Source organism: Castanea sativa, chromosome 5, assembly GCF_040712315.1.
Source record: "Castanea sativa cultivar Marrone di Chiusa Pesio chromosome 5, ASM4071231v1".
Classification (NCBI taxonomy): Eukaryota; Viridiplantae; Streptophyta; class Magnoliopsida; order Fagales; family Fagaceae; genus Castanea; species Castanea sativa.
The window spans coordinates 20,863,910-20,981,546 of record NC_134017.1 but is presented as its reverse complement, the minus strand read 5'-3'; the positions used below and the strand labels follow the sequence as shown (position 1 = coordinate 20,981,546).

Here is a 117,637-nt window from a genome sequence, read left to right as displayed (position 1 = left end):
GTTCATTTGTCTTAATGCACTGTTCATGTCCCATGAACAGTGCAAGAGGTGCTGGTAAAATAAAAAATAAAAATAAAAAGACAAAACGCTAAACGCCAACCGCAATCCAAACATTACCTTAAAATGTAATATACCTTTTTTCTTTTTTTATACCAAGCTTTTCACATGCCAAAGGTGTCTTATGTAACTAGCATTTGAGATATTCCTTGGGTGTTTTGCCTTCCAGAGAAGATTTTTAGGTCCCCTCTCCACATGTAATCTCTCATTTTTTATTGGATATACTTACTCAATTAGCATTTAGCCATATACATGTGTGAGAGAGTCAGAGACAGACCCACATTAGGGCAGAGGGGGCCCCCCCCCCCCCCCCCCCCCCCCGGCAAAATTTGGGAAAAAAATAGCACTGTATACATTTTTATCTGGAAAATTAAAAATTTCCTCCAAAAACGTGTGCAGTACTGCAATGAATAGTAACAAATGTTATTAATTGATAACATTTTTTTGTTGATTTATTTTATGAATTATTAACTATTTTTAGAAAATAATTTATTAACATTAATGTTGTTGTAGCTTGTGGGGTATGTTTGTTTTGTTTATTTTTTGGACTAAATTTTGAAACAATAGAGCTAATATAATATGGAAATAATGAAACTTTTATTTGAGTGGTTGATGATGGGAAAATTGTCTATAATATTTGATTTTTTTAAAAAGAAAAAATTACAAATAATTTGAAGCTAAAAATACAGCATTGTCTCTAGTGTTAATGTCTCAATTTATGAAAATTTTCAAAGAAAATTCCAAAAAATTACCACCGATTAAATCAGTATCAATCCAAATTGTGACAATATGAATTATATTGTTAATGAATGGGATGAAATTTGGTAAAGTTTGAGTAGATGTTAGTTTTGATTTTCATAAACTTCTTTGTATTTATACTTTGGCCCCCCAACTTCAAATCCTAGTTCTGTCCCTGGTGAGAGAGAGAGAGGTCCATTTTTGTTCAAATATTGAGAGAAATATTATTGAGCAAAAAATATTGAGAGAAATATTACATGCACCTACATATAGGACAACACCTTTTTTTTTGTTTATAAGCACATCTTTTTGAGGGAAAAAAAAATCATGTTTTAAAGTTTCAATATAGATCATAGTATGCGAATATGTTCAGAAGATACAAAAAGAAATTATATAAAAAAAAATAATGAAAAAAAAATAGAACATGTCACTAACCATTTCGTGCACCCAAAAAGGGAAAAATAAAAAATTTAAAAGCAATTTCCTATTTTGGTACTAGTAGCTAGAATTTTTTTTGAAGATCTTTAAAAGAAGAGAAATCTTATGTCTCTACTATTTTTATTACACTTTCATAACAAATTTTAAATGGCATGTTGTCACTGGCTGTTATTGGACGCAACACTTCTCTTTTAAAAAAAAATAGCATAATTTTGATTTGTAAAGATTTTTATAGGAAATCTTTAAAAAAATTTGCTTGCTATTCAAAAGGTTTTAATTCTCCTACATGTATAGTTACAACTTACAAATGGAAAAAATGTATTTTTAAAGTTAAAAACTAAAGACAAAGTGAATCCTATGAGTGATTTGGTGCATCTATCCTAATCAATGTTGTTAGGACTAAAGTCTAACACAATAAACCTGCCACATGATTGAAAATCTATACTTATGTTTGTTATACTAGATTAATCAGTCAATTTTTTTTTATAATTTCTGAAAGCAGCATGCCAACATCAAAGAATACATTCTAGTAATCTTCAAATTCAACCAAGTCTCTGTCCTTAACAGTTAGTTAAAGTATCACTTATTTCCCCCATTAAATTTGGTGCACAACCCAGATTATTTATTTCTAGATTGAGAACTTGTAAATTGCAATGATTTCCTAGTGTGTGTGTGTGTGTGTGTGTGTCTATATATATATATATATATATAGAGAGAGAGAGAGAGAGAGAGAGGTTCATTTGATTTTTCTTTTCTTTTTTTCCTTTTTCTTCTTGTTTTTTTTACTTTTATCCTTTTATAATAAACCGAAAGTGAGAAAAGGGAATGGTTTATGCGTTTTGTGTCTTTGGGTCGTGTAGCCAATGACATTGTGTATGTATATAATTTTATAGAATAACCAATCAAAGGGACCGCATAGCGCAGTGGATTAGCGCGTTTGACTTCGGATCAAAAGGTCGTGGGTTCGACTCCCACTGTGGTCGAGTTTCATGGTTACTTTTTTCTTTCTGTTTTTGGTCTATGTAATTCTTTTCCTGTTTTTTCGTCTACTAAAATATAGTAGTAATTTTGAATTTCAAATAGCACTATAGCAGTAGAAATTATTTTTCTCTCAAGGAAACCCTGTTCTTCTCTTCAAATTAGATTCTTGAACTATGAAACTTAGTCTGGAGACAACTTTGAGAGCCAACTGCAGTTCAAAGTTCGTGCCCCTAACAAATACTTATGCTATGTTTAATTTGCTAGTTTCCATAACACAATACTCAGTTTTATTATAACTCATTTTTCAAATTTTGTGTACTCCACCCAAAATTGCTTTATTTAGGTTAGTTTTCATAACTCAATACCCAGAAAAATGAATTTGAATTGTGAAGACTGAGAATAAGTTTTTCTTGTTTTTGGGTGATGAGTTATGAATTATCATGGCATTTTTTGTAAAGTTTTACACATGCAAGAGACCCAGCTCAGTGTCATGTCTTATCAAAATCAAACTACACTTTCTCACTAGCGACTCTTTGAATTGGATTTAACTCACAAAACCCATTATCATTTATACAATTTTAACCCCCAAAAACATAATAATCCAACTCAAGAATTCAATTTACCTATTGCTAATCACATTATTTTGACATGACTTGAGTGAAGGACTGATTCGGTACAAAACAATTTCAAATGGGAGATGAGTGTTGAACGAATAAAAATAATTAAAAATAAAAAATTATAAGGAATATGACAATTACACCAAGCAATGTAAGGATAAAAGCCTAAGAATTAGCATAGCATCAAGTCATTAGAAAGTTGTTTGAAGTCAGAAGCAAGAACTGGAATGAGATTCCCAACCACATTTTATTAATCAATGATCAATCTATTTACAATAGTTAATTTTGGGCCTTTAAAAAAAAAAAAAACTCAAACTCGTAACCAATTACATTAAATAAATAAATCCTAAAAAAGTCTTAGGATCAACCACTATTAGTTACAATCGATTAGGTCCAATGGAATCGATTAGATCAAAAAATATATGGTGTAGGCACCAAGGATCCATTCCCTTTGATTGAACTAAAATCATTATATTGACACAATGTGACAATTGTAATCTAATGTTTGATTAAGTTGTCCTTATAGACTTTCTAAAAAGACACAGGTATGACAACAGAAAATATTTCTAAAAAATTATAACATGAAACAGCCAGTACGACACGGATACGATAACTTAAATGAAGTGTTTGTACTTCCTAGCAGGTAGCCATAAAATTTTAACATTACTAGACATTCCCTCATATTTCTTTTTTACTTTTGATTAGTTGGAGGATGTGAACTTAATGATATGGTTCTATGAATTGACTAGGAGTTTCATTTTTAAAGGGTGCATAGCAGTTTTTGGAAACTTTGGTTGGAATGAAGATTTTATGAGTCAGTCATATGGCCATTTTTATTATCTTTGGAGTTAAAAGTTTCATTATAAACAATGCTCACAAAACTTTGGGATCAAAAAAATAACTATGTTATCTGAGAGTCATGCATGTGACAAAGTACTTTAGGAACTAGTAAAATAGCTCAGTCAATTAGTTAAGGAGAGAGCATTATTAAATGTTAAAGTAACCCAGGTACTACAGAACAAGGAAGTCATTTTTGTTATAAAAAAAAAGGAAGTCATTTTGTTTCGTACTTTAGTGACAGTTTAGTTAGTTCTTTAAACATTTTAACATCATGATGATGTTAAAATGTTTAAAGAACTAACAGTTATTGCAGATTATTCAAAACGTTTGCACCTGGGGTTTCTCAAACCAATTGCAGATTATTCTGTACACTTGTGCACAGTGCAAATTTTTTAAACAACCATATAACAAGTATATATGTTATGTTATATAGATTAATAAATAATAAATAAATAAAATAAAATAAACCAAGCAGACAAACAAAAGCTAGACTCGATTAGAAGACTAACAAATTGTCAGGAAATGCAATTTTATGAAAGTTGAGCTGTCAAAATGCAATTTGGAAAGATTTTGGGTAAAAATAAAGTAATTTGGAAAAGTCTTAGGGTTGAAATTGTATTTTAGAAAATGTTTGGGTCAAAATGTAATTTTACAAAAGTATAAGGGTAAAAATGTGATTTAAAAAGTGAAAAGGGTCAAAGTTTAATTTTTGTGAATCAGAGGGCATCTTCGTAATTTTATAAAATTGTTGCGGGTAAAAATGTAATTTTTGAATTGGAGGGTTAGAATTTTCAAATTTTCTATACAATTTATTAATTATATAGTAAATTTGAAAACAATTATTGGTGAACAATATGATAATAATCTAGTCTTAAAAAATTCAAACATATCATTTTATAGGATCCTCGTGTTCTTTATAACCATGATAGCTAAACCTAAATTCAACAAATGGTTCAATCAAAATATATCCAAAAAGATAGAGAACAAAAGGCACATGAATAGCAAATTATATTTGTTCATATCTTTTTTATATGTAAACAAAATACAGTATAATTTATGTAATGTACAACACCTTAAGAAAGTGTTTGTATAATAATAAATCAATGTACATATCATTTCCTTCAAGATCAAGCTCTTAATTTTAATGATTCATATTCTTTTTCGCAAAAAGAGTTGAAGAAAAAATAGCTATTAGGCATGCTCTTTGCTTCTTGAAAAAGCAACAAGAAAGCTAATTTTAATAAGTTTGAAACAATGATTCAAGAAGTTTGCAATGCACAACCTCACCCTTCGTATCATTCTTAATAATCTAATTTTTTTTTTAGGAGTAGAGTATCCATTGAGATTGTTAATATATATTGGGTTGTGGGCTCTGGGCCCACCTTATTTACTTGTATAGCACTCTTGTACTACACACATCTGCCTCCCATATAAAGGCACTCATGTATGTTTTATTATTTTGAAAAACACAATACACATATTCAGTATTTCTAACATTATATCAGAGTCATTGCTTTGATTTCTTGTGTCTTGCAATCTTGTCTCTGTTGGTATTTTTCGCTGCCTCGACTTCTTCGGTTAGTAAACCTTTTTTGTGCTCTCTCCTAATTGCTCCACCGCCATCAAAGGTGCCCAAGGTTGAATCTTCACTGCCGGAAGCTCGATCACCGCCACCAAGACCACTGCCTCCGTTGGATCTTCCACATCGGACCTCCGGTTAGGACATAAGACATATCACCGTGTAGATTTTCAACCACTCTACACAACGCCACCAGAATCATCATCATTTGACCATCCACGCGCCGGTCAAAGTTTCAGCAGTTTCTTCCACGCGCCTTAGGTATTGCTCCAATCATATCACTATTGTCGCTAACAGAATCGTCTTTCTCCGATCTACATTGTTGAAAAAGAATCGGCCTTATCGGACTGCCCATGTGCTCTCACTTAACGCTTAAGGATTCTACAACGTCGTCTACGTGCCTCACGCGCTACATGCACCGCCCCTACTATTGTTGACATCATCTATGACGTCACCCTGCCATGTTAGCCCTAGTTGACGTCATCTTCCAAGTTACTGCTGACGTCATCTGCTTACGTCATCACCCTTCTTCGCTGACGTCATTTGCTTACGTCATCATGGACAGCAGCTGTTAACTTGTCCTTGGGTTAACTTTTCTAGCATTGACCGTTGACTTTTCAGAGGGTTGACTGTTGACTTTTTTGTCAGATTTAACTTTTTGTAGTCCAGGTACTCCTTACCCAGTTTTTCGTAGATTTCATTTTTGCAGTCCATTTTTGCATTTTTAATAAAGACAGATCTTCTTCTTATTGCAACAATCATTGCTGACAATCTAACAAACGTTTTTGCAATTTTTGCAAACGTCTTGGCCATAATATTGAGACTTACTATCAAGGCAACAAATCAGCTGTTTCCATTTTTGCTGCTACTGTAGCTAACACTTATAGTATCCAACTAATGGATCCCGTCTCCGCACAGTCTAAGTCTTCTGGATCTACTTTCACCAATTCCACAAATGACCTTAAAAACATCATCACTAATACCATTCATATGGTTGGTAATGCATTTTAATCCTCTTCTCTCTCAACTTTATTTGGAATGTCTCATTTCTCTTGGCTTATGGATTCTACTTGTTGCAACCACATGAAACCTCATTCATCTTTATTTTCTCAACTTAATCCTGCACCACACTCTCTTAATATTCGCACAGCTAATGGTTCCACAATGTTCGGTCATAATATAGGTTGTATTTCGACCTCCAACCTCTCAATTCCTAGGGTATTTAATATTCCTAACCTTTCTTACAATTTATTTTCGGTGGGCCAATTAGCTAAGTTGGGTTATTGCATTACTTTTGATTATTCTGGGTGTATTGTGAAAGATTCGAGGACGGGACAAGAGCTTGGGACCAGTCCCAGAGTTAGGCGTATGTTTTCCATGGACAACCTTCGTCTCTCACCTGTTGCTCTTGTTTCTGTTGCTGCTGCAGTTTCTTCTATTCCTTCCCTTGCACTTTGGCATGCTTGACTTGGTCACTCATCTTCCTCTCGGGTACAACACTTGGCTTCTAGAGGTTTGTTAGGTTCAGTGTCCACATAAAATTTTTATTGTGTTTCATGCCAGTTAGGAAAACAACCAGCTTTGCCTTTCAATACTAGTGAATCAATGTCCGTTAATATCTTTTACCTAATTCATTCTAATGTCTAGGGGCCTTCCTCTGTCTTTAGTATTGGTGGATCTCGATATTTTGTTGTCTTTGTTAATGATTATTCCCGCTATAGCTGGATTTTTCATATGAAATATCATTCTGAATTATTGCAAGTATATTCTAATTTTGCAAAAATGGTTCAAACTCAATTTTCCAAACGTATCAAAATTTTTCAATCCGATAATGCTCTTGAGTACACTCAATATGCTTTTCAAGCTATTTCGCATTCTTTTGGCACTGTTCATCAACTAACTTGTCCAGGTACCTCTCAGCAAAATAGTAAAGTCAAACAAAACTTCGTCATATTTTTAACACTATTCGTGCTCTCCTTTTCTTTGCTAAAGTTCCTGCTCCTTTTTAAGGCGAAGCTGTTCTTCATGCTATTAATCGCATTCTAAGTCTTGTTATCCAACAATAAACTCCATATGAGTACCTTTTTGGGTCACCTCTAGATTATCACCACCTTCGCTCTTTCAGTTCTACTTGTTTTGTTCTTCTTCAGTCACATGAGCATAACAAACTTGAGTCTCGGTGTAGACTTTGTTGTTTTCTTGCCTATGGTGAAACTCAAAAGGGGTATCGGTGTTATGATCCTGTCTCTCATCGTCTTCGCATCTCCCGCAATGTTGTCTTTTTGGAACATCGCTCCTTTGTCGAGCTCTTTCACTTTTGTGCCTCCCTATCTACCTCCTCTGTCTTGAAACTTTTTTCAGATGAGCCACATATTCCTTCTATAGTTACTCCTGATCCTCCTATAGACTTCTCTATTCAACCACCAGATATTTCTGATGCCTCTCCTAGATCAACCTCTAATGAATAGGTGGAAGATGAACAGGTTGAAAATGAGCCACCCAACCTTGAGCTTGAGTCCCCTACTCTTGCTTTGCCTAAAGATCTTGCACAAGACATTCCACATCATCACTCAACTTGAGTAAGATCCATTCTTGCACATTTACTTGACTATTATTGTTATACTACCCTTGCTACACTGCACGAGCCTCACACCTATTGTGAGGCCTCCATTGACTCTTTTATGGCAGATTGAAATGAAAGACGAACTTGATGCATTATCTAAAAATCATACTTAGGATTTGGTGACTCTCCCCCTTAGGAAATTTGTGGTTGGTTGTAAGTGGATCTACAAGATCAAAACTTGCTCTGATGGGTCCATTGAGCGCTACAAGACTCGTCCTGTTGAAAAAGGTTTTACACAGGAGTATGGGATTGATTATGAAGAGACCTTTACTCCGGTTGCACGTATTTCATCTGTTCGTGCCCTCTTAGCTGTTGCCACTACTAGTAAATGAGACATTTTTCAGATAGATGTCAAAAATGTCTTCCTTAATGGGGATTTAAGTGAAGAGGTTTATATGCAACCTCTTTTAGTCTCTCTATTGAATCAAATAAGATTTGTCGCCTTTGATGTGCTATTTATGGCCTTAAACAAGCTCTAAGAGCTTGGTTTGCCAAGTTCAGCTCCACCATCTTTTGCTTAGGTTACACTATTAGTCCTCATGATTCTGTCTTATTTCTGTTGGAAAAACTAGTTTCGTATCTCATACAAAACACAAAGCGGAAGCAACAAAAAATGATTTATTTCATTTATGATTGATAACATGCACTATGTAAATTTCAAAATTTAAGAACAAGATAGCGTACTTTGGTGTGATGAAATTCAAAACAAAAGATTAGAAATACTTAGGACATTTTTAATCTTCACTCAATTCCACTTTACGCCCAAGAAGTGTGGTCTCTCAATAAATTTCTAAGGGAGAATAATCGAGTGGCTTCACTCACACATACACACCATTTTACAATGATATCTCTCTTATAAAAAATTATGTATGTTTATCCCTTTATATCTAACTGATTATCTAATTGGGCTTTAGTGTGTAACTTGAAGTGGAACAAAAAAAGACTACTAAGACACTAGCTCCAATGGGCCTTAGGTTTTCTATCAACTCTTGACAAGTCTAAAATTACCATTAATTATATTTAATACCATTATATAAATATCATTGCATTCTAGGCCTTATTAATAAATTATATCCCAAGACTTTATTATACATGCAACCCCTTCATAAAAATATTCGTAATAATACAAAATTATTAATGTAGACTGCCACTTTGAAAATTACTATATTTTAATCTTTGAGTACCCGATTTAATCCTTTAAGTTATTTATCATATATTTATGAAATCCAATTTCATAAATATATACTTTAGTATCTCCTTACTAAAGTAGTTAGGCCTAACACTCGGAATAACCAAATCCATTTAATTTATCTCAAGGGAATATTTTATATCTCAGTTAAGATATTATGAATTCCATCTTGAGAATATATGTGGCTGCCCAACATACTGAGGTTTTGATCGTGACTTTAGATCTCACTCCTGATATATCAAAGTAACCTACACCTCATGATTAGGTCCATTATTCTCTCAGGATTAAGAATTCATGCAAATAGAATTTGTAAGATTTATTATTTATTTAATAGGTGTTAGAAGAATATTAAATCTCATAGCGGTCCAGTTTAATATGTCTTAACTCTTAAAACATATCAACATACCAACTAGAAGTCTCCATTTCCATGATCAAGACAAATCATCTTAGTTGATATGTTATAGTCTTCGCAAATGAAATGCCCAATTTCATCACCGACTACGAACTATAATTTTGAGTTTACAAAGAACTTGTGATTTATATCTTCTGTGACTTTTCACATAAACGACATACTATGCATCTCATGGACTATATGATAATGTCCAAATATTCATTTACCACTATTTTAGATAATAATAAAACAACTTTATTAATTATAACATTAAGTCGTACATAATGTCGTACATAATGTCGTACATAACATCATACAATAGGATTTAAGAGCACACATCCTAACAATTTCTTCGTCGCACAAACAAATGCCCCATTTTGCTTCTCTTATATGTGGATGATATGATTATAACTAGTGATAATCTCAGTGGCATTCAAGACCTCAAGGATTTTCTCAGTCAGCAATTTGAGATGAAAGATTTTGGACATCTCAGTTATTTCTTTGGTCTTGAAATCACTCGTTCCATAGATGATCTGTATATTACTCAAGTCAAGTATGCTTTTGAACTTTTGTCTCGAGCTGGACTCACTGATGGCAAGACTGTTGACACTCCGGTTGAACTTAATGCTCATTAGACTCCCTCGGGGGGAAAACCATTATCTAATCCCTCTCTTTATAGACGATTGGTTGGCAGCCTAAATTATCTCACTATCACTCGTCCAGACATTTTCTATGTTGTTCACAAGGTAGCCAGTATCTGTCTGCTCTACAATCGACTCACTATGCTACTATTATGCGCATTCTTCGATACCTGAAGAGCACTTTCTTCCTTGGCCTTTTTTACTCAGCTCAGTCTCCTCTTGTTCTCCGTGCATTCTCTGATGCTGATTGGGCAAGAGATCCCACTGATCGTAGGCCCACCACTGGTTATTGTTTTCTTCTTGGTTTTCTCTGATTTCTTGGCAAAGCAAGAAACAAACCCATGTAGCCCGCTCTAGTACTGAAGCAGAATATCGTGCCCTTGCTGATACCACATCTAAGCTCTTTTGGCTACGATGGCTTCTTAAGGACTTAGGTGTGTCCACATCCTCTGTAACTCCTCTTTATTGTGACAACTAGAGTGCCATTCATATTGCTTACAATGATGTCTTCCATGAACAGACTAAATACATCGAGATCGATTGTCATTTTATCTGTTATCATCTTGTCCATGGTGCTCTCAAGCTATTCTCAGTCTTCTTTAAAGATCAACTTGCAGATATCTTCACCAAGTCACATCCTAAGGGACGTCATTGTGCTTTAGTTGACAACCTCAAGTTGGTCTCACATCCACCTTGAGTTTGAAGGGGGCTGTTAACGTATATTGAGTTGTGGGCTTTATACCCACCTTGTTTACTTGTATAGTACTCTTACTTGTACTACACACATCTGCCTACTATATAAAAACACTCATGTATATTCTATTATTTCGAGAAATACAATACACATATTCAATATATTTCTAACAGAGATAAAACCAATAGATATTAATTTGACTACTTCCAACCTTAAAATATGACCCTGAACTGACAATATCCACTGCTATGCATTACAATGAAGAAATCATATAATACTTAGACATATCATAATACCTGTCAAGTAGAATAAGATCCACACATGGGGTAACAAGATCAATAACGATGCATTAATAAGCCTGAAACTTGGTCAATTTTTCCTTGTTTTTATTTTTTCTCTCTATTTTCTTCTTTACCTGGGTCATCTTAAACATCTTATCCACACACTTCTGTTTCTTAGCTTGACAGTAGATTAAAAGGAGACAAGATGGATCCAAGCTGATAGGATAAGATACAAAAGCATGGATGACAAACATGGCCACAACTATTAACACGATTAGGTGAAACCTTCTAATCTGGTTTGCTCATGAGCAACAAATATCAATGTATGCACCATTGAAAAGTTTTTTAGTTTGGGTTAAAAACATCATGAAAACAAGAGGGGAGCCATGTTGAAAATGCATCAAGATAGCAAGGAAGACGCAAGTTCAAGTAGATGATCCATTAGACAACTGAACAAAAGGAAAGAAATTATATATGTGACCAAAAAAAATCAAAATAAGGACTTAATTGAGTTCACTTAGGAAAGTAAAGTGGATTTCCAAGACGAAGTGAGAGCAATATGGTGTTTACTTTTGCATGCATTCAAATCTTGAGTTTGCAAGTATGTCGCATGTGGTGGGTGTCACGACCCAAATCCATAAAACATGAATTTAGATGCATGAGTAACTTGTTGTTCTTACATTACTCAATAAACATAATTAATTTCCAAAGCTCAATAAACTCCAAATAAACAATGCACTTAATAAACCTCTTACAATACTAAAATCCACAATTTAGAATTAATCTCCGAATACTGTAAAATCTTAAGTGAAATAAAAATAACTAAAAATCTTTTAGGGCTTCAAGCATTATTGACGTTGCCTAAAAAACTCTCACGCTCTACCTTGCACCTTACAAAGAGATCCAAAGTTTCTGTCTCCCAATTAAACTTTAATCTGAAAATTGTAATTGATAGGGGTGAGCCACACATCTAATAAGTAATTATACACAATACACAACAGAATAAAGTCAGGCAAATCAAGAGTATTTTGATTTCACAGATTCACTCAATGGTATCAAATATAGTTTTCCAAAACATATAATGAGTCATGTAATACACATGTAATCAAATCTTAAAATCATTCGAAAACACATGCAAATAATTTATTAGAGCACAATGTCACATATCACATATTCTCACATACAATCCTATGAGCGGATACCAACATCTAACCCCTGCTGGTGATAAATCAACACTTATTCTCACATACAACCCTATGAGTGGGCTTACACATATATCTGATCAATTCTAAAAGCACTTATTTTGAGTCACATGTCACAAGAGCAAATTTATACAAAATAAAATAATTTACTTAATATGAACAATTATTCCAAATATAGAGACATATTGAATATCACAATATTGAATTGAAACATAAATCAAAAGATGCTTGACTCTCTTAAGGAATAAATAGGAACTGAAGAGTTTATGTAAGTATTTTAAAATTCTTGAATAAGTCTGAAAACTCAATTTGCTAAAAGAAGCGTTTTAAATACCATTTGGAAAATAGAAATATGAATTTGAAATCACTTGGTTTTTAACAAATTTAATGATCAAGAACCTTTTAAGAAAACTTACTTTGAAACTCAAATATTTTCTGAAAGTAGTTTAGTTTAGAAATCATCTTTTAAATGAAATTCGGACGTTCAAAACATTATTTACAATTTGAGGTTTCTCTTTAAAAAATTATTTAAAAGTCAAAGTTTCTCTTTCAATGATGTAAAAATGCTTTTGATAAACTTTAGAAAATGTGTGCTTAAAAACATAACTTTTGAAAACCTTTGACTTCTAGGAACCTAATAAACAAAATTGTGCATATTATGCATAATCACTTACAACACTTGAATCACTCTGAAAGTCCAGTCAAAATACCTTCTAAAAAGTCTCAAAACACTCTTATAGGACCTATAATTAACCACATAAATTATTTAATATCCTCCACAAAATATAAAGCTTATCGAATTATACAAACTAACTCACTAGGAAAATACTTTGTTGAACTGATTGATAACACTGATGCAAAGCATCTCTACCCAAAAATATGTTTCCTTGAATTTATCAAAACTCAGAGGCAGCTAATCCTTTAGGATTTAATATATGTCCTAAACAAAAAGTAAAACCTTAAACATGAATTAGGCTCTAAAACATGACTTTGTTCTAAAATACACATGGTACCCGAACCTATGAGTGTGGCTTTCTTGGACAAGCAACTTGGGTTCCCAATTCATTTGTCAGTGGGTTTCCTAACAATCCTATGAATAATGGCATCAAACACGACTTGGACAGTCCAATATCTGTTATCTTTATGAGTTTTGAACCAACACCCTCTTCCCCTCTAATTGTTCTTCCCCCTTTCTCACTCTCACTCTCTATTTTTTCTTTCTCGCCATCTTTCCCCAATTTTTCCAACCAACCCAATTGTCTGCCCTCACTCTCCTTATATAGTCTCTCCATAGTGGGGTTCAAATCATTACTTTTTCACCAATTTCGATACAATTCCACTTCTACCCAAAATCCCAAAAAACAATCATGTCTTCTAAAGATCTCTTGAAACTTGTTCCAAACGCCAAATGGTGTTCAACAGGGAACTCCCCAAAGGCACTAACAATACTCGGGAGCCAACCTGAATTTAATCATTTCATCATCGGTTTCCCACTGTCTCATCAGTTGGTAGTGGGCCAAACACTGTTGGATTCCCCCAAACGGTAATTTCTAAGCCCTAACATTCATATAGTTGGGCCTGGCTCATTCCAACAGGGTTTGGGCCCACTTCCATCTTTTGGGCTGGCCTTGACTACTTAGGCTGATCTTGGGCCTAAGTTAAGTGGGCTGGTACTGACTATCCAAGCTCGAGCCCCTTACAACATACTATGGGCAAACCTAGGATTTAAGTTAATATATATATAACCCCAAAGAAAAGCTTAAAGCTACCTAATATATATAACCACAATTGAAAACTTTACAGCCATCCTAATATATATATATATATAGTTACAATTGAAAGACGTTAAAAGCCATGTTCTTGAATTAGGAATTGCAATTCCAAGACTCCGTTCAAGAAAACACACCGTGGGTAGTGGGTGAATTTTAATATTGATGATTTTAATGCAGTGAGTAAAAATCATCAACACACACCGTGATCGCCCGGGCGCTAAATTGAGGTAACTTCTAATTACAGCTAAAGTAAATATCTTTGATATTGCTTTTATTTATTTATTTATTATTTGAATAAAACTATAAGCTTGATTACCTTGCTTTCCAAGTTAGGCTTATAATAAATTTCTTTCATCAACTTGAAACTGACATTTTTTCCAACTTTCAAACTCTATATTTCTAGCAGATACATCTTTCATTGGCACCAATTGTCTCCTATAATTTTGTAGAATTACAATTTCTTAATAGAGCTTCATTCGTAAATCTTTTCCTATTTATTTACAAGCACTAGTATGAGAATAACATTCTCCACTTGTCATTGTCCCATTAATTTCTGAACTCCGCATCATCCCTTACATAGCAGCATTCTGCATCTTGCAAGCAGCCTTTACCTATTTTCTGAATTCTCAATTAGTTACAACTATACATTTTGTAGTTGTCTATAGCATATATACTTGGAGCTATTCAATTCTGGTTTTAATTAACATCTGAGAGCAAATTCTCCTAAATGGCCAACCAATACACAAGAGTAATTGGTATAGCTTTTGAGCAAAACATCATACAGCTCCTATTGAATTGTGTTCGGTTAAGCTATCCCTACAATAGCAAAAGTGGACACCTTTACTTTAATTAACCTTTTAGTCTTTCTACAATTCCCATGAGAAAGTGGCAGGGTACTATACTTGGTGAGGTTTTATAACACAGTCCTGCCCTATGAAGCACAGGTGCATTTCAGGACTTGGGTGCGGGTGCGGGTGCGGGACTTAGAAATTTTTGAAAAAGGTGGGTGCGGGTGCGACGGGACTCGGCAATTAAAAAATTATTAAAAATATTTTTATTTATATTTTTAATATACTGCTTTTTTTTTTTTTGAGAAGCATATTTTTAATATATTGGTAAGCATACTTTTTCACATTATATAAACATATACCAAATTTAAGAGCAATAGTAGATAATAACTAAAACATGATGTTCATAAATTAAATACAACCCACAAGATTGAAACTAAAACATTCCATGATGTTTGGAGATAGAATACAACTCATAAGTTTGAAATAAGATTGAAAAGAAACTAAGATTCACAAATCACATTCGTAGATTCACAAATCACAAATCAAACTAAGATTGAAAGCTCTATATCAATACCTGAGTTGAGAATGCATGAGAGAGAGCTAAAGTTTGAATGAAGTGAGAAACTGAGAATGCGTGAGAAAGAGCTGAGTTGAGAATGCCGAGTGGCTGTGTCTCACAAGGGAGACGGAGAGCAGAGACAGAGAGGTAGAGAGTGAAGGCAAAGAAAACTAAAGTGTGATGACTGATGAAGTGAGAATGCGGCGTGAGAGAGACAGCAGCGAGCACAGAGTGACGAGTGACGCGGCGTGAGAGAGAGCTAAAGTTTGGTGTTTGATGAAGTGAGAATGCATGAGAGAGTTCCAACCCTTTAGGGTTTGTTATTAAGTTCAAACGGTGCGTTTTGCACCTTTTTTTAAAAAAAAAATTTCAGCCTGAATCGGCCATTTCGGCGGTTTTGCCGGTATCGCTCGATACGGCCTGGGTCGGCGCGAATCAGCCCGATTTAGCGCGAGTCGGGCTAAGTCTGAGCTGCGTCGGCGTGAGTCGTGGAAAAAAAAAAAAAGAACACGTGGCAAGACGCGGCACTGACGCACGTGCAGCGGCGTCCCTAGCGCATCGTCGCGTCGAACGCAGGTGCGGCTCCTCTGGCGACGCGTCCGTGCATCCTAGGTCCTGCCTTCTTTTAGGAACTTCTTACAAACAGTTCACTAATCTTGTCCTAACTGTTTATCTTGAATTCAAGTATAAATCTGTCAATTATAATATACTAAGAAGTAAGAACTGTAGAACTATACCCACAAAACTAAATTGCATTGCTGCAAAGCTGACATGATATTGAGCGAGCTAAAAAGAGCTAATGAGGTCCATTATGTTGTGGCATGCCTGGTCCCAGGGAATGTGTTAGCTTTGCTTATGTTGTTCATTAATTGTTATGCAAAATATTACTTTTCCAAATAATAGGAGAATTTCAATCATATGGAATGGAATTCTGGTGACAGCGTAAATATATGGGGAGAGTTTGTTCAAAAATGAAAAAGGCTTGAAGACTTGGGCTCTATTTATAGACACCCTCTTACCCTTTTATGAAAAGCTATAGAATCAAAGTTATTTGATTTAATTCTCATCAAGGCAAGCACGATTTGATCTATGGAAAATTAAAAGAAGAGAAAAGAAAATACAAAATTCCAACATTGTATTTTATTTTTTATAATTTTTTTTCTCCAATTTATAACAATAACTCAGCTCAATTAAGCCAACATATGTACTAGCGTCGACAAAGAAGGAGTTTTGTTTTGTTTTTCATTAACATTAACATACAAAATTCAGATGAAAGTATCATTGTACTTGTTTTTCACCAACCACAAATTCAGTTTTTATACAAACCCAAATTAAAACAAAACCCAAAGTTTCAAACTTTTAAAAAAATAATAATAATAAAAGACAATACTCTCCCATTGAAAATACAGTAATAGTGAAAAAAAAAAGTTACGTGCTGACAGTGAGGAGCACCGAGCAATCGCCAGAGACCAGCAGCAAGATTTCTGGCAGAGGCTTGGACTCTGCCTCGTTGAAATGGCTCGGAGACGAGCTTCGTGTGGTGGTGGTGGTGTTGGTAGTTAAAGACAAGGTCGTTTTTGTTGTCTTCGAACTTCCACTTGAAGGATTGCTACTTTAGGAACAAACATAACCCTTTGTTATCCATTCACTAAAGAAACTTACTATGATACCAATGCAAAACTACACTTGATCCTTTTTCTTTTTCTTTTTAAAGTTGTTTCAGCTTAATGGAGATCAACTGTTGCAATGTAAGGCATGTGCAAGAAATATGTGACCACTTGGCAAAGATAGTGAAGAACATGCATGGTTTGGATGTCAACCCACTTACTGATATAGCTATCTGCTGTGGCCAAACTGAGGCATTTGCAGCAGCAGTGTTTGCAAGTAAGCTCTTTGCTTTTCTTGTTAGTTGATGTTATTATTTGAGTCGGCTTTTTCAGTTTTCGAATACATATGTGATTCTCTTTACTGCCATGCTATGTAAGGACGGTCATAGACCGAGGTGATGAAGTTGTACTTTTAGACCCTTCATATGAAACATACGAAGGATGTATTGCCATGGCAAGGGGAGTCCCAGTAAGCTTCTTATTATTACTTAGGGCTTAAAGTCTTTATCATAGATTATAAGTTAGTCCTGCTGCCTGTTAATACCAAGGGTACTTGATACTTTTAAATTCATAATTACTTACTACCATTAAAAAAAGGAAATGACAGGTATTTGAGGCACTTGATGCTCCTCATTGGAACTTAGATCCAAACAAACTCATGAAGTCTATTACTGGGAGAACAAAAGCTATTGTATTGAACAGGTGAGTAAACTCTATGAAGGGGACACAACAAAGTAGTTTTTCAGAAATTGTATTCACTCTAAAAGCATTCTTCCAAAACTCACAGTACATTTATAATCAATGGAATAAAGATTCTGGTAGAAATCTGGAATGCTTCTTTTTTTCTTTTTCTTTTTTCATAAACTGAGTGAAAAAAAGCTATGACAATTGGATTGGTGTGATATGATTGTGGCTGAAACAATAATGAGAACTTCTTCTGCATATGGTTTCGCAGAAAGTGAGATGGTATTACTATCCTAAGCAAGATGGTAAAAGAGGAAGCAGAAAGTGACTTGCTAACAAATGAAAATGTAAAAAGGATTTTTTTTTTTAAATACAGTGGAACTCGAGTATTATATACTGGAAGTTCCATTATTAAAAAAAAAAAAAGTATAAATCGAGTATATAATGCTTGAGTTCTATTTAGTACTTGAGTTCACTAGTAGCGAGTACGTCAAGCCGAGAGTTCAAAATTATTTACGCTGAAAAAATTCCCAGTGGAAATCGAGTTTTTGAAACTCAATTTACATTGCAGTGGCTTTTTGTTAAATAAATCTAGTATAAATTGAGCCTTTGAAACTCGATTTCCATTGTCAGTTATTTATGAACATGCCATTCAAATGGAAATCGAGTTTAAAAGACTCGATTTCCACTGAGAATTTTTTTTCCTTCCCTCACCTATAGCAGTAAACTAGATTCAAAACACATCACATGGACAGTAGTAAACAACTAGATATGAGGTTAATATATATAAAAGATGAGGGAACCAACCCAAGAAGATGTAGATGAAATCAGCACATATTTTGTAGTCAGTTGCAATAAAAAGATGCACAATGCAACTAATGTAACGAGTACAATGGATAGAAAATTGTTCAATTAAAACAATATTCAGCAATAAACAAAATAACAACTGAGTCGATACAACATATTCTACATAGTCGCCTAGCACTTGTCCATACTAAAGATAACCACAACTTCCACGTACAATGCCATTCCAAAATCGAGTCTTCGCTCGCCTAACAAACAATTAAATACGGTCGTTAGTTCCCAAATGCGAAAAACAAAAAACAAATGAAATTCTGAGCATATTATATAAAAATAGCACTTGCCTAGTTTGTAACACTACCACTTGTTGAAGCCCCATAGGAATTGAGACATCTTCTATGGTTATGCCCCTCTTCATGACATACTCCGCATTGCTGCCTCAATTGAATCTCCCTCAAGTCCAAATCTTGCCTCCGCTTCCTCGTTCTCATTGTACCCCATCCATTTCATACCTTATTCTTGACTTCACAGGACGACCTTTGGCCCGCAACAGATTTGGGTCAGGCACCCATCGTGGCCTGCTAACATCCCTCCATAATGACTCTGATTTTGGCACCACAAATTGATGTGAATATGTGTGAATGGCGTTGTCCAAACTGTAACATGGGTTAATATAGCTGGTCGCATCAAGTCGCAAACTCTGAAAAACTTTTATTGCATGTGAACAAGGGATCTTAATGTTTTGCCACTTTCCACAACTATATGTTCTAGCTAATATGTTTATTTCATGATTGTGGTTTCCCCCTCCACCTCTATAGTCGTTGTACGGGGTAAGCACCTGATATATACCAGCTTCATGATTAAATGCCCTTATAGTTTGTCCTGAAGCTTTGTGCACATTTTTGGTATAAATCCCCATGGCATAATCACTCCACACCTTACCTTTAGAGAGATCATAAGTAATTTCTTTATGTCGATCATGAAAATATGTAGCAATTTTGCACCAAGTGAACTTAACCATTGCAGCAATGAGCAAACCGCGAGCACCTTTAAGTACCCCATTAAAGCACTCAGAGATATTGGTTGTCATTGCCCCGTAACGTCTTCCACCATCATATGACTAGGTCCATTTGTCCAGATCCTCACTCATTAGATATGTGTATGACATATAGCATTTAGGTTCGTCATCATTTAGGTCTATCCTCCTAAGTGCATTAATCTTGACATCCTTAATGGTTTGCATTATGGACTCATATTTAGCTTCCTAAGTTGCATATCCAGCTTTCAAGGCCAATGCCTTTAGAGTCGGGTCATTAAGATGTGTGTTTAAGTTGCTAGCAACATGTCGAAGCCAGTATCGGTGAAATACCCGTAGGCTTCCGTCATCATCTCTAGGCCACTCTGCAATGGCGCATTTGATGCCTTTATGTCGGTTAGAAATAATGCAAATGCCCTCGTCAAGTATCACATGCCCTATCGAAATCTTGAGAGACTTTAAAAACCACCCCCAACTAGACCCTAACTCCTTGTCCACAACAACAAAGGCGAGAGGCAAAACCTTATTGTTAGCATCAGTTGCCATTGCAATCATCAAAACCCCTTGATATTTACCACACAAATGAGTCCCATCAATACTGATCACTGGCTTACAATATCTGAATGCAGCAATGCATAGAGCAAATGCCCAAATTACATAGCACAGTAACGTAGTACCAAGTACATCCCTAGGTATGGTGTGATAGTTGTACTGAGTACTCGGATCTTGATCCAAGTATGCCAACAACAACTTTCGCAACCTTTGGTAAGATTAATCACAATCCTCGAATATCTTAGCAATTGCCTTTTGTTTTGCATCCCATACCTTATAGTAAGAAAGCTTATGATCATACTTAGTATGTATGATGTCCCAGAGCTGATCAATATGAGAACTGTAATCCTGTCGCAATTTTCCCATAATTTTTTATGCAAGAAAATTAGAATCCATCATTTTACCGTCTCTTTGCAGGCCAAAGGGTATACAACTATGTGGACTCACATAAGACGCTACCATCCATAGACCATTAAGTTTAGCCTTCATGAATGCCCAACGCACCACTTATAGTTGGTGACAATGCATGTGGTGCACAATGTAGTTTTGGTCGACCTCCGAATTGTAAAATTCCTATTATCCTTTGCTGCATATATTATTAATGCACGCTTCACCGCCTCTTTATTTGCAAAAGTCAACCCTTTACTAAAATGCATCCCATCTTCCCAAGTAAAAACAAATGGTATCTAAAGACGTGAAGGATCAACCATATTTTCCCAAGTATTTGCATAGAATGACTTAGCAGGAGATGTGTAGGCAGTGATCGTATTTGTAACATGCTAGATGCCAATATCATCGTCCGCATCACCTTCATCATGGTACTCCATATTTTCCTCTTCAAAATTGGGAGCAAGTTTATGATCATCCACATCCCTGTCAAAGTCGCCTCGCTTAATTCTCTCTTCGTACTCATCCATATCATCAAGATTTTCACCATTATTCGCAACATGATCTTCATCTTCGTCTTCCTCCCCTAAATGTGTCTCTTGAAGTTGGAGTGTTTCACCAGTATTGGTAGCATGATCTTGAGATGGGAGTGTATAACCTCCCATTGTATAGCCTCCCATTGTAGTGCGTCCATCATCTAGGGTTGTAAATTGTAAAGATGTAGTTATTTGTTGCATCTTCTCGGCATTAACTTCTGCAAGAAGCTCCGAACTTACGTACAACTTAGCAGCATTTACTTGGGTCATTTTATGGATCCTATTAAACATGATTTTTAATTGTTTGTCTTCTTTGATCGCCAGATACCCGTAATTTATCTATTCATGAAGGACTTCTTATGGGTAACGGTAAATAATTTTTATGTCATAACAAGTAGGGTTCAAATTCAATTCTTCCATTATTTTCATCTTCAAATCATTCAACGTCATCAACTTACAACGTATCATGATATAATAACACTGGATACCCGACCCTTTAAATGAGAATCCGTCAATCTCTTCAGGATTAACAAGGGGTCCATTGTAATATATATTTATATCAATATTATTCAAAGATTGTGAACCTATTAGAGTTGAGTGTAATATGCTAGTGACATACTTTATCTCTTTCATTTAACATCAATTACAAAACTTTTTTATCTGCTCGAAGTACAAAAATTACAACTTGTTACATCATATGCATACACAAACACACCTCATATTTGCATATACTCACCCCACATCACATACAAACACACTCAATCATTATCATTTCATGCTCAAACAAAAACAAAAAAACTAAAGACAATACTTGTCATGGCCCAAATCCCAAAGGGTCCAAAGCATGAGAAAGATGGCTCAAGTACCTGTAAATTTTTCATTTTTGACAATTCAATCCACATAAATCTTATCAAGTACTAACATCAAGAATTATCATAATAATTCCATTGAATATACTCTTAAAGTAAGTCAGAGCTCTAAGCAATAATTACAAGGACCATTGGCCACAAAAGAATAGAGGTCTGAATAAATAATTAGGTATCATTAGCTTGTCCCATTAGTGGGAATAACGTCACAACCACTATAATATACAAAAGAATAAGTCAAGCCTATTCTAAGATGTACATCATCTAATATCTCTATTACAAAAGTTCAGCCTCCATTAGTAGTTAGTTTGACTACTGTTAGCCACCAAAAAAACTGTCTCAAGAGATTGTTGCCTACTCTGAAAAGTTTATAAAATAATGGAATGAGACAAAACCCAGTAAGTAGCATAATTAATGAGGATGGGGGAAATGCAAGTTTCATCTTCAATAATAATAATATGACAATAATGATTAAATAATAAAATACAAAGTTTCTCAAAATAAATACCTTGAAACTATATACTATAATCTGTGAGCACCAACTATATAATTTCTAAAACCATAATATCTAACATACGGTAATTTATCACAAATATACCACACTACCACATAGACCAGTCAGGGGATCCACTCATTCACAACTGGCATGATATTGTCCTCTTTGGTATGCAAACTCTTGGCCCCATGGACAACAGCCTCACCCGTACCCTCAAGGTTTTTCTCTCTCCTCATGGGCATGGACAGCAGAGAGAGCGCGTCAAATTGGACCTCTTTTACATGTGGTCTTTTGGTCCCATGAACAGCAGCCTCACCCACACACAATCAAGGAACCTCTTCCCCCCATGGGCAGCAGGGAAAAACGCGTCATCCAAAGTGAAGGGTACTGACTTGGATCTGATTTCGTTGTTACAAAGACTACGAAAACCAAATCGGGTAATCATCGAGAAATTACACATGGCATAGGGTTAAAACCACATAAAACTCACAGTTATACATTTCCATTCAAATACATAGTTTACAACCAGGTAGTTTCAGAAAGAAAAAAAAAATCCTTACATAATCTAACTTCCACAAAGTTTATAAGGTTTTCAACTTCATTCTTGTCAAAAATATTTTCTATCAATTTCCCAAATAACAGGACAAGATAAGCATCTTTAGATTTCTAATAAACCATAAAATCCATAATTTCCTTATCAAAGATTGAATAAAAGATGCTCATATTTTCCATGTTAACAATTCATGCATTTCCCCAAATGCAATACCAAATATGATACATTTTCATATATAATAATATATAATAGGGTCACAACACAACACTTTTAAGAAAACATATATCCATATATAATTTTTCAAAATATGTTTGACCCAAAAACAACATTTATGAAACATGGTTATTTTCCAAAAAACCCATTAAAAAGCTACTTACCTCACAACCGCAAAATCCTAATTCTCCAAGCTCCAAGGAGATTAGCTAGAACCGAAAAAATATCAAGTAAACCTATCACAATAAGCATAGAGCTTGAAATTATATCTAGCTACAATTTAGGAATTGCCAAATAAACACTTAATTAGGTAAGCCTAGTATTTAACCTCATCAATAATAATATATTCCACTTCCAAAGTTTCTCAACAAATTGATTCACAAGGCATAAACTCCAATTTATAATGTTAACCCATTTAATACCATCTCCAACATTATGACTAGCTTCCATAAAATTTACACTACATCATTAAGAGACCCATGAAAGCAAAATCAAAATATCCTCCAAGACAAGAAATTTAGAACTTCAACTAACTCCAAATAAACCCAATGGCAATGGAAAAATTAGATTTAACAATCATCACATGTTATAATTTAAAACCCCTAAATTTCCCACCATACATAAACCTTAATTAGTCATCATTAGTACAAATTATATATCCACTTATCAAATAATTCCACAAATACAAAACTCATACATAAAAACACATAAATATCACTTCCAATACTCATAAATCACGTGGGTATCATCATTAAAACTTATATAAAAATAACCTCAAGCAAAAGTGTTAAACCCACCAAAAAGATTAGAAATTTTTACCTCAAAAAAAGGATGTGAAGGTGCTTATGGGTTCTTAAGGATTTTTTGGTGACATTGATGAAAAAATGATGGTGGTATGGAGGTACCAGCGGGAGAGTTTGAGGGAGTGAAGAGAAGTGTGTTAGGAAATTTAGACCTCGGTTGATAGAATTAACAAGTTTTAAACTCAAGTTGTTAATTAGATTTATCATGTATAATACTTGTTAAAACAAACAAACATCAATATTATGTCAAAATCATATGCAGCGGAAAAGTAAATAAGACAAGATATGATGACCTAGGAAAACTAATGAAACAAACTAGTTTCACAGTAAAAAACCTAGGGGGAAACCTTCCCAAAAAGCAATCCACTATAGTAAAGAAAAGTTTTAAATCTAGTACAAAACTTTTGTCCCTAGACTCTACAGTCTTTGTAGATGAACTTACATCAGAAACCTTCTACCACTTCAGAACCTCTGAACTCTTCAATATATGAACGCCACCCTTTTGATGCATGAATCCCAGTATGCAACTAACTCCTTTACACAAATCTCAATACGTGACTCACTCATCAACTTGAGGAAGAAGAATGTTGGCTGCAAAGTTATTCACTTCATTAATAATGAAGATCAAGAAGCACTTGGTTACAAAACCCTAAGGCGCAAAGACGCAGTAGCTTCTTTAAGAGAGAATAAGGTTTCGGTCACCTTTTGCATGTCTTCTCCTTGTATTCTCTTATGTGACGGCCTTTAAAATAAGTCTTATATATGTCTAGAGTTGTGAGAAAAGAAACTTTACACAAATACACAAGCATGGCCGAAAATCAAATCTAGAAATCTGAATTTCGCAAAGCTCGATAGATACAGTTGTCGAGCTAGCTATCGAGACCTCGATAGATAGCTATATATCGAGCAGCTGTCGAGCTTTAATGAATCAGCACTTCTTCACTTGATTTTTAGACAGATTTGCATGGTTTCAATACTAGACTTGAACTCTTGTTCTTTGAAGCATTAAATACATCCTAGATCTACCCAAATACAAGTAAAGTGCGTTTTGTCAAAGGATTAGTCAATTACATAAAATAGTGACATATGTTCTTAACATTGAATCACATATGTCCTAACAATCTTCCCCCTTGGCAATCCGTGACAAAACCACAACAAATAAATGAACATATGAGAGAAGTCATATATCACTCAACTTATACTCACTTGTTAAATACAATAATTTCTATCCTAACACAAATTCTTGAAAAATTTTGCAAGAAGAGAGTTCATAGCAAGAAAGACTTTGACAACTTGTATTTCTGAAATACTTTAAACAAAACTCATCAAGGCATCTTAGTGTGAGACAGAAATAAAAGATTACATACAAATAAGAAACATGTGTATAAAGAGAGAAAAGAAACAACACATATAGAGGTAGGTGAAGAAATCATACATCATCACATATATATATATATATCAAAGATAAGCACAATGTATGTAAACATGGTCACAAGACCAATGTACAAGAAGAAGAAGCTAAAAGAAGCTCCTACCATAACAAGGAGGTAAACACTCCCCTTCACAAGATGAAACACAACTCCCCCTTACAAGGGCTTATATTCTTCTCCTAACATGTAGAATCTTAAAAAGAAACCACATATTCTCCACAATTTCTCCCCCATTTTGTCATGATTGACAAAGGATATAAGAAGCTAGAAAGCTTCACTTGAGAAACATAAAGATGATCAAGGATGATCAAAGGGGCACAAGGAATCCATAAAAATGCATGAATGTAATGAAATAAAATGCTATGGATGACAAGATCAAAGAAATATGCAAAACATGTGAAAAACAATGCATGCAAGAGAATTTTGATCGATCGAGAGGTGTGAGCAGCTATCGAGCCAATCTCGATGGATCGAGAATGTGTCAAGGATCTATCGAGCAGACAGAAATTTTCTCGATGGATTGAGAAGCTATCGAGGAGCTATAGAGATTGCGATAGTAAAAAAATAAAATAAAATAAAAAAATTGAAGAGCTCGATAGATAGCCTAGCTGTCAAGAGGTGTCGAGGAGCTGTCGAGATTGCTTAAAAACAGTTTTTCAAAGAAGAGAAAAACACAAATATAAATGCAATCAAACATGCAACTCAACCAAGGATCCAAACAACATTTTAACCTCTCAAAAAGATCTCTCAACAAAAATTGTTAAGCACATAGATCCCAAAACACACACACACACACTAAACAAGTCTAACCAATTTTATATTTCAAAAACAAGTTAAGACAGTTTAGTGAGCATACATTAGCGCATGTAAACCTTGTGATGGCCAAATCACATTGTACTTGCACATGTATCAAAAGTAGCAAAGAATATTGCGTGTTGTGTGTGAAAACATCACAAGATTGCATAAGTGTTTTTATGTTATGAAGATTTGTTAAAGGGTTTGCCAATTACATAAAATAATGACATATATGTTTCACTTGTTAGGAACATATGTCATTATTTTATGTAATTGGAAAACCCTTTGACAAAATGCACTTTACTTGTATTTGGGTAGATCTAGGATGTTTTTAATACTTCAAGAAACCTTGTTTCAAGATCAAATGTTAAAGTCATACAAGTCTGTCCAAGAAACAAATTGAAGAAGTGTCTGTCATTAAAGCTCAACAGCCGACTCGACAACCGGCTCGACAGCTTCATCTATCAAGCTTTAATAAGCTGTTCCAGCCCGAGGCTCGACAGTTGCTCGACAGCATCTCGACACCTCTAGCTGTCGAGGTTTAAGAAAAACAGTTTTTCAGATCTGTTTTGATTCCAATCTATGGATATGTCTTTGGGCCTTCTTTTCTCATAATCCTAGACATATAAAAAGATTATTTTTAGGACCATCAAAGTAGATACAAGTTGCACAAGCATTGAGCAAAGTTTGTTTAAGTAATTTGTAACCGGCGATAAAGTTTGCTCTAGTTCATCTCTTTGTAAAGAAGTTGCTGTGTCTTTTCACCATAGGGTTTTATAACTAAGCATCTTCTTGTTCTTCATTATGAGGATGAACTAAAGAACTTTGTAGCCAACATCTTTCTCAACTTGATGATTGAAGTCGCGTACTAGGATCTGCACAATTGGTTAGTCAAGTACTAGGAGCCGTGCATCGAAAAGGAGAGATTGTTACTACAGAACAAGTCCAATTGGGTATTGGGTTAAGGGTTTAACTGTAGGTTGGTAAAAAGTACTGAGATTCCTTTACTTGTAACCGCTTGTTATGATAATAATGGATTCTAGACAGCTTCATCTATCAAGCTTTAATAAGTTGTTCCAGCCCGAGGCTCGACAGTTGCTCGACAGCATCTCGACACCTCTAGCTGTCGAGGTTTAAGAAAAACAGTTTTTCAAATCTGTTTTGATTCCAATCCGTGAATATGTATTTGGGCCTTCTTTTCTCATAACTCTGAACATATAAAAGGATTATTTTTAGGGCCATCAAAGTATATACAAGTTGCACAAGCATTGAGCAAAGATAAAGTTTGTCCTAGTTCATCTCTTTGTGAAGAAGCTGCTGTGTCTTTTCACCATAGGGTTTTGTAACCAAGCATCTTCTTGTTCTTCATTGTGAGGATGAACTGAAGAACTTTGCAGCCAACATCTTTCTCAAGTTGATGATTGAAATCGCGTACTGGGATCCGTGCAATTGGTTAGTCACGTACTGGGAGCCGTGCATCAAAAAGGAGAGATTGTCACTACAGAACAAGTCCAATTGGGTATTGGGTTAAGGGTTTAACTGTAGGTTGGTAAAAAGTATTGAGATTCCTTTACTTGTAACCGCTTGTTATGATAATAGTGGATTCTTGGGAGTGGTGGCCTTAAAATCACCCGGTGGGGTTTTTGCCTTGGAGGTTTTTCCCATTCGTAAATAAATCACCGTGTCAATTTATTTTCCACTACACGTTAATTTAATTGGTGATTTATTAATGCTACCATGCGTTTGCATGTTAAATTGGTTAATTAATTAAACTTGGCTAATTAATCAATTAATCCATCACAATGAGTCAATACATTTTTGACCTATCATATTTTTCTTTTATTAAGCATATCATGCATGGGTATATAAGAGAGAGAAAAGAAATACTCAATTATGTTAAGTTTTTTGACATTGCACTTTTGCTATGCTGAAGCATACAGATGTTATTTCATGATTGGTGGGCAACAGTGATGAAATGGTTATTTATACCTTTTTCTTAGAATTTTTTAGTCCTTCTTGTCAAAAAAAAGTGATACGAGTGTTAATTACAAGAGATTACTTAACCTTACTCATCACAAATAAAGAGTCACAAACCTCACTTGCTTAGTTGTGCATAAATATGTTCATCCAAGTTACAAGAGATACAAAGTTTAGAAAACTTTGGTTCAATGGCCATTCAAGGTACATAAGTACCAATGTACACATACACACACTGATTTTGTATTTTTCTGATTTTTCATTTTTTTTTTGAAAACAAGACAAAATAAAAAGTAAACAACCAAACAAAAATAGACAAACAAAATGAAAGCAGAAAAGAAAAATGCATGTGCATGAAGACATGATCAAAAGGTGCAGATGCATGAAAGCATGATTTCAAAAGAAAATAAGAAAACAAGCAAAGAGAGTCCTACTTTAGATAGAAAGAATTAAAGTTGAGGACAAATAAAAAAGAAAATTAAGTCTTAGACTCCTTTCTCACCCACACAACACGAGTCTTTGGCCATGAAGATGAAAAGACACGCATCCTAGTATGTCTACTAAAGGACAAGGAATAATTAAAATTCTCTTGAAATTGAGTTAAAAAGATCAAAATTTTTAATAACTCTCCAAAAAAAAGGTATAGGTCCTTGAGAGGAAACCTGTGACCATTTGGACACTTGCTTTTGAGGATACAACTTAAAGCAATTAAGACGAATGTGTCTAAAAACACCATAATGGTGACAAACATGAGGTCTAACAAAGGATTTAGAATTAGCCAAATCAGTTTTGGATTTCATACATTTATTACCTTTCTCGGATTGAGGCATAATGATAGTCCTTGATCCAGAAGCCGTGGAAGAGGAGGGGCTGGAGGAAATGGCATATCCTAAGCCAGTCTTATCAGAATTAGGTTTTTGTGCACTCAATACCTCATCAAACTTTACACTAGATATCCTCTCTATTTAAGTTCTAGCTTGACTAAGCTCAACCGTGAGATTCTTGACCTTCCCTTTTAATGAGGTGTTTTCCACAACAAGAGTCTCAACTAACCTTGTAGTCTCATCTAGTTTGACTAACTTTTTTAGTTTTTACCTCATTAAGCTCTTTTGTACAAAGATAAGAAGTCTTTTAAGATTTTATGAATTTAGTGCATAGCTTATCATATGCTTCCTAAATGGTCAACTTCTTGGGTACTTCCTCATTAGAAGAATCCTCACTGTCACTAACACTCTCCACAATCACCTTATCAATTGAGGCAACAAAAGCCATAACATGACTACATTCATCCACATACTCATTAGAAAAGTCATTCTCAGTGTCACTCCAAGTAGCAATCAACCCTTTATCTTCTGACTTTTTGGCATTTTCCCTTATAAGATAGTTTGGACACTCTATCCTTATATGACCAAAACCCTTGCACTCATGGCATTGGATGAGCGGTTTCTCATTCTTACCCTTCCTAGAGGATTTAGATTTCCTAGAAGGTTTGCCCTTATCTTTTTTCCTAAATTGAAGAAGCTTAATAATCTCATCAGTGATGAAGGTTAGATCCTCATCCTCATCCTCATCATCATCTTCATCTTCATCTTCATCTTCAGAGTCCTTAATCTCTTCCTCTATACCCTTAAGAGCCAAGTTTTTACTCTTTCCACCTGTTCCCATTGAGCCTAATCCCATCTCATAGGTTTGAAGGTTCCCTACAAGCTCAATTAAAGGAATTTGATCAATGTCCTTGACTTCTTCAATTGTAGTAATCTTGGCATGGAATCTTTCAAGTAAGGACCTAATGATTTTTCTAACAATTTATGATTCTACTATAGATTCTCTAAGATTGAAGGCAGAATTCACAATATCCTTGAGTTTAGCATAGAACTCATCAAATGTCTCATCCTCCTTCATCCTTATTTCTTCAAAATTACTAGTGAGTCTTTGAAGTTTCACAGTCTTTGAAGTTTCACAGTCTTTATTACCTTGGTACCTTTATAGGTGGTCTTAAGAATGGTCCATGCTTCCTTAACAACTTTCATGGATGATATTTTCTTAAATTTCTCATTGGTCACCCCACAAAACAAAGCATTCAAGGCCCTACTGTTGAAATTTTCCGCTATGATTGTTGCATCATCCCAATCCACTAGTGCTTCCTTTGGCTTAATCTAGCCAACTTCAACAACTTGCCATACCTGTTCACCTAGAGCCTGCAAAAAAACTTTCATACGAACTTTCCAGTATGCATAGTTAGTACCATCAAATAAAAGAGAAATCAAAAGAGATTGTCCATGATCCATAACAATGAGAATCAAGGATCACACTCAGGAAATTAATCCAATTAGAGTGTAACCACTATGATACCACTTATTGGGAAATTTAGACCCCGGTTGATAAAATTAACAAGTTTTGAACTCAAGTTGTTAATTATATTTATTATGTATAAAACTTGTTAAAACAAACAAACATTAATATCATGTCAAAATTATATGCAGCGAAAAAGTAAATAAGACAAGATATGATGACCCAGGAAAACTAATGAAACAAACTAGTTTCACAGTAAAAAAACCCAGAAAGAAACCTTCCCGAAAAGCAATCCACTATAGTAAAGAGAAGTTTCAAATCTAATACAAAACCTTTGTCCCTAGACTTTACAATCTCCGTAGATGAACTTACAGCAGAAACCTTCTACCGCTTTAGAACCTCTGAACTCTTCAATATATGAACGCCACCCTTTTGATACACAGATTCCAATACGTGACTAACTCCTTTGCACGAATCCCAGTACATGACTAACTCCTTTGCATGATTCCCAATACATGACTCACTCACCAACTTGAAGAAGAAGAATGTTGGCTGCAAAGTTCTTCACTTCATCAACAATGAAGGTCAAGAAGCACATGGTTACAAAACCCTAAGACGCAAAGACGCAGTAGCTTCTTTCAGAGAGAATAAGGCTTCAATCACCTTTTGCATGTCTTCTCCTTGTATTTTCTTATGTGACAACCTTTAAAATAAGCCTTATATATGTCTAGGATTGTAAGAAAAGAAACCCTACACAAATATACAAGCATGGGCTGAAAATCAGATCTAAAAATCTAAATTTTGTAAAGCTCGATAGATACAACTATTGAACTAGCTGTCGAGACCTCGATAGATAGCTATCTGTCGAGTTTTAATGAATCAACACTTCTTCACTTGATTCTTGGACAGATTTGCATAGTTTCAATACTAGACTTGAACTCTTATTCTTTGAAGTATTAAACGCATCCTGGATCTACCCAAATATAAGTAAAGTGCATTTTGTCAAAAGATTAGTCAATTACATAAAATAGTGACATATGTTCCTAACATTGAATCACATATGTCCTAACAAAGTGTTAGACAAAAAATGAAAAAGAAGAAAAAGAAAGAAAAGGGAAGTGAGGAGCCGATCAAAGAGATAAGGAGATGAGTGAAAATGAGTGGTGGAGAAGGGTGTTAGGTGGGGGGCACGTGGGAACTTAAAAAATCTTATCTTCTTTTTCTTTTTTCTTTTTTTGTCTGACTAATTAGGTCGTTACAAAACTCACCCCCATTACAAAATTTCAAATCATTCTAACAAAAAAATAAAGAAAAATATTAAACCAAACTACAACAAAAATAGTCATGATAAAAGCCTAACAATACAAATATATCTTAAATATTTTTTACTTTTTATAAAAGCCTAGCAAATATATACACTAACTTGTTATATCGTATGCATATACAAACCCCACATTTGCATATACTCACCCTATCACATACAAACACACTCTATCATTATTATTTCATACTTAAACAAAAAAAAAACTAAACACACAACTCACCCCATTACAAACCTTCAAATCATTCTAACAAAAATATAAAGAAAAATATCAAACCAAAAAAAAAATAGTCATGATACATACCCATAAAAAAAAACCAATACATATATATACACTAACAACTAGAGAGAGTGAGTGTCAAAAAAACCTTACCTGACATGAGGATGTGTAAATGGGGGGTGAGTTTGATTTGAAGTTTTGTAATAGGGTGAGATTTGTATGAGAGTGAGAGAGGAAGAGAGAGTGCTGCTGGGTTTTTGGAGGAGGAAACGAAGAGACACACACTTATGAGGACTAAGGACAAGCAGCTGCCCTAACCATGTGGATGCTTGTGCACCACAGCTTACAATCGAGTCTCTAAGACTCGATTTCCCTTTTAAAAACCCGAGTCTCTAAGGCTCAATATTTAGGTGGAATCCATGTGGATAGCCATGTGAATTCAGAACACATAAATTGAGGCTCTAAGTGTTGAGATATAATTTGAGTCTTAGAGACTCGATTTCCAAATGGACGCCACGTGAAAAAACGCCACATGAAAAAATGCCAAATCAGAGCATGATCAGAACATGAAAACTGAGTCTTTCAGACTCGATTTATAAGCCCTAAATCGAGTTTTAGAAACTCGAGATGTTAGTTTTGTACATACTTTCAAAATGTTGCCAACTAACTATATAGTTTGGAAATTGGGGTTAATTGCCAATTTTGGCCCCTCCTAGACCAAGCCCAATGTTTTCTAAGATGTGTTCAAAATCAATACTTGGTCCAGCTTTAGATGTAATTTGTGAAGTAGGTGAGAAACAATAACGAAACATGCATCTTATAAGAAATAAAGATTCAACGGTCATTTGACAAAAATAAATAAAGACCCAGCAATCTAGTGAACTAAAAGCATCTCCAGCAAATTCTCCAAATTTTTGTATTGTTTGAAGAATGAACAGTGACTTTTATCTTTTAGCTACCCACTTTTTCAAATACACTTTCCAATGGATTCTCTATCCCATTCTCTATCTAATTTAAATATTATTTCTTCATTCATTCTTTATTCTTTTTTTATCGTCATTTATTCTTCCTATATTCATTCTCAACAATTATATTTTTCAATGAAAAGTGTTATATTCACAATATTTTTCGTAATACTTTCACAAGAATCACATCAAAATCTTATGTGGAAAGTTGTTACTAGTTCTAATTTGAACTCACCGCTGAAATTATTTTTTTACTCACCAATATTAGCTAATAACAATCTATTACTTAAGATTTATTGTAAAAATATTGTGGTAGCATTTCTTAATTACCATTTCTTATTTTTTATATTATTTTTCCCTTCACACCATCTATCATCCATGCATTTCTTCTTCTTCTTTTTTCTTTTTTCTTTTTTTCACTTGGTTTTTTCTCCACCATACACGTATCCCACTCCTTTCCTCTATCTATCTTCTTTGTCTTTTTCTAGTTCATTCCAGATCATTTCTTTAGCTAACTCTCTCTCTCTTTCTCTCTAGCTCTCTCTTTTTTCACTTTTTCTATTTCTACTTGATTCTAGAACACTCTCTCCCTCTATCTCACACAAAAAAAATTCTCTCTCATACACACATAGATCGCCGGCAGAGAAGTGGAGATCGGCGTTCTACTTTTTTTTTTTTTGTTCTGGTTTGATTAGTTTTATTTTATTGTTCAGATTTCATTAAGCTTATGAGAAATATTGTTTTTGTGTTTCAAATCTTTTGATTGGGTTTTGTGTTTTTTTTTTATTGTGGTATATTACCATTGAGATAGAGAGTGAAGAACGAAAGAGAAAAGGAATGAGAGAGAAAGAATTTTTTTTTCAGCCGGTATTTTTTTAAGATAAAATAATGATTTGAAGTTGCTACAATGTTTTCTAGATTAAGAGAACTACTGTAGCAACTTCAAAAAATATTTAGAAAAGTTTTGTGTTTAGACATGCTGTTGGAGCGTGAACAATGAGTTTTTTTCTCCAAAAAGTAGAGATAGAGCATCTATTGGAGATGCTCTAAGAGCATCCACATTGGCAAATGTCATCCTATCCCATTTTACCATCTTAAAAACCTACTTTATCAATTATACCATATCATTTTACAATACACCCAACATCCCAAAACTCTATTCTTTTCTCATTTTATTTAAATATTCTTTTTTATTCCTTTTTTTCTATTTCTTTTTTTTTTCTCTTCCTTTTCTTCTCTTTCTCCCTCAACCTCTAGCACCGGCCACAATTAAACAAACAATCACTACCACGCCACCACCATGCCCACCACACCACCACTACCCTCTGCCCAACAAAATCCCACTGGAACCAAAAACCCAAAATAAAATAAAAACCACCAAGTACCCATTAAAAACCCAGCAAACCCATAGCAACCCAACCAACCAAACACTGGCCACCAAACCCAGAAACCGGCCACCATGTCAACACCACCAAACCCACCAAACGCCGGTCTCTATGCCGATCTCCACACCGGTCTCCACCCTGATCTCTGCCGTGTTGACCTCCAGCCACCACGCCCATCTCAGCTGCGCCACCAACCTCGCCACCATGCCGATTCAAAGAAATTGATTGGAACGTGACTATTAGAACAGAGATTGGGGCCAGAAAAACCAAAAGGAGCCAAACGCTAGTCTCTAATGCCAATCTCCACATTGATCTCCACCATGGCGATCTAGAAATCCATTACCCATGACAGCCAACCCCTACGCCAACAAATAGAGAAGAGGGAGACGAAGAGAAAAAATAAAGAAGAGAGAGGATGAGGAAAGAGAGAGGGAGACAAGTGAGTCAAAAACAGAATAAAAAATAATATTTTATTTTTACCATTGAGCTACAGTGTGATTCTATGTTTAGAATCGCACTGTAGCACAATCGTTTTTTTCTTTCAATAGTTACAAAACCCAACATCTAATGGAGTGACATTTTGGGCTTGAATTGTAAATTAGGCCTACATTTGAGATTTGCAATATCCATTGCTGATGCTCTAACCCTATAAAAACAGTTAGGCGCAACTACCAAAAACTTAACCAAATTCATAGCTGTAATCTGGAAAATCATCCAACTGATCATCTTAAAGAGTAAGAATGAAATAAACTAAGCATATTACTTTAAACCAGGAATGATATCAGACGCACAATAATCATCACATTTTCCAAAACTACCTAAAAATTATACATTAAACATTTCGTGATGCTATGCATATCTAGTCTCAAATTTCTCATTCTTCCCATCATTTCAACGGCATCTCTAATTTCTTTGGTCATCTTCTGTCTTAGCCATCAGCAAAGGAAAGAATCCAAAGGTAAAGGTTTTTTTTTCTCAGCACATATCAAATTTGGTACTTCATGAGCTTCATCCAGGAGATCCTCCAAAGTACTGAAGAAACAACCATTACTGAAAATTTGTGCTTGCCTGTCCAATTTCTTTATCAGTCAAACATTTGCATGGAAATAGTCTCAAATCAATTCTACTGATCCTACAGCAAGGGGAAAAAAGGACACTCATCCAACTCTTGTAGAAAACTGAAACTTAATCCAGTGAAGAATTCTATTTCAAGCCATGAGTTTTGCAACCCCAAGAAAAATTATTGGATAAAATCTAAACCAACCAAACTGATAATGCAGTCAAAATAGAGCTTATATTGCAGTTTGCAAAAACATGATAATGAAAAATAATGATGCCTCAACAGCCTATCCAACAATCATGCATTCAGAGGAAAAACAAAAACCAAAAAAAAAAAAGGTTTCATGATTTGACACTAAGGACTACAGAGCAACAGAAAACAAAGAATCAGTGTTAAAAAAAACAAAAAAACACGCGCGCGCACACACACACACACACACACACCCACATTACAAGACCCAAATATGTCAATCCAAATCAAGCTTATCTAAGGTATTAAGTTTTTCAAATAGAATCGACTTCCTAAGGAGTTTAAGTTTTTCAAAATAAAAAGGGAAAAATACTCATACACCCCCTAAACCTTGAACTACTGGCCAAAAGACCCCCTCAACTTTTTTATTAGCCAATTTACTCCTTAAACTATTCACAACTGTCAAATCAATACTTCAGTTAATCACAATTTAAAACACTAACAAAATAAGCACATGTGACTCACGTGGCTTTTAAATACAAACTTAAAATAACCTAAACGTCCAAAACCCAGCAGAAAGAAGAGAAGAGAATTAGGTTCGGTGGAGAGAGAGAATCTACACCGTTCAAAGCCACTGTAGAGCTTCTCCCCGCTGTCTCACTAACCCTGTCGCGGCAGCCCCTTGGTGGTTCCACCACACTGTTGAATCTGGGTATGTCTTCTTCTTTTTTCTTTTTTTCCCTTCTTACATATTGCTATTTAAATCTTCTAAGAACTTTTTTTTTAATCTCCATGTGCAAATTTTTATAGTACAAATTCTTATTTTAGTTTAATTTTTGGGTTAGGTCTCTGTGAAATTCTTGGTTTTTTATTATCTTCATCTGCCTTTTGCTAGTTGTTGCATTTGAGTATGCCATAGAGCTGTTTGATTAAATGCCTAAGAGAGATATGGCTACTGCTAATGGGGTTTGGTTGCTTGGTTTAATCTTTGGGATTGGTGTTTCTACAAGGTTGTTTGCAAAGGCCTCATCAACAACAATTTCATGTTTGAAGTTGGTGAAAGAAAACAACAAATACACAAAATTCCATAAGAAAAAATAATTCGTTGTTTTACTATTAAACTAATTTTTTTTTTATGTATAGGATTATATATTATAAATTAATTTCCAATAGATGGGCCTTAATATTTGATATTTTTTCATAGGTCTAACTCCTTCTATGGCACAAAAAGCTTTGTCTAGTTTAATTGCATTTTGTGTTTTTGACTCTGTTTGAATCAGAATTGTGTTGGTTTGGTTAAATTCTCATGATACAAACCTACAGGGAAAGTGGCCAGTGACACACCTCTTATCTATAACCTTTTAATCAATTATGTTCAGTATATTGCCAATATAATAGTGCATTAGTGCTAGACATTTGTCCCATGTTTGATAAACTGATAATAGCTTATCAATTTGTGGATTCTACTAACTTAATTGGAATCAAGCACCTCGTTACTAACATAATTGTAATGAAGACTACTAAAAGCTTGTCTGTTTATATAGCACTTCAATTATTATTTCTTAATTTTCTTCTTCTTCATGTAGAAATCAACCCTGAATATTTTCCTTTTTTTTTTTTCAGCAAATTAGAGAATGTAATTTACAAGCTTAAAGAGATGGGAAAGATTGGGGAGAAAGACATTGCTAATCTGCGATCACTTCAGTAAGCTTGATCACAACAACTTTGGGAAGATAACATTGCTAGATCTTTAGGAACCTTGTGACTACGAGAAATATGAAGTCTGTTTCTATTATTTAGATGAAAGAAAAGTATAGTTAGATTTTTTTTTCTTCTTCCATTGATACTTGTAAAGGCTTCAAGTCATATAGGAACAATGAAAAATATAAGCCAATGGGATATGTCCCCCTTCTGTTATAGGTTCTCTTACAGCCATTAAATTGAGAGGCTGCTATGTTGGGTTTGAGTTGTATGATGTGGATTTGACACTATCATAATTCAAGTAGTCAATGAGGAAAGTAAATAATCTTGGGATAATCTTATTTCTTCTCTTTATTTTGATTCAAGTTGTATGAGTGATTTGGTTGATGCGTACTTCTTCTCTTTATTTGATTCTTCCTTTAACTTATGATAATTGATATGGTTTGGCTACACATTTAGTTAGAAAATATTAACTTACTTGGACATAATCCACACATATAAATTCTTTTATTTTTTAGGGATTTGGATGCTAATTTGAATTATATTTGATTTTGCCTTTTTTTTATCTATTTTCTTTTGATTCAATATTTCATTATTCCAATTAAAACTTGAGATATCAAGTTATCCCCTTTGAGCTGCATGTTAAGTATTAGCCATTAGCATCATATCTAGTTTGGCTTAAGTGAACTAAGGGTTAATGTGGAAATTTGGGGTGTCGTAGAATTTTGATATGAAATATCAGCATTTATTTTCTGCTGCCATATGGGGAATTCATTTGATTTATTTCTATCTGGTTGTCTCTTGATCCGATTAAGAAGTTGTTAGATTTTAGTTTCTGCAAAAGTGATGGTAAAATAAGGGAGCTCCTAGCTATCATGTTATGGATGTCACCAGTTGTGCGCTAGTTAGATGGTCTAGATACATGATAACTTTGATATTTATATGCATGAATTCATATTATTCCTTGTAGAACAAGGCCTAGATCATGTTTGTGATGCCTGAAGGAGTGGGGGAAAAAGCAAAAATCATGGTAATTGGTTTTGATTTTTAGCCTAAACAACAAGAGTGGTACTTAATGTTTAGGCTAAATCAAGTAGCCTAAACAACACAAAAATCATGCCTGAGAGAGTGGGGGAACCAGCAACAACAACAAGAGTGGCTAAAGAATAACGGAACCCTATCAAATTCACCTGAACCCAACAATGGCACTCAACCCCTACACAATCTTCTCCAATGACATAGTTCCATACATGATAATTGGTTTTGACAGCATGTGTTGGGAGCTTGAGCCATCATGCTAGAAGGTTCAAAGACATTGCTAGGTTGGATTGCTAGGTAGCTAGGAGCAAGAGCACTGTGCTGCTTTCCTTAGCAATCTTGCTAAATGCATCAATATACTACTTAGCAATTCTCAAATTCACAGCCTTTACACCACCACCAAAAAATGAATGTGTCCCAATCTGCCATGAATTGAACTTTATGCAATAACTCTAAGAAAATAAATCAATAATTACACTTTTCCAGCAATATTGAAAAACAAAAGTATACCGACTCCATTAGTATTCTTAAAAGGATCTCAATATGCCATGAATTGAAATATCAAATGAGTGTTCACAAATAGTATATTGTTTGCCAAAAAAATAACACTCAATGAATCAATAATTACACTTTTCCAGCAATATTGAAAAACAAAAGTATACTGACTCCATCAATATGCCATGAATTTTTTATCCTTCACTAGCTGTACATTCTCCATGCCAATGCACTAGTTAAACTTAGGGAACCTAGGCCTTGAATTCCCTTTATCATCAGATGACCCTTCTGCACTCCTTAACTCATCACTATCCCTATGATCTGAGTCTCCTTCACCATTCCAAACTCCCTCAAGCCGCTTGCCTCCAATTGCTCTATTGATTCCACATTCCTCCATTCCCAAATTCTTCATTTATATTATCATCAAATTTAGAAAAATCATTCAAATTGTAATCTTCGACATCCACCACATCAATTGGAACATTAACAATTTCGGATTGGCCATTAGCCTCAATAGAATCATATTGGGATTGAGGGGCTTGTACATTTGGCATAGAAGGTGAATTTCCAGGGAGTGACTGTGGACATTCATCCATGGCTACAATACAAAATTGACAAGAACATCAATAGAAGAGTTGGAGAAAACAAAAATAATATATATATATATATATGGTAGGGGAAAAAAAAGTAACAATTTGCACATGCACATATGCATGATTGCTGCTAATCAATATCATTGTTTACCATTTATAAATGGATTATGCACATGATCAATGATACTAGTTTCCACGGTGGTGGCTTAGCATGACCCACAAAATGCTGAATTGATACTCAAATTCTATCATATGTTTTAGTTTTTACAGTACTAATCAAACAAACAAACTTTGGAAAAATTAAATGGAGCGGGGAATTGTTCAAAGATGGGGTAATAATTTGCAATAAATACCAACTCAATTTGCTTTATCTTCTTTACTTGCTTTGTTGTGCTCCTTTTTCTTTCTTTCTTTTGTATGGTGGCTTAGTCGGTAGACCATATGGCTGGAATCATTACACCAAGACCCTTAAGGTAGGGAAGCTAAACCTTATGGAGTCCTAAGATTTATATAAAATAAAAATTAAAAAAAAAACCTAACTAAAAGCCATAACTTTAAAACTAAACTAGAGAATCCAGAAAGCCTTGCTCTGTTTTAAGTTAGTAATGAGGCGCTTGATTCCAGTTAGGTTAGCAGAATCATCAAATTGATAAGCTATAATCACACATGGGACATATGTCCAGCACCAATATATTGGCAATATACTAAACACAATTGATTAAAAGGTTATAAATAAGAGGTGTGTCACTGGCCACTTTCCCTATAGGTTTGTATCATGAGAATTTAACCAAACCAACACAAATCTGATGCAAAGAACTCTGATTCAAACAGAGTCAAAAACACAAAATGCAATTAAGCTAGACAAAGCTTTTTCTGTCATAGAAGGAGTTAGACTTGTGAAAAAATATCAAATACTAAGGTCCATCTATTGGAAATTAATTTATAATATATAATCCTATATATAAACGAAAAAAAAATCAGTTTAATACTAAACCAACATATCATATTTTTCTTATGAAATTTTGTGTATTTGTTGTTTTCTTTCACCAACGTCAAACATGAAATTATTGTTGATGATGCCTTTGCAAACAACCTTGTAGAAACACCAATCCCAAAGATTAAACCAAGCAACCAAACCCCCTTCGCAGTAGCCATATCTCTCTCAGACATTTAATCAAATAGCTCTATGGCATACTCAAGGTGAAAGGCACATGGAGATAATAAAAAACCAAGAATTTTGCAGAGACCCAACCAAAAAATTAAACCAAAACAAGAATTTCTACTATAAAAATTCGCACATGGAGATTAAAAAAAATAAAAGTTCTTAGGAGATTTAAATAGCAATACTTAAGAAGGGAAAGAAAAAAAAAAGACATACCCAGATTGAACAGTGTGGCGGAACCACCAAGGCGCTGCCGGGACAAGGGTGTTGAGACAGCAGGGAGAAGCTCTGCAGTGGCTCTAAACGGTGTGGATTCTCTCACTCTCCGCCGGATCTGGTTCTCTTCTCTTCTTTCCGCTGTGTTTTGGATGTTAGGGTTATTTTAAGTTTGTATTTAAAAGTCATATGAGTCACATGTGCTTATTTTGTTAGTGTTTTAACATGTGACTAACTAAAGTATTGATTTGACAGTTGTGAATAGTTTAAGGAGTAAAGTGGTCAATAAAAAAGTTGAGATGGTCTTTTAGCCGGTAGTTGAAAGTTTAGGGGGTATATGGGCATTTTTCCCAAATAAAAATGAAATCCATTATAAAGCAATAAACCTGTTTTAATTCAAAGAAAGTGGATTTGAAATAACGAACCTGTTTATTTAAGTGTGTAAGGGACCATCTAGAATCATTAGGTACATAAACCACATGAGTGAATCAATTTTTTCCCCTTTCAAAAGTGAACCATCAGCATCCCCATTAAAAACCATAAAACAACTTAATTTTCCAGGAATCTTATTCATTCATGAGAACTAATTGAAAACTGCTACTTACAACTAATTTGGTTAAATAAAAGTCTGTCTTAAGTTAATTACAGGGGCTTACTCCCAAAATGGTTGATTAACCTGTTTAAGTAACATATATGAGTTTCCAGTAAATAAAAAAGAGTGTATTTGAGAATAACAAACTGTACATTTTTAGAGGCTTGCAAGGTACAATGGATTGATAGAAGTCGTACGCATAACACGGGGATGGACTAACATCTAATGGGAGGTAAATAACCAAAGATTAACTTGCACACAACTCACTCACGGATTCAATCAGATAGAAAAGGCCAAAACTTCACAGTTCATATCATTAAGTGTTTGTTTGGAACAACTTATTTAGCTGAAACTGAAAAAAAAATTCTAAAAATGTAGAAAAAATGTTAAAAAATAAGCTGAATAGTACAATGAAACCTATGAATAGTATTAAAAAGTGCAATGGGATCCATGAATAATAGCAAAAATAAGTTGAAAATTGAGATAAACTGAAAAATTCAGCTCATCCCAAACGCACACTAAGTGTGAGTTTAGGAAGCGTGTTTTGCGTGTTTCCCAACTCACTTGTTTTTTTAGTGGGTTCTAAGCACTGTTCACAGGACTCACAAGTATTTTTTCAGCAAAAATAACTTTAAAACGGAAAAAGTTTCTCTCCAAACTAGTTTGGTGAGAAACCCTTCAAACTTATCAAATATTTTTATATTGAGTGTGAAATTTGAAAATCTAACTGTTGGATTGCATGTTCTTATTATATTATTCATGCTTGCAAAATTTCAAGAAAATCAAAAATTAATTGCTATGTCATCAAACAAATGTTAAAATTTCAAGTTTTTATAATCTAAAATTGTGTATAAAAAATAAGTGTATTGATCAAATAGTAAATAAAATCCGATTTGAATGAAATTTGATATGCATGTTAAGAATATAAAGAACATGAAATTCAACGGTTAGATTATCAAAATTCACACTTAAAAAAAAAAGATATATGATAAGTTTGAAAGGTTTCTCTCCAAACTAGTTTGGAGAGAAATTTTGTTGCTTTAAAACTGGGTCTCACGGCACTATTCACACATTTAAAAATTATTTTGCTATAGTATTTTCAATTTTCAATTTTCAACAATAAACGGTATCCAAACAGACCCTAAGTAGATAAACAAACAAATATCAACCAGCAACTTCTTCAGTGCACATGAAGGGATTTAAAAGGATATCACACTATCAAACCATCTTATACCATATCAAAATCAATAATGAAAATATAAAGCAAGTGAACCATTACACATTCAACAAGTGCCGGAAAGAAATATAACAATGCACCTCAACAATAAAAAATAAAAATAAAATAAAATAAAATTGATGGCTGCTTGAGATCATAAGTACAAGCTATGATCGACCCACAGGGGGTCAACAATTGAAAATCTCCATAAAAGAGAAGGTTGACCAAAGGGATAGAGCATCAAGAGAACAGGGGGAGATGTGGAAGTTTAATGTTTCATTCCGTCTAACAAGCATTAGTGCCAGTGCTCCTGGATTATGGATTTTTTTTCCATTTGATTGGTAATTACACACACACACCTAGTGGGTCTTGAAAAAAAGACCTTAACCGTCACCTTGCTCATATAAGGACACTGAATGTCTTGGATTATGGCATGATAAATAAAATCAATATAAAGCATTGCTTTCATCACTTTCCAACCAAAAAAAAAACCATTCAAGTGCAAATGCAAACATTTAAGCATAAATGCTATTATAATCCACACTGTAATGTGCAATCCCCAACAGAGTTGATAAACAGCATGACGCATAACATTGCAACATGTGAAGTTGAATATCAGACCAGAGATTCATCCTCACTAAAAATCAGACAGGCGGCACTGTTTGAAAGGGAACTTTTTCTTTTGGGGGAATAACTACTGTTTGATAGTGAACTATGAAACAGGTACAGATTTAACATAAAACTCTTACAGCAATATAAGTATATAACATATAGGGGTGAAGAAAATTTATCTTGAAAAGAACATGCGGAAGAAAATTTCTTACTTGAACGGAATTGTGTAATGGGAATCTCTAGCAGTTCACGTCTAATGCACAGATATTCACCTAGCAAAGCCATCACTGCAACTCCAGTGCCATTCAGAACCCACCATGTTATTGAAGAAGGCCAACCTCCATATATGATGCATATAAAGAGATGGATGATGTACACTATGGCTGAAAAGTCTAAGCACTTTTTGGCCCTCTTAATTAAATGAAGCATAATGCGAGCTCTGCATAAACAAGAAACATTTGCTCATTAACAAGAGAAGCCACTTCGTTTGAACCCCACCCCCTCCCCCCCCCCCCAAAAAAAAAAGGTTATACATATCTAGAAACCATTATTAGGAATAGCCTCTAGACTTACCATTCATATGAAAGGTTACATTTCAATATGGTTCCGTTATCTAATTCAAGTTAAAATGATCTCTAAATGATAAACTGCATAAAAGACATGTTGGAAACACCAGCATAAATAGAGTTTAAAGGTATGGGGCATCTTTACAAAGCAGAAAAACAAGTCTAACGATCACATGAATACCACCTGTAAAAGCATGCAACAACAGTCAATAGATAGAGTGACCTAGACGGCTAGACCATAAATTCTCTATGTTGGCAATATAAGTATAGAGGGCGTTTGGATACGAATTATTCACGTTGCGTTTCCTTGCTGCGTTTTCCTTCTTCTTTTTTTTTTTTTTTTTTTTTTTTTTTGGGCACGCGTCTCAGGATGCAGAGGCTACTGTTCATGCACTGTGCATGAATAGTAACCGCAATAGTGGACCAATTCAACCATGAACAGTGCACTTTATACTGTTCATGGACCCACCAATTCACTTTTCAGCCACTTTTTTATTAAAATTGGGTCCCACGGCACCATTCACATATTTAAAAATTATTATGCTACAGTGTTTTCAGTTTTCAGTTTTCAGTTTCAGCAAAATAAGTTATATCCAAACGGACCCATATAGGGTCCGTTTGGATAGAACTTATTGCTGAAAACTGAAAACTGAAAACACTGTAGCAAAATAATTTTAAAATGTGTGAATAGTACCGCGGGACCCATTTTTAATGAAAAAGTTGCTGAAAAGTGAAAATTGTGGGTCCAAACGCCCTCATAGTCTTCATTTATCCTCATGAATTACCCATTTTTATTAACAAAAACATGCAACTAGAAACCAGCAATAATAGTGTATGCCCACCAAATTTTGGAGACATTATGAGATCAAAGTGAAATCCAGTACAGCTTCTAGCACTGATAAGGAAGAAAGAGGGAAAAAAGGACTCTTTGTTCAAATAGACTTAGGGTCCGTTTGGATAGAGCTTATTGCTGAAAACTGAAAACTGAAAACTGAAAACACTGTACCAAAATAATTTTTAAATGTGTGAATAGTACCGTGGGACCCATTTTTAATAAAAAAAATTCTGTAAAGTGAAAGTGCTTGTGGGTCCCATGAACAGTGAAAGTGGTCTCCCGCCCAGTAAAATACCGTGCGTGAACGATGCGGTTCTTGTTCGACCCGTGCACGCGAAAAAAAAAAAAAAAAAAAAAAAAAAAAACGCAGAATCGTGGACGCTGGACGCTGGCCACTGTATCCAAATTCAGCCTTAGGGTCCGTTTAGATAGAGCTTATTGCTGAAAACTGAAAACTGAAAACACTGTACTAAAATAATTTTTAAATGTGTGAATAGTACCGTGGGACCCATTTTTAATAAAAAAAATTCTGTAAAGTGAAGTTTGTGGGTCCCGTGAACAGTATACGGGACCCACAGAGGTGCTGAAAAGAAATGCGGCTACCTGTTCATGCACAGTAGCATGAACAGTAACCGCTGTCCCCCCTGAATCGTGCATCAGCAAAAGAAAAAAAAAAAAAAAAACGCAGAAATTTTTCATCAAAACGCAAACGCCAAGTTATCCAAACACACGCTTAATGACCAACATCTTTTGGCCAAGAACAGAAGTAGCCACCATCTTTTCTGATAAGGGTAGCACAAGTCACATCAACCAAAATGGAAAATCATTAGGATGTCTTGAACTACACATATATAGAGGAAGAAAAATTACCCATGCTCAAATCTTAGAGTGACTACATTAAGGAGATCCCTCAATTAGCTAAAAGTTTGAGGATGTCCAATGTTAAACAAGACAAGCCCAAATTGGCAATAAGATTACAATTGATCACATTGCCATCTTGCGTTAATAATACACAAAAGGAACGTTAATGGACCAATTTAAAAAGTATGTAATCAATAGTTAAACAGTTGAACTCAAAAGAATGAAGCTCAAACGTTAAAGGCCAAAATCAAATGTTTGAGGGCAAGAAAAATTAATTGTAAAAATGAGAAATGAAAAGGAGGGATGGTAAAAACAGTTGACCATGAAAACCCATAGTCACCATACTTGGCATATCATATGTATAATCATCTAAAAGGAGGGGGGGAAATTAAGAGGATATTGCCAAAAGACTCCAAAAGTGCAATGTATAAAATTATATATTTGTCATTGGTTTACATGCAATAGATGAATGCTTAACAATATACTTTAAATGACAACAAGAAACAACCCTATAACCAACCTTTTGCACACTAAAGTAATTGAAAGACAACAACAGCAAGCTTTCATCCCAAATTTTTGGGGTCGGCAATATATCCTCAATAGATTAATTAGGATTGGCCACATATATTCTCTATTCCATTTTATTCTATCAGAAGTCATATTCTTTGTTAAAGTAATTGAAAGACATGTTTCTAAAATAATTTCACCTACTTGTGGATGTTTAACTGGGAGGTTACAAGACAAATCAAAAACAATAAAAAATACTTAAGGAAAATACGAGAAGGACAACTTGGTGATAGGTTGAGAGGAATAATCATAGCGAAATCATATACTTCATCACAAAACTCACAAAAACTTGAGTTGGACAGTAAAAGGCAGGAGATAGATCATAGAACTCTACAAATATTTATAATTTCTCATAATTCAGAAATGTAGTGTTAAATACAAAGGATGCAACACACCACTATTTGCAAAATCAGTAGGGAAATACCACTATTTTGAAACTCGAGTTCATGAAACTCAAGTTTGCTGTGTAAATCGAGTTTTAAACACTCGAGTTTCATAAAAAAAAACTTGTGCTGATGTGGATTTTTTTATTGAAAAAATGTCACATGGAACTTGAGTTTGGTAAACTTGAGTTCCATGCAACACAATACTCGAGTCTACCAAGCTCGAGTTCTTTGTAAATACAAAACCCAAGCTTAAATGCTCTTCTTTTTTTTTTCTTCTATGGCACTCGAGCTTACCAAGCTCGAATTCCTTGTAATATGGAACTCGAGTTCCTTATGCTTTTTTTTTTTTTTTTGATAATCAACAAATAAACATAAACATAAAACTAAGTAGTTTTTTAAATTGAACGCACAAACATATGTTTTTATTTATTTAAATAGAAGCATTGTAAAATATAGAGATTTTAATTTCAAAATATGAATTTTTAGGCCACTCATACCCCTTGTTCATTCATTTTTAACACACTCATCAATTTCTAACTTCTCGGAAGCATTATGGTCAAATTGGTTAAAATATTAGGGGCTACAATGAGAAATTAGAACAACATGTAAAAAAAATTAAAAAAATCTCACTCCATTTTTAGCCATGGGCACAACGAAAGAAGTTTGAGCTACATATTGTTACTTTATCAATCTTATTCCGAATTACCATATGGTCAAACGATTGATAAGTATTGTGAAAACAGTGAACCACTCGGATATAATGAAGAACCTATGTTTTACCACATCTGGATATGTAAGTTCTTGACTTGCAATGTTTCTAAGAGGAATGTGAAACATTTTTTTATGTATATCTAAATGTTTGGTTGATGATGTGAAAGTTGTTTTGGCAATTTTTTTTTCTTGGCGAGTTGTAGCACACCATATTTAGATATTGTTCATTGTTTTCTCATTAAACACCTCCCGAAATTGTGTTTTCTAAATTTAAAAGCCAAATTTGAATGTTTTTTCATGTTTAAATATCACAATAATTGAATCTGTTTTTCTGCATTGATAAAATATGTTTCTACATTTATGAGAAAACAGTGAACAATTTATGCAATGAACAGCAAATAAACTACTTATTCTACATATGTTTGTGCGTTCAAATGAAAAAAACTACTTATTTTTACGTTTATGTTTATTTGTTGATTATCAAAAAAAAAAGCATAAGGAACTCGAGCTTGTTGTAAGCTCGAGTACCATAGAAGAAAAAAAAAAGAGCATTTAAGCTCAAGTTTTGTATTTACAAAGAACTCGAGCTTCGTAGATTCGAGTATTGTGTTCCATGGAACTCGAGTTTACCAAGCTCGAGCCATGTGGCATTTTTTCAATAAAAAAATCCACGTCAACACAAGTTTTTTTATGAAACTCGAGTGTTTAAAACTCGATTTACACAGCAAACTCCAATTTCATGAACTCAGGTTTCAAAAAAGCGGTATTTTCCTAATTATTTTGCAAACTGTGGTATGTTACTAATAATTTCCGTAAAAAGTGGTAAATGGCTGATTTAGCCTAATTTAAGGGATAAAAGAATTTGGACAAATATGTGGGGTTCACTGTTTTCAATTTATTTACAACTATGTCATTAAAAAAATTTATGTATCTTGAAAACACCCATTTAGCCGTTTTCAAAATCATGTTCTAAATTAGGAAAATAGGATACATGTTTTTGAAAACTGTATTTAAAAAATATTAGTCAAACAATAAATTTAAGTATAGAACCCATCATTTTATGGATTGCAAAACAAAAAATTATATTTAAAAACTCTTACCCGCCCTTGGGCTCCCAAAACGCCGAACCAGACAGACCCAGTAAGAACTTAGATTCACATTTAGGCAACATACATTAAAACCAAACAATCTAAGAAATTAAATTAAAAATATAAAAAGTGGAATGGAATTCTCACCCTGCAAGAGAGCTCAGCAAAAACGAAGCAATGACACACCAACCGGTCACGGTAGAGGTAGTGACAGCAGCATAATCAAAGAAATACACAAGGCTCATCCGAGACACTCGAGTCCCGACTAGAAATGTCAAGAATACTCCTAGAGAGAGATAGTATAAGCATTAAAGGCAAAGAATTTGGGCAACAATAAGCCAAGGGTCACATGCCACTGTACCATAGAACATGACTACAATAACCTCTTCTCAGACACCCAAAACCACCCTCCAAATCTCCAAAGTCACAAAATTTTTCTTCTTTTAACCCAATTCCTTGAAACCCAATTCTCAAAAACTCAAAATAATCAAAGCCATACACTTGAAACCCAATTCTCAAAAACTCAAAATAATCAAAGCCATACACTTGAAACCCACAATTCTGAACTCCAAACTACTTTCCCAAGAAAACCCAGTTCTTTAATAACAAAATTCAACACCCAAATCAATCTAATTCCAATAAGGTTCTCAATCTTCCTCCAATACTCAAACCCATGTGTCTTATGGATTCGGATCTGAAACTAGCCAACATAAATCTGAAAACTTTTTCCCAGAAAAAGTATAAAATATCAGTTGCTGAAGCAAATCCTAGTTTTTGTTGTAGATTGTAATGAAGATCAGATTTGAATTACAATCCATGCAATTCCTTAAGACTAAACAAGAAGAAGTAGAAGTAAAAAGCTGATCGTTTAAGATGCATTGAGAGAGTGAGAGAGAACAGAGAATAGAGCTTTTTGGAGTAAGAGAGAGAGAGAGTTGTTTCCTTTTCCTTTTTTTCGCTTACTAATATAAAGTAGTATTTTTAATATAAAGTAGCACTATAGCAGTAGTCTGTAGATATTATTTCTCCCAAGGAAACCCTGCTCTCTTCTCTTCAAATTAGCTTCTCGAACGATGAAGCCTGGTCTGAAGACAACTTTGAGAGTAAATTGCACTTCAAACTTCATGCCTCTTAACATACACTTGGCATATGTTTGATTTTGCTAGTTTCCATCATACACTTAGCCTGAAAGAAGGGGGGGGGGGGGGGGTACTTTTTCAATTATGTATATTTTCACAAATGTTTTCAAACAATAATTTTTAGTTTTTAAATACATATACCAAATGGACCCTAAGTTTTTTTTTAACTCATTTCCCAAATTTTGCGGACTCCACTCGAAGTTGCTTTGTTTGAGTTAGTTTTCATAGCTCACAATACTCAAAAAACTGAGTTTGAGTTGTGGAAACTGAGAATATTGGTCTGTTTGTCACACAATTTCAAACTCACATTTTTTACATTTTAAACAATTTTACACACATTTCCACACACTTTTTTCACCCACACAAATTTCAAAAAACTACAAAAATCTCATCTCAAACTACTTTACCAAACACCCTCTAAATTGTTTTTGATTCAAGTGATGAGTTCCAGAGATATCATGGCATTTTTGTAAATTTTTACTCATGCAATTGACTTTAGTGTCATGTCTCATCAAAGTTTTTTTTTTTTTGTTGAATAAGGCAATTCATTAACACCAAAAAAAAAGGGAATACAGACAAACAACAGCAAGGGAAGGGGAGAGACTTAGCCTACACCTCCTTCCAAAAACCTAGAAACTACAGAAAAAGGGGGGACAGGTACACAAGTATGCCCATTGGGCTAAGGAGTGAGCTACAACATTAGAGTTTCTAAAAACAAAAGAGGCATTCCAACAAACAAAAGATTTTAAAACCACGCGGATATCTTCTAAATAGCATTGATGGACTAGTGAGGAGTTGTAGATGGGTTTTTGATAGCTTTAATCAACGATTAGGCATCTCCTTCAAGCACTACTCTAGTGAAACCTTCTTTACGAGCCAAACTAACTACTAAGACAGCTGCTTTAGATTCCGCCCATAAGGGCTCACCTGGGCATTCTTCCTGAGACTGTGCTGCTACTATGGATTTGTTGCTATCTCTACAGACCACTGCCAGCACCACCTTATTAGGCTTCACTGCTGCATCAAAGTTACATTTGATCCATCCAAGAGGAGGAGGCTTCCATGAGGGGGAGTACTCTTTTTCTTCAAGTATTGATTGCCAAGCTTGTTTGTGTTGTGAAAAAACCTTATTTATTTGACCGGAGAGCTTGATTGATTCTGCAGGTTGGTTTCCCCACACTGTTTGGTTTCTGTTCTTCCAAATTTGGTCACAGAGAACTGCAGCAAAAAGAGTAAACTCCTTTGCTTCCTTGCCTTGAATCTTTAGCAATTCACTTGGATTTATTATAATCTTTATCCACTGATCGATACTCATGTCTTTGAAAACAACCATGTTTAAGGGCCAAATAGAATTGGCCCAGGCCTGAACTGTGATGGGGCAGCGTATAAAGACGTGTTCGACAGTTTCAACCTCTTCCCCACAAACTAGACAACTCATGTCAGGGATTGGAAATCTTTTACTAAGAGTCTCCCGGACCAGAAGGGATTTGCAAACTATTCTCCAGAGAAGAAGCTTAAGTCTCTCATGTATTTTACTCTTCCACAACAACTTCCAATCCGCTTCATGCATTGGCCCGAGAGAGGTGCTGCTTTGTTGCATTTTTAACATGTATGCTGATTTTACCGTAAACTCACCTGATGGACTTTGTCCCCAGCATAAGGTGTCACATTTTGAGGAGGCAAGAATATGGATATTGAGGATCCTCATAGCTGATTGATTCTCAAATAAATAAATAAAAATTTCCCTATCCCATTGTCTTGAGTCATGATTGATTAGCTCAGCTACTAGCAAATTTCTTGGATCCACCCCAGCCTTGAGTTTTGGTCTAAAATTTGGTTCTTTAGGAACCCAAGGGTCATCCCATATGTTAATACTTCTTCCATCTCCCACTTTATAGCACATGCCTTTCTTAATGAGCTTGTTACACCTAAATAAGCTCTTGCAAACCCAAGAAGCTTGTTTAGGAGGCCTTGTATTGGTAAAACTTCCACCTCTTAGATATTTTCTTCTAAATATTTTTACCCAGGGCTTATCCTCATTTTTTTGGACCTCCCAAGCTAGTTTGGCTAGAAGAGCCTGGTTGAAATCCTCACTTTTTCTGAAGCCTAGACCTCCCATGAACTTGGGTTTGCAAATAGAATCCCAATTCTTCAAGATGCAGCAGCTGGAACCATTTTCCTTTGAACCCCACCAAAAATTCCTATTTAAAGCATCAAGCTTCTTTGTTGTTTCTTTTGGGAGACAGAGAGAGGACATAACATATGATGGCATGGCTGAGGTAACTGTGTGGATTAGGGAGGTTCTAACAGCCTGCGAGAGTATCTTAACTTTCCAACCTTGGTACTTCTTCTCAACTCTTTCAACTACCTCTTGAAATGTACCTTTCTTTGACTTTCCTATCAACATTGGTAGCCCCAAATATTTTCCTTTTGACCCTTCAATTTTCAGACCCATACTCCCAGCAAGCGAATGTTTAGAATGCCAACTAGTTAGGTTTTTGCTAAAAATCATGGTAGACTTGTGGGTATTTATCTTTTGCCCTGACCAGGAAGAATAAGTGGATAGACATTCTTTAATAGACCTTATATTCTCTTCATCTGCCATCCCAAAAATGAACAAATCGTTTGCAAATTGGAGATGAGAAATTGGTTGACAGCCCTTTGCAAGCTTGATACCTTTTAGCTTATTAGCCTCTTTAGCTTTTTGTAGGAGTTTGGATAGCACTTCTGCTACTATAATAAAAAGGAATGGGGAGAGAGGGTCCCTTTGTCTTAGACCTCTTTGTGGTTGGAAGAAACCAAATGGAGAGCCATTTATTAGTATAGAAAAAGAGTTAGTTGAAATGCATTCTGAAATCCAATTTATCCATCTCTCATCGAAACCAAAATTTCTTAAGACGCTAAGAATAAAAGGTCATTCCAGTCTATCATAAGCCTTTTCCATATCAAGTTTAATTGCCATCCACTTTTCCTTACCTTTTTTCTTTCTCAAAGCATGAATGATTTCATGGGCTATTATGCTACTATCTTGTATTTTTCTACCTTGAATGAAGGCAGCTTGCCAGGGAGATATCATCTTGTGGAGGAGCGGTCTCAATTTGTTTGCTAGTAATTTTGAAATTATCTTATATAACACATTACAGAGCGAAATCGGCCTGAATTGGTTAACCATGGCAGCCCTCTCATGCTTGGGAATTAGGGTGATAAAAGTATGATTTATTTCTCTCAACATACGATCACCTCGGAAGAAACTTAAAACTGCATCCACAACATCGCCACCAATCAAGTGCCAGTAATGTTTGAAGAAAAGGGGGGACATTCCATCAGGCCCTGGTGCTTTGTGAGAATCCACTGAAAATACTGTCGTTTTGATCTCTCCCATGGAAGGCATGGCTAGCAACATTTCATTATCTTCTGGAGTGATGCACCTTGGAATTTAGTTATTTAGATCATAGGGAATATGTGGGGTTGAAGAAGAGAACAGGTTATTAAAGAAGGTTTGAAAGCATTGACCAATCTCCTCCCAACCTGAAATCCACTCTCCATTTTCTTTCTTCATAAAATCAATGGACTTTCTTCTTCGTCTTATAACTGTACTAAGATAGAAGAATCTTGTACTGAGGTCAGAACTTGTAAGTGATTTGATTCTGGATTTTTGACGCCATAATATTTCCTCCCTTTTCAACAGTTCTTGGATTTCCATACACAAATTTGCTTCCTTTTCCAAGTTTTGTGGATTTGGGTCTGAGCTTTGAATTTGGTCTAACTTCTTCCATGCCTCCTTGATTTTAGATTGTACATTGCCAAAGCAGGATCTATTCCATTGTTTTAGCTCTAGTTTAGCTTGTTTGATCTTCTTGCATAATCTAAACATTGGGGAACCGGGGTAGTTAATCCTCCAAGCATTCTCCACCACAAGTTTACTAGCCTCCTCCCTTGTCCATATTTCTTCAAATTTGAATGGTTTTGGTCTACTACCCTCTTCTCCTTCAGTGAAAAGAACAATTGGGATGTGGTCAGAGGAATCTGAAGGAAAGTGCTTTAGCCTTGGGAAAATTTCAGTCCACCTAGTATTAACTAGAGCTCTGTCAAGTCTTTCTTTAATGTTGGCAAGGCCTGAGCGTTTGTTGGACTAGGTGTAAGGTGCCCCTACAAATTTTACATCAATTAATCCCGCAGAATCTACCAATCCTTTTAATCCTCCCGTAGAAGATGAAGATATTGGTTTCCCACCTTTCTTATCACTTGGCCCCAACAAGTTGTTAAAATCTCCCATACACATCCATGCCCCAGCAAAAGACTCACCAACCTTTTGGAGATCTTCCAAAAAGGCTTGTTTCCCCAACCTTTCACTTGGCCCATAGATCATTGACAATAACCATGGTTCATTTATTGGATCCGAGAAAACAAGCCCATTTATCATATTATCATTTGACAACACGATTTCCACATCTACACCACTTTTCCATCCCAAAATGATGGGAGGATATTTATAGAAAAACATTGGCGAGGGAAAGAAAATAATAAGTTGACATGCGGGAGGGAGAATATTAGAAACTAACATCTCGAGCTTTAAAGGGTCGATTTCAATCTAAATATCGAGTTTCAAACACTCGAATTCCGCTGGCTGAGTTGGAATGTATTTGCCAGATAGATCTCGAGTCTCTAAGACTTGATTTTGGTACCTGAAGACGCAGACGAACGACGAAGAACAAAGAACAGAGGAAACAGAGAAGAGAGGAAGAACCGAAGAGGAGAACAGAGGAAGAACGCAGACATTGGAGCCCTGATCTGGTCGATTGAACGAAGAACGCCGGTCGATTGAACGCTGGAGCTCCGATCTGAAGAGGAACAATGTGCAGCGTCGACGATTTGATGAAGAACAGAGAACAGAGGAAGAACGAAGAACGTCGGAGCTTCGATCTGGTCGATTGAACGAAGAAAGCTTGTTGATTGAACGCTGGAGCTCCGATCTAAAGAGGAACGATTTGCAGTGTCGAAGAACGAAGAAGAACAACACTAGGTCGCTTGAGGAAGAAGAAGGAAAATCGAAAGGTGAAACTCGAGTCTTCAAAAATCGAGTTCCACGTGGTTCCACATGGATTTTTCTTCCACATCAGCTACCATCACCTACAAATCGAAACTTAAAAACTCAAGTTTTATCTTAGAACTCAAGTTTTAGACACTCGAGATGCTAGTTTTCAACATTATTTTGAAACGTGATAACTAACTAAATTTTTTAATATTTAATGTTATTTAAAAAAAAATTCCAAAATGATGCCTCCTTTCACACCTCTTGGTTCAACACATTCTAACTTATAGAAACCCAATGAATAAAGGAGAGATTTGACTCTATTTGAACTAATTTTAACTTCAGACAAAAATAGCAAGTCAGGACATATCTTACTTACAATGGCTTTGAGAGATCTTTTCGACTCAGCTCGAGCTAGGCCACGACAATTCCATGCAAGGAGAATCATAGCTTGCCGGAGTTGATACACGGACGAAGAAGATGGCAGAGAAACGATAAGATTTTGAAATGGGTTATGATTATATTGATACCCACAAGGGGCAGGGACAACCCACTAACAGGGCAGATGATAGCTCACTAAGGAGCAAAGAAGACCCATGAAGGGAAGGGAATGGCTGACGGCGGAGCCAGAGCTCACAAAGCAGCCCAGGAAGACTCACGCGCACGATAGCAGACAAAGCTAATCGTGCGCCAAGCAGGAAGAGGCTTTTGTAAAGACTTGTCCCATCAAAGTTAAGACTTAGAGTCAGTTTGGATAGAACTTATTGCTGAAAATTGAAAACTGAAAACACTGTAGCAAAATAATTTTTTAATGTGTAAAAAAACACTGTTCACTCTTTTTTTTACTGTTTATATGCCTTGGTGCACTGTTAATTTACCAAGAAAAGTGCACCAAGCGCTGGTCTTTAAAAAAAAAAAAAAAAAAAAAAAAAAAAAACGCAAATGCAAGGCAAAACGGGGATCCAAACGGGCAATTAAGAGTACACTTTTTCACCAACGAATCTTTCAATTACTTTAACTCACAAAATCCATTATCTTTTCTACAATTTTAAACCCAAAAAAAAAAAAATTAATAATCCAACTCAAGAATCCAGTTTACCTATTGCTTATCACATTATTTTGATATGACTTGAGTGAAGGACTGATTCAGTACAAAACAATTTCAAATAGAGGATGTGTGTGGAACGATAAAAAAACAAATAAATTATAAATTATAAAGAATAAGACAATTACACCAAGCAATGTAAGGATAATAGCCTAGGAATTAGCATAGCATCAAGCCATTAGAAAGTTGTTTGGAGTTGGAAGCAAGTATTGCAATGAGATTCCCAACCTTTTTTTTTTTTTTTTGATAAAACACAAACTTTATTAGGAAATATTAGTAACAGATACATTACAAAGAAGAACTTGTTCTAGAAAATAAGGACTCTCTTCAATCTAAAACCGAAAAATCATCAATGCTTATAGCATGTTTAGCTAAAAGATGAGCAAGGACATTGCCCTTCCCACAAACATGAGAAAATCTAACTCTTGAAGGAAAAATTCTGGTTTTACATCTCATGCAAAACCCACAGCGGAAGCGACGAACAAGGGTCTATTTCATTCATGATTGATAACGTGCACTTTGTAAATTTCAGAATTTAAAAACAAGATGGCGTACCTTGGTGTGGGAAAATTCAAAACAAAGATTAGAAGCACTTGGGAACACTTTTAATCTTCACTCCAATTCCACTTTACGCCCAAGATGTGTGGTCTCTCAATCAGTTTTTCAAAGGGAGAATGAAAGTGTGTCTCACACTCTCACACACACCGTTTCTTTTTCTTTTCTAATCTCATCTTATTAAAAATTCTGTATGTTTTTCCCTTTATAACTAACTGATTATCTAATTGGGCTGGCCTATTGGGCCTTTCCAATTGGGCTTTAGTGTGTGGCTTGGAGTGGGACAAAAAGGGACCAATAAGACACTAGCTCCAATGGACCTTGGGCTTTTCCGTCAACTCTTGACAAGTCCAAAGTTACCATTAATTATATTTAATATCACTATATAAATATAATTGCACTCTAGGCCTTATTAATAAATTATATCCCAAGACTTTATTATACACGTAACCCCTTCATAAAATATTCGTAGTAACACAAAGTTATAAATGTAGACTGCCACTTTGTAAATTACTATATCTTATCCTTGAGTACCCGGTTTAATTCTTTAAAGTTATTCATTATATATTTATGAAATCCAATTTCATGAATATATACTTTAGTAATTTCTTACTAAAGTGGTTAGGCCTAACTCTCTGAATAACTGAACCATTAAACTTATCTCAAGGGAATATTTTATATCTCCATCAAGAGACTATGAATTCCATCTTGAGAATATATGTTCCATCAACACTAAATGTGGCTGCCCAACATACTGAGGTTTTGACCGTCACTTCAGATCTCACTCCTGATATATCAAAGCAACCTACACTTCATGATCAGGTTCATTATTCTCTCAGGATTAAGAGTTCATGCAAATAGAAGTCGTGAGATTTATTATTCATTTGACAGTCGTTAGGAAAATAATAAATCTCACAGCGGTCCTGTTCAATATATTTTAACTCTTAAAACATATCAACATATCAATTAGAAGTTTCCACTTCCATGATCAAGACAAATCATCTTAGTTGACACGTTATAGTCTTCGCAAATGAAATGCCCAATTTCATCACCGACTATAAACTATAAATTCTGAGTTTACAAAGAACTTGTGATTTACATCTTCTGTGACTTTTCACATAAATCACATACAATGCATCTCATGGACTATATGATAGTGTCTCATATTCATGTTACCATTATTTTAGATAATTATAAAATAACTTTATCAATCACAATATTAAGTCATACATCATGTCATACATAATGTCATACATAATATCATACATAGCATCATACAATAGGATTTAAGGGCACTAATCCTAACAATCTCCCACTTGCCCTAAAGACTATTTTGCACTAATCTAACTCCCATTGCTTCCAGATGTGACTCGAAAGTCCTTTGAGGCAAGGTTTTGGTAAAAGGATCTGCTAGATTATTTGCACTTTCAATCTTTGCTACCACAACATCTACACGAGCAACAATGTCTCGAATGATATGGTAGTTCCTCTCAATGTGCTTTCCTTTCTTGTGATTCCTTAGATCTTTGGATTGTTCAACCGCTCCACTATTGTCGCAAAACAATGTGATAGGACGTTGCTCCATTCTCACAACACCAAGATCAGAAAGGAATTTCTTGAGCCAAACAGCCTCCTTTGCTGCTTCACAAGCAGCAACGTACTCGGCTTCCATGGTGGAGTCCGCAATACAAGATTGCTTAACACTCCTCCAACTTATGGCTCCACCTCCCAAGGTGAAAACACATCCTGAAGTGGATTTTCTGAAATCTAGATCTGACTGAAAGTCTGAATCTGTATAGCCAATGGGAATCAAATCCTCACTATGGTAAACAAGCATATAATCTCTCGTTCTCCTAAGATACTTGAGAATATGCTTTACAGCTTGCCAATGTTTTGGTCTGGATTTGATTGATATCGAGCGACCATGCCAAGCTTGAATAACAAATATCCGGTCTAGTACAAAGCATGGCATACATGAGACTTCCCACTTTGCGAAGCATAAGGAACTTGTCTCATCGTATTTTCTTTCTCTTGAGTCTTAGGCCTTTGGTCATCAGACAGAGGAACTCCATGTCTAAAAGGAAGCAATCCTTTCTTGCAATTTTGCATGCTAAACCGTTCTAGAACCTTATCTATATATCCAACTTGTGATAAGCCTAACATCTTATTCCTGCGATCTCGCCAAAGCTTGATCCCTAGAATAAAGTTAGCCTCACCCAAGTCCTTCATATCAAATTGGCTTGACAACCAAACTTTAACCGATGACATTACCCCTACATCATTTCCAATGAGTAGAATATCATCAACATAAAGCACTAGGAACATTACTACTTTGTCTCGATGCCTTTTGTACACACATGGTTCATCAAGATTTTGTTCAAAACCAAATGACTTGATTGCTTGATCAAATCTGATGTTCCATGACCTAGATGCTTGTTTAAGTCCATAAATGGACCTATTCAACTTGCATACCATATGCTCTTGGTTCTTTGCTATGAAACCTTCTGGTTGCAACATGTATATTTCTTCTTCAAGATTGCCATTAAGAAATGCAGTCTTGACATCCATTTGCCAAATCTCATAATCATAATGAGCAACAATGGATAAGAGAATTCTGATAGATTTAAGCATGGCTACTGGCGAAAAAGTTTCATCATAATCAATACCTTCTTTTTGTGTATACCATTTTGCCACTAGTCTTGCTTTAAAGGTTTCAACCTTTCCATCTATCCCTCTCTTTCTCTTGTAAACCCATTTGCAACCAACAGGTTTAATGCCGTTAGGCGCCTTTACAAGATCCCATACATGATTTGAATTCATAGAATCCAATTCAGATTTCATAGCTTGGACCCAATGATGTGCATCTATATCATTCATTGCTTCATCATAAGTGTAAGGATCCGATTCAGCCTCTTCTGAGATAGCCTCATAAGTTTCTCCCAAACCTATGAATCTTATAGGAGGCCGAATAATTCTCCCACTACGACGAGGCATCTGTGTACTAGACATCTCATGAGTAGTATTTTGTGGTGTATCTAATACAGTCACATCATCCCTAGTTTCATCCATTGGTTGTTCAACTACAGGTTCATTCATTTCAGCCAAAACAACTCTACTTCTAGGAGTAAAATTATTCATATAGTCATTTTCCAAGAATTTGGCATTTGTGCTAACAAACACTTTATTATCCTTATGACTATAGAATAAACCTCCAATCGTTCCTTTTGGATACTCTACAAAGAAAACCACTTCGTTTTAGACCGTAACTTGTCGACTTTCCTTTCAACACATGTGCTGGACAACCCCAAATGTGGAGATGTCTCATACTAGGCTTACGCCCATTCCACAACTCTACAGGTGTTTTAGGAATAGACTTCGAAGGTACTAAATTCAGAAGATACATTGCAGTATTTAAGGCATATCCCCAAAAAGAAATTGGTAGAGTCGAATAACTCAACATGGACCTAACCATATCTAAAAGAGTCTTATTCCTTCTTTCTGCTACACCATTTTGTTGTGGAGTTCCAGGTGCAGTCAACTGGGATATAATCCCATTTTCAGTCAAGTAATCCTTGAAACCACCAAGAAGGTATTCGCCACCTCGATCAGATCGAATGGCCTTTATGTATTTACCTAATTAATTTTCAACTTCAGCCCTAAACTCTTTAAACTTTTCAAAGGCTTCGGACTTCCGTTTCATTAGGTACACATAACCAAATCTAGAGTAATCATCAGTGAAAGTAATGAAATACTCATAGCCACCTCTTGCTTGGATTGACATAGGACCACATACATCTGAATGTACTAGTTCTAGCAAATCTTGTGCTCTTCTACCCTTTGCATTAAAAGGTCGTTTGGTCATTTTACCTTTCAAACAAGATTCGCAAACTGGAAAACCATCAAAGTCCATGGGCTGTAAAAGTCCATCTTTGATTAGTCTTTGAATCCTACTTGAATTAATATGACCTAAATGCAAGTGCCATAGATATGCATCACTAGTAGAAGGAAACTTTCTCTTTAATGATTTCACATGAGAGTTACTATCTAATTCAGAATTGTATAATTCATGCTTATCAGGAGTTAAAATATAAAGACCATCCACAATATTGCCAGAACAGATAAACACTTTATCCTTCTTTATTACAACATTGTCTTTCAGGATAATACAATATCCATGTTTACCTAAGTAAGTTGCAGAAATTAAATTCCTACGAACATTAGGTACATACAAACAGTCTTCTAATATTAAAACTCTAGACTTAAAACACAAATTAAACACTCCAACAGTTTCAACCGGAATCTTGCTCCCATCAGCCAAAGTAAGAAATAGTTCTCCCTCATTCAACTTTCTGGTCTCCTGGAACCCCTGCAAAGAATTGCAGATATGATTAGTACAACCTGAATCCACACACTAGGAATCTGTTGGATTCTGTACCAAACATATTTCAAGAAGAAATGAACTTTTCATACCTTTATTCTTGGCAGCCTTGAATGTTGGACAATTCCTCTTCCAATGTCCTTTCTCACCACAATGGAAACATTTTCCTTTGGTTTTCTTTCCTTTGTTGGCAACCCCTAAGGCAATTTGTTTACCATCTTTCTTAGTGAAGTCCTTCTTCTTCTTCTTCTTCTTCTTACCCTTGCCTTTCGACTTAGGTTGAGAAGTAGAAGCTTCACCCACATTGGCTTCAACACTAGAAGTACCAAGGATGCCTTCCGCCGCCACTAACTCATTCATTAATTCAGACAAAGAATAAATCTTTTTGTTCATATTATAATTGAGTCTGAATTCCTTGAATGATTCTCAGTAATCCGACTGAGTATCATATCCACTTGGGATTCTCCATCAATGTCGGCACCTAAAACTTCTAATGTGTTCAGATTAGCAATCATCCTAAGACAATGCTCCCTCACTGAACTCCCTGCAGCCATTTTGGTATTATAAATTTGCCTCATGGTTTCTTGCCTTGCAGAACGGCTTTGCTCACCAAACATCTCCTTCAGACTATGCATTATGTCCGAAGCAAGTTCTACATCCTGCATTTGATGCTGTAGAACATTTGAGATAGATGCTAGGATGTAGCACTTGGCCATCTCATTAGATTTCTGCCAACGATCATATCGTTGTTTTTCCTCAAGAGGAGCATCTAATGAAGGAAAGTTAGGACATGGTTGAGTAAGCACATATTTGTGCTCTTCAAAGATAAGAACAATGTCCAAATTTCTTTTCCAATCAACATAGTTGGATCCAGTCAGTTTGTTTTGGTTAAGAATAGAAACAAGTGGACTAAATGATGCCATGACAAAATCTGAAAATAATAAACATGAATATAATAAGTAAATTGGACATTATCAATTTAGCATAAAAGCATATAATATGGAACCTTAATAAAACCATAAAATAATATATGCAACGACAACCCAATCTCATATTCAATATCCCTCAGCATAGAGTGAACATAAAATACTATGATTGATTGAGAACAATTCTCATTACTAGTGCTATCATGATAACTCTTATCAAACACTAATAATATGTCGTTTTACATTTAGCCTCTAAGTAATAATAGTAAGAACTCAGCATAGAGGATACTAAAATACTTAGTCTAGTGTATACCATTGTCTAGAATCATGTGTAACCACATCTCATCCCTTTAACAGGCTTATTTTGTAGTACCATGACAAAACACCCTCCGCATGGAATGCAAAGCTCGAAGCTAAGACAAGGTGTTTATCAAACCACTATAAACCAAAAAATTCAATCTTGTAGGACCATGAAATAAATACTCTCCGCATGGAATGCTAAGCTCGAGGCAAAGACAAAGTATATATTTCACACTACTTGAACCAACAATGGAGGCCGTGAGATCCAACCCTTGAATCTCTCTCCCACTAGATATTTTAAAATAAAAGTTTTTAAAATCAAGAATAATAATAATGCTAGACACGTGAAAAAATATAATCCTAATCTCATTAGAAATAAATTTCATTAAACTAGCATTAATATATATAAATATATATAACGTAATAAAAACCTTTATTATATATAAAAATTTATATTATATTATATATAATATAATATACAAATTAATATATATAATATATAATTATTACTTTATATATATATATATTATAATATATATATATATATATATATATATATATATAATTGTCAGAGAAGAATTGAATCCTCACGGATTCACTTTTTCTATAACACATTAAAGCCAATCCGTGATATAAATTCAAAGCAAGCAATTGAATTCATAGTCAACGGTGCAATGAGAATAACTACCATGTACGGATTCACCCTCTTATGTGTCCAATCCGTGACATAACTGTAACTTTCGAAGAAAGTTTCCAGCGGTTTTGGAAAAATATAATGAATGAATCCGTGTGAATCCGTGCGATTTTGAAGAAAGTCTCAAGTGGTTTTCATGAGATGACAGTTACATGATTTCATATTAGCAACTAACTCAAGACATGGCACTGTTCAATCCCCACTTGCAAAATATATATATACACGGATTCAATGAAAATTAAAACCGATGACACAACACTATAACTTGATGCAGAAAATTGTAACATAAAGACAACGATTTTTCTTAAATTCCAAAATTTAATCACACCCTATACAATCATGATATGAAAACCTGGCTCTGATACCAACTGAAGGAAAAATTCTGGTTTTGCATCTCATGCAAAACCCACAGCGGAAGCGACGAATAAGGGTCTATTTCATTCATGATTGATAACGTGCACTTTGTAAATTTCAGAATTTAAAAACAAGATGGCGTACCTTGGTGTGGGAAAATTCAAAACAAAGATTAGAAGCACTTGGGAACACTTTTAATCTTCACTCCAATTCCACTTTACGCCCAAGATGTGTGGTCTCTCAATCAGTTTTTCAAAGGGAGAATGAAAGCGTGTCTCACACTCTCACACACTACGTTTCTTTTTCTTTTCTTATCTCATCTTATTATAAATTCTGTATGTTTTTCCCTTTATAACTAACTGATTATCTAATTGGGCTGCCTACTTATCCTGCCTTTCCAATTGGGCTTTAGTGTGTGGTGGCTTGGAGTGGGACAAAAAGGGACCAATAAAGACACTGTAGCTCCAATGGACCTTGGGCTTTTCCGTCAACTCTCGACAGTTCAAAAGTTACCATTAATTATATTTAATATCACTATATAAATATAATTGCACTCTAGGCCTTATTAATAAATTATATCCCAAGACTTTATTATACACGTAACCCCTTCATAAAATATTCGTAGTAACAAAAGTTATAAATGTGATCGCCACTTTGTAAATTACTATATCTTATCCTTGAGTACCGGTTTAATTCTTTAAAGTTATTCATTATATATTTATGAAATCCAATTTCATAAATATATACTTTAGTAATTTCTTACTAAAGTGGTTAGGCCTAATCTCTGAATAACTGAACCATTAAACTTATCTCAAGGGAATATTTTATATCTCCATCAAGAGACTATGAATTCCATCTTGAGAATATATGTTCCATCAACACTAAATGTGGCTGCCCAACATGCGAGGTTTTGACTCGTCACTTCGGATCTCACTCGATATATCAAAGCAACCTACACTTCATGATCGTGTTCATTATTCTCTCAAGGATTAAGAGTTCATGCAAATAGAAGTCGTGAGATTTATTATTCATTTGACGATCCGTTAGGAAAATAATAAATCTCACAATGGCCGGTTCAATATAATTTAACACTTAAAACAAATCAAAATATCAATTAGAAGTTTCCACTTCCATGATCAACACAAATCAACTTAGTTGACACGTTATAATGATGCTTCGCAAATGAAATGCTTGAATTTCATCACCGACTATAAACTATAAATTCTGAGTTTACAAAGACTTGTGATTTACATCTTGTGACTTTTCACATAAATCACATACAATGCATCTCATGGACTATATGATAATGTCCCATATTCATGTTACCATTATTTTAGATAATAATAAAATAACTTTATCAATCACAATATTAAGTCATACATCATGTCATACATAATGTCATACATAATATCATACATAGCATCATACAATAGGATTTAAGGGCACTAATCCTAACAACTCTTTGGAACTCGCAGGACATAGCTTGAACTTCATAAATTAGATTAGTAACAGAAGCAGGAGCAGGAGAGTTATCATGCAGGGCCCGAACCAAATTAAGAGAGTCTCCTTCCAAGATGAAGTCCTGAATACCCATATCAACTGCAAAAAACATTCCAACTTCAAGAGCCTTTGCTTCAATCTCAACAGCCCCCAACGAAACTTGAAACTTTTTGCAAATCCGAGCAATAAAATTACCCACATGATCTCTTATTACCACTCCCACACCAACTTATTTTTTACTAGCAAAAACAGCTCCATCCACATTAATCTTATAAGAAGGCTCATCCGGAGGTATCCATTTCGACTCCAACTGCTGCTGCATCTTTACCGGAGCTTCCAGCACAGCCCAGTAGTCATCTAAGTATTGTTTACACCGGAATAACAACTGATCTCCACTTTTCCTTAATCCCCCATGTCGCACCTCATTTCTGTTAGTCCACATAGCCCAAACAATAGCAATAGCCAATGCCAAATCCTCTTCAGACCAATTAGCTTCCATTAATAAATACCAAAGAAAATCCATGAAGTTTCAAAAGTGCAAAGGGCCAGAAGTTTGAAACAGCTTTGATAACATCCAAGTGTGATGAGACTTAGGACATTCCCAGAAAAAATGAACCATAGATTCAGACATTAAACCACATTCTTCACAGGTATCATCTAGAAGAACATGTCGGTGAACTAAGTTTGCTTTTGTTGGGAGAATATCATTTGCAACTCTCCAAGCAAAGTAGCTTATCTGATGAGGGACATTGATCTTCCACAATTTCCTCCAAAATAATCGCATACCACTATCATTAGAGGTGGAACTAGCAAGTTCTTTTCTATTAAGATCCATAGCAATCTGATATGCACTTCTTACTGTGAACAATCCATTAGATGTTGCACCCCAAATTTGTTTATCTTCAAGAAACCAGTTACTCAATGGAATTCCCCCAATAATCTCAGCTTCAAGAGGAAGGAAAGAACTGTTAATCAAATTCAAATTCCAACTCTTATTTTCCAGATCATTAAGGTCATCAACCATAGAAATGTGAGGATTTAGACTCCTAAAAGAAATCACCCTATATGAGAAAGAGTTTGGGAGCCACTAATCCTCCCATATCCTAAAACGCCTTCCATTCCCCACACGCCATCTTACCCCTTTCCTAACAATCCCTTGAGCTAATAAAATGCTTCTCCAAATATATGATGGATTATTCTCCAAAGAAGCATGAATGAAATCACAGTCTTTAAAATATCTCGCCTGAAACACTCTGTACACCAAAGCATTTTGAGCCAACTGCAACCTCCAACCTTGTTTAGCTAATAAAGCCAAATCAAAAGGTTTCAGCGATTTAAACCACATCCCTCCACAAGATTTAGGCACACACAATTTCTCCCAACTCATCCACATTTTATTAATCAATGATCAATCTATTTACAATAGTTAATTTTGGGCCTTTAAAATAGTGCTCCTAAATTATATTATCGAACAAGTAAAGAATATAAATAACTCGTAACCAATTACATTAAATAAATAAATCCTAAAAAAGTCTCAGATCAATCACTATTAATTACAATTAATTAGGTCCAATGAAATCGATCAGGTCAAAAAATTTCTGGTGTAGACACCAAGAATCCATTCCCTTTTCTTTCTTTCTTCTTTTCTTTTTTTTTCTTTTTTTTTTTTGTGTGGTTGATGTGAAGGATCCATTCCCTTTGATTGAACTGAAATCAACATATTGACACAATTCGACAATTGTAATCTAATATTTGATTAGGCTGCCTTATGGACTTTCTAAAAACACATTTTCCTGGCTAGCCACACCCTTTTGTTATTTTAGGCAAGCAGCCTAGGAAGCACGGACATGGACACTGGTATGACAAGGTGACACAAACAATTTTTAAAAAATTATAACAAGAAACAACATGTACAACACTAGTATGACACAGGTACGATACCCTAAATAAACTTCCTAGTAGGTAGCCATAAAATTTTAACTTTACTAGACATTTCCTCATATTTCTTTTTTACTTTTGATAAGTTGGAGGATGTGAACTTAATGATATGGTTCTATGAATTGACTAGGAGTTTCATTGTGAAGGGTGCAAAACAGTTTTTGGAAACTTTGGTTGGAATGAAGATATTACAAGTCAGTCAAATGGTCATTTTTATTATCTTTGGAGTTAAAGTTTCATTATAAACAATGCTCACAAAAAAACTTTGGGGTGAAAACATGACTGTTATCTGAGAGTCATGCATGTGACAAAGAACTTTAGGAACTAGTCAAATAGCTCAGTCAACTAGTTAAGGAGAGAGCACTATTAAATGTCAAAGTAACCCAGGTACTACAGAACAAGGAAGTCATTTTGTTTCATACTTCAGTGACACTTTAGTTAGTTCTTTAGACATTTTAATATCATCTAAGAAAACGTTTGCACCTGGGGTTTCTCAAAAATAATTGCAGATTATTCTATACCCTAGTGCACGGTGCAAATTTGTTAAACACCCATACACCAAGTATATATGTTCCAACCTTTTGTTATATAGATTAATAATTTAAATAAATATATAAATAAACCAAGCAGACAAACAAAAGCTAGACTCATTTAGAAGACTAACAATTTTTCAGAATAATGCTAGCAGCTAGCTAAAAATGAATATATTATATAAAAAGAAATGAAAAATTAGTAGAATACTTCACCCAGTCAAAAAAATTACAGGGATTGATACTATACATCTAAGAACATACAATGGATACAAAACTCATCAATGAGAATCCTAACATACATGCTTTAATCAGTTTTCAACCCTCGATATATCTAATTGTTTTGCGCCCAAAAAAAATGTCAGAGAAGAAGAGAGCCGAAAAAAAACTCACTTCTGAGGATACAAGAACATTTGAAAATGGGGGAAGGTTACAGAAATCATGATACCTACTCATTGGGGACTAGCCTTTCTCCTCCTAACATTTTTCTTTGCAGCTACTGTAACATTGCCTTCAGCTTCTTCTTGCTGTGGTTGTTGATTATTTACAAGAGCTTTTGACGAATTCATTTGACTCCTTGCCCGCAATATTTCGCCCTTGGCAGATGCCAATTCATCCTCAAGCTTCTTCGCTCGCTTCTCCAAACTCTCCCTTTCCTTCCCTAGTCTCATGACAAGATTATGAGCATCTTCCATGTTTTCCTGGGCCTCTTTAGATACATTTTTTTGCTCTGTAAGAGACTTGTAAAGCACCTCCTTTTCATCTTCAAGTTCAGAAATTCGAGAATTAGCCTTCTCTAGATCTCTAGAAAGTACAAAAACATTTCGGTTCATCTCATCAAGTGATTTGGTAGCCTCTTCCAGGTCTGTTTCAAGAGATCTTCGAGCTTCTTTGTCTTTCAAGATTTGCTTCTCCAAAGTCTGTAGTTCTTTGCTTAAAGAAGAAACTACATTTTTTTCTTCTTTTAAATCATTGGCTGCATTTTCTGCTTTTTTATAGACACCAACCAATTCCTTTTGTAGTCTATCACGATCTTCCACTGTAGTTGTCAGTTCATGGGACACAAATTGTAGCTCCTTGTTTGTTTTCTTCAGAACTTCCTTCACTGCTGTCATCTCACCAGCCAGAACTTCACTACTTAGTTTTGCCTCATCAAGACTCCTCTGTAGTGATTCCCTCACTTCACTAAACTCTGCCTGGACCCTAGAGATCTCACTCTCAAGCTCTGAGCACAGATTCATAGACTGTTTTAGTTGACTTCTGAGATCAGAAACTTCATTTCTAAATTTTCCAAGGGTTTCTTGTGTGTTATGGAGTTCAAGTTTCAGATGCTTTACATTGTTCAATTCTGTGTCCAGCGTTCCCCTCAAACTATCTCTTTCTTGGGTCAAATCAGCAATTATTGCTTGGTTTTCACTCACTTCATGTAGAGCAGGCTCAAGCTTCTGCTTTAGCTGCTTAAGTTCCTCTTCTTTTTCTCCCATAAGTTTAGCATCCAAAGCTGCCTTCTTCTCAGAAGATGACTTTAGATCATTGTATTCCTCCTTAATTACATCCAATTTCCTCTTATAATCATCCCTCTCAAAAGTCAAGGAACTCACTCTTGTATTTAATTCATCCACCATAGAATTTTTTGATTCTAGTTCCTTTTGAATTTTTAGGTATTCACCTTCCATTCCCCGTATTTCTGAATGTGCTTTAGCAAGTTCATCCTTAGTTTGCTTGTAGGTAAAATTCAAGTTGTTCAACTCTAATTCCTTTTCAGCAAGAGAAGAGCTAAGATTTTGAACATTATCTTCTTTATCCTTGAGCTCTAGGCTGAGCAAATTGATCTTTTCCTGTAAGACTTGAATTGAATCAAGCTTTTCCTTCAAATTGTCTTCAAGTTCCTTTTTATCATCCCCAGCCTTTGAAAGGTTGGTCTCAAGACTGTCAATTTGAGCTTTAAGCTCCTCAATCAATCTTTTCTCACTTTTCAGCTCCTGTCCCAAACCTCTGATCGTACTGTTTGCTGCATTTAGTTGGCTCAATAAGGTCTGCTGCTCCTCCTTTGCCTTTCTGAGTTGCTTGGTTCGTTCTTCCTGTTCCTTCAGTAACTTTGATTCAAAGTTTCTCTCTAATGAAGCAGTGGCAGCTTCCTTTTCTTTCAGTTGGGACTTCATCTGTGAAACTCAACCAATGCATGCATGGGTTAAAATCCAACAACTAGCCAAAGAAATAAAAAGGTCTGGCAATAAAGTCAGAGTAGTTTAATCTTTTTTAAGCTCAAAACAAGTAAAAATATTCTTGCAAATTTTTCTTCTTTCATTCCACTTAGAGAAAAGTAAAAAGGGAGCACAGGGAGGGATCTTTCTATCCCAACAGAAGCATTCGAGCATCCAAGTAGCAGAACAAACTTTTATATCTTCAAAACTACCTCATGTTCCTTTTGCAAGGGGAAAAAACAAAAAAGGCCCTTCAGAAGGGTGTCTCTTGAATGCTCAAAGGTGCCAAGTCATATTAGCTTATGAGAAACCTTGACTGTAAAAGGCATTGGCAGCTTAAAGATGCTTTTTTATTTCATAAGTAAATAGGCTTACAGATTCTATTATTGCATTAGTAGCTGTCTTTTCTCTCTGAGCCAAAGCATAGAGTGCACCAAAAACACCAGAACCAAATACTGCAAGACCATTCAGCAGAGACAGGAAGGGATTCGGTGGAGCATCTCTTTGAAGTGCTTGCTGTCCATAAAAGCTACTTACTTGAGAACACATCAAGTTTCAAAGACACAAACATAAAAACAACAGATTATACTAATCTAGACTCATTTGAGAATATAGCAGAGATCCAGACCTCTGCATTTTGGTTCTCCTCTGGTTTCAGTAGCTCACTTTCTTCTGAAAGAAAATGAATAACGTTATAAACAATCATACTGAAGAGATTGCAATCGGGTACACGCAATAATAATTGTTAAGATGGAGAAAGAATAGACCATGACAGAGAAAGCACCTAAAGATTAAGCACATAATCAGAATCTTTTCGAGAGAGATTATACAACATATTAAAACTGAAGAAGTCCATGAAAATCAGAAAGCCCCTAATAAACATTGTATCAATTCACCATTAGTGTATATATCAAATTGTCAATATAAGCTGGCAAGTTGCAGTATCCATATACTTTAGATCCTTAGGTGAAGAAATATCCTCCAAGCCTTATTAAGTTTGAACAAACTATATGACCAAAAAAACAAATAAGCATAAGTCCCTTATTTTCACCTTCTTTTATAGACATATTTGTCCAGGAAATATGTTTGTGACATTCACTTTCTTTAATCTATAAAAACAAGCATTTCCAAACACCCTTATCAAAATTATCAAAATTAGAGTTTCTTGATAGAAAAACATCATCATATGCCAAGTCACTAATGTGCACTGCTACATCTAAGCTTAGATCTTGCCATTTGTTCCTGGACATGGTTACATCCTAGATGATCCATCTCAGGCTAGTATGACGGTTGGAAAGTACTTCAGAACCCCCTCAAATCATAAGTCTAGTCGTATGAATGTAACTATTATACAAGTTGAAAAGACCAGGAGAAGAACATGATTATAATTCCAGGGCTTAAGAAGAAATTTTCGATACATAGAGTGAGGGGCAGTGAAATTCACAGCCGATCCCAATCCTCAAAAAAGGAGGAGGCTTTTGGAAGGTCGATGCCAGCATAACATTTGGTCACTTCATTACAAATGAGGAGTGAGGGGCAATCAACTTTATGCCAGGAATTACTAAGCAACTTTCATACCATGAATATTAAGGAGAAGCAATGAAAAATGAAAGGTTTCATGCCACAATATTTTTCCCAAACAACACTAACCTCTCCATCCAATCTCCATTTTAAACCCCAGCATCTCTCTCTTAATCAATAACTAATTTAAAATTCATCTATTCCCATTACATTATTTTGTGTATTTGTATTTAGGAATTGGAAAAAGCCTTTCCTAAACCTATATCATATGAGATACCTTGAGTCATTTGTGGAATTCTTGAAAGCTTTATATCAAGTCACAAGTCACAACCACCAAGAAATATAAGGGTGCACACATAATGGGCTATAATAAACATATGCTGAAATGCAAGGTTGCCATTAGAACTTGATCTCTGAAATTAAAGTTACACCTTTCATGAAATCATTCTTTAAAAGAAAAAAAAAGGGGGGGGGGGGGGGGGGGGATGTCATATTAATCCCATCATTTCAGTCATGAAGGCAAAACATTGATAATAGTATATACTTACCCTTCTTTAATTCAATGACAAAAGATAGGTATTTTTAATGGTAAAGTTAAAACACATCTGGCAATAGCCATGGCATAATTAGCTTTGAGCTTACTTCTCTCTTTATAATTCCAAATCTAGCACAAACTACTGGTCTACACTACTAAGAACCATCAAATTTTACCATCCAAATAGACTGTTGTTGAATTTACTTAAAGCAAATAGTATAATAAGACAAGTTCCTTTATTAATAATCATAATTTTAGACTGTATACTTATGGTTTTGAAAGTAATAGATATGCTTAAGTACCGATTTGGATTCATATCCTTACATCTGTTTCAAACTGATTTTTTTTAACAGGTTCTCATGCTAAACTATTAAAACCAAAATTAACATTTGCCACTAATTTCTTGTCATCCTCCCCCTATCACAGAAACCTAACTTAGATTGCTATACTTTACACTACACTAGGTGACTCAAACCAAGATAACATTACTGTTCATTATCTTTAAATATTTATTTTGGTTCTCCTACCATTATTCATGCAAGTACCTCCTTAAACTAAATCAGCAAAAAACCAATTCAACCGACAGGTGTTAGAGGTAACCAGCCATTATTATCACACATAAATGAAATAGCTGAATATTAATTAAAAATAATAATTCAGTAGTACAGAGAGGTGGCAATTAGCAAATTTTAGGGGGTGTTTGGTACACCATCTCAAACAACAATTTTCAGTTTTTAATCAACATTACACATTTTTTCACACTTTTTCACCCCACGTATTTCCACACATGATTTCAAATAACAATTTTCAGTTTTTATTAAGTGCATATACCAAACGCCCCCTTAACCCCCCCAGAAAACATTGTCTTGAAAAAGAATCTAAACCAATACAAGAAACAGACAAAACTCAAAATTTACCACACCAATAATATGGAGTTGCTTAAAGAAAGTGTATAAACTAAAAAGAAACAATGATTGTAACTAACCCTATTAAAAAGAAATAAGAAGAATAAGATTTAAGTCCCAAATTCAAATAGAACAGAACAAATTACACTAAACTAAACCCAATCAACTTTTCTTCTAAAGAACACATTAGAAAAGCAAAAATCTTAAAGACCCATATCACCAAAGTCATCAACTTGTTACAAAAATAGAACTTCTTAATCATAGAGCCATAAAAAGAATGAAGCAGCAGTATATGTAAATCTTTGAAAGCCAAAGAGTTTTGATATTTTAGTCTTACTTGTTGCTAAACCTTCAAGAGCTCTAGCCTTGAGTTGCAATAAGGGAAGAACCGTAATACCCACAAACAGAATCGCCCTCCTCTTTAAGTGAACGCTGTGGTTTGGGTCTTCATGGTGCATAGAAGCCATTGGAACAATGTTCTTCCTCTTTGTCTCTGCATTTCTTGTGCAAGAATACAAGAACATGGGTTGAGAAGAAGAAGAAGAAGAAGAAGAAGAAGGAAAGCGAGATTGGCAGAGGTGAGAGTGTAAAAAGCAAGAGCTTCCCACCACAAAGCCCATTGCTTGAGAGAGAGAGAGAGAGAGAGAGAGGTTGTGACACTGTAAATGTAAAGACTAAAGAGGAGATTGTTCTTTCGTTCTTTCTATCTTTCAGACTTTCAGAACGGGTTTGTGTTACTATCACCAGTCGTGAAGTAACTTAAAAAATCTCCCAAGTTTTTTGTTGTAATTACCAGCAAGACCAATTCATCATTTTACCTTCACTCTAATAAACCCCTCAGAGTTCTCTTCACGATAATTTCATCTCTCAACTATTAATTTGGTCTTTTTTTTATTTTTTATTAAAGCATAATTTGGTCAATTTTATCGTCAACTTTGGCATATATTGTCTTGATAGTAACAGTTAAGGGATAAAATTGACAATGAATGACTTTGATTTTGAAAGTCAAATTGATATAACTGTCACAAATAAATGTAGATAATTTGTGTCTATTTGGAGACAACTCATCTAACTTTTGGCTAAAAAAAATTTGCTAAAATTATGCTAAAGTGTACTTATACCTTAGAAAAAATGGAGAATTTTGAAATTCTAAAAAGTTGTACACAAAAATTGAGCTTATAAACTAATGTCAAACATACACAAAAGTTTGGCTACAAAACTATTTTGCTCCAACCTATTACGTGGAGACTAAAGAGATTATTTATGTGTAATTTAGGTCACATAACATTTTTAATGAGTTATATAACTTGTTTAAATAATAGAAATAGATATTCTTATAAATTGTCACGTAATAAGTTGGAAAAGATAACGTCAAGCATGTTTAGGACCAAACTTTGTCCGTATATGTATAAGGTGAAATTGCAACTATAACTATTCACGGGTCAGGCAAGTTTAGGTTTGCCCTCAACCCACCACTAGATCGAATTTTTTTTCTATTTAACGTTAATTTTCTAAGAATATAGTTAGTTGTCCTATTGCAAAAGAAACTGGGAAACTAGCATCTCGAGTTTTAAAAACTCTAGTTTAATTAGAAATCGAGTTTTTAAAACTCGAGACCCAAGAGGTAAAATCTGATGTGGAAAAAATTCCACGTAGAACTCGAGTTTTAGAAACTCGAGTTCCACCATTTTTCGCTTCCCCGTAGAACTCGAGCTTTAGAAACTCGAGTTCCATCATTTTCCCTTTCAGATCATCCTTCATCTTCTCAGTCAGACCTAGCGTTCTTCTTCGTTTTCCTTGGGATTCTTCATCTTCCTGGGTTTCTTCATCTTCATCATCTTCGTTCAGATCGTATCTTCCTGGTTTTCTTTCGTCTTCATCATCTTTGTTCAGATCGTTCTGGGTTTCTTCATCTTCCTGGGTTTCTTTCTTCTTCATCATCTTCGTTCAGATCGTTCTGGGTTTCTTCATCTTCCTGGGTTTCTTTCTTCTTCATCATCTTCGTTCAGATCGTTCTAGGTTTCAATCTTCCGGGGTTTCTTTCTTCTTCATCATCTTCGTTCTGTTCTTCTATTGGGCTTCATCTCTCGTCTTCAACGTTCTGCTGGGTCTCTTTGTTGTCTGTTGTTAGAAGTCGAGTCTTTAAGACTCGAGATCTATGTGGCGTTCGTGGCATTTCTTGTCCAAGTCATCAAGTACAAATCGAGTGTTTGGGACTCGAGTTTTAAAATGAAACTTGAGTTTCTAAAACTCGAGATGCTATTTTCTTAATTCGTTTCAAATGTGTGTTAACTTACTATATTGCTCTCTCTCACACTGTTACTCTGAAAATTGCCTCCCACTAGATTCAACAACATTGGAGTAGGAGTAAAGGTTATCCAATGAACTGATGTCAACCATTGATCCACTGGTTATCGAGTCAACAAGCCAAAAAGTTTGATAGTTGCCTCTGTAAGAATCTCTAGTGGAGAGTTGATGGCAACATAAGGTGACAAAAGTCGAGGGAAATCTCAATCTCCATCTTCTTCAAACTTCCCAATACCATTGGTAGCCTACCATATCTCGACCTCCACGTTTAAATTTAATCATCGACGGCGAAATCTAGACCATACCAATGTCAAAAGGGCGGATTTTTTGCAAAATAACATCATGTTGCTAACAATTTCGTTAGTTAACAACGTTTTCAAACTATTTAGGAAACTAACATCTCAAGTCTAGGAGACTCGAGTTCAATATAAGAACTCGAGCCTAAAAGACTCAATTTCGGTGTTCTTGATGTAGCTAACGTGGTGTTTAATCCATGTGGAATCGACCTAGAACTCGAGCCTTAGAGGCCCAACTTCCATAAAGCAAATTCCTTGCCATACACTCTCGTATACTCTATCCACACACTCTCACTCTTTCCACACTCTCATTCTTCCTCAACCAAATTCCTCACCCAAACACAAGCTTCTTCTTCCTCATTGAAACCCTCAACCCAAACACTCCTTAGTTCTTCCTCATTGAAACCTTCAATGAAACCCACACACTGTGAGCTTCTTCCTCATTGAAACTCACATACTCACCCAAACATTCCGGCCACCCTACCTTAGTGAAACCCCGTACCCATTAGTCCTAGCTTCTTCACTGACCCCACACAGTCAAGCAGAAACACTAAAACAGTCAAACACCCAAACCTAAAAACTCGTGAAACATTCACACACGCACTAGAAAAAGGAAAATCATTTCTCCATACACTCAATTGGGTTGTGCTCTATTTGTGTTTAGCTGAAACTTATTTGTGCTTGATCTGGGCCCTGAATTTGTTCAGTTTCTTTGTTAATCGCTTAAATTATGCATTTTTTGTTTTGTGGGTTTTTTTTTTTTTTTTTTTTGTGTTGGTGCGCTGAACTGTTGGTGGGTTACTACATAAATTATGCATTTGGGTTATGAATTGTTCATCAAAATGGGGTTTTATAGCAAACCCTTTGGTTGTTGGTGTATCATTAGAAATGAGTCATTTTCAATAATAAAAAAATGCAATTATTTATGAATATATGTTTTAATTTGTAAGTCGTTTTCTTATATTTCTTTTCTTTTAGTTATACAATATTATTTATGATTACAGCTGATATTTAATGAATGCAATTTCTATTGGATATTTTATATTAATAAATTTCAAATGGTATCTTTATACTTGTATTATCAATGTCATCTCCTATCAATTGGCCGGAAACCAGCGGGTTGCTGGCAGCATTTCTTAGGTTGGTGTGTGTTTTATAAAAACCTAGCAAATGATTAACTTACACTAACAACTAAATAAATATTCACAATATTTAGAATAATATCTTAATAAAGTTGTCATAGATCTCACTCACTCAATAAATAAATAAATTTGTTAGAAGTTCCAAAGTGCAAATTTATAAAACTCTTACCTGAAATGTAAATTTATTTAGATGGTGAGAGAGGCTAAGAGTGTGAGATTAAGAGCTGCTGTGAGAGAGTGAGAGTAAGAGAGCTATGATTTAGGATTGTGTGAGGGAGTGAGAGTAAGAGAGCTGTTAGTTAGGGTTGTGTAGGGTCAAATGAGAAGAAGCTAGGGCTGTATTAGGGGAAACAGGGACTACCAAGAGACCACATGGATTAATATCCACTAAAACCTCAAACTTGAGCCTTTAAGGCTCGATTTTACTTAAGAAACTCAAGTCTCAAAGACTCGAGTTTTAGGTACATGTGGCTTATGAAGTCCACGTTAGCTATAACCAAAGCACCGAAATCGAGTCTATTAGGCTCAAGTTCTTAATTGAACTCAACTCGATATGCTAGTTTCCTAAATAGTTTGAAAATGTTGCTAACTAACAAAATTGTTAGTAGCATGGTGTTATTTTGCAAAAAAAATCCCAAAATGGCTAAATCTCAACATGAACTACTACAATCTCTAGCAATCATCAAAGATGAAAAGGTAAAAATAGGTTGGGCGGTTTCAAAGTTTTGAGTCCCTATACCGAATATCCTACCAGAACCAAGTGGCTTTCACATCGAATAACATGTCGCTAACTGGTTCAAACCAAGTCAAATAGATGGATCGGGTCCATCAAGTTATTGGACAACCCAAACTATGACAAAGATATAAAGATCAAAATAATAGTTTAGCCCAACTTTTTTATGTGTGTGTGTATAAAATTTGTTTATGTGGTAAAAGGAGGGGGGAAATTGAACAAGCTCATAATGTTGTGTCTAACACGAGTAGGTCTAACTAGGGGCAGTACTACATCTACATTGGATGGTGGGGGCCAAATTTTTTTAAAACTCTTCTATATTACATAAAACTAGCAACCCCTGACCATTTTTGTAAGGGCTCCCCAGCCCCCCACCCCCCAAGAAAAAAAATTTGGCCCTTGCACCTGCTCTCATTAAGTGATCTTTCCAAGCTTGCTTTGCAAACTTGAAGTCATACCATCTAGTCATTTTTTAATCTATTGACTTAGTTTTACCATAGCTTTTTACTATTGATACTCTCTCCCTCGTGTCAATTATGTTAAGCCATTAGTTTAGCTTGGCTTTTCCATTCCCATTCTCATTCCTATTTTTAAGTGGCCTTTGTCTACAACAATTTTCTTCTCCTTGAAAAAAAAAAAACCGGAAGAAAAGAAATTGTTAATATTTTCACTACCATGAATTGTATTTTATGAAAAACTATCGTCGAGCATAACTTTCAATGAAGATGCTAATTTATTTTGAATGTTTGGTATACATGCCTATAGAAAATTAGAGAACTTTTGTAATCGATAGAAGTTAGAAATATGTAAAACTCTCATGTAAGATAATTTTGTAAACATGTAACTTTTGTATAAAACATATATATGGTTTATGACTTAGTTTAGAGTAAAAGATTTAACTTTTTTATAAACTAATGTGCAAACCTGTACGCACACACAAATATACTTTGATATTTTTAAATTGCAAATCGATACGATGGCCTAATCTCAAACCTCTCCCCCTGTACCTTTCACCAACCAAGGCATGGCGGAATGTCTATGTGGTTGGATCTGGACCCTACACGTGGAGTGGCTATGAGCAGAGAAAGAGGAAACGTTAGCTACAAAATCCTATCCTTGGTCCGTGCCAAAGGCATGACTGCTTGGGAATGAAATAAGATATGCCTCTAACATGGTACTCAAACACTCACAAAAAGGGAGATAGTGACTTTCTAAGATCAACAGCTATAGGAAGACCCCTTATTTATTGAGTACATGTTGGACCACTTCAGAGACACATATATCACCTACAGTACTTCTGATGTCCCTCTCATTGCCCAAGAGTTGTTCCCCAGGCAATGGTAGAGTCACCTACCTGCATGCCACAATGCCATGTTGGCATATTCTCTCTCCTCTAGTCTCCAAATAGTACCCCGGCTATGGCAAGGTCCAAAAATAAGAAATGATAACTTAACACCAGTTTTTGTACTCAGCCATATTCCTCAGATTATAAGAGGAACATGCAGCTGGACTTTTAGGGTAAGAACCCTCGTAGATCTTTTGAGAAGAGAGTAGAAAGTTGATAAGATAGGAAGGTAGAAAACAATGTCTCTCTTTTAATAAATAACACCCTTATTGTACAAGAGTGGCCTCTTCTTCTCCTTCTCTAACCTTTGTGATATGTCAAAGCTTGTATACCTTTGTCACTCTTAAGCTTTTTCATTTAAATGTATTGTTAAATAACTTATTTTATCCCTCATATAAGCTCAAATCTAACTTGCACATACACCTCCCCAACCCAAAAATCTTAGTTCCGCCCCCGGTCCAACTTAATGGGTACAACCTGAAAGTGTGAAGCTTAAACCAAATGCCTTCTATTGAGCTCAAGCTAACTGATCAATCACATCCCCAAGTATGACCCTTCGGTCAAAATATCCTAGTACAATTGAGTTGTGCGTAGAATTATTAAATCTCTCATTAGGATAGTCTACCTCAGCCCTACTAGGGAAAAGGACTTACGTAGAAGTCAGTTGCCATTTGCCAAACTCGTCTACCTAAAAGGAGCATCAGAAAAATGACTGTATTTGTTACGTCCAGCATTAACTAATCCTCACAAACCCCCCATAAAGCGTTTGATGTAAAGTAACAAGGCTATCCCTCCTTGAAGTTGTAAGGAAGGAGCCCTAGAATTATGTCACCTCAATTAACATTAGAGGGGTGTTGTCAAGTTTTCTACTTGACTACATGTGGAAGCACCACCAACCTCCATTGAGGGAATCCTAGCTATAATACTCTCTCAAATTAGTAAGGAAGGTATGCATTCCATCATCTAGTTACTTTGCGATTTTTCTGAATTTATTATGTGAATCATTTCATTGACTTAATCTTTGTAGTGCCTCCAACCAATCTTGCTAGTTGCTATCTGGTCTAGAGAATAGGTCATTTCCTTTGAGCATGTCCCCCTACACATGAGTCATTGGAAATCTGAGCTCCATACTTCTATTTTTTGTTCCATTTGCCTACAATAAATGATGATCAGTGCAACATCACTTTCACATATACTCATCATCGACAACATTTTTATTATATATCAATCATAAGATATAATCTCAACAGTTGTGAACAATTAATTTTTACACAATAATGGTTTTATCAGTTTCTTATAAAAAGGACCACTCTTTAGTTCAAGTTGTACCTCTTGATAATTTGGGGTTAACCAAGAGAGAGAATGATTCAGCCGTTCAGGTAGTAGTAGGAGTATTCCAACCAATTAAATACAAAAGAGTTTCACATAAAAGGGAAGCAAGTGATTTGATATGGTTCGTGATTCCTTGTTTTATACTTTCAATGTGAAGAGTTTTTTTTTTTTAAATTGCTGATGTCAATGCAAAGAGTTAGGTATATAAATATTTTAAGTGAAGCATTAACAAAAGCTAATGGCAATTGGCAAGGAGATTGTTCTTTGGAGTTGTAATAATCTTTTGTTATAAGCAATAACCCGATTCCAATGTTTAATGTATATATAGTAAGTACTTATAACAAAGGTATCATGCAATTTTTAAAGGGCAAAGTAGATGCTGTCTGTGTTTTTCACATAACAATGCAAAGCACCATTACTAAGGCTTATCAATAAGTGCGTCGGTAATAGTAGAACCCCAATGAGATATTTGCTAATTGCAATGACTTGCGAACAAAGTTAACAGTTCCAACAATTGTGTTTATTCTTTTACAAATTACAACTTTAAAAAAAGTACATTTCTCTAAAATTGGCATATCCTATGAAATGTAAATTATGATTGCTTTGCACTTCTATATCTATTGTCATGTGCAATTGTAGCCTCGAAAGATGCATAAGCTTCCAACACAAGTGAACCATCACAATGTTCGATAATGCAATTAAACATTGAAGTGGCTAGTGCAATCTAGGTATTTTTTTTTCGTCAAGTATTAATTCTCCGTTGGTTTTTCCTTTAAGTACTTTTTTCTTTTTTCCCACAAAAAAAAAAAAAAAAAAATTTTCTATTCTCACTTTTTTGGCTAAACCTGCATAAATTGGAGAGAGAGAAAAAAAAAATATCCTCCATCTTTATTTCACTAGTTGATGCTATGATAATTTGTCTTTGACCAATACATTATTTTCCTCAAGGGAAGAGCCAAAGAGGGTGTTCGTGTTCCTTTTATTTTTGTTATGACAAAAGTAAAACAAAACCAAAACATACCCAATTACCCAGGTTACAAAGAAGAAAAAAAAAATTCATAAAACCAACCAAAATACTACTAATCCAGAAAAAAATTAAAACTAACATTATTATATTACTAATTTAACATTGTACCAATAGCTCAAGAATCCAAAAATTTTTATAAAATATTCTACAATTGTCAAGATGACAATAATGACAAGTTATTATTGATAAATGACAAAATGGTGTTAATCGCAGCTTATATGAAAATAAATGGTAAAAAACAACTAACACAATTATTAATGTAAAAATTGTTATGAAAAATATTGTCTATGGTAGTCTTACTCTTTGTAAAGAAAATTATAGTGTGACAACAAGTTTTGTTTGTTGAGACATTTTATTAGGCATAGAATGGCAATTCCGAAATATTTTACTAATCTAGAGCTCTTATCAGACTTTGGTCCATGTAAGCTGGATCAGACTCTTATTCCTTTTGGCATTTCCACCAATACAAATATGCCAAGCAAGGAAAATGCTTTTCTATCCTAAATAAGTATGCTAGATTGCCACGTCACAACCTTTTTTAAATCTTCTTAGCCTCTTCTTTTCTCAACAAATGAGAAAAGAGTGAAAGACTAGCCCACTCAAGCAGAATATATTCAAGATTAGTAAAACATAGCAGAACATATTCAGATTAGCAAAAACCCATGTCCAAATCACTAGACTATTTGACTATCTTCTTTTTTTTGCCTCAGAAGTCAGAACCCATCAAAGTGAGCTAAATGGAGAAGGGTTCCTCATTAAGAAAAAAGAATAAATGGGGTTATTATTATTATTTTAAATTAAATAGGAGAGAGCCCGCATTAAGAGTTCTGGCCTGGGTACTAATGTTATCTTAACAACCGACTTGCAATCATGTGTGGGGTTCAAAGCTTCATTTGATATACACCAGTCCATCAGTCCATGAGACCACCACAAAGGTTAGTGCTTTGAAAAGAATGCTAATTACTTAATTAGTTGGTGTTTCTTAAAAAAATTGGTTAGCTAAATATAATTTACACACCAAGGACAGAGCAAGGTGCTTAAGATCATGATTGCATAATATGAAAATATAGGACTAGAAATGACATTCTATAGCTGTTATTATAATTTATTGATCAAGGTTCTAGTCAAATTATGTACTAACTTTGAACACCAATTAATAATCCCTTTTAAAGGGTACTGATTTTAGAAGTTGAAGATAATATTTCAGAATTGAGATGTTTCTGGAACTAGATGGTGTTCTTGGTGCTTTGGGGTGCTGAGACTATTGGAAATTCATGATTAGCTTATGCTATGTTGTAGAAGTGCAAAGGAAATATGCGTTAAGTTTGTTGTCCAGTTAGTAGCGTGTCTTTGCACACAAGATAGAGAGAGAGATCTACATGTTATATGACTCCTGGAATGCAACAAACAATAACTCAAGCTGATTCATTAAAAAATACAAAAAAAACAAAGAAAGAGAAAAGGCTCCGGCGGCCAGATAAAGTAGTCCAAAAAAAGCACAAACTAGTCTGCAGACTCTGCACAAACTCTTATTACAACAAGATGAAATGATGATTGAGCTTTTTTGGGTAACAGTAATATGCCTCTTTCAAATGTTTCTAGCTATTGAAAAGGAATCAAGAAAGCACTAAAGTTTAATAACATAGCAAGAATCTCACCATCGATTTTACGAACTATCAGCTATAGCAAAAGTCCTGCATTCAGGTTGTCAATGTTCACAAGGCATTTTGTATTACTGGACCAAAATTCTTAGTTAGTAAAAGACTGTCATTAGGTTAGCTATGTAAGAATTATATCAAGACAGAAATGAGAAAACATACTTCTACTTCTAAATCTCTTGCAGGATCAAGAAACAAGATTCGTCATCATTTCTGATCTTTTAATTGTCAAAAATCAAGTAAGAGATATCACAAATAAAAAAGTTCCATTTAATTTGTAAATGCCGCATGCATGCATTAACGAGTTCATTAGGTTCAAAAGCAGCTACATGAACTCTCACCAAGGGCAAAGGCAGGAATGCAAAAGATATGAAAATTGATGGGCGAGGGCTTCCAGCCACTTCCAACCCATCTAATCAAAATTATAGGATAAACAACATGCTTCAGACTATATCTATGTCTCCATAAAAAGCTCTATGCCGTGCCTACCATGACTTGCCCATAGGCCCCATACTGCAAAAAGTTGAAACACAACTAGCAAATGACAAAATGTACTAGAGATCATCCATGGCTGCAAACAGATTCAAATACACAGCTCTTTATAAATAGATGATCTAGCTGCACCAATTTGACAACTTCATCAATCACTGACATGGGAGCCTGGAGACAGCAATCACAGCCCATTATGAAGCGAAGGGCATACCCATTATGAAGAAATCTTCATGGTAGCTTGATTCAGGAGAGCTTTCAGAATTGTTATTGTAAGCTATCTCTGATTCCTCGGCAAAAATCTCCTCAGCACGGCACTCAAAACTGCAAAATGCTTTATCACCTCTGCAAGAAATCAAAGGAAACCAAAGCCTTAAAATCTGGCATAGAGTAAACTAGAAAGGGCATAGAGAGCTTTTAAGTTATAACAAAACAAACCTGTATATGTAAACGTCCTCCCCCTCTTCCAGCCTTTTCTTGCAAAAATAACAGAAGCTGAAAATCTCATCAGATTGAGATGGGGTTAATCCATTTGGATTCTTAGGCACTTCAGGCGATTTAACCCCTGATTCTTCCTTCTTACCAAAATTGGCCAACTCATTAGTGGGACAATCCAAAACACAGTCACCAAAAATATGTGTTGTTTTAGGATTTGGACCATGAGAAATTATACAGGTATAATCCTCAGAGAGCTCTATCTCTTTCGCAGAAAGAGAACCTATAAGCCCATGGCTCGAGCCAATCGGAATTGGAAGCGAACTTGGTTTGTTACCCAAAGAATTTACTACTTGTGAACCTTCACTAATTACCAAAGGTGAACTCATTATGGAAGTTTTATTCTCAGGACAAAAATTCATCAAACTCAAACTATGAGTCTGAGTTAAGTCAATGTGTGAGGAGGAAGACCTGGTGGTATCCGACAAGCAAGATGTAATAGTTTTAATTGGTTCAACTTCTGAAGAAACTCCTTCAACTCCAAAGACAACATTTGTGCCACCTAATTGGGGACTAAGAGTCCTGGTTTTGGGAAGTGGGGGAAAGATGTAGTTTTTAGGCAAAGAATTGGATTTTGCAGAAGAATTAAGTGATTCAAGGTAATGCTTTGGGGTATTATGAATGTTGGTCTTCACTTGTGGTCCAAAAATTACATTCTTCCTCCGAGGTGAATCAAGTACTTCCACAGAAGGTTTGGTTTCATTCAAGAGTGAATTTACTATTCCAAGGCCTACTTTATTGCAATCCCACTTCTTTCGTTGCCCACTTTGGAATTGTGATCTTGGGGACTTAAGACTAAAGGGATTACTAAGATTTGAAAAAAGTTTCAAATCCAAAGGAGATGTAGGGCTCCTGACTGAGTCCGACTCCGATAAACATTTTGAACCAAACCCTACAATGAAACCAGGAATACTGAAAAGTGAGCTGCTTATATTTCTCAGGCCCAATACATCAGATTGCAAAGACTCTGAAGCAGAATCAGCCATCAGACTACTGTCAATATGTCTTTCCTCAGCATTATCTAAAAACCTCAGTCCTCTTATTCCTCACTGCATCAAATGAAAGTACTAATAAAAATAGTATAGAATCAAACACAAATCAATTAAAATAATGAGCAAAACTGTAAACAATGACCAAACAGCTATGAACTAGTTAAGGCAAGATGGGATAAAAACTGCTTGTTGATGTAGCTACCCCAAATGGAGGTTTTCAGTTGTACATTGAGGTAGAAGTGGAAATGGAGGTTCCAGATATTGATTAAACAAATAGAAGAAAATATCACATATCATAATTCTTTAGTCCAAAGAATGTGCCACAATGTATAGAACCATTAATGGGGCTCGAAGAAAACAACATTATGAATACAAAAATGTATTTAAAACAAGGTAACCATTTATGGAAAGCTTCCTTGAAAACCGATTATAGGTTCTACTGTCAGATAAGTCATTAGTGATGAAGAAAAGGAAAAGCTTTTGAATTTCCAATTCAAATTCAGAAATTCAGAACCATTAATCCATTGAAAGCAAGATAAAATTATTTTTTATTTGTTTGGGGAAAAAAAAGGAATAAAGAGTTCCTTAGACCCAGAAGTCAAATCAAAATCAATATAAATCTTCAATCCATGAGCATCTAACAAAGAAAGAAACTAATTAACCATTAGTCTAGAAACCCAAATTTAAAATCCCTGTAGAACATTCAGAAATAAGAACAATTGAAGCTACCTTAGATTGATCATCAAGATGAAAATTTGCCCAGATTATAATTACCCAAGAAACCCCCATAAAACCCAAATGAGAAACTCAAATAGAAACATTCAAGCAAGCTCTGAAACCACAGAAACAGTATTGCATTAAGCTTAAAACAAGGAACCCATTATGGGAATATCAAATATATCTTATCTATGTAGAAGAACACTAAGATCAGATATATATTATACACATAAAAGCACCCTTAACCACCTGATTTTCCACCAAAAAAAAATCATCTAAACATGCCTGGGTATAAAGTAATCAAGCGGAACAAAACCTTTTTGTTCAAGCCCAAGAACAAAAATTGATTAATCAATCAACCAAATGCATCAAAAGGGTACCTAAAATTCACTGAAGCAGGATTGATTTCCAAAACCAAAAAGCTTCATGCATGCATCAAAATGAAACCCCAAGAACACATACATGAACAGTAATAAACTTTACAAAATGATCAATCTTTTCTGAGCTTTAAAATCAAGACCCATTTTTTAAGGTCCCCAAAAAAAAAAAAAAAAAAAAACCCAATAATGCATTCAAATGGATCAGTGGCAAAAGCTACAAAACCATAGAAAATGACAAATTTATAGAAAACCCACCTGGGTTTAACCTCAGGAAAACTTCATCGATGATGTTCTGAGCTCAGACTCTGAAGAGAAAATCCAAATGCAGCAGAGCTAGATATTGACAAAGTGCATAAAAACTCGCCTAGCACCCCTCTCTATATAAATTTTTGTTTTTCTTTATTAGTTTAAAGAAAGAAAAAAATTCTTTTTTTTTCTTTCTTCTCTTGTATGCATCAAAATCAGAGAAACAGCGATGCACTGAGGCTTCTGATATACTCTTCACTTTCTCTCTCTCTCATGATTAACAAAGCTAGACGCATAGTACAACGTATAGTATAAAACTACGTATATTCCAACCAATGGTGTTTACACAACACGCGGCTTCTCATGTGTATTCATTTCACACGCAAAAGATTGGTACACTACATATTTGACCACCCATTTTCAACTTGACTAAATAAATTCAAGAAATTTTATATTTACGACATTTTCAAAATAAATTTAATGTGGTAAGTTATTATTAATGGTTATGAGTGGTTAAAAACGAAATTTAATTTATGAATTTAAATTAAAACAAATAATAATTTACTACTTATGATTTGTTATGTAAGTATTATAAAAATGTTATGAACATAACACTTCTCAAAAAATTGAGTCAATAGTAGTGTAATTTAAATATCCAACTAACACTTCTAATTATTTTTAATAGAGATATTTTGGGTTTAAATTCTCCCACCCTTAATTTTCAGATTACAAAAAAAAAAAATTGACATATCTTTTTTTTTCTTTTTCTTTTTGCTGAATAGAATATGATATATCTTAAAATTAACCCAGAATAAAGTATAGTATCTTTTTTTTATTAATTCTTAAATTCTCTCCGATATCAATATACTTAATTTTTAATTGATTTGTTTGTTTCAAATTATTTTTTATTTGATTATATGCAACTTTTTAAAAACTCAGTTATTTATTTATTTTTTATAATTTATTTTTAAAATAAATCAATAAAATTAGGTTTATCCAACAATAATCTAAATGAATTTTATCAAAGTTTGCTTACTAGAAAAAAAAAATGCAAGATATTCCCTATTTTGACATGAGTATAGAGTATAGAGTATAGTATGGATGAGGGTTGGAGACTTGGAGTTATATTTGGACCAATACGGGACATGACCCCTGGCCTTATATAGATTCGGCCCCTGAATTATATATATATATATATATATATATATATATATATATATATATATATATATATATATATATCATTCTCAAATTGAATAAGTACTAATATAAATATTTAAAATTTGGCCCAAATTACATACTTGATCCCTAGAATTCATTTTCTCAAAAAGGTTAACAAAAAATGAAAAATGAAATAGCCGGTTGCTATATGATGTGCGGCCCTCCTCAACTCCCCCACCCCCCCTAAAAAATCATAAATTTCAAAAGAATTTTTTCTATATTTTTGGTGTTTTATGCAACTAAAATCCTTTAATAATTTTTTTTTTCTAAATAGGATAAATTAAGTATTTTATAAATGCTACTTGCCCCATGGTAAGTAAGAAGTAGAATATCAACATTCTACTAACTCATTTATAAAATAGTTGTACTTATACTAACTCTTCTAACTTTTCCACTGCAACTATGGAACAAGTATATATATTCAACCATGAATATTAACAAATTTAGGTTTTCACAACAAAAATGAAGAAGATATTATGAAAAAAATCTTTGATTTTATACATGAAAAGAGAAATTGTTGAAAATTTTAATAAATAATTTAATCATATACAATTTTCAAGATTTAAAAGAATGTCAAGTTCCATATTTTGATAGATGGTATATAATAAATTTATAATGAATCAACAATCACATGGTTGACCTATCAATAGAGCACCCTGTGAGGATACTTCCCCAATTAATCGGATTTATCCGCTTTGGGGAGCCAGTCCCTCACGGTTTATCGGCTTGTTCCCAAGTGCAGGCAGGATTTTCACCTCGACCAAGAGCTGGCCTTGTAATCGCAGGCTTGACACCAAGTCCCACATCGGTTAGAGTTCCCTCCCACATGTGTAGTAGTGGTACACATATGGTTGCTCCAGAAGCTTATAAACCATATGTGGGAGGGAACTCTAACCGATATGGGACTTGGTGTCAAGCCTGCGATTACAAGGCCAGCCCTTGGTCGAGGTGAAAATCATGCCTGCACTCGGGGACGAGCTGATAAACCGTGAGGGACTGGCTCCCCAAAGCGGATAAATCCGATTAATTGGGGAAGTATCCTCACACACCCAACAATGGAGTACCTTTCTATGATGTAAGAAAATCAACCTAGCTTGATGGCACTAACCTAAGGTCTTTGATACTTAAGCTAGTAGATTTAGTGAGCGTTTGGGAAGCGCATCCACGTCCACTTTTTTTTTTTTAAAGTAGCACCTGGTGCACTGATCGTGTCTCATGAACAGTGCACCAAGGCATATGAACAGGAAAAAAAAGAGTAAACAATAATTTTTTTTTATTGTTTTTAGTTTTCAGTTTTCAGCAAAATAAGCGGTATCCAAACAGACCCTTAGTAAAGAACACTATTTTTCTTTTTAAATCTTATTTTGTTGGAAATTCCATGAATTTATAGACTTGATGGTGGCACATGTTGCTCTTTAATTATAGCCATTATCTTTTTTTTTTTTTGATAGGAATTATAGCCATTATCTTGATTGTGACATAAATGGGCATTAAGGTGGTCATCATGATTCATGAGTGAGATCAAGGGAATTACTCTAGTCATGGGCGAGAGATTATGGGCTTATGGCTGTTGAACCCTGTGAATGTGGCTCATGGGTTCCGATCCCCAACCTTTCCTTCTGAGACATAGCTCATTGATTATGGTCATAATCGTCTTTGAAGTTCCAAGCTCGATTGTCAAATCATCACTTCGATGCTCCTTAGACTGCTAGTGTGATGAGTATTGTTGGGCAATGTTCCTGCGTTCCAAAGTAGGGAGGTCGTTCACACATGGTAAGGCCGTCCAAGCCAAGCCCTCTTGTTGAACAATTTGGTTAAATAGTCTTTTCTACATCAAAATTGTATTAAGAAACAATTATTTTGTATCTCCTATCTTGTTTATATTTTGTTAACATTTAATAAATGTTGGTTTTATTTTCATTAGTTAATTTTTAAATCCTGGCACTTTTTAAATTCTTTTAAATTTCAAGATATTTTTCTGTTTATACTTTGGCCTCCAAAGCTAAAATTATGGCTTTATCTTCAAGTACACTTTTTTTTTTAATAATATAGATATGATAAGATTTAAATCTATAACGTTTGTTTCATAATAATTGTTCTTTCAAGCATGCAAAATAGCAATAGTTTTTTTTTAAGTAAGCGAAATTCAATCCCAAATTATTTATTCAACAAAGAGAAAACCTTAATAGTTAAGCTAATTGAAAGTCTAAAACCATTAATACATATGATATTGATACATAATCTTAATATGGAAAGCACATGATTTTATATCATGTGTATTAATGGTCTCAAACTTTTAATTATTAAAGCGAATTTTTATAAATCCATTGTTGGATTACATTTTATTATAATATCTTTTATACTTACAAAATTTATAAATGATCGAAGACCAATAACAGTGTTATCAATTAAATATTTAAATTTAACTTTTTTTTTGTTTAAAATTATGTATAAAATATGAGTTTATAAATCAAATGATAAACAATATCCGATTAGCACGAAATTTGACATACATTTTAAGAACATACCAGAACGTGTAATTCTACAATGAAAATTTTAAAATATAAATTCAATTAAAAGTTATTAAATATTATAACATTGTGTAATTTAACTCTTATACATATTTCAATTACTCAACGAGAATAGAGGCCTTAAAAAAAATTGATGAATAATAATTTTGGTCTTATTAATGAAGGAGCAAGTTGGATGGTATGCATAGGTGAGAGGGGTCTACAAATGGTTCATGTACTTGGAACTTTAGATTGGTCCATTGATATAGACCTTAGAAATTCCTATGATAAAAATAAAAAAGCTTTTCAATTTTTCATAGAGTTTCTTCTTTACCTTTTCTTAAGAGAGTCAGCACAAAAGGACAAATATGACTGGTGGTTTCAAAAATAACTGACCAACGTCTACTGCACCCATTTACAGCGATGTTTTCCGTTTGGCTTAAACGAGACGAGATTCTTTTTTTTTCTTTTTCCTTTTTCCTTTTTCTTTTTCATTATTTATTTTTTAATTACAAGGTACACATATTTAATTATATTACATTTTAACCATTCATTTTTATTTGATCAGGGTTAGAAACTTAGAATGATTTGTTTGTGATCCGTTTATTTTGTTAAAAATATTGTAAATAAAAGTAAAAATTAGGTGGAATAGTATAGTGAGACTCATAAATAGTACCAAAAAGTGCAGTGAAACTCATGAATAATAGCAAAAATAAATAGGCAAAATTTTTTTTAACAAATGGACATTTACAACGATATTTTTTTTGGGATAATAATACTCTCCTTTCTTGAGGTATGAAAAATTACGGGAAATTATTGTGTATTCCTAGAGTACCATAAATGCGTACTCCCTACTCTCACATGAATAATAGGTCTCACTAATTAAGTTCATTGTGGGACCCACTATTATTGTGAGATGGGAGAATATGCATTAATAGTACTACAGAAGTACCTAATAATTTTTCAAAAATTACAATCCATCCCAAATTTAAAGGAAAAAATCACTTTCCCCACTTGACTTCTGATTGACCAAAATTTGTTAAATTAATAATAAAAATGTCATGTACTACTGGTCCTTTGTTTAAAGACAAGTTTTAAGAATTATCCTCCATTTCAAAATTTAAATTTATTGTATTAAATTTTTAATTGAAGTGTATTTTATAATATTAAGTATGATTTTTTTTCTTTTTTCGATAGCTTATGGAGAGATTTTCCATTGCAAGCGTTTTGGTGCTTGATAAATTTTGCATTTTCATTCTAAATTCATTAGTTATTTTTTATTAACCATGGTTAAAATTTTGTAAAGAGATTATTATAGAAATTTAGAATATTTCGTTATTAATATAAACAAAAAAGGGGGAGTGTTAATTTTTTAAAATCTCAAGGGGAAGTGTTTTTCCCATTAAGGTTTGGGATTGAGTGGCATTCCCTCAAATCTCAAAAAAGGGGAGCGTAATACCTTTTTTTTAATATTAAAATGATAATCTATTAGTATTTTTTATTAATATATATAAACTGTTATTGGAATATCATATCATATACACGTAAGCCAAATACTAAGACCATTTTAATTATATATCAATCACAACACATCATGTTAATAATTGTAACAATTTTTTTTGAAAATTGCGTATGCTATACTTATTGCTTTTGTTTTATACATTGAAGACAGTAAATATAATTTCAACTAAAATATACATAATACAGTCAACACTATTTAGAAATTCTATGGTATCTTTGATTATTATTATTTTTTTTTTTTTTGGTGTTTAGTATTTACCTTCTTTTTTTTTTTCTATGAGTTGAGAAGGCATAAACAATGTAACGTGCTGGTTGCTAATGAGTTGTAGCTCAAATGACATCTTATCTCTCTATAAATACTAAAGTGAACATCATACATTGAAATTTTATTATAAAAAAAATGCACTGAGTGGAAGGTAAGGTTATAGAGTCCAGACTCATTGGTACATGTGTAATTTACCAATAAAAAAATATGTGAGTTTGACAGGAAAAAAAAAATCGGAATCGATGATAAACTGCTCTGGAAAATCAATTTGGCTGAATGTTTCACGCTTTTTCTATTTTTAAGGAAATAAGTAGCACTGGTTTGGTAGCATTTCTTAGTCATAGGAAAGCAAACCGGACAATAAATCAATGACAGAACCTTAATTTGGCGTTTAGTTTGAAGAATCACATACCATCCGATTTTCAAATTCTTGAAATATAATTCCCAATAATATAAATCATTCATAATGGTTTATAAGATTTACATAGGACTTATTCCTAATAATAATTTTGTAGGATATATATATATATATATATTTGAGTAATAGTTATAATTCTCCCTAAAATACTTAAGCAATAGATAAACCTGAAATATTTTTTATGCTTTACTTTTTTCTTGAAAGTATCATATAACGTTATCTCAAAAATTTTAAATAAAACATGGGCAAAACAATTAACAAAAGCATTACATGAATTCGTTCATCGAAAAAAAAAAAAGCATTACATGAATTCATAAAACAAAAAGAGTCAAAGAGAAAAGATAAGCACGTCTATTGATTAGTTTTGAGGGAAAAAAAGGGTAAGGAAGGAAAATCATATATCCTTTAAGTTTTGGTAAATTGTCATTTTCATCTCTGAAAGTTTATATTTTGTTATTATAGTCATTAAACCTTAACAATTTTTTCAAGCTGGTCATTTTATTTATTATCATTTATGAAACCAACACTATTCCAATATGTGATATAATGTTGTGTTATTTGACTTGGAGAAAACTTTGTTGATGGCAATTGACATATATAATGATTAATTTGATAAAAATGTTAAAATTCAAGGACCGAAATTCAAAAATCAAATTTAGGGATGAAAATAACAATTCACCCAAACTCAAAAGGTGTGATTTAATTTTTGGGATCAAAAGAGAAAAGAAAAGAAAAGAGCATAGCATGAACCATTCCCACTACGACTCTAATGCATAAAAACCTTGCTTTAAATTAATATAAACTCATATAAATTTTGTATACTCTATTTTTGTAAATATTGTTTTTGCTGAAATATTTTTGTAAATATTGTTTGATTAGTTGTGAGAAAAAAATTAATAGTTGTAGAAAAAAAAAAAAAAAACACAGTACCCTTTCAACCATTTCAAATTATATTTTAAGTTTTAGCGTTAGTTTTTATTTATCTATTAGATTTCTTAGTTAAACGAGGATAATATTTTCATTAAAAAAAATCATGCATACAAATGTGGGGTCTTGTATATATGATTTTAGACATCTATATTTTCTTAAACTTTTTACAAACAAATAAGGAAACATCCACCGATGGTTTTTATGTCAAATGAAATGTTCTGATATTTCTAATGGAGACTTTTAAAGTCCAAATCCCTCTTCACCCCATTTGAACTGTTTATTTTATTTTATTTTTTAAAAAAGGAATATCGTAAACATCTTGCAAAAACATGATAACTCATATGTTCATAATGAATTATTTTCAGACTTAGTAGAATATACAAATTATATATTTTAAAATGCTATTTGATATAAGCAGAAAATCCAATAGTATCTCAGTATGCAACATGCAGACTTGTAGAGAAATTTTGTATTAAGAGAGAGCAATTGAGCAACAACTACATACATGTATTTAATCTTAGCAACGGTGTTGTCGAAATCAACATCCAAATGATTAACTGCCTTTAATCTTTGAATTTCTAAGATGTGCTTAGCACTTAGAGTTCCCATTATTTTAAGCATGATATATAGTACTAGTAATCACTGCACACTAAGTCAAGCACTTCTTCTTTGCCAGGCCTAAATAATTGAAAGAAAAAAAAAAGTGATAACTATCTCACAAAACTAATCCCTTTATTTTTTTAATGTCTTTTCTTCTTTAACATTTGTTTGAAGAATCCCTTCTTCCCCACACATTCCATTATTCCACAGTTGATCGAAATTCAAGCTTCCTCATTGAGGAAAAATGAATAAATAAATAACTTAAACTTCCTCAAATAATATATGCATCATTGATTTTTTTTTAATGGTGACACAAGCTTTTTCTTTTATCTTTTTATTCATTTGTTTATGTACAATTTATTAAAGTCTCAATTTTTTATATATAAATACAACTATATCATAAGTAATATAAGCCAATAAGGTCTAATAAAAAATAAAAAATAAAAATCCACCGGCACTCCAATTGTTAATAAATTAAAATTTTGTATAGTGATTCAATCATAGGATACTGTCGTATATGTCTGTTTGGGCATCTTTATCATCAAATGTTAGCATGCCTACATTGTTTGACCGATAAAAAAAGTGTTTACAAAAAAATACAATGATAATTTATGTTGCATAATAATTTTTTAACATGAATTTGTGTGAGATTAGATGATACTTTTAATAGGATAAAATAAATTTTGATTTATATGGTTAGAATAGTTAGTACTTGATAGCAAAGTCTCAAATAAAAATAAATACTATTGTCATTTTCATTCAAATCATAAATATTTAAAATTATTGAATCAATAAAATCTTTAAAATAAATAGGAAAAAAAAAAAAAAAAAACAACAACAACAACAAATAACATAGAGAACCCGTTTGGCATTGTGGTGGGCCTTTTTGTGTTTTGGGCTTAATTTCCCCTGTTGTACCACGGCACCTGATTTTTGGGTAGGAGAGTTGGAACTGACCTAACTGAAATATACCTTAGGCCAGCTAGTGTGCAAGTTGGGCCATCCCCATGTAGACACGCCCTGGCAGGAGTCTTGAATGTACCGCGTGTTCATGGTAGGAATGACTATTACAAAATTTATAGCAGGAAGCACAATATGGAAAGATAACTAAAACATCTCTATTAATAACAATAATACATAAATACCTTAGCAAGGGAGAATAGAGCAATACAATCACGAATAATAAGGTAACGGCAAATAGTTTAGCAGTAAGACAACGAATTAGTCATTTATCAACCAAAAATAAGATTCGTGTGCCAAGGAAATGGGCTTAGCTGTTTAGCAGACACAAACCCAAAAAAGGGAGCCGATCTCCAATGTAGATAACCTCAGAGAGAGTTTCTGCCATAGAGATTATACACTTTGAAAAAAGGACCTAGATAGCGTAAGTTTGGATTCTTAGCATATCAGAGAGTGGGTCTATTGAGAGGGAGAGAAATTTGTAGCCTATTGATACATGCCTCTATTCCTATCACTCATGTTTTCTTTCTTTGGGATTTCTATATCTTTCCTCTTTTTCTTTGTTTACTCTGCTTCCTCTTCTTTCTTTCTACCACTGTTTCTTGCTATTGTTCTTTCTTCCCCCTCACTGTTCACGCTTATGACTTTTTATACTGCCCGTCATGACAGGATTTACCACTTTTACCCCTCAGCCACTTTTGTCTCATTGTAAGCGTCCTTCCAAGATTGCCCACTGGTCTGCCGACTGCCCAGCCACTACCACTATATTGTGTTGACAACACCACGCCTCATTCCGCGACAAAAACGGTTTTGTTTGTCTCTTACCTCCCTTTGTTTTCGATACTAACATCCGGATAAGGGTTAAACCCCTCCCTTACCTACCTTTATGGCATGCATCTAGTGATTCCAGCTCATGCTTACTTCTTTTGGGTGAAATGTCATCCCAGCAGGACATTTCTTCCCAAAATAGTTTGAGCGGGAACTCCAAAATAGGCTCCCCCTTTCTCCCCACCGCCAGACGACACTTTTTTATACCTCTGACCCATGGCCCACCTCCCCTGTATTGGCTGGGTAGAGGTAGGTGGTACCTAGGCCCTGTGTGCATGCTCCACTTCCGTCTGAATCAGTTACTTTTCTGGCCTTCACACATTTGCTATTGCCTCCACGTTTGTTTGATTTTGCTATACGTTTTGGTATCTATTTAGCTCTTGCGGTGTGAAATGTACATGGGTCTTTGGGCTTTTGTTCTTTACATTCCATCTCCTTTTTGGACTGGGCATTGCTTGGGTGCAGACCCTCTCCCTTCTACCTAATCCATGTCCCATTCTTTCTTGTGTCTGCGGGCTAGCTGATAATCCCACCACGCCATTACACAGCTCCTGCTATGATATTACTTCTCTTTTATATTATTGTTACCTATATGTTTATTGGTTGAGGCTCCTGCTAGTCCATTTTCTACATTCTTTATTCTTTTGGGCTTTATTGACCAACATTCTTGCTAGGCTAGCCCATTCCATTCCTTGGGCTTCCTTAGTCCATTTCATTCCTTGGGCTTCCTTAGTCCATTTCATTCCTTGAGCTACATCGACTCATTTTCTTCTTCCTTACCTCTTTCACTCTCATAGGCTTCTGCTAAATCCTTTGGGCTTCCCTCGACCCAATTATCACATCCTTACCTCTTATTACCTTTCGAGCTGATTAGCCTTTGTGCCAACCCTATGAACTTACTAATTCATTTCTTCGGCTTCCTTGGCCCATTTACTTCTTCTCTACCTCTTACTATTCTCATGGGTTTATTACTTCATTCATTGGGCTTCCTCAGCCCATTTGCTTCTTTTTTGTCACTTATTATTTTTGTGTGGCCTTGTTGACCATCATTCCTGTCATTTTGGCCTACTGGTCTTTACTTTACTATTTTCTCTCTCATTCTTCTTCATATTATTGGGTTTCTTCTGCCATTGAGCCCCTTTTATCAAAAGTGAGCATCAATAGGCATCCTATTTTGTAATCCGCGATACTAACTGCCGCATGTAGTTTTAGTGTTGGCGTGTGAGTGTATTCCCTTATCTCATCTCTCCTTCCCTTATATATATATGTGTGTGTGTGTGTGTGTGTGTGTGTGTGTATGTGTGTGTGTTTCTCAAAAAAAAAAAAAAAAACTCAATGTTGTTAAGTCGTCCCACATCAGTAAGGTGTGATATTGAGAAAGGGTTTATCATTTGCTCTGTGACATTAACTGCCGTATGCAGTTTTGGTGTTAGCGTGTAAGTGTATTATCTTATCTCATCCCCTTTCCCCTATATATATATGTTTGTGTGTGTATGTGTGTTTCTCAAAAAAAAAAAAAAATATTAAACCTCACCTTTATGGATTATTTTTATAAGTAAATATTTTTTAAACATCACGTTTGCAAAAAGTTGAAAAAAAATAAGATGTACTAAACGAGCACAGAATGTGATTGGGTTATTTCTTAAAAAATGCTGAGTAACTTACATACAACTCTATCGTTATTTTTTTTTTTAATTATACATAACCAAATACGTTAGAGAAAAAAAAATCCAAACAGACATTATGATAATGGACATCATTTGTTAAATCGTATGATTTTACAACATATAGAATATTAAAATGAAAGTATTAAAACTTACTATGACTTCTCTCAAAAAAAAAAAACTTACTATGACTTTTTTCTTGTGTTGTCAAGTTAGTTTTTGAGAGGGGTTAAAGTGCTACATAAGTGATAATAGTATCATTTGTGGTGCCTATGTTTCTGATTCAAAGTCCAATGATCATCTCCCACTGCTTTCCACACATAATTTTATAAATAATATTAAAAGTGAATTAAAAAATCCAATACTATATTTAACAAATTATGAATATCAAAGAATATATAACACAATGTTCAAATAACACAACCCAAAGCCTTTACCTTGTAATAATGTTTCAAGAAACACAAAATCCCAATGCAACTATTCTTTATCACCAATACAAATAACAAAATTCACACCAAATTATTTAACATAATAGTAGTACAAAGTCCTAATTCATCCATTATTCTATTAAAGCAAAGTAGTCAACTACATAAAATTGAGACTTTAACAACCATTCCCACCACTTTCATCCGCCATAATGACAAATGTGAAAAAAAAAAAAAAAACAAAACCCTGACTAATGGAATTATATATATATATATATATATATCAATTCAAAAAAAAATTATATATATATACAATGGTATTTTAGAAAATATAATCATGGCAAGGCAACCAAAATGTATTTACATTTCATCCTGCTCCAAGTGGGATGGGGCATGGTGAAATTACCATCCCAATTCATGAAATCATTTAAATATCTAAACCTGTAAAATATGGTAAATTGATACATGTATGCTGAAAACAAAAGTCATTAACTACTTCACCAAAAAAAAAAAAAAAACTCATTAAATACAAGTTTTATTAGACTAAAATAATTCAACAGAAAACTAATTCTCATTAAATTACTTTTGGTTTTTTAAAAAGCCACAATTAAATTAAGGTGGTATCCTTAAAAAAATCTTGATTAAATTGTTTATAATATATAAACAAATTCTTTATTTTTATCTTAACGTATGAATTTAATGTAACTTCACGTGTCTCAAAATTAGGTGAAAAGGTAAAATAGTCTTTCTAAAATGTCTTTTAATTTTATTTTATTTTTGAGAATAAAAAAAAAGTCTTTTACTTTATTTGAGGTGGCACTACTTTTCTTTTAAAACAAGATAAGGGTAATATTCATCTCAAAAAAGAAAAATGAAAAAAAGATAAGGGTAATATTTGAAATTTAACTTTTACATTGAAAATTTTCATTTAATGGACCGTCCAAAAATAAAAAGCATATAAATATGTGCCATTTTCATTTTAGTCCTTACAAATTAAATTGTGTCAATTTATACATCCCATGAGTTTTTAACACTATTTCAATATTACTCTATTGTTGTCTCAATAACAAAAAATGTTAGGAGGTGTTTGGTATACAATAATGTTTTAGGATTCTTGGAAATGTTAAAAAGATTTCCTAGCGTTCACAAGTTTAGTTACAAATCACACAAGAGAATCGAATGTTTAGCATTTACAAGTTTGGTTGCAAATCACACAAGGGAATCAAACATTTAGGAGTATTTAGGTTTCCATTCAACCTTTTTTTTTTTTTTAATAGGAATATAGATTCCCTTCAAAATGAGTATTCACATTCTTATGTCTAGGAAAAAAATTACATTTTTATGAAGTGAAAATTTTATGCCATTCCTCCCTACCCTTTAACCAATACAAATAAAACTAAAAACTAATAATTTTAAATTAAAATTTTAAATAATTAATTTTGCAGTATACATTTTATTCAAAAAATGCATGTATTATAGTTTTATTGAATTTTTCATATTTAATATTTATATTTGATATTTTTTTATTATATTTTTTTAGAGGTAGATAAAAAAAGAATTGAAATTTTCTTTATAAATCAAATAATTTTTTGGAAAAATAAATAATTATTATAAAATTCTTAGAAATAAACTAAATATAAGTATCTCAAATTTACAAGAATCTTGTAAAATTTCTAATCAAACCAAACATGTTAATAGTAGTACATTCCTAGGTATTTAGATTACCAAACATCACATTTCAAAAAAATTGAATTTTGAAAGTAATGTGGATTTCCCAAACCAAATGCGGCGCCCCTTAATGTGTTTAATGAATTATATATTATATTATTAAAATAAAAATATTTAAATAACATTAGATGGAAACCTCATTGTAATAAGTGGCATACTCATTTGTTAATTTAAAAAGCATGACCATTTAAAAAAGCAAGATCACATAGCACATAACCAATTTACTATAATTTTTTTAATTACTTTTTAAATAATACATGTATCACGCATGACCATTTCGTTCATTATAGTTAAAGAAATTAAGAAAAATAGGTCAATTTGAATAATTCTTAAACCTCATGTGTCAATAATTTAAAATTGATAGCATATGTGTCAGTTTTCAAGAAACCTAAACCCTAGAGGATCTTCATTTTGCATTTTGTCCAAAAATAAATTAATAAGTTTGACTATAATCCAAATGAGTTTTCTAAATCATAAAAAGAACCCAATTGAAATTCTAGATTCTAATTAGGACTACAAAGTGAACCAAGTTATTTATAAACAACTTTGACTCAACTCAAGAAAGAAATTGTTTATATTCGTTTATTTTGCAAATAAGTTAGATTCAAACTTAACTTTAGGGAAAACAACTTGTTTATATTCATTTATTTAACAAATAAGTTATATTCAAACTTAACTTTAGGTTCAACAATTAAACAAAACAAGCTAGAATATAATAAGGTATTTGTAAACAAGCTCATGAAATTAACTTTTAAATTTGAGGCATTTCATATATTTTGAAACAGTAAAAAAAATTATATTATTTCAGTTATTTGAAAGAGTTTATTTTTATTCATTTATAATTTATTAAAATAAGCTAGGAAAATTTCAGTTATACTTTAAAAAAATTATAAATAAAATAAAAATAAAAACTGAAAATAATTTATCGGAAAAAGAGAGAGAAGAGAAGTATAGATAAATAGTACATTCTTATATTCTATGTATAAATAAATTTTTTTTTTTTTTTTAAAGTGGGGACAAAAAAGTAGAGTTAACGGCGTGAGATAACCATGAAGTCGATGATTTGGTGGGGCCCACGCTATATTTACAAGTTCGCGTAATGATTCCTCAAACCCCTCCAGTAGTTAGTTTTCTTGTTTTTTTTTTAAGTAACACTTTATTTATAATTAATTATTATTTTGTTTTAATAATTATTTATGTCACAGACTCACAGTTCTGTTTTGTCGTTTAGCTTGAGTCAGCTTTTTTCAGGATTTTTAATTTTTAGTTAATGCAGAAAATGACCCACACGTGTTTGTTACTGTGGGTGCAATCTCGTGCAATCAGACGGTCACGATACTAAGATTCCCTGACACTTGTCAGCCGATCCAACGGCTATTATTGGAGTTCATAGTGTTTTCACACGAGGGACCCTCGGCACGTTTCCGACACGTGCCGGATGTCCGACTGGGAGAATGTGGGGGATTGGGTGTATGTGTGTGTGTGTGTGTGTGTGAGAATAGAGTTAATTAAGTTGATAATAAGGCTAGGTGTATCTGGACACGTGTAATGAATTTAACGACCCAAAAAATAATATCAAAGGATAAAAAAAAAAGCCTTTGTTTTAATTTTTAATTTTTAATTTTTATTTTCTTCTTCTTCCAAAGGACTGCATCATTTATTTTTTGGACTCGACAAGACTGAATCATTGGTGATTGGTAGAGGATTCATTGAATACTACCTTGTATAATAGACCTTTTCTTTTTCTTTTTCTCTTTCAATTATTGCATACCTTTACATTTTTTATATATTAAATTAAATATGTATTCTTATGATATTAGTTAAATTCACATTTCTAACCAATTGAACATCATACGTGTGACATGTCTAAATTTTTATAAATAAAATCCTATCATTTATGACAAATTGACAATGACCATATCTAATGGCAGATCCATTCCTATGAAATACGTCTAAGGGTTTGTTTGGATACTACTTATTGCTAAAAATTGAAAATTGAAAACACTGTAGTAAAATAATTTTTAAATATGTAAATAGTACTGTGAGATCCAGTTTTAAAGTTATTTTTGCTGAAAAAAAAAAGTACTTGTGGGTCCCGTAAACAGTGCACGAGACCCACTAAAAAAACGTGTGCGCTGGGAAACGCGCAAAACGTGCTTCCCAAAATGCACACTAAGAGTAGCATTTTCTCATCTTTTACTTTAACCAAAAAAAAAAAAATTTAATTCCCATAATTTATATTAACTCCTTAATTTAGCCCGTGTATGTGATTTAAAAAAAGAAAAGAAAATATGATATAAACTTTAAATTCAAGTTATATCATTCCTCTTTTCTAATTAAAATTTTAAGATTAGCATACATTGTTAGTTCTTAACTTTGGTATATAAGCGATTTTAGTTTTTGAAATTTGAAGTGATTGTTTTTAATTCTTAAAATACTTAAAAGTGTTTGATTTTATTTTATTTTTTGTTTGTTGTTGTAGAAGAGAAGTGATTGCTTTTAGTCATTATGAAGTGACGATGTGTTAGTTTTTAGCTTGATCATGCCATATAATTAAGGGACTAAAAGTGATTACTTCAAATTTCAAAGATTAAAATGGGTTCAAATTCAGAGAATAACAACATATGCAATCAATTTTTTCACTTCAATCTTTAAAAGAAAAGAAAAAAAAAAAGAAACTCATATTATTACCAAATTATGCATTGATAATATTTAGTGAATTGTCACCAACTCAGAAACAAATCATGAAAGATGAAATGTGAGCAGCATCCTGCCCCCCTCTCTCAAGTCTAAACCCACCCCACCACCCGAAGAAAAGAAAAGAAAAAGATAAGGACAATCAACAGCCCATCGTACACAAATTTGAATGGTTTGCACTTTTTATTAATTACTGATGTCTGCATTTTTGGTGCTGCAGGACAAAAATGTTGGAGCATTACAATGCATGCCTCTACTTACAAGAGTTGAAAAAGTTTCCCATATCGATATCATAACCCCACATATTATAGTAATCCTTTGCGTTAACTTAACCCCTAAATCATGAAGAGCCGAAGCTGTAAACAGAGAAGAAGAGAAGAGTCATTTGCCCTTATTGGTGTGGCATGGTTAGCTTTTTCTTAACATTATCTGTATATTGCTATCATATTGCTATTTCCTTTTGTTTCTTTTCATCAAGATCACTGATTGTACATAAAATGGGGGTCCACTTTCAATGCATGATAATATAGGTGCTGATATATAGAGGAGCAAGAAAGCAAAAAAGCAATGGTTGAGAAGAGCTAAACCTATATTTGTAATGGTTAACTAGATGCTCACGCTTTGCACACTTAAGGAATGCATTGATGGTGCATTGGTCAGGGCCCATCAAGCCCCTTAATCCAAAGTATAAAAATGTAATGTTTGTTATTAACTCTCTGATATTGTCAAACTATTTTACTATATAAACAAATTGGTAACCAATAATGTTGTAGCTTATTGTTCTTTAATAAAAAAAAAAATAAAAATTCTAAAAGTAGATCTAGGATTCAACCGAAGATGTTTAGACTTTGGATTGAATTTGATTTGCTAATTACTCCAAGTTTAAAAGTTTGTACTTTACTTGCTTGAGATCTAGTTATAGTTGTCAAGAATTTTATAGTTTAACTGATACATTTTAGTGTTTCTAACGGATATATCTAAAGTTTAAATTGCTCGCCCAACTATCGAATCGAATTATAAAAAATAAAAATCTAATGATATTTACTTTTGGTTCATGAGCTTCATGTATTCAAATTGTTAGGAAATTTTTATTAAAGTTGTTAAATAAACTAAGTTGCTCGCAAGCATTTCAAATTCAACTCGTTGTAAGATACTTGCCTGAACTTATTAATTAAACCAATCAAATCTGAGCTCCAATTTGAAGCTCTATTACTAAACAAATGTAGTAATATGCATTATGTAAAGATTATAAAAAGTTAATTTAAGTAACGAACTAAATAAAACTTGTTATCTGGAGCTTGATAACAAAGTAAATAAGCCAAATTAGAGCACTTTAGTGCTCGATAGCCTCGATTAGACTACTCATTTAACAAAGTAAATGAGCTAAACCCAGATTAATTTGAATGGTTAACCAAATGCTCACTGTTTGCTCACTAAGAAATGCATGATGATGATGGTGCAATGGTCAGAGCCCATCAAACCCCTCGACCTCGATCCTAGAATTGTACATATATTCCTCTCTCTCTCTCTCTCTCTCTCTCTCTCTCTCTCTCTCTCGTATTTTTTTAAACTATTTCATATTTTTAACATGGGGCGAGAGAACTTAAATCAATTTCAAAAAACAGTAAATAAGTAAATATATTCTCAATGATGAGTTTTTTTATTTATTTTTGAAATGTAATCAAAGAACAAATATTTCTATTTCGGCCATTGCCAGGTAACTGAAAACCACATTCTAAAAACTGTAAATAAGTGAATGTTTTTCTTTATAATATGAGTATTTTATGAAATTAAAGAAGAATTCTTTCTATATTGGATATTGCCATATTATTTTCCGACCAAGTGAAAAATACAATTATGAACTGTAATTCTTTCTATTGTGTTGTTGGTAGAATGTAAGTTGCCAATGAAAGCTAGCTTTCATTGGTTCAATTTTTAAATTTAGAAGTTCTCATGTCTTTAGGCACTGACTTATAATTCAAAACATTTCAGTTTTCATCCCAGAATCACAGTTTATGAAATTAAAGAAGTTCTCTTTGTCACTTGTCATTCCAGTTTCAACTATCAGCATTTGAATAATCTTTGGGATCGATTTTTCATTTCTGAAGACTGGGTTCTTTAATTTGTTAATTAACAATGGATAATCATTCACCTTTTTTTTTTGTAGGTCTTCCAAACTTGACATCTTCATATTTATGAAATTGTTCTTTTTTTTATTTTATGCATGGCTCTCCTATTGGTTATTACAATTCGATCCTTCTAATTATCAAGAAAAGAAACAAAGACTTTAATTTAAAAAGAGGATAAAAACAAGTTTTTGTATGATTATATGAGGGATTAAACTGATTTACATGTGAATATTATTGACATGTTCTGTCCTGTTGCTCAACTCTTCCTTTTTTTTAGCAGGTTTACCTTTTCCATGCAAGAAAAATGTACAATTTTTTCACTGCCCCATAAAAAAAAAAAAAAAAAAAAAAAGTGTACCATTAGATAGCTTTACTAGGTATATCCTTTAAATAGCTTGAGATTTTTTTTTTTTTTTTTGATGAACAAGAAGGAAGGGGCACACCCTTGTGATGAATTTTATATATGTTATAGCTATGGGACAAAGAGAGTGAAGAGTAAGGAAGCACACAAAATAAATGTGCACCTTTATTGCAGTACTGTGATGAGACTCAATTATAGCACTAATTAGTGGCAGAAACCTCAACTATATGAACTTTATTTATCTCTCATTGATGGAGCTGCTATTTTAAGTAGTAGATTTTGCAATTTCAGACTAACAAATCACCTCATCCAATCCCTTTTTTTTTTTTTTTAAATTTTTTTTATGCACAATCAGTGATAGTGCATAAAATCGGGGCCCACTTACACTGCATGATAATATAGGTGCTGATATATTATAGATAGAGGAGCAAGAAAGCAAAAAAGCAATGGTTGAGAGGAGCTAAACCCAAATTTGTATGGTTAGCCAAATGCTCACTTTTTGTCATGTAAAGTTGTTATTTACAACTATTTTGTATTGGCTTTAATTCCGTGCCAAATTTGATTGTAATTTTGTTCAATTATATTTACCCTGTATTTTATGTGAAATTTCTTTGTATGGGTTGTGTGTGAGAGAGATTGTGAAGACTCAAGTTTGCATTGAAGAATGAGTGGTTTTCGCGGGTATCTCGTGAAGTATGCCATATGAAGAGCACATGACTAGAATGTGAAGAGTCGTGACAATTTGGCGATAGCTGGTTTTCGCGAGTAGCTCGCGGGTAAGGCCTTTTCGCGAGTATGTCATGCTTGCATCTTTAAGTACCTCTAAGGCATACTTCTTTTGGCACAAGGAAATTCCTTGTTCTGATCTGGCCACTTCAAGACCAAGAAAGTATTTCAGGTTTCCAAGGTCTTTCAGCTTAAACTCTTGATCCAAGAAAGCCTTAAGTTCTTCAACAACATGAATATCATTGCTGGCAATTAGAATGTCATCAACATAAACCAAAAGGGCTATGAATGACTGATTGAACTTCTTAGTAAACAAAGAATAATCAGACTTAGATTGCTTGAACCCATACTTCAGAATAGTGGATGAAAACTTGGAATACCACTGTCTTGATGCCTGTTTGAGGCCATACAATGATTTGTTGAGCTTACACACCAAATGCTCCCCCTTGCTGTGAAAACCTTGAGGTAGTTGCATGTAAACTTCCTCATGGAGATCACCATGGAGGAAAACATTGTTTACATCAAGTTGAACAAGGTGCCAACCCCTCACAACAAAAATAGCAAGTAAAGTCTTAACAGAAATCATCTTAGCCACGGGAGAAAAGGTTTCTGTGAAGTCTAGACCCTATTGTTAAGTGAAACCTTTAGCCACAAGTCTTGCCTTGTATCTTTCCACTGTTCCATCAACCTTATACTTGACCCTATACACCCACTTGCACCCAATAGCCATTTTATGAGGAGGTAAGGGAGTGAGAGTCCAAGTCTGGTTAGATTCTAATGCTGCAATCTCAGCAGCCATGACATCCTGCCATTTAGGGTCTTTAATAGCCTCATAATAAGATTTGGGCTCAAAAACAGCAATGATAAGAGAACATAAATGGGCATAAGAAGATGACAATCTAGAAGAATCAAGATATTGAGAGACAAGGGTATTTAGTACCTGAAGTGGATGAGGTGGAATCAGACTTGAAACTTGATGGCTTGATTGGAATGATCTAACTGATCATGAACAACATTACTGCATTTATAATCTTGCAAATAAATGGGAGCTTTAGTGACTCTGGTGGATTTTCTTGAAAGTGAAACAGAAGAATCAAAAGTAGGAAGAGCTATAGAATCTGTAGGAGAAGTAGGAATAGGAACAAGGGAAGATCCAGGATTAGGAACAGGTAAATCAGAAGTGGTGATAGGCAAGGGAGAATGAGGCAAGTCAGAATTAGGATCAGAATGAGGAGGGGATGTAAGAATGTGAGAAGTGTCAGGATCAATAGGATCAAAAGGGTGAGAACTAGTAGGTAAAGAATCAATGTAAGGATCTAAGAGCACTAGCAATAGTGGTGTTGTCACGACCCAAATCCACGGAACTTGAATTTAGATACATGATTAACTTACAACCTTACCTAGCTCAATAAACATAATTTATTTAAACATAGTTCAATAAAACTCCAAATAAATAATGTTACTGATAAATCTCTTACAAGACTAAAATCCACAATTTATAATAATCTCCAAAAAAATGACTAATAATCTTTTCAAAATTCCACAAACTGAAAATAATCTCCACTATATAAAACGTGAATTACAAAACAAGGGTAACTAAAATTCTATGAGTCTTCAAGTAATACTGAAGTCGCCCACAACTTCTACGCTCTACCTTGCACCTTACAAAGCGATCCAAGAGTTTTATATTCCCAACTACACATTAATCTGAAAATAGTAATTGATGGGGTGACCACACATCTAGTAAATAACTATACAAAATACATAACGGAATAGAATCAAGCAGGGCACGAGTTTAATTTCACAATTTCACTCAAAATATCCAATATAGTTTTCAAAACATGTAAAGAATCACTTAATACACATATAATCAAATCTTAAAGTTTTTCGAAAACGCATACAAATAATTGATCAGAGCACAATATCACATATATACATCACATATTCTCACAAACAATCTTGTGAGCGGATATCAACATCTAACCCCTGCTAGTGAGGGATTAACACATATTCTCACATACAATCCTGTGAGCGGATTTACACATATATCTGATCAATTCTAAAAACACTCATTTTGAGTCACATATCACAAAAAATAAAGTTTATACAACATATAATAATTTTCTCAATATTAACCATTGTTCCAACAATAAAGGCATATTGAATATCACAATATCAAATTGAAACATAAATCAAAAGATGTTTGACTCTTTTAGGGAACGAATAGGAACTGAAGAGTTTATATAAATATTTTTACAATTCTTGAGTAATTTTGAAAATCCAATTTGTTAAAAGAAACGTCTTAAATACCATTTGAAAAACAAGAATATGACTTCGAAATCAATTGGTTTGAAACAATTTAAAGAACAAGAATCTTTTTAGAAAACTTAATTTGAAACTCAATTATTTTTGGAAAATAGTTTAGTTTAAAAATCTTTTAAATGGGATTTGGACATTCAAAACGTTATTTAAAATTCGAAATTTCTCTTAAAACATTATTTAAAAGCCAATTAAAATTTCTCTATCAATAGTGTAAAAATGCTTTTTGATAAACTTTTAAAACGTAAGCTAAAAATAATATAACTTTTGAAAACCTTTAACTTCTAAGAACCTAAAGAACAAAACTTGTGCATATTATGCATAATTACTTATAGCACTTGAATCACTCTGAAAGTCCAGCTAAAACACCCTCCAAATAGTCTCAAAATACTCTTAAATAGGACCTATAATCAATCATGAAAATTACTCAATATCTCTACAACCATAAAGCTTATAGAACTATACAAACTGACTCACTAAGATTATACTTTGTTGAACTAACTAATAACACCAATGCAAGGAATCTCTACCCAAAATGTTTCCTTGAATTTATCAGACCTTAGAGGTAGTAACCAATATATTGTAAACTCAGGATTTAATATATGTCCCGTCGAAAGTAAACCCTTATACATTATTTAGGTTTTAAAATCTTGACTTTTGTTCCATTATACAAGTTGTAGGGACCCTAGGATTTAATATATGTAGATATATAAAATCCAAGGAAACATAAAAGCCATTTACATAGTCAAATTGTGTAATCCGTGGCTTTACTCTAGCAATTTTGTAATCCATCGCTTTTATCTAGATACACCCAATAGCTTTATTCTTAAATGAAATCCGTGGCTTTATAATCCCAAAGTTAAAAAAATAACAAAATCTTTGAGCCAATCTATATAACCACTAGGAACGTGAAAGCCATGTTTTCCTTGAATTAGGATTTGCAATCTAGGAATCAATATATATATATATATAAAACCCAATGAAGAACGTAAAACATCTACCCGAATTAAAATTTACAGTGTAAACAACACCCTTTTAAACAATCTACCCATCACTACCGATTCCATGATAAGGTTCTAACTTTTTAATTCTTTGATTCTAACGAATGAGAAATCATACCTGAAATTCTTTGGTTGCCTCTTGATTAACTCCAAGGAAAGAATACACCTTCTAGCCTCCTTAGTGATGAAACATTTCTTATCAAAACTCTAATTATCTTTTCCTCTACCTTATATACAACACATCAAAGATGTGGGCTTAGCGGGGTAGTGGGCAGTAGTTTAAAACTCACTTAAACTTATCTCTTTAGTCTCTAAGAGGCCCATAAACATCTTCCTCTTTTATTTATTTATTCAATTATTTAAACTATCACACTAAATTGTATGCATTAAAACTTTAATCTTCTCACTTATTTTGTAACACCACAAAATTGTCTACTTCCATCTTACAATGCACACACATAAAGTACCTCAACTCTATATTAATAATGACGATTACGGTGATGATCATAAAATCAAATCGGGGTATTACAAGTGCTAAATAGCTATATTGCTATTTTTAGCACCACTAATACTTAAAATACATGCTATAGCAATGGTGCTATAGCTAAAAATTTTTAGCTATTTGCTACAGTGCACAGCCATAAATGGCTGTGCACTATAGCTCAAAGCTAAAAGCAAATAATATTTTTTATTCCCAACTTTCATTAAAATAATATTTTTTTCTTTTTTCTATTTCTTTTTTTCCTCCTCCGTTTCACTCATTCTCTCTTTTTCAAAAACAAAACTCTCATCTCACTCTCAATCTATTGCCCATCATCCTTCTCGTCAAACTCTTACCTCCAATTGATCCATCATCATCACAGTTTCAGTCGACATGAAGCTAAGTTTTTCTTTTTCTTTTTCCTTTTCCTTCTTTCTTTCAGTGATGGAAAAGAGAGAGCGAACTGAGGGAGGAAAGTGAAAGAACTTTTTCAAAATGAAGCCTATAGACTCACTTGTTTGTACTCTCTAGGTGTTGCATAAGCTTGTAAACTGAAGGCAAGAAAAAGAAGAATGGTGCAATCTGGGAAGAAGGAAACAAATAACTGAAGAAGAAGAATGAAAAAAGGAGAGAAGAAAGTATATTATATTATTATGGAGTGGAGATTTTTTTAAGGTCTTGTGGTGCAAATTAAACATTGGAAAGTGAAGCATTATATTTTAAAAGTGGATGAGATGAGACATGAGAGTGACGGTTGGCATGTGAATTAAGAGGAAAATACAAGAAAAGAAAAAGAAAAAAATTTTCAAATTTTTGTTGACTTAATATTTTATATAATAAATGTTACTTTTACAATATTTTACAATAATTTCATAATAAGTTTAGTTGTTAAGATATTAGAAATTGTTTTAGGCCCAAAAAAAAAAAATTGTATGTGTGTGTGTGTGTGTATATATATATATAATTTGGGATTTAAAAAATTATTGTTATATTAGATGATTATTTGCAATTAATTGGCGGTGGCAGTGGCGAGGGTGGTTGCAGAGGCGGTGGTGGGGGCGGTTATGGTTGTAGTGGTTGTGATTGTGTTTATTGTAGTGGATATATTATTTTATTGTAATAGATATATTATTTTATTGTGATATTTATATTATTTTATTGTATTGAAAGCTAAAATAGATCCATTACTGTGAGTGTTTTGTAAAGTGAGTAGATAAAATAGATAAATTAACTTTTTGTGGTGCCAAATAGCTAAATTTTTAGCTCCACTGTTGTGGGTGCTCTATGGAAGGAAAAAGATAAGGTAAAGTAATGGTGGAGTGAGGTGAAGAAGAATAAATGGAGGAAATGAAGGGAAACACAGTCTCATGAAAGATAACATCCCTAGAAACAAATATCTTCTTAGTTGTCAAATTAAGCACTTTGAAACCTTTAACACCAAAATGATAGCCCTGAAAAACACATGGGATAGATCTAGGATCAAATTTGGACCTATTATAAGCCAAAGTAGATGCAAAACAAAGACAACCAAAAACTTTTGGATGATCATAGGAATGAACTTTGTTATAAAGCTTCTCAAATGGTGTTTTGTTGCCTAGGGTGGAAGAAGGAAGTCTGTTGATGATATACACAACAATTAAGACACATTCACCCCAAAAAGAAAGAGGCACATTAGACTGAAACCTTAAGGCTCTTACAATGCTCAAAATGTGTTGGTGTTTCCTCTCCACAACTGAATTCTGTTGTGGAGTGGCAACACATGATTGCTGATGTACAACCCCATGTTCAGCATAGAAATCTTTTAGGAAAAACTCTTGAGCATTGTCAGTCCTAATAGCCTTGATATTAATGTGAAATTGTGTGGATATCATCTTGTAAAAGGAAATCAACAAAGGTCTAGTTTTTGATTTAGTTTTCATAAGATACACCCATGTAGATCTAGTGGCAGCATCCACAATGGTAAGAAAATACATAAAACCATCATAAGTAATCTTGGCAAAAGGTCCCCAAACATCACAATAGATAAGATCAAAAGCATTTTCAGACAAATGATTAAAAAAAGGAAAGGGCAATTGTTTCTGTTTAGCAATGGGACAGAGTGCCTTACATCAGGAATATAATCATGTAAAGCATGAAGTTTTGCATCTAAAGCATGACCTAGTCTAAGATGCCAAGAATATGGCTTGGTAATGATAGGAACATCAGAAACATTATTAACAAAAGAACTAAAAATAGATTCTAGAATGGAAGATACTATAAAATCAGATTTTCAAGAAGTTGAAGATTGCAGCAAGTGAAGGTTGTTATGTAGTTTACCCATTCCAATTGTTTTCCAACAAGAATGGTCTTGTATAAAGCACATATTGGACAAGAAAACAAAACAACATGGCAGACATTTTGTTAATTGACTGACTGAGATCAAATTGAAAGTGAAAGCAGGAACACATAGCACATTCTCAAGAACTAAACTAGTTGTTACTTGAATAGTGCCAATGTGTGTGACAACAACCATTAGGCAATTGAACAAAAGATGAAACTGAACTAGTGATTTTAGTGAACAATTTGACTGCATGGACAATATGATTTGTTGTCCCAGTGTCAAGAACCCAAGTTTCCTTACCATAAGCTGTTTTATTAACAGGATTTTTGGCAAAAATTGAATGTTGCATATTCAAGCAAACAGAATCTTGGAAAAAGGCACAAAGATTACCTGAAAGAACAGAATTGGCTTTGTGAATAGCATCATTGGAATTACCAGAAGTGGATGCATGAGAGTTCAACATAGAGATCAATTGTTGATACTGTTCTAAAGTAAAAGGAAAACGACTATTCTGATTTATAATCTCAGATTGGCCTTGTTCACCATCAACCATGACCTGATTAGCTTTGGCAACTATTCCTTTTTGCTTGTAACCTGGAGGAAATCCAACAATCTTGTAACATTTTTTCCATGATGTGACCAAGCTTTCCACAGTGATTGCACACAAGTCTTCTTTTTCCAACATTTCCTTTGAAATTCTTGCTATTACTGGTGTTTGAAGAAGAACCTTGATTGAAGGCTTGGTTCTTAACAGCAAGTGCAGTTGATTCAACTGAAGGAGTGCCATTAAAAGCTGAAGATCTTTGCCTTTCCTCTTGGATCACCAATGAGGAGGCCTTGTCTATTGACGGAACAGGTTCCATCATAAGGATTTGAGTCTTGACTTATGAATAGCAATCATTCAGTCCATTGAGGAACTGCATGATTTAATCTTGATGATAAAGATGTGCGTTCTTATCATTCGCACCACAAGTGCATTTACCACATGAACAACATGGCAAAGGCCTGAGATTTAGCAATTGATCCCAAGAGGCTTGAATATCAATGAAAAAGCTTGTCACTGTAGAATCCCCTTGCATTACAGTGGAGATTTGCTTCTGAAGTTGAGAAATTCTTGGTCCATTGGCTTGTAGAAATCGATTCTTGAGTGCATTCCACACTGCAAAGGTTGTGTCTCTGTAAATGACACTAGTAATGATATGAGGTGAAATTGAATTCAAGATCTATGATGAGATCATTGAATTTCACTTTGACCAAGCTTGTTTCTCGAGTAGTGTGACTACCATTAAAGCAGTGATAGAACCATCAACAAAACCAAGTTTACTCTAGGCATCCAAAGCCATCCTTATTGCTCTAGCCCAAGTAGGGTAATTGTCCTCAGTCAAAGGTTGAGCAACAAGGATCGCACCAGGGGATTCACCATGATGTAAAAAGAATGGACTACGTTGATCTTCCATTATAGGAAGCTCGCGCTGAGAGGAAGAATATGAAGTAGTTTTAGTGTTTGACACCATTGACAAAGGCTCAAGCTCTGATACCATATAAGAAAGCACAAAGAATCTTAAGGAAGAGAGAGAGAGAGAGAGAGAGAGAGAATTGGAGTTGAAGAAACTTGTATTCAACTAATTGACATGAATCTATACAAGTAATTGAGTCTATATACAAAACAGAGCATAAAAAAAATATCCCGACTTATACGGGATTAGTTACAGCACGTGTCTAGGTTAGTTATTGCATGTGTGAATGCATTCTACTTAAATACACTACTAAGTTACTTGTAGTTTTAGTCTATAGTACTTCAACAACTGACTATAACTCTGTCTTTTAGCTCAGACTTCATCTCTTTGCTTCTTTCTTCTTTTGCTTCGTTTCTTTTCTTCCTTTTTGATCTGATTCTGTAGTTGTACAACTTTGATACTCTGTCCTCTGATATTGTCAAAATATTTTACTAAATAAACAAATTGGTAACCAATAATCATTTAACTTATTGAAATTTAGTTTTATTTGTCAACAATCTTGTTTATATAAATCAATTGGTATATTTTGATGTTTTTAACGAAAACTTTTAGAATTTAAATCTCTCACCCCAATTATTGAGTCAAATTATATATATCTCTCTGTATATAATCTAGTTAGTATTTACTTTTGGTTCACGAGTTTCAAGTATTCAAATTATTAGGAAAATTTTTATTAAAGTTGTTAAATAAACTAAGCTGCTCGCAAGCATTTAAAATTCAACTCATTATAAGATACTTTTCTGAACTCATTCATTAAACAAACCAAATCTGAGCTCCAATTTGAAGTGCTATTACTAAACAAATGTAGTCATATGCATTAAGTAAAGATAATATTAATTTAATTAATAAACTAAAGAAAACTTGTGATCTTGTGCTTTATAACAAAGTAAATGAGCCAAATTAGAACACTTTGGTGCTCGATTAACAAAGTAAATAAACTAAAACCCAGATTTGTGTGGTTAACCAAATGCTCACTAGTAAGGAGTGCACGATGGTGCATTGGTTAAAAGCCCGTCAAAGTCAAACACACACACACACTTTTTTTTTTTACTATTTGGATTTTATATTACACTAGTGGATAACTCTGTACATATGCACATGTAAATTTAAATACAATCACAATTATATATATATATATATATATGATTTAGAATCTAATTCGATTTAGACTCTTTAGTTTTTGCACTTAATAATTTATTTGTCACAAAAATTAAAAAATTAGATGGGACACATAGGGTCCGTTTTAATAGAACTTATTGCTGAAAACTGAAAATTAAAAACACTGTAGTAAAATAATTTTTAAATATGTGAATAGTGCTGCATGACCTATTTTTAATAAAAAATTGCTAAAAAAGTACTTGCATAGTGCGTGCACTATGCGTTTGTTCCCCCGCAGTAGACCGCAACAGAAACAAAGCAAAAAAAAAAAAAAGAAGCAAAATGCACACAGCAAAACGTGGAAAAAAAATAAGCTGGATCCAAACCCTCTCATAGTATAAAATTGAACTCAAATCAAAATTCAATTTATAATCTAATTGAATTTAGACTCTTTGATTTTTTTCACCTAATAATTCACTTGACTCTCAAATTAAAAAATTAAATGATACATGATGCAAAATTAGACTCCAATTTAGAATTTAATTAATTGAATTTTCTCACAGTTTTAGCTATATATATATATGGGTGAGTTCCTAGGAGAACTTAAATTAATTTCTAAAAATAGTAAATAAATAAATATTTTCTCAATGACGTCCATTTTTATTTTTTAGTATAATCAAAGAATAAATATTTCTATCTTAGCCATAGGGGTGTCCACGGGTCGGGTTTGTGCCCAACCCGAACTCGACTTGAAAGTATTGGGTGGGGAAGTTTTCGACCTGCAACCAACCCGAATATAGTTTCAGATCAACTGGGTCGGGTCATATCGGGTTTAGGGTGAGAATCGGTCGGTTTCGAGTTTTTTGATTCGGCGGTTTTTGGCCGAAATTTGGCCGGATCTTGTCAGATTTGCCCGAATCTAACGAGACTTAGGTGAGATTCCTTCGAATATATGAAAATTTGGCCGAGTTGGAGTCGGGCTTATCGGAGTTTTGGCCGAGTTTGAGTAGATCTGGGCTGGATTCGCCGGATTTGAGTAAGGAAGAGACCAGATCTTGGCCGGATTTGAGCTAATCTAAGTGAAGGAAGCCCAAACGTTGCCGGATCAGAGCTTATAAGAGCCAGATCATCACCAAATCTTGTGATTTTCGTCATTCTTTGACTTTTTGTCGGGCGGGTTGGGTGGCTCGGGTTTTTGAGGATGAAACCCGCCGTTCAACTCGCTGGAGTCGGGTTCTGATGTTGGAGACCCGTCACCGACCCGTCGGAGATGTCAGCCCGACCGTGACGGGTCGGTTCCGGTCGAGTTGGTCGGTTTCGGCGGGTCTTCGGTTGGCATGGACACCCCTACTCGGCCATGCCATTTAACCAAAAATCACTTTCTAAAAACTGTAAATAAGTGAATATTTTTTTTTCTGTAATACGTATGAGTATTTTATGTAATCATAGAAGAATTTGTTCTATATCGGATATTGCCATATTATTTTACAGCCAATTGAAAAAATACAATTATGAACTGCAATTCTTTCTTTCTGTTGTGTTGTTGGTAGAATTTATGTTAAGTAGCTGATGAAAGCTGGCTTCAGTTGGTTCAATTTTAAAAATTTTGAGTCCCAGAATCACACAACCTTGTCTTTGTCACTTGTCACTTCAGTTTCAACTCTCAGAACTTAAATAATCTTTGGGTTTGGGATCAGTTTTACATCTCTGAAGATTGGGTTCTTTAATTGTTGGTTGACAAGGATAATCATTGTCAACTTTTTTTTTTTTAGGTCTTTCAAATTAACTTGACATCTTCATCTTCATCTTCATGTTTAAATTCTCTTGCCTCGTTCTCATAAGTACATAACATCTTTTTTTTTTTTTTAGTCCATGCTAATGAAATTGTTCTTTTTAATGGCTATCTTATTAATTTTTGTATCCCCCACATATGGGGAAATTGTTCTTTTTATTTTTTCTTTTATGTTTATGACTCTAAATAATTATCAAGAAAAGAAACAAGACTTTTACTTTAAAAAGAAGATAGAAACAAGTTTTTGTATGATTGGTTTTAGATTAAACTGATTTTTTTTGTTGAGAAATGGATTAAACTGATTTAAATGTGTAAATAGTGCTATAAGACTCACTTTTAATAAAAGTTTTATTGAAAAAAGAGGTTTGTGGGTATCGTAAACAATGCATAAGACCTACTAGAAAAGCCACCACGCGCTTCTTCAAAAAAATAAAAAAGAAGAAACGCAGACGCGCATAAGTGTTCTTTTCGGCAATATCCAAATGGGTATTATTTTTTTTAAAATAATCATATATTTTTATTATTTTATTATTTCACCTACCCACTGCAGACTGATGCGAATTCTTTAACTTTAATCCAATGAGGTCGGAGTCAGCACAGAGAGAGAGAGAGAGAGAGAGAGAGAGAGAGAGAACCTGAGAAACAGTCAGATAAATATTTACCGCCAGGACCTGGTGGAGCTGTCTGCAATCACGTGGTTGTGTAATTTTTTGAGGATAAAAAAAAGAGTTACATTGCTAAGAAGATTGCTGCTTATAGTTACCTTCCTATGTTTAGTCCAAAGTAAGCCCAAGAAGTGTTTTTCGAAGGATGAAGGAGGATTTTTTTTCGTTTTCCTTTTTCTTTTTGGGGACAAATTATCTCTTAGGATCATTACAATATGGTGTGTTGCCTGTGGGCATTTTGTTTTACTAGTCTTTTTGCTTTTGGGTAGTGACCTTCTATCTATATGAACATCCATTTATACCGTTTGAGCTCAAAAATTAAGAAGTTGATAGGAATATTAATATTAATATTAATATCAGTTCCTGTGTCCCTAGGTGCATGATAAGTTATCTGTTGGCTTTTTGATGTTTTCCTTCATAAGTTCCATGATGTTATATTAAACTTGTTTGTTCTTTCCTTATAGTCTTTTGATCTTTTTCACTCTAGTGAAACCCTTTTATATAGGTTTTTTTTTTTTTTTTTTTTTTTTTTTAAAGAAATGAAGCAATATCTGATACACTAGGTATTAGAAGTTAACCTTAGATCAAAGTTAGGTGTGTGTCTTGCTCTTAAGAGACAAAAAACAAGGGTATGTCTTGCTCTTTTCCTTTCGAAGGTATCAACTACTTATAAAGCTCAATCATCTTTCATTTCATGCCATCTATGTCCACTTTTTTCCCTATTTTTGTTATGCTAGGCAATGGTGCTATTTTGGACGTATTTGATATCGAATTATTCACACAATAAAAGAGTGAAGATCAATGCCCAAATAATCATAGGGTGAATCCAAACTTCAAAAGTACGTAGTTTTGAATAAAGTGAAAGGTTTTTTTTTTTTTTTGAGGGGGGAATAAAGTGAAAGTTAAATGAGGCAAGTAAGGTTTTTTTTTTTTCTTTACATTATTTGCCTATTAAGTCAAGGATGAGGACCCATAAATAAATAAACTCAAGGATGAGGAGGCATGTTAAAGTTGACTCTAGACCCGTAGGCTACATAATTTCAGCTAATTACCGTTTTCACCACATTTCCAACTATGTTAATGCCCACTTGGTTACAAATTTACATTATTGAGCCGACATTAATTAATGAGTTAAAATGAAAGGCCTTTTAGTTTGGAGTATTTTTACCACTACGCACCATTGGTGCAGTGGACATTTTATAAGTATAAATGCTTGTGGGATGTGGGGGGTAAGGGCCGGGATTTAAGTCTCGAAGAGGAAGTTTCACACATATATACACTTAGATTAGATTAAAGTAGAAATTCTATTTTGTATTTTAAAAAAAAAGTTTGAAGAGTATTTTTAGGAGGCAAATAATTCTACACATTTAAATTGTGTAATTTGGAAGTAATAATTGTTGAATATTTTAAGGAGTAATTTATACTCTTTAACACATGACAAAGGACATGCTAAATAGTGGACTCTTAAGTTGATGTTAAAAATAGATTATAAAAAATGGAAAATTATTTAGTTACAATTGAATGTAAAAAAAGGGGGTTTATTTATGAAATACTCTACTAATTAAGTAGTGAGAAACTTGAAACTCTAAATTAATTATTCTAATAATTAATATATGTAGTGTGTTTGAATAAAATATATTGTACATCATTAGGTAACCACCAAAACATGTGTGTATTTGTCCATATATATATATATATATGAGAATTATTTATCAAAAGATATTAACTCATGATTTAGAAAGCAAGTCAACATATGAATCTACCTTTCTTAAAAGAGTTTAAAATTCTGTCCTTCCAAATTCATAAAATGCAAGTTCTAGATTTCCAACTCATAATAAGAGTAAGACAACACAAAGTATAGAAAGCAAAAGGTGCTATAAACAATATAAGACCCAATATATATGTATACATATACCAAAGACATACACTCATAGAAAATTACATTTATAGATTTACCTAAAGGCTCTATCTATTATTATCATTGAATTTATTACTCCTTACTCATGAATTAGAATGTAGCTTTGTGAAATAAAAAATGGAAAAGAAAAGAAAAGAAAAGAAATACATATCTGTGTAGCTAGAGGAAGAGACATTTCCTTGGGGATTCAGGGATTCACAATTTGGTGTAGGTTTTATTCCATGAAGATGAAGATATATTATAGAAGGAGAAGATAAGAATAAAAAAAAACCTATTATATATAAAACACTATTTATGTAATTACATTTTTTTTCTCTGATAAAATTTTATATGTGGTAGTAGTGTTATATATTTGTGGTAGTAGTGTTACTTCATTATCTCTAAAAAAATTTCATATCCACAATTAAGTTTTTGTATTTATTTAAAAAGTTGGTAAGAATAATTAGGTTGTGTTGTTTCTATCTAAAAAAATTATTGCAATTGTTTCTTTTAATGTAGTTTTGGTCCTTTAGGATAGTTATAAAGCTATTCGTAAAAAATGAACTATATATATACATGTGAAAAGAGG

General features: G+C 33.9%; 5 protein-coding genes and 1 non-coding gene across 8 annotated transcripts; 1 reads left to right on the top strand and 5 right to left on the bottom strand.

Annotated features, from left to right (window-relative positions):
* The first annotated feature begins 2,142 nt into the window (after positions 1 to 2,142).
* Positions 2,143 to 2,216, top strand: TRNAR-UCG (transfer RNA arginine (anticodon UCG)). Its single transcript has one exon. It is a non-coding gene; the product is annotated as a tRNA-Arg (tRNA).
* Positions 2,217 to 18,972: 16,756 nt separating this feature from the next.
* LOC142634901 (uncharacterized) lies at positions 18,973 to 19,575 on the bottom strand. The gene has a single exon (XM_075809145.1). It carries the CDS (start codon positions 19,573 to 19,575, stop codon positions 18,973 to 18,975), a length of 603 nt encoding a protein of 200 aa, XP_075665260.1.
* Positions 19,576 to 38,816: 19,241 nt separating this feature from the next.
* Positions 38,817 to 55,018, bottom strand: LOC142633950 (uncharacterized). 2 transcript variants are annotated; one of them, XM_075808208.1, is made up of 4 exons: positions 48,348 to 49,078; positions 43,399 to 43,625; positions 40,767 to 40,907; positions 38,817 to 39,393 (listed from the first exon to the last, which is right to left on the bottom strand). In XM_075808208.1, the coding sequence occupies exons 1-4, from the start codon at positions 48,443 to 48,445 to the stop codon at positions 39,170 to 39,172; spliced, it is 690 nt and encodes a 229-aa protein (XP_075664323.1). In that variant the 5' UTR covers positions 48,446 to 49,078; the 3' UTR covers positions 38,817 to 39,169. The 2 variants fall into 2 exon arrangements, 1 of the variants encoding a protein (XP_075664323.1); XR_012844006.1 differs by lacking the exons at positions 43,399 to 43,625; positions 48,348 to 49,078 and adding an exon at positions 54,751 to 55,018.
* A 9,394-nt stretch (positions 55,019 to 64,412) lies between these two features.
* On the bottom strand, positions 64,413 to 65,207 carry LOC142634900 (uncharacterized). Its single transcript, XM_075809144.1, has 2 exons — positions 64,781 to 65,207; positions 64,413 to 64,675 (listed from the first exon to the last, which is right to left on the bottom strand). Exons 1-2 carry the CDS (start codon positions 65,205 to 65,207, stop codon positions 64,413 to 64,415), a joined length of 690 nt encoding a protein of 229 aa, XP_075665259.1.
* Positions 65,208 to 66,801: 1,594 nt separating this feature from the next.
* On the bottom strand, positions 66,802 to 72,588 carry LOC142637355 (MAR-binding filament-like protein 1-1). 2 transcript variants are annotated; one of them, XM_075811633.1, is made up of 4 exons: positions 72,154 to 72,588; positions 69,484 to 69,524; positions 69,231 to 69,371; positions 66,802 to 68,813 (listed from the first exon to the last, which is right to left on the bottom strand). In XM_075811633.1, the coding sequence occupies exons 1-4, from the start codon at positions 72,434 to 72,436 to the stop codon at positions 67,104 to 67,106; spliced, it is 2,175 nt and encodes a 724-aa protein (XP_075667748.1). In that variant the 5' UTR covers positions 72,437 to 72,588; the 3' UTR covers positions 66,802 to 67,103. The 2 variants fall into 2 exon arrangements, with proteins under 2 accessions (XP_075667748.1, XP_075667747.1); XM_075811632.1 differs by having other exon boundaries at positions 69,484 to 69,527; positions 72,154 to 72,587.
* Positions 72,589 to 81,903: 9,315 nt separating this feature from the next.
* Positions 81,904 to 85,194, bottom strand: LOC142637090 (FCS-Like Zinc finger 10-like). The gene is made up of 3 exons (XM_075811377.1): positions 84,985 to 85,194; positions 82,584 to 83,689; positions 81,904 to 82,490 (listed from the first exon to the last, which is right to left on the bottom strand). The coding sequence occupies exons 2-3, from the start codon at positions 83,624 to 83,626 to the stop codon at positions 82,340 to 82,342; spliced, it is 1,194 nt and encodes a 397-aa protein (XP_075667492.1). The 5' UTR covers positions 83,627 to 83,689; positions 84,985 to 85,194; the 3' UTR covers positions 81,904 to 82,339.
* Positions 85,195 to 117,637: the final 32,443 nt, after the last annotated feature.

Bases quoted from the DNA above. Each gene is read 5' to 3' on its own strand.
- LOC142634900 (XM_075809144.1), bottom strand. From the start codon at position 65,207: ATGGTTGATGACCTTAATGATCTGGAAAATAAGAGTTGGAATTTGAAT. The intron at 64,676-64,780 runs GTCCTAAGTCTC...TATTAATGGAAG, and splicing joins GGTTCATTTTTTCTGGGAAT to CTAATTGGTCTGAAGAGGAT.
- LOC142637090 (XM_075811377.1), bottom strand. From the start codon at position 83,626: ATGGCTGATTCTGCTTCAGAGTCTTTGCAATCTGATGTATTGGGCCTG. The intron at 82,491-82,583 runs GTTTGTTTTGTT...GATTTCTTGCAG, and splicing joins GAGGACGTTTACATATACAG to AGGTGATAAAGCATTTTGCA.
- LOC142634901 (XM_075809145.1), bottom strand. From the start codon at position 19,575: ATGACAACCAATATCTCTGAGTGCTTTAATGGGGTACTTAAAGGTGCT.
- LOC142637355 (XM_075811632.1), bottom strand. From the start codon at position 72,436: ATGGGCTTTGTGGTGGGAAGCTCTTGCTTTTTACACTCTCACCTCTGC. The intron at 69,528-72,153 runs GTAAGACTAAAA...ATTTTCTTTCAG, and splicing joins TCTTGAAGGTTTAGCAACAA to AAGAAAGTGAGCTACTGAAA. The intron at 69,372-69,483 runs GTCTGGATCTCT...TTTTATGGACAG, and splicing joins AGGAGAACCAAAATGCAGAG to CAAGCACTTCAAAGAGATGC.
- LOC142633950 (XM_075808208.1), bottom strand. From the start codon at position 48,445: ATGAGCCTTGTGTATTTCTTTGATTATGCTGCTGTCACTACCTCTACC. The intron at 43,626-48,347 runs GTGAGAATTCCA...TTGTTTATGCAG, and splicing joins TTGCTGAGCTCTCTTGCAGG to AGCTCGCATTATGCTTCATT. The intron at 40,908-43,398 runs GTAAGAAATTTT...TCCAAAACACAG, and splicing joins CATTACACAATTCCGTTCAA to CGGAAAGAAGAGAAGAGAAC.